This window comes from Centrocercus urophasianus, unplaced genomic scaffold (genome assembly GCF_019232065.1).
Source record: "Centrocercus urophasianus isolate 14NV4802_14NV808 unplaced genomic scaffold, USGS_Curo_1.0 seq_16, whole genome shotgun sequence".
NCBI lineage: Eukaryota > Metazoa > Chordata > Aves > Galliformes > Phasianidae > Centrocercus > Centrocercus urophasianus.
In genome coordinates, this window is record NW_024884711.1 from 25,068,086 (window position 1) to 25,212,264 (window position 144,179).

Here is a 144,179-nt window from a genome sequence, read left to right on the forward strand (position 1 = left end):
TCTTTTCTCTCCCAGACTTCTGGAAATAGTAGAGTAGGACCTCCTACTGCCTTCTCACCTGGAAAGCAAAACGTATCAATCAGTGTCTGGACCTTTGTATCACAGGGCAACATTCCTCTGCTGTTTGCTTTGTTTGGCAACTGAGAAGCAGGTACCCAGACTTTGTTCCATTTCCTGGGGATTGTCATCTTCCCAGTTTCTGCAGAAGATGGAAGAAAGTGCAGGATCTGTCTGATGTTGCTGTTAAGGAGAACAGGAGCTTGAATCCCTTTGTTCTTTCCTTTTCATGTTCTAAATCTGTGTTTACGAGATTGTAATTTTAATAGAAACTTTTCTTTGAGTATACAATACTTCTGGAGAAAATAGCGTTGAAATTATGAAACTCTGCGAGTATTAAGGATGTAACTGACCAACTGGCACATAAAGTTCTAACCAAAGACTTGTGTCAATCAGCAAAGATTCAGTAATCCAACTTTCAGTCATACCGGGAAATGCCATCAGCTAAAATTCTCATTCTTACAGCTGAGCTGACTTTCAGTAGCAGAATTTGTTTACTCTCCAGAGCTATGGGATTCATCACATCAGTGAAGTCAACAAGAGTTTTCTCATTGTTTTGGAGGTTGATAGGTCTTCTTACTCCTGCAGAAATACTGGCTGGTCCAAATCCTTTGCAGGAATAACCTAGAAGCTATTAAGCCAGAAAAAAGATTCCTGATGACTGCAGTGAGCTTCAGATCAGGCTTTAGCACTTGCAGCATAAAGCCAAGTAACTTTCACTTATTCCAGGAAACTGCTTGCTAAGTATAGAATTTAATTTAACAGTAGTTAAAATACTACTTGATCAAACACCCATGTTTTAGTGAACTTCTACTGTTGATGAGCTGAAAGGATATATTCTAATTCTACAGAAAATGCAGATTGCAGGCTGGCTATTTAGCTTAAAAGGCCATAATGACACATTAATTGCAAACTTGTAAGATCACTGAAAGAAGTAATTTGTCCTTGGTGTTGTTAGTGAAAAGTAGCAAATTTCCCCCCCAGACAATGTATGTTTGGAAAAATAGATTGATCCCCTGCAAAAACTTGCTTTTAGAAAGATTTAGCATGAAACCTAAATTCCTCTAATATTCGTGTTGCGTTCCAGAGAATGCTGCAGGGCTTCTTGTATGAGCAAATATTATTTCTGTGAGTAATGGCTGCAAAGCCTGAGCCATCTGGCAGTGCTTGACTTCCCTTTGCTTCTTACTGCTTTGGTTCCTTTATTGTGGTAGCTAAATGAGATGTTTATAATTAGGGACCCACCAAAACAGTATTCATTTCGAGAGGTCAAGTTTTGGATACACTTTTCAGACAAATCTCCCAGTACTGTCTGTGGGAATGTTATTTATGTCAGGATTAAGGCCTGTATTTGACCGTTAATTTCATGGCACTGTTTTGCACAGCCTGATAATAGGAAAGCTCATAAAATGAAGATGCACATAGATGCACATAGCTCTATGACTAAACTCTGAAATGCATGTGAAAATCGTTTTTCTTTTTATAATTACAGCTGGCATTTTGCTCGTCTTTGCCAGCCCTCATTTTTCTTCATCCACATACTCTTTATTTCTTCCTGATACTGGCATGAAAATTGATTTGATCACTTCCCAGAAGGTCGTAGAAAAGACCTCTCATAATTTATAGCTGGTCCTGACAGGACTGCTGAAATGAGATGACTGATGTATGTCCATATAACACTGTTGACTTTCATTCTGGTTCATGTTTGCAGAAGATACAGGTGTGGATCTGTGTTTTCTTTCTGTACAAACAGACAAGTATAGTCTTCTTTTAATATCGTCTGGAAAAAAAAAGCTATTACAGCTGTTTTTCCTACTGACTACATTTTGCAGCTGTAGGAATTATTCATTGCTCTTAAAAGCCCCCGATTTTACCGGGGCTTTGCTCATGACACACAACAAACCTATCCCTCCATTTCCCTTGTCTGCTGCAGTGAGAGACCTGCCAGTCTTGTAATGATGTCTTTATCTATTTTAGCAAGTGATTTACTACAATAAGAGCAAACCAGTAGATCAGAGTGGTTGGTGCTTATGCTTATCGCATCTTCATGTTTTGGGATTCTTCATATTTATGCATGTTTTGAGATTTTGCTCCTGCTTAGGACTACTCTAGTCTTTTGACTAAAATTTGTTAGCACACAGGTTTTTGTTTACCTTTCCTTCCTTGACTGCAGGCACATCTATGTGGCTTTGTACTCTATCTTTTCATCTGTCTTATACTGGCAGGTGAATGGCAATGGGAAATAATTGAGGCCTCACTGTTGCTCAGAGAGATGTTGCACATTGAACCACACCTTTATTCTGTTCCTGCCCATATCATTTCCAAATAACACTGTGATATCTCCTGTTGATTCCTTCCATACTGTGGTCAAAACTGAACTTGTTTCAAAACTGTTTTATAGCCCTAAGCTGATGTACTGCTGGCGGATATGGCCAGTAAGTCTTTAAAATGCCTTTTTTTTTTTTTTTAAATTTAAGTTCTCTTGCACAGCCTTCAGTGTATTATCCTTTTCCCAACTACTTTTATAGGCACCCACTCTCAGTGCACTAGCTATCCCCGCCTCTTGTCTTCCATTTTGTCTTTGTTCCTTTTTCTTATGTTTGTCTTCTAGAGCAACAAAGCCATTCTGGAAGTTTCATTATTTTCATCCTTCCTCAATGCTTATCTCTGTCACAGTAGTGTTCAGCTGTACTGTCCAGGTGCTCTTCATTGTTGAGCCATTTTCCACCCCACCATTCTGCCCTCAGACCATGCCTGAACTCCACTGTGATTTCCAGCTGCATCTCTAGTGCTCAGGCACTTTCTTTTTTTTTTTTTTCCTGTGGGTTCTCTCAGGGAACACTTCAAATATAAATAGCTCCTATCAAGTACCCACTTGATGTTAAAGTACATCCTGTAGCTTCTGCATTCAGTCATCTGCAATTATTTGGTCTCATCTACTGCAACCTTACCTGACATTATCGTTTCTTCACTGCCTACATTTTTTGCAGAAAAAGCAAATATGGAACACATCTCTTTATTGTCCTCTCTTTAGAGGTCATTGTGGAAAAGCTATTTAGTATTGCTGAACCTGCTGCTTTTCTCAATGGCAAGTTATATATACAGCATCACAGTTAAGAAATTGATAACCTTGTACACAATTCTGCTCATATGGCCAATGATAGGTGTTCTCACTCTGGAATTCAGTAAAGGGCACTTAAACTCTTTTTATGACCTAAATATTATGATGTCTGTCAGATTTTCATTTGGAAAAGGCTTGTCTTTTTATTCCCCAGATGCTGATTTTCAGGTGAAATAAATTGTACTACATCTGCTAATATTAGTGGGTTTTATTACCTTAAAGATTTGCCATAATTCAGAAGAACACATTTTTATGTTCTTTCAAACTACCCTTTAAGTATTTAAGTGTGAGAAATTGTGTTAGTGTTTTAAAATTCATGTTTGGTGGTATGGGAATATATCTCATTTTCTTCAGGAAAATGAGAAAATTAAGTCTTCTCTTTGGAGACTTCCTTAGCTATAATGTGGGCATGATGATACTCACCCTTTAATAATGCATATAATTTCTTCTAACATGACTGTGATGGCCAAAGTATCCCAAACTGACTATTCATAACACATCTACTTAATTAGCAATTCCAGTCCTTGTTGTGAAAGTGAACAATTCAGCTGAGTCTTGGAACAATGAGGTGATTCTAATTGAAACTTCATGACCCAAAGGAAACCAAAAGAAAACTAAATTATTTCAGTAAAGCTTACACAATTATATACTGAAACGTTAGCATTAATGCAATCAGGAGTCATAAAACCACAGAATTACAGCTTAGTTAAAGTTGGAGACCTCAGGAGACCTATGGTCCAATATCTTACTTCCAGGAAGGTATGGTACAGCTAGATCAGACCAGGCTGCTCAGGAGTTCATTCAATCACATCTTAAAAACCTGTGAGGATGGAAGCTGTACAGTCTGCTGCAATGTTTGACAGTCCTTGAAAAAGTTCTTTTTATATCCTGCCAGAAACTCGTTTCAGTTTATGTTCATTAACTTGTCCTTTCACCAAGTACCACTCCAAAGAGCCTGGCTCCATCTTCTCATTAAACAGGAAAGCTGCTATTTAGTTCCAACAAAACCTTCTCTGTAGGCTTTCAAGCCCCATGCCCTCAGTCTCTCCTCCCAGGCCAAGTGCTCTCATCCCTGTCCATAACAATGGCTCTCCACTGAGCTCACTCAGTTCATTAATGTTTTTTTTTAAAGTTGGGACTCTAAACCTGGATGCAGCATTGCAGATGTGTCTGAAAAATGCCAAGTAAGGAGTGATAATCACTTTCCTGGATTTGTGTAAAGCAGCCCACTGGCTGCCATCATTCCCAGAGCGCACTGGTGGCTCCTGTTTGGCTTGCTGTCTGCTAGGACCCCCAGGGGTGTTGAATTGCAAAATGTTCCTTACAGGCTGTTTCTCTGGACTGACCAGTTCCCTCTGAATGTCCTTGCATGTATCAGCTATGCCTCCAAGTTTGGTATCACCTGCAGATCTGGTAGATATGCACTGCCTCATCTATACTGGGTCACTGATACAGATACTGAACAGGACAGGTCCTGGGACAGAACCATATGGCAGTCTGCTTGTTACAGGTGTGCAAGTGGGGCAAGACCCAAGGACAGCTGACCAGACCACCCAAACAGTGTTTGATCCATCTAACTCTCTTGGCATTCAACCCATAACGTCCTAGTTTGGATGTTACAGTCTGGAAAACCTTGATAATGAAGTGATGCTCAAAATTATGGTTACTTTCAGTCAGAGAACAGAGAACTTCTCCATTGAGATCTGCAGCTGAGATGGTTTAATTATACATAGATGTCCATTCATAGACTCGTAGAATCATAGAATTACCAAAGTTGAAAAAGACCTACAAGATCATCCAGTCCGACAGTCCATCTATCACCAGTAGTTCTCACTAAACCATGTCCCTCAACACAATGTCTAAACATGTGGCTCCATAGAGTGTGTGCTTATAAACCACACCAAAGTTGAAGTCAGAGCAAGTTTTTCAGCTCTGATTGAGGACCCAATTGGCAGAAATCAGCTTACAGTTCACTTTCCCTAGCTGTTTCTGTGTTTTCTCCTGTCAGTGCATCTCTGTGGACTTGAGCATGGAAATGGCATGTGACAGATGTATCTTTAAGTTGTTCGTCCTTGTTGATGAAAGAAAAGGTGACAAGATGCTGTATATATGACAGTGCTTACTGGGAAATAAATTACTAGGAAAGAGTTCAGACCAAGTCCCACAGAACAGAATCCTCCATCAGACACCTCTCTGGAAACCATGAAATTTGAGAAATGTTCACCCATCTTTGAAGATGTATCTTTAGAAATTTTAATAGTTACTTACTTACTTAATAGTTACTTGCTATCTCTGCAGACAGATAATTATTTCCCATTTATTTTAGAGCTGTGTAAGATGTGATAGTTTAATTCCTGTCAGACCTTTTGAATCATTTTCTTGCTCACTGTTCCTCAGTGATGGAGGTGTTTCACCATGAGGTTGGGATTCAAACTCTTTCCACCCATAGGAACAAAAAAATCACTGAATATTGTGGCACACTTGTGTCACTGGGAATTTTTGAAGTTCTTACTCCAGATACTTTTTAAGATGCAGTCCTGTAAAGTAGAAGCAAACTTATGACATACATAAATACTCAATGAACAGTGGAGTTCGTTCATTGCATTCAAGTTTAATGATTTCAAGAGATGGAAACTTGTTGTTGTGGTAGATTTTTAATGCCACTTATAAGCTGCTACTGCTGCTAAGGAATGCTCTCACATTCTGTTGTATTCATCTGTCAATCATCAAGCAAATATAAATGATGGTACCATGGCTGTGCATTCAGCCATCACAAAGCTGCTCTGCTGCCACTGTCACCGCAATATGAGACAGAAAGCAGAATACAGCACCAACACATGTAGGCTGTACTCCTGCTGCTGATGGAGACTTGCACAGCTGTGCAGTCTTCCTGCACAGTGTGATACAGAGCTGATGATGATACTAATCAGGAAGGCCAGAGCTGTGTCAATCCTCTAGGCCAGGTATCCATACAGAGCTGTGCTTTCATGGGATTCTCAATCACATAGGGATACAAGCCCTCCCACTCTTTACCTTTTTGTTAGACTTTAAGAACTGGTATTTTTTGGGTTTGTTTCTACTCAGGGGTGAACTGTGTTATCTTATTGTAAGGATATCTCTCTGCACTGTCAGGCCTTTTTGTATAGAAGAGTGACTCATGAGAATGGGTCCTTGCGCTGATTGTTCCTTACCAGTGTATTTCCTCTTAAGCAGTTACAAGTTGCTTGTCTAGTAGCACAGTCCAGTATCATTTTGGATACTGAAGTTAGGCTGAATTGTATAACCTCCTAAATGTTGTCATGTTTCATCTTTGTATGAATAGGTCATCTTTCATCCCCCTTAGGGACATAGCCCTGCCACGTAAACCTTCAGGAATTCAGTCTGGTGAGGCTCTCTACTTCTTCATGTTTATGGCTTTTCTAGCCTGCACTGTGGTAATCATCTTATGGCAATTCTCAGGTGCCTCTCATACTTCTAAATAGTCCCAGTGTATTTGAATAGTGCACCAACTGGTAGGATGTTGGGCAAAATTCTTCATGCTGCCTGTACTTCTTTGGAGGAAATTAATACCTGCTTTACTGTTCTCTAACTCCTCTTCTCTTTTGATTTGTATTGAAATTGGCAGAGACCAGGATGCTGAGACCACTGGCTTTTATGCTAGAGATTGTCTTCCACATGCTTCATGGTCCCTCTCTACCATACTGTATCTCTTGTGACACACTTCAGTTGCTTGATTGCACGGACAGGTTTTCCTTTGTACATTTTAACACTGCTAAACACTTAGTCTACGACTAAGTCTCCTGGATATTACAATAATGCAACCAATGGTTTATATCAGAGGAGCTGAAGAATCAGTCTGCTAGGTGGAAACATACAGTTCTGGTAATTCCTTAGTATTGTTAGGTCTCATAGTTTCACAATAAAACAAAGAGCAAAAGATATAAATATATAATGTGAATGCAAAACAGAATTTTATTTACTGCATTGTGGACTCAAAGTATGCTGCTGACTGTAATGCATCTCTCATTTCTGAAAAAGGAACTCTTGAGTTCTTTCAAAATTCTCATAGATCCCAGTAATGCTTGGCTGATCTAGATAAATTCAGACTGTTCTTCTAGCATGCGACTTTAGCTCTGCAAGCAGTTAAATCAGCTATGATGCAACATTTCAATGATTTTATGTAATTTACATTAAAATTGGCTCTTGAAAATATTAAGGTATTTCACTAAATATACTAATCTATTAATGCTCCTGGGATTTTATTTTTTTTTTATGGCAGTTCTCACTGTTAAGAAACAAAAACTTTTTCATCCTGCACTGGATTTTACAAATGACATAAAAATACTGAGTTCCACCATTCTAAGTAAAATGTTTTTTCTCCCTTTTTAAAAAAGCACAAATCCATCTCCCCAGAAAGAGAAATAAGACATTTATCCAACTCAGCTGTATCTCCTCTAACAGTCAGCCAACTATGGAATGATGTTTCAATTAAGTTGTTTACAACTGTAGATTACTCTTAATTCATTTATTTTCTGTTAAAAGCACAGCAAATCTATGATGGCAATTTGAACAATTTCTGTTCCGCTGTGGAACAGTTTATTCTCTTTGCGTTTTCTGCTTGCTTTTTCTTCAGCATCCTCTCTGCTGCTTTTTAAACCTCATCTTCTATAAGAAAGTTACGCTTTTGAAATTCCTATTTATTTTTAATTCCCTAATAAGTTCTTCCAGAGATTAAAACGCCTATAGTAAAGATGGTTTGGTTTGGTTTAAGAAAATATTATTATTCCTGTGATCCTAAGAAACTGTCGGATGAAACGTCTTTGTAGGACTGTTTTAATCATTTTTGATGAAGCACTTTTCTGTTAAGAAAATCTTACTGCATCAAGATCAAAATACTTCATGGAAATGTGTTCTCTTGAAAGACTGAATTGGGAATTGCCACACATGCCCAATGTGTAAGTCACTCTCATTCTGTAAATTCGTGTGGATGGGTGAACAACAGCTTATTTGGATCAGCCAATCCACTACAAGTTTTCTAATTATCCTTTGTGAAATATAACCTCTCTCTGGATGGAGATTGTGAAGAATATTATTTGTGTAATTAAAAAGTACTCGGATGGAATTGTCCTTGAAACCTTGAATTTACTACCCATCTCACAGATTTACATTTCAAAAGCAAATATACTGGGAAAGTGTTTTGTTTGCTTGCTTTGTGTTTATCTGAGAAATAAGTTCTTTTTTTTTTTTCCTGTGAATAGAAACACAGATTAGAGATTTAAAATTGCTATGTGTAGAAGAACTACAGATAGCATGCAAACTTGTTTCAGAATGAAAGTGGCATTGCTGACAAGCAATTTGAATGCACTGTCATAGCAGTACTAAGATTTCTTTCAATTTCCCCAGGAAATTAAAGAGAAAAAGAATAGAATGTTTGTGATTCAGTAGTGGGGAGAATTTCTCAAAACTACTTAGGACAGTTGTTTGCTGGATTTAGGACAGTTCTTTAAGTTCTTTTTTCAGTCAATATGTGCTTTACATACGTTATTAACATTAGTCAGCAGCCTATGTTCGTTGTATAAACACTGAGTCACTCCAGATCAGAAATTACTTTTGAAAAGCCCTGGTCAGAGTTTTAATTCTTTGCATGGAAAGACTCGGGAATTTTCGCTGTTGCATCCCTGACGGTGCCTGTCAGGAGATGGTAGCACCCCATGGAAGGCACAAGGATGGATAAAATGAGTCACTGGTCTGTGTGACTCCAGAAACTGCTGAAAGGTGCAGTACCTTAGGATGAGTTTGCATCCCTGTTGTGCCATGCCTGGTCTCTTAGCTCCTCTGGCTCATGACAGGCTTCCTGGTGAAATGCTGCTGTAGTCTGTGTCTTTGGTTGTGATGTCTCTCCAGTAGAGGTGCTGAAATATGGAACTACAGAAAATTGCATGGTGTGTGCTGAAGGATGAGGCTTTTGCTAGAAGAGACAACTGGAAATGTGGGAAGAGTTTTCTTTTGTGTCAGGCTATGTATAGACCACTTCTTTCCATAGCAGGGATAGCCTACCTATTTACATGCCATTTGCCCTGTGACCTCCCCCCACAGCCCACTGTCAACACATCTCTTCCAGGCAGTGATGCTCTGCTTGTCACAAAACAGTTGTAAGGAAGGCTGAGTTGTATCTGCTTCTCCCTTCATGAGCCAATCTGTTCCATCTTTCTTCTGATACAGACGCCAACAGGGAGCAAACTGTTAGGGAAGGAGAGCTGCACCTGCAGGCCAGCCAGAAAGGGCACAGGGTAGGTCTTTCTCCAACCACTTTGTATTTATTCCCTTCTACAGAGGAGTAGATCTGGGACCCAGTTTGCAAGACAGTTCAACTAATGGTGGAGTAATGGGGCTTATTAGACACCTTTAAGCAAATGTTGAAGAAAAAGATATTTTTAAAACAAAAGATCAACATCCTTACATTTGCCTATTTTTTTTTTTCAGCTAAGACTATACAACATAGTGAACTTGGTTTTGCACACAGATTCACTGAACTAAAAATTGGATCATTAATTGGTGAATTAGTGATTTTTCTAATGAATTTTAGACAATTTCAATGAATTTATTTTCAGATGCAGTTGACTTTCTTTTCTCCACTTAAGGTCTTTGGTTAACAAAACTCAATATTCATCTTAGGAGAAGTCAATGACTGTGCTTTCTGCTCATTGTTCAAGAGGAAATTCCAAATCAGTGTTCAGCTTCAGAAAGACAAAAGGTTCATGATACTTTGTTTTGGCAGTTTTTGTGACCAGTCCCTTCAGCAGCATTCCTTTGTTTTCAAAACCATCCCACTGTGGAGCACCATTCTGGATTCAGGTTGCTAGGATAAAATGAAAAGTGTGATTTTTTTTTTTCCATGCTATGCTAGTGAAAACAGAGAGAATGTTCAGGAAGTGCTTTGGATTGCCTGGTGAGTAATGACAAGGTCCCAGCATCTGCAGCATTCTCTCAGAACAATACTAAAATGATTACTTTATTTTGGAGGCAGTAAAATGTATAAGAATAATCCATTAAAAAAAAAATAACAGAATGAGTAATAACAGAATGTGTAAAAAGTGAACATCTGGAGCAGGTTTGCTGTTCTGTTGGACTATCTGAGCAGTCACAAACTATCACTGCCAGAGCTGCCATGCAGGTGTCATGCATAGCGTGGCCATAATGCAAGATAGGGGGGTAGGTTGGCTGAAAAGAGGTGGGAATAGTTGGCACAGAAGTACTCATCTGTGCTTTTCCAAGAGCTCTACGTAATGAAACCGACTATTTTACTTAAGAATTTATTCACCATTCTTATGTGCAAGGTGACAGGAAGTAGATGATATCAAATTCATGTCCTTCATTTTCATCCCATCTCCCAAGTGGCCTCCTCCTCATGTAATGTAGGATCAATTCTTGCTTCGGGTGAAGCCAGTTTGATTTTTTTTATTGGATTCCACAGTCTCCTTGCAGCTAGAATGCTCCCAGCTGTGACAGAATTGTGCAAATCTGTGCAACTGCTTTGTTAGCAACTGTTCATTCACACTCCTGCAATGTTGTAGGTACTTCTAAATTTGTCTTTTTTTTACCTCCTTGTGGGCACTGAGTGCATCAAACTTTTAAGAAAACTGGTATCAGAGAAGCAAAAAAGACATCTTCCTCAGCTTTAGCACTAGTAAAAAGAAATGCTCAAAAGAGCATCCAAGCTAAAGTGACCTGAAATTGTGTATCACTTCCTTAATATTATTATTCCTTTGCATGTAAATGTATATCTGCAAATGCAAGTCTATCAGTTAGGCCTCTGTGCACAAGTTCACCATTTGTGAATAGAAATAAATTTTAAAAAGTAATGTGAAAACAAAAATTGAAACCTGCCTTATAGCATGTGGCATTAACCTTCTTTGGCAGGGGGGTTGGACTCGGTGATCTCTGGAGGTTCCTTCCAACCCCTACAATTCTGTGATTCTGTGATTCTGTGATTTATGGAAGACAGTTCTTAGCTCACTGTTCTTCTCAGTAACCAGCTCTCTATCAAGGGTGAAGTAGCGTGTGGAAGACCAGAAAGACTTTTTCTGAAAACTACTGGCCTTCTTTCTTGTAAGGAGGAGTATTAGCTGCTGCTGTTGAAATTAAATGCACTACAAAATAAATTCCAAATCTTACCTCTACATAATGTGAGAATACGAAGACTTCATGCTTGGAAGAGAAAAGTGAAATGCCCTTCAGATGCCACGGTGTATGTGTGAAAGCAAACAAGACCCTCACTTTGAGTACTTTTTTGATCTTAAATGAATGGTCATATGCTAAGTTTTGCACATAACTCTTTTTATCTGGGGTCATTTAGCTGTTTTCCACAAACGATTAGTGGAACACATTGTGAACTGTTCCTAATGACTAGAGAGAAGCATGTTGAGAACTGTGCTCCACCCATGCACATCTGCTTCACATCACCCAGCGCTTCACTGAGCATCTTCACAGGCTAACTGTTGCTTTGGTGCACAAAGCACATCTGTCTGACAAATAAGGATTCACAGTGACATGAAACCATGGGAGCAAAATGGTTGTCTGTATTCTTCTAAGGAAGTGATTGAGAATCAATATAAAAACAGTATTTTGAAAATGTGTTTGCTGCTGCTTCTCAGTATTAACTGATGTTGAGTTACAATTTAACCCAGAGAAGGCATTTGATACTATCTCCCATGACATCCTTATAACAAAGCTGAGGAAGTGTGGGATAGATGAGTGGACAGTGAGGTGGGTTGAGAACTGGCTGACTGGCAGAGCGCAGAGGGTCGTCACTGGCGGTGCAGAGTCTGGTTGGAAGCCTGTTCCTCAGGGGTCGGTGTTGGATCCAGTCTTGTTCAACATCTTCATCAATGACCTTGATGAGGGGATAGTGGCCACCCTCAGCAAGTTTGCTGATGATACGAAGTTGGGAGGACTGGCTGACACGCCTGAAGGCTGTGCTGCCATTCAGCAAAACCTGGACAGGCTGGAGAGCTGGGCAGTTAGAAATCAGATGAGGTTTAACATAAGCAAGTGTAAAGGCTTGCATCTGGGGAGGAATAATTGCATGTACAGGTACAGGATGGGGGATGACCTGCTGGAGGGCAGCTGTGCAGAGAGGGACCTGGGTGGACGACAGGTTGTCCATGAGCCAGCAGTGTGCCCTTGTGGCCAAGAGGGCCAGTGGCATCCTGGGATGCATTAAAAAGAGCGTGTCCAGCAGGTCAAAGGAGGTGATCCTCCCCCTCTACTCTGCCCTGGTGAGGCCTCATCTGGAGTACTGCGTCCAGTTCTGGGCTCCCCAGTACAAAAAAGACAGGGATCTCTTGGAAAGAGTCCAGCGGAGGGCCACAAAGATGGTGAAGGGCCTGGAGCATCTCTCCTATGAAGAAAGGCTGAGTGAACTGGGTCTGTTCAGCCTTGAGAAAAGAAGACTGAGAGGGGACCTGATCCAGGTCTATAAATATCTAAGGTGTGGGGGGCCAAGTGGCGAGGCCAGAATCTTTTCAGCAGTGTGTGGAGACAGGACAAGGGGAAATGGCCAGAAACTGCAGCATAGGAAGTTCTGCATGAATGTGTGCAAGAACTTCTTTACAGTGAGGGTGACGGAGCACTGGAACAGGCTGCCCAGGGAGGTGGTGGAGTCTCCTTCTCTGGAGATGTTCAAGACCTGCCTGGATGCCTATCTGTGTGACCTGCTGTAGGGAACCTGCTTTGGCAGGGGGGTTGGACTCGATGATCTCTGGAGGTCCCTTCCAACCCCTGCGATTCTGTGATTCTGTGAAATCCTGCCTTGAATTGCAGAGCTCTTCCAGAGATTCAGGTGTCTATGAGAGATTATGGAAAATTGATTCATGATTAGAATCATGAGTTGCCACTAGTTTAAAAGTTGGCATAAGTTAAATAAATAGGAATAAAATGTCTCACAATTAAGTGGGTGTATTTATTTAACTTGGAGACTTATCATGCATGCAGAAAGGAATGATAGTGAAGAGAGAGAGCTGAACAGAGCTTCAGTACTGCTGTGTGTGAATTTTAAATATTTCCTATTTCAAAATTAAGCCATCTGTCGTTTCCTCTACTTATCTATTAATTGGTGCTTACCAGCCCTCACACTGCATGTTCAAGGGAAGATCTCCAGGATAAATGTAATGAAATAAGAACATGAAGAACATGGTAAACAATGCTGAGTACAAAAACGTGGAGTAATAGCCCAATTCATGGCCAATGATCCTATTAAATTTGGCTCTCGTTGGTTTCAATTTAGAAAAGCACAAAAATGCAGACCTAAATCTGTATCTCTGAAATTATTTCTGGCTTTGTTAATTGCAATGAGGCTTTAGCACGTTTCTATTTAAATAGGCATTTATATCTTCTTGTGGATAAGATTCTCCTAAATGAGGCTATTAATCAGAATGTACAATAACTGGATTTGTGGTACCAGAATCCATATTCCTGATCCATATTTTAATGCAAGTTAAAAAGATGTAATCCTGGGGTGAGGGACATCTGCATGTGGGTCTTGTGTGCGGCCATTGAACTGTAAATCTTCAGGGCAGTGAGAAGAGCTGAACTCTTTTGTCTGTGAGAGCGGTTTGGCTGCTGGGACATGCAAATGACTAACAAGATCTGCTTGTACATTAAGTGTACTGATTACAGTGTTTGTCAACAAGGGGTTATGTCTGTACTCTGACTTCCCAGAGATGTCATTTCTGTCATTTCCATCTCTTTAAATGGTTTGCATTTCATAGCTCTTTAGTATGCTCTGTCAGCAACACATAACTGATTGAAAAAGAGATTCTGGAGGGAGATATGTCATATTATTCTTTGGATTTGTTTATAGTAAATACCTCTCTCATTCCTAGAATTATTGCTGTCATATTTAGTACTAAAATTGCATGCTAAATGGTAGAGCAATGTATTTTTTACAACATTCAAAAATAAATGAGTGCCAGACTTACAAGATATCAGTCTAAGTATTCTGTGCTGAAATATATCCCAGTGATTCTGCTCTTAAAATATGCACTAGGATTGAATTCAGGCTGTGATTCTCCCAGGGACAGAATGGAGATAATACCAGTGTATGGTGTAAGATAGTCATGCAACTGAGGGCTTGGTTGGACATATACAGATAAGGATGTGTGTTCTTGCTGTGCTACAGATTACAAATATGAACTGAAACAAATTGTTGTGAAATGCCATTGACTTCACTGGGCTAAGTTGTAAGGGCGAGTTCCGGAAAAAGGATTTAGGCATTTTAAGCATGAGCAGCCAGCTACATTGCTCCTGATTCACCTATTTATGTCCACGCAGAAGGCTCTCAGCCTTCTTTTTCCTTTGAAACCTCACCTTACACCTAACCTGCTGAGACACGTTCTCTTCCTTTTTGCAAGGTTGTTTAGGAGCAGGGAGAAAGGCCTTAAGAAGCAGGATGTTTTCAAAACAGGAACCTAAGTGCTGAATGATGAGACACAGATCAATAACTGTTGAAAACTCAGCTTACTGTCATATTTTGCTAATGTGATCCCTCTCCACAGGTTCTCACAAAGCTCGCAGAAGTGTCAGAAGGAGGATAGTGAACTAAACAAATATAATTTTAGTTCTTTCACCTCATTCTCTCATCTGCTTCAGTGCTCTTCTACGGAGTAAACTAAGTGATATTAGCCTGGAAGTTTTTGGAAACCAACCTCAGAGAACAGGATTGAAGGTCTGGCACAAGGAAATGTTTGTAACACTGTTGTTTCTTAAGAATTTATTCTCTGGAGTAGGTGATTCACATTTTAATTTAGTGGTAGTTCTGGAGCAAGACATGAGTTCTAATTTTTGAGCTAACCTGATTTCATGACTGGGAAAAGGTTCTGTCTGTTAGGGCAGCATGCACATGCTCAGGTACTGGTCTTCCTATCTCTGTAATTATGTTCACCCAGGCTTTGTGCCCCACAGAGCCTACCAGGGAGTGCTTACTCTGCCTCTTACCTTTCTGCCTTTCTCTGAGGTTTTGGAGGGAGGGATGTACTTTTCCTGCATTACATGTAACAGGTATATAATAGCTTCATTTTGGGAGTGCATCTCACTTTGAAATTGTTCATGAAGGCTATGGTTTCTTTTCAAAATAAGATCTGCCACACTTCCCTTTTATATTCGTATGTTGGTTACAAATTAGAGGAAGTTCAGTAAAATGCTGTTAGCAACTGCAGCGATTTTGTGTTTGAAGCAACTCAACATATATCGAGACAGCAAATAACTATGCATTTAACTCAGTGGATCTTCTGCATTCTTCAGGCCTGCTGAGGCAGCATAGTGAATACAAAGGCATTGTGGATAACACTTGGTTTCAAACAGTGATGAAATATGTATAATACTAAACAGTGGGAACAAACAGAACTGTATGCTAGTGCTAACAAAGTTGTGTAGTTACAAGCATCTAGTGGGATTTGAGCTGTGATTGTCCTGTATATGGCACTCTATAAAACAGGGTTCTACACCAGATTGTACCACAATTATCATGGGAAGGCTGTGGTCCTAATTTTGAAGCTCTGTATCATTGCAGTAGTGGAAATGAATAGCTCAGTAGCACTCATATTCTGATCGTATTCACATCACTTCCCTCCCTGAAGCAGAAGCAGTCATGAGCTAAATGTCTTTATCATTTGGACAGATAGCAAACTGGCAAATTAATAGAATGAGAAGCTACTTCCAGAAATAAAACAGTTCATTTAATTTATGCACTATGATTATTTTTCTAGTCTACGAGCATACTGGGCTAGTGAAATCAGAAAGTGGAGCTGGATGGTGAAGTCTGGTTTTGGGGATAAGCAGAGTCGTTGTTTCATTTTCTTTTATTTTCAAATATTCAGAGGTCCTCTAAGGATTATTGGTTCATATTGTGTATTCATCCAACTGTAAAATAAGAGCATTAGGGAAGCTAAGTAAGCTTTAGAGGCAAGCAAATATTTGAACCTCCTTTTCTGATCTGCTTTATCCACTGCCCAGCTCTTCCCTGGGGAGGAATTACACAGCAGCCCCGAGAATTTGGGGCTGATTGGGGTGGGCAGATGTATATAGACATAGACTTGACATTATGCACAAGCCCAGAAATTACAGAAGTCTGTGATTAATAGCCAGCAGTGCATGAAACATGCAAATGAGTGTGATTGTGAACAACAATATAACATCAGGTTCTCAGGAAATGCTTAGGCCTTTTCTTTCTTTTCCACTTTCCATGGAATTGCTAGTGCTTATCATCCTCACATGACTAGTCCAACAAAAGATTAATTATTCTGCACTGAAAGAAGACCAAAATACTACATTGGTATTCATAAGGATATTTTAGACATGAATTTGCAAAAGCTTGTACTTCTTTTGGACCGCTTATTTCTCATATTTTTCCATTTTTATATTTTGCTTCTGAATTTGACCATTAAAATTTACACCAACAAGCTACTAGCACATTAGCTTTGAGTTAGTGTATTTGATTGGCTTCATACAATGAAGATTAATTTACTAATTTTTTAATTCATTTTTGAGGGCTTCTAGCCAATTGAAAAGGGTCAGTAATTAAGTACTGATTAAATCATCACTGATTTAATCAGAGTACTGTATTAAAAAAGCCATGTTTAAATAGCAAAGCAGCATTAGTATTAAACCTACATATGATTATAAAAAATCCGAGTAGTACAGCAATTTGTGTTGTGTATCTGTTCTTATAGAAATATAATTTGGTTAAATAATAATTTGAATTGATTTGTGGATTCAAGTTACCATAGATTAGTGAGAAAGCACAGGAATTTACACCAGCAGAAAATGTTGCTGATTATGTAGAGAGGATGAAAACCTGGTGAAAAGAGAAATGAAAACATCTTTCTTCTTAATTAAGTTCACCAGTAGCAAAGATTCAAACTAACAATGCTACTAATCAGTGCTTAAAAGTGTTTGCATTTATTATACATAGTAAACTAAAAACAAAGACCACTGGCCACATCTTTTGGTTAAATTAAAGCCAAGCAGTTATTTCTCAAAATTATAAAAAGAAATTCTGAGTTGTGATAAACACCTACTGTGGGAGGACTATTCTGATTCTCTTGTGCAGTCATTTACATTGTTTCTTTCATGGAAATATGAATTAGTTTTGCTAAATTGATTCTTCTCTGGGAACTACATGAAGAATTGTTCAGATGAGTCAGAAAACACAGTTCAAGTGCTGTAATGTTAGGAAGAAGAAAATTAATTTCTGAATGGAGTTCAGGTTTAACCACTCAAAACAACTTTTAAAAGTACATGTAGGAACTGAGGTGTGCAGAATATTTTTCTTACTATGTAGAACACTGGACTTTTGAAAGTATTCCAATTCTTTTGTAACCAAGAGGAAGTCACCATTCTGAAAACGTTCTGTAACAGGGGAAATAATCTGTGTACTGTGTTAGCAAAATCATCAAAGAACGCCTCTGTGCTGCTTCTGGCTTGTTCTAAATTGATGTAGTCATACTCTGCAGCTTTCTCCTATTCTCTCTTAGCAGCTCCACACTCCTTCAGGTAAGAAAGGCAGGTTAAATTTACAGGCAAGGCAAAAAGAATAAAATTTCACAACCTTAAAAACCTCAAAACCCTAATTTTTGCAATCTTGACAAATGTCCATATGCACAGTAATAAACATAGAAAAGCATTTACAGATTTGAGGCCTTAAAATGCTCTTGGCTTAAATCTATTCAGGCTTTATGGATTCCTCTAATATTCTGCTGACATTTCCTTCAGAACTGTGTGAAGACATTAGAATTTGTCCCTTGTCATACAATCATTGTCGGAATACTAAGCAACAGGCAAGTAATCAGAATGCAAAAGCTAGGATAGGACTTGATTATGCCATTTGAACTGAGTGTATTCCCAAGAGCCGATAGGAAGTTCTACCTTCCATGCTTGCAGTTCTGGCACAGGTTAAGTCCATGGTTTCCAGGACTTTGATAGTGAAAATGAATGAAACTCATGTTGTCATCATTAACAAGAAACTCATTTCACAGTATTTCTGTAAGTATACTACTTGGGACTTCTTACTGTTTTATCAAACCATGAGTAAAACAAAATCTTGTGTCTGGTTTTCCATTTTTCCTGGTGGTAGAACCTGATGCCTGCTGCTCTTAGTCTCTGCTGATGTGTGCTGATGCAGCCTGATTGTGCAGGATCCCGAGAGACTGCAGGCTTCACACCGCTGCTCATCTCCTTGTAGAAAAGTACCACTTTTCTATTCCAGTCTATTTAACTAGCAAGTACTGCTATTAGTTGTCACAACATATGTTCTCTTGTTTACTTCAAATAAATATACCCAGAGCTTGACTGAACTGGTGGCTCCTAGGAGAACATTTGACTGCTTCCTGAAATGCAATGGCTGGCTCCCAAACGGATATTACTTTCTCTGGAGCAGAGCTGTCACTTAGTCGTGTTTGACTTTCATTCTTTGCAGCTTCTTTCTCTGAAAGGCAGAAGTTGGCCTCCAAGACAAAAAATAAAGACTAAGAAGGATGGAAGAAGGTTAGGAAGGGCATGCTAATTTTTTGTATGTTGGTTCAGCTTAACATGCTTATTAGCAAGCAGAAAAAGAATTGCTTTGTCTTATCTGGCTCCTGTAATTCTCCTGAGATGGAGCTAATTACAGATGGAACTGTATTGCTGCGTTTATATGCTATAGTATTCTAATCTAATGTTTCACCTAATTAAATTCTAGCAGGATAAAAGGAAAGCACTGCTCCCTGGAGATACAGGAGGGTGCGTGTCTCAAATATTCATGTATACAATACACCACTGACTTCAAGACAAAGCTTGAAGTAACTAGGTAGAAGTTCTGATAAAGCTGACTTCTACCTGGATATTCAAGCACCCTTTCCTTTGTCTGTGGTCAAATAATTGTCTCATCTCTCTTGACATAAATACTACCATGATCCTTCTTACAGCTAGCGCATGTGAGCCCTGGTGCCAGTGAAAGACAAACATAGGTTCTGAGTGAAGGAATTAGATAACTTTTTGAGTTAAGCCTGTACAGAGCAAATATTACAGACTGCAGAAGAAAGGCATTAACTGTAAGGTTTTGGACATTCTCTCAAGGCATCTCTTGAGATATTACAGTAGACTCTCCTAAGGGACTTAATGTACATTCATGCATGGCCCCCAGGCATCTATGGGAAGAACTGGGAACGCAGAACCAGATTTTGATGAAGGGTACTGAGTTAAGTGTCTTGGGGTGTTCGAGGTATAGAAACCCAGCTCAGTGGCACAATAGGATCTAACATTGTTGGCTGAATTGGAGTCAGTCCTGAATACTCCTCTGCTAGCACAGGCACACTTTAGTAATGTCTCACAGTGTTCTGCTCTTCAATGCCTTTCTCTGACTGCAGCATGTTCATACACAGATGCCTTCAGAAAACAGGGAGCTCTCCTCTGGGGATTATGAGTAATATTTGAATATAGACAGCATTCTCAAAACCCAAACTTCTGCCATTCTTTAGGCAAATTTGGCATATTTGCACAAGCATCAGTTAGAAACATATAAAGCCAGAATGTGAGGTTTCCCACACATTTTTTTTAGTATGTGGCATGCTGTTTATCTGTACACTTAGGTATCTGTAGAGTTCTACCTATGACTCATATTTTATAGGTACAAAAGTATAGAGCTAAGTAGTGTTCCACAAAGTAATACAAATACGTGGGAAACAGCACATAGATATGACAGCTTGTTTCCAGTGCTCTTTTACCACAAGTTAGCAGCACAGTCTTCCGCTCTCGATCTGATCTGACAAAGTGAAAAGAGCTGTTCACAGACCATTCAGATATTCACAGATGCCTCACAAGTGTACTTGAAAGGACGTGCTATACTCAACACCATGCACTTGCACCTGTCAGCCAGGAGATGAAAGCAAACGTGAAAGCTGCCAATATTTTTATGTACAACTATTTGCCCACTCACTGTGATGTGTTGTTCTGCTTTCTTATATCTTCTTCATCTACAGCAAATAGGCCTTGAAAACATTCTTTTCCTAAAAAAATCCAGAGCATCCAGAAAGGGCTGCCTACTCATGCAGGCTGGTTGCAGTCTGAATTTCTTGTCCACAGCTTTTTGTGGAGCATGGGGAGGGACCATGTGAATCTCAAGTAAAAATAGCAGTATTAATAGGTGATTTATGACTCAATCTTTTTCTTTGATGTTTTGTCTTCCAAATTTCATGAAATATAAACAGAGAGAAATGTCTTGCTCATTTTTTGTTTTACCGAGTGAAATCAGTTGAAAACCAGCTGGAGGCAAAACCAATTTATTTATTCAGATGTTCTCAAACAGTCTGAGTTCACTTTTACTGTTATCTTTTTCACTGGATCTGTTCTGAGGTGGGGTCACTTCTTCAAGAGGAGAAGGTCAAGATTTTTGAGAGCGTAAGTGTCATACTTTACTTTTCAGTCTTTGAAAATTTGGACACAAGCAAATTTCTAAAATTCAAGCACTGTGTTCCAAACACATTCACATCTGAAGCCCACGCTTCTATAAGTAGGCCTCTCTGTAATTAATTGTGCCTTTAGCAGTTGCTAGCAAGCCTTTACAAATTCTAGCTGCCCTGTGAGAAGGATTTGAGTGTGAGAACCAAACATCAGTGTTGGAGTAAGTCCTGCCACCAGCTCTGTCTTGAATATGAAACCAGTTTAGTAAATAATACTGCTGTTTTCTTGGACTTCAGATTTTACACCTGAAAAAATTGGTAAGTTTTGCAGCACCTTCTAAAATGTTTAATGAGAGTAATGAACTGAAGTGTGAGCCACACCTAGACAGGGAGGACTGAGCCTTGGCCACTGTAACAATTTCTACACGTACTTGAAAAGCTAGTGCTCCCTGATGGAGCAGCTTTAGCTACCATTTCAACCATAGGAGAGAGTAGAGACACACCAAATGGCCCCAGAAGAGCCTTGTAAATGGAAATCTGCAAGCTGTTTTCTATACCAGTGCAGTATCCAGCTGCACTTACCCAGAGGAATGAAAATATGCCTTTGAAGTTATCTTTGATCCTGTTGTTTTCACCTTTTTGCACATTTTGGTCTCCCTGAAAAATACAGTGCTATCATTGCCATCGTGCTCTGGTTTTCAGTGTTGCATATCCTGCTGTGACCATTGATGCATTGTAGCTGAAACTAGATACATCAATTAAACATGAGGGTGAACAGTGTCAGTATGTAATGAATAATTGCAGTGCTTTGAATTTATCACTATTTATCACTATTAAATAGCAAAGTATAAGACTGTTGCAAGTCATTCATTTCTTTGTATGTATTTGAATTATTTGTAGCATCTTAAAATAATACACCCTGAGAATTGATACTAAGAAATCTGGGCTGCTTATTAGAGTTTCTTTCCAGCAGCACTCACAAAAATATAATCATAATTAAAATTGTTTCCAATAGGAGCCTAATAAGCCAGGTGAAATGAATGACTAAAAGCTCTGTTCAGAACAGCTCATAAAGGTATTGGAAATCTTTGATGGAAATCTGGCTTCAATACAGCACCATCTTTTAGAGAAAATGGGCATTTTTACTGTAACCAGCAAACAAATTATTGCTGGACCCTTTGGCAATAGAGTTTGATGATGCAATGCAATCATTTCTTTCATGTGTGATCTACAGGAAGCTGATTTGAAGGATTTAATCTTATAAAAGTGCATTAGAGTAAATTGCTATAATTTATTTGTGGTCTTCTGAATAACTGTGAGAATGTAAATACATTTCTAGTCTGAGTCAGACTTAACAGATAATGGGCCATTCTGTTATTTCTAAAGTTGCTTGGAGATTTTTAACAAAACATATTTTCTGCCTTATTATTTTGGTGGGCAATGCCAATTTGTTGAAATAAAAACCTTTTAGAGCATAAATGTTCCGATAGTTTTTTTATACAGAAAAGTTTATCGGGTTCAGGATGGCTCGTTTACAAACAAACAGAAAAGTCTTTGCTGAGACTAGAATTTGTGACATTTTAGGGGTCAGACAGAGAGGACAGGATGTCAGAAATAAATTGTCTGTGTCTTACTTGCATATACTAAACATGTAGATCTTAGCTAGTGGTTTTTGCTGAAACTTTCACTGAGCCAAGTGAGAGAGATTGATTCTCATGATTGTAGGATGTAATGTTGTAGCAAAGCTCAATGGGAGACCTCTATAGAAGGAGTTAAATGGCATTGAAGCATCATGATACACTATCTTTGTTGCCCTAATAGGGGAATTGTGTGCAACCTCACGTGACTGCATTTCTAACCATAGAGCTGACACATTGTAGTTCAGACTAATGTCTTGGACAATGTCTTTGACTTGAGTAAACTCTAGTTCAATGTCTTCAGGTTAATTTGATTACATGTACTGATTTGGCATGTATTAAAGCACTCTGAAGTATCAAGCAAGGGCAGTGCTTGCACAGGTGTTCCCAGCGTCTCTGAGTAAATGTTCTCTTGCAACTTGTACAGATAGAAGATCTTGTTCATGTGACCAATGTAGAAATTCAGAGATGATGTAGAAATAGGCTTGTAAAGGTACTAATTTATACAACGTAAAATAACCATTTAAAATAGGATGTGAGTGAATGGTGCCCTGCAAGTGCCTGTTTGGCTCAACTTAGTGTGAATGGAAAGATGGATGCATAGCTTAGATACAGCCATCTCTGTGAGAAGTTAGAGTGTTTCTAAAATTCCCCTTTGAAAAAGAAAGAAAAAAAAACATCCCAAAGGACTTGATTTTACAAGCATCATTCAGAGAAGTGTATTTACTATTCCTGGCTCCATCCCTTGTCTTCAGACATTCTTTGGGTGTGTCTGCATAGAGAAGGGAAGGGGACAGAACGTGCTCTTACAGTATTCCTACAAGATCTGCTCAAACTTACTAGCATCATCATGAAAACACACACACTTTGCTCTCTTCTGTTTCAAATTGCGCAGTAATGTTACTTTCCAGAAAATAAGTGCTACAAGAAGAGAAATAGCAATTCTTTTTTTGTACAGTATTCTACTTTTCCTCAAGAGAAATGGATATTTTCCCAATTGCACTTTTTGGTTAAATATAAAGCAACACAGTTCAGCTTTACTTATTTTGTTACTGCAGTAATTTGCATCGGTAGTGATGTCAGGCCAGTTCTGGGAAGTTGTTTTGTTGAATAAGATTGTGCTTCTTCTAATATCTGATGGCTGTGGGTAGATCTGAAGTACCACAACAAGAGAAAGACTGGCCAGATCCCACTGCCTTTGCTTGTGCTGAATTGATCTTCATGTCTTTAGTGGTGATGCGGAAATCAATGTGTCTGCTTGGGAAGTAAAAGGCTCTTCAGCTTGAGTCACTGTGTCATAATTCAGAGTGTGGATCCGTTCTATTGTCTATTAATCATCTTCCACATTCAGCATCTTATAGAAAGAAGAGTTTTGCTTGTGTCTGTACCAGCAGTACAGCAGTGCTGAAGACGGAGGTGTTGTACTTAAGAGATAGCATTAAAAATGTAAGCAAAACAAACAAACAAACAAAAAATTAAAGGGAGGGACAGAATCTCATGTTTCTGCCACAATTAATTTCTGTTTGAAAGGTTTTCCTTCCACTCAGATAATGGTGCTTGCTGTGATAGCCAACTTCTAACACTACTTTGCATTTCATTGGTATGATACATTCATAGGCCATTCTGTTTGGCAAGATTTTGCTTGCTATGAAACCAGTGCACTGACTTCCTGTGTCAATTGTATCTGTCTCCTGTGCTACAGCATTAATAAGGGATGGACAATGTGAAGTTGGCATTATTTTACAATCAGGTTATTTCCTAGGGGTTTGGCATGAAAAGGATTTAGGATGAGTATGTACTGTGACTATGATGAAGTAACCAAGATGTTATTTTATTCTGGAAAAAAAAAAAAAAAAATTAAGCTATTTTATTCTCTTGGCTGGAAAAATCCTCCAGTGTATAAAGGCTGGATTATAACACGCTTAACATTTCAGGGAGGATGAAGAAATTAGGCTATGAAACAACAGTACCCATGTAGAGGTCCATTTCAGGCTTGTAATTAAACCCCAAGGAAGACTTTTGAGAACTACGCATCATGTTTTCACTAATATGGACATGATCTTAGATATAGCTAGGTTTTAATTAAGGGATCAAGCATTCTAGATTGTGTGCCTTAGTGTTGCTGTTTTTCTCTTCAGATTAAAACATGTATCTCTCCATGCAGTGCTAGTACTGCCATGCAGGTGCTTAACTCTCACTTGCCTAAGATAAAGGATGAGCATCTGTCCTGCTGTATTTCAGTCTGCTCATCTCCTTTGTCTCCAAGACAAAGGTTCTGTGTGGGACTGCAAGACTGCTGCTTCTTTAAAACTTGTAACATTGAGGGAGGTTTTTCAAAAGGCTTTGACATTGAACTGTGAGAGCTTCCGAACAATGCAATTCGGGTGGACAGATACACTGGCAGAAAATCGGTTAAAGCATACCTGTGTATTGCACAAATCACTAAAGCAAGGTTTCTGTTATTGTGGTTCATGTTGGTCTGGATGTAAAGAAAATATTTATCTGATTTATGACAGTATAGCTACATTTATAGACAAATTGATCTTGAGAGCTCAAAGAGATGAATTGGAAAGAAATGTTAGTGAGAAAGAGAACAAATTTGTTTAATAGTAAGGAATAAATATGTTGTGGGTCTTTCTTCAGTTCTCTCTAATCTTCTGCTGGAAGAAAATCCTTTCCTTGCTCTGGGACCTTGTGGGTGGGCCTCCCTGCCATGGGTTGTGTCTTTGCTTCTTTTACACAGCTGTCTCCTGAGACTGTATGATATGGGTTGAAGCTCAGCTGCCTCCATACAGGCTTGAAGCTATACCTACAGAGATGTGCAGTCTCCACGTATAGATCCTAGACTTCTCCACTACTTGATGCAGAAAAAAAACAGAGCAGGTGGCAAATTTTCTAGATGATAAAAGAGCTGGATTATCACTTTGTCTGTGAGGCCCTTCATGATACAAATCTCTTTCTTATCTGTCTATAGAGCAAAATTCTTGATCTGGACTGTTGTTTTCTGTGTACATCGGGAATGACTGCACATTAGACACTAAGTCATTCTCATATACTCCACCCATAGGAAGCAAAGCAATTTCTAGTCAAGATTCACAATTCAGAATCTACTGCAGTAGTTTCATGTTGCCTCTCATTCTGTGGCTTGTCTGTAGCTCTTCCAAGCAGTAGACATTTCAGTGCAAGCTGTGGTTGCTGTTCAGCAGGAAAACAGTTAAATGTGGATGAGGGATATTTAGGAAGTACTTGTACTGGTTTTGTTCATGTTGTATTCAAAAGATAGGAGTCTTGCTAACATCTGTGCTTTGCACCCCAACTTCTGCATGCAGTGCGTATTTTTTTCAAGCCATTGAAAAACTGACCCCCAAAAGTGAAAAGTAATAGTACAAAACAAAACTACAACAATAAATAGAGAAAACAATATTTGATTTCTTTTTGGGGAATCAAGGCTCCCTGGTGGCATTGCCTGGCTGTACACATATGGATCAGTCTGTCATCTGCTGATAACTTTTGTATCCACTTGTCCATTTTTCCCAAAAAGGTCATTTCTCAAGGTTCAATAGTTTTCTTACAAGTTTTATGAAGATACATGGGTGGATAGATCACACAAACTCAGTGTGGATGTTTTGTATGTGTCTTGATTGTGAAGAAAACTGCCATGTGCCTTCTCTAAAGAATATACTAAAATGTTTTTTCCAAGGATGGATTAAAATCAGATTTTAAAAGAATTTATTATATTACCTAAAACATAGCAATGCTATGGGAAACTTATTAATTTGAGGAAAAGCAGATTTTTTTAATGATAATCTCAATATTATTTGATCTTCGTTATAGATCTCTTGTTAAAACTCATAACTCTGCACTCTATTTTCCCCTATCTTTCTGAACAGATTTCTTTGTAAGTGTATAAAAATTGGACAAGAGAAGTACCACCTTTCCCATCATCCTTCCCACCTCAGTCAAAACCGGTAGCTAGCACCATGCCCCACTATCATCCCTGTCCTGAAGCAGCTTCTTGCTTTCCTTGGGCAGGGAGAATTGTGGAAATGTTAAGCCTATTGGAATATGAAGGTGACACGATTTGCATTCTCAGTCCCAATCCTGCAAATTGCTGTCTTCTTTCCATGTGGCTGTAAGTAATGGTATTGTTTTTGTATGAAAAATGAATTAACACCTCTCTATGTAGCACAAAAAGCTGCAGTTTTTGCAATATATTGGTGTGCACTGGGAGAAGGAAGGCTTTCAAAGTTTTATCTTCTTTCAGTTCTCTGTGCACTGAAAGAGAAATTAGGCTTATTTTATAGCATCAATAGAGAACATTAATTTTCACAGTACTACCTCATCACCATTGTAGATTTTCTTTTCAATCTCAAAGCTCTTCGAGGATTTTTTTTCCATTGTTTTTTACTAATTTATCATTAAGTCAGGCTTAAGTCATAAACTTAACCGAGTTCTTAATTTTGACCTTGGAAGGTAAAAAGAAACAGCTTACCTTCTCAGGGAGGATTAGAAATCATAACTCTTCTTCTTGATACAACACGGTCACAAATCACAGGCATTTCTGGCTCTTCTGAATATAAAAGATTATTTCTGTGTCTGATGTCAAGTTTTGGCAAGCTGCCAGTGTATGAATTTGGCTACTGAAAACCAGTTTCAAGAAAAAGACTAATACATGGATTCACGTAGACTTATCTGTTAGTATAAGAAAATTGTATCCCCAGCAATAGCTTGTGCTGTGATTTTAGCAAACTGGGGGAACTAAGCACTGTTTTGGCACTGGAACCTCTGTTGGTCTTCAATGGAACTTCAGCTTGGTCAGTGTACAGATTGAGTTTGGAGGGGGAAACAAACTTCTTGCAGACCAGTTTCCTGGTAGAAAGTCAGTACATACATTTTGTTAAATTTTGTAAGACCTCAGTAGAACTGACTATTTATCTTTCTCCCAAGTCCTCATTATCAGCTGCGGTTTAAGCAAGGCATGGCTGGTTGTGTGAACAGTGTTGTGTACCCCAGCTTGGAAATACTTCTTATTATCAGGGAGAAAGTTTTGGTAAGAAATCCATCGTGAGTAGAAGTGTTTGCCTTTTGTCTGCTTTGCTCACTGTGGGAGATTGGCCTTTTCTTTGTGGTGTTCCTTTTCTCTGTCTGCTTTAAACTGCTTTTCACTGAAATCAATGCCAAATGTTCACTTTGTTTGAATGGCACCACTGCTTCTAAAACAATGCAAAAATTAAATCAAAAAAACTACTGCTTACAACTTCAAAATTGATAGCGATTTAAAAGGCATTTCATTTCATTTAGATTTTATGGGCCAGGTGCTTATTGCTACTTAATCAGCAATATATAATTAATGACTTAGACCTGGAATTAAGTCCTGAAACAGCACTCAGAAGCAAATCTACTTCAGAATGATGTGACCATTGCAAACTGAGTGTTATACGTTCCTCTCAATGACGGGGACTCTGGCAGCGCAGGAAGCCAACCTGTACTGCATCCTTTTGGCCATCAGCCTGAGGAGCTGGTTCTGTATGTGTTACCAGAAGTTTTGGCAGTGTCTAGGACCTCATGTGAGAGCTCTAAGCATCTATCTTTCTTTCATCAGTTTCCATGATTTATGCATCTGGATTATCCAGTGGGAGTTTGGTGTATTGTTACTTGGTTTCAACCCAATCATTCTGATTATGTGAAAAATAGCTCTTTCTAAGGAATCTCATTTGTGTCTGAAAATCCTCTTCTTTCTTTCTCAGTTTGTCAGCCAAAATCAGTGTAGAATACAAATGTGGCAGAGGCATCTTCATAGAGGTGTAACTCAGTGTTTCCCTATCAGTTGTTTGTAGAGGGAAAAAAAGCCAATCTCTGTGGACCAGTGTTTCACAGTGCACATTGCTGTGAACTATCACACACTTAATTTAATGGTGGATCTATGTCTCAAGGACATAATTCAGAATTTTGCATCTAGATCCTTGTGCTGCCTCATTTAGAGATTTCTGGATAGAATGGCAGGTAGGAATAACTGTCAAAGTAGGCAGGAGAAAGGATAGTGCCTTCAGAGTCAGGTTCTCCTTTCTGGCTTTATAATCTGAAGATGAGGACAGAAGAAACATGGTATGAGACAAATAATGGTTTGTCTGTGCTGTGTGACTGCTGGAGGTGTGTGTCTACTCTGCCAGAAATTTGCTATCCAGTGAGTAGGTTGCAGACTGAAACTTATTCAGGACTGGAGGCTACCAGTTGCCAGGATAAATGGTTGTAGACCTATGAGGTATCGTAACAGCTGCGGTTAGAGACAAATGTTTGGGTGAATGATGAAAGAGACAAAAAGAGAGAAAAGAGAGAGAGAGAAAGGAAGAAATGAAAAAAGATGGAAAGAAAGAAAGAAGCCCTTTGCTTCAACTTATGTGTATTTTGATCTGTTCTGGTGCTACAGAGCCCATTCACGATGAAGTGACACATGCTATTTATTTCATTCAATTAAAACTCCAATTAAAACATATTCTCCAGCTTTCCAGAGAGCTCAAATTACACCTCTTATTTATACCAAAGGAATCATGAAAGAGTTTTGTTTCAATTAATAGAGCTTCTTGCATTTAAATAAGTTTCCAGATTAATATCGGAAAAGGGAATGGACCTGGTTCAGTGGCTTCTTCAGAAACATTGCCAGAAGACAGTTAAAAACTTGAGCCACTACAGTAGTTGTTTATATCATATTTATATGTACAACTCTATATTCCATTGATAATTTTATTTTTTAATGGCTGCATGTTCTGTACATATCCATTGATTAGAAATCCCAATAAAAACCTGCAGTTACTAATAAAAAACACTGAGCATTTGCTTCCTGCCTAAACCTCTTTTCATTCCTTTCCTCTTATTCCAGCTGCTGACCACTAGCTAGCTGACACTTTAACTGGGAGACAAAAGACATCACTGATTAACAAAACATATCCTAAAATCTTGATTGTGATTGACTACCCATCTACTGAACCCCTTGTTTGGCTCTCCAGTACCTGGCAGGATGGAATTTCATTCTGGATGAGGAATCAACTGAAGGTTTTCTTAGCTTACCATAGAAAAGTAGCTTTTGAGAACTCTAGTACACAATACTTCTGGGCTGGAGACCATATACTAGGCTGGTTCTAATAGATCATCATTTAACTGTTTTTATTAAGCAGTACATTTTATTCTATTTACACATTCACTCAGCAAAGTTATTCCTTAATAAATCATTCTTAATAAATTATAAATTTCACTGTACTTCCTGTAGGTATAAATTGGCTGGTCTGTTTGCCTGGGACTTGATAAAATTGAAGGAAACTGAAATATCATCTCTTCTGCAAAAAGTCCCACTGTTCCTTATCAAATGTTACATTATAGTCATTGCTGTCTGCCTGCAATCTTGTGGGCATTTGCCAATGAGATCACCAAAATTCCCATCTGGAAAGGATCTCATTCTGCAATGGATCCTTTTAAACATAGATTCCATTGGACACTCCTTTATGCTACTTACATGGTCAACAGCACAGCATCCAGCAGGCAAGCCCACTGCATCGCCCAGGTGACTTCAGCTGTGGAACACCAGTGCACCTCATGTCAGCACATTAGTTAAAGAGCATTTAAAACGGTACTTAAAGCTAAGCTTCTACGTGGCTGTTACACTAAACAGGAATTCACTGTAGCGCACTGTCAAAGAGACGAAAATGTTCATGATCTTTGTTGAAATGCATTGTAAGCACAGAGTAGAAATCTATAGCAAGAGCTCAGTGAGCCTAGATGAATTTTGTAGAAAAGCGCTAAGGATTTTGTAGACATGTAGAACTACCAGGTATATTTGCTGTTAAACTGAGACAAATTTCACATCGGTGTTCTACCAACTCACTTTGGCAAACAACTTGCACAATATGTACTCACAACTAAATCAATATAATGTTGAACAAGACTTTCTAGCCTTGTATATGCTCTGTGCTGTTAATACATAGAAATATTCATATTATTTGAGAAAAATACCCTTTACGTGCTTTTTGAGATAGTGCTGCCTGGAAAATATGCTCCATAGGAAGGTCAGGTGCTTCATCGGGATGAATACATGTCATTTAGAGAAAAGCTGCAGATCAACAAATAAAAGCCCAAACTGTGCACCACCAGCAGGCAAAATCAACACTGGAAGGAGGGCGAAAGTCCCCAGGACACAAGTTTTGCTGAGCTCATAAAAGCTAGGTTTTCTTAAATTCCTGCACTTTGAGATTTTGTCAGCCCTGTGAGAGCACACACACAGTGTGGATTCAGTGAGGCAGTCAGGGTGTCAAGCAAGGTCAGCCCTAGTGCTGCTGAATAGGCTGTGCTGACTTATTTCCAAAGCTATTAGAAGTCTTTTATGAATCTCGGTGCTTATCCAAGTAGTCTTCCTTTTGGTCCCCTGTCTGCTATATGAAGCACTGTCAATGTAATTTATGAGAGACTTATCTATTATTTTTCCACATGAAGCTCTTGATCATGGATGGATATTTGGATATTCGAAGTTATTAACAGCACTTAGAGGCTAAGGTTTCAGGTCTTTTCACTCACTGCCAGTGAAATAAATGCTAGCATTGGCAACGTATGGTTTAACAGGAAAAATCTTGCTGAGAATTACAGAGTATTTCCAGGTTTTCATTTTGAAAAGATTTACAAAAATGCTGCTATATTGGAGGCATTTCTATTCCTATTTGATTGTATCATTTGTAATCAAGATTGTCTCTGCAGCTGAATTTGATAGGAAGATGAGGGAAAACCCTAAGCTTGCTTAGGTTAGTTCAGAAGTATCCAAGTCTATAGGCTAAACTGAAGAATAGCCCCGTGGCACCTGCGTGGGTCCTGGCTGTGCCCAGAAATGCAAAACTGACTCCTTGTTTTCAGCTGACTCAAAATTTGTAGGCTCATCCTCATTAGTGACTTCAGCTGACAGTTTGGATTTGCTTCTGAATTTCTTGCCTAGTGGAGCCAGAAATTCAGCTTAACAGCTCCAGCAGAACAAATCCCTGCCCAACACAGGCTTTAGCCAAAGTGTATCAAGATTTTACCAAAAGTTGGCATAAGGAAGCATTCAGAGTTGGTTTTGGCAGCCTTAGAAAACATACTGTGTTGGATGTGATCATAAATTGGACTTGACTGATTTGCTTGAGAATTGCAATGGCCCCGCAGGCTTTCGGCCTTACTGGTAGAGCAGGTACATGCCAGATGTTGCTTTACCCATTGTGTATTAGTTGTGGCTAACAAGCTGGTTCAGATCCTCCTCTGTAACCCACCAAAGCCCTAAGACAAAAGAAAGCTGTGTGTTATTTGTGTGATTAGAATCTCACATACAGAACTGATGCATGAAAGGAGTATAAAGCCAGAAAATGAATGTGAAGTAATCAGAGTAATAGCAAGTGAAATGGTGACAATGCCAAGAGGCCAATGAAAATGAAAATCTGTATTACGTGTAGCAAGTTCTGAGGAGACATTTCTGCCAGTATTGGAGAATTAGTTTCAATCTCTGCCATTTTCCTTTTAAAAGTGTGTAGGTTAGCTTCCCAGGGCTGTCCCACAGCTTCACTTAACAATACTGTGGAAGAAGGAAAACCCTGGACTGGTAGGGTTGTGTCTGCCCTGCAGCTTCTGTTGAAGAATGAGAACCTTTGCACTTCACTGGAACCAGTGCTGAGATTGCCTCAGCACAGTGGGCAGCAAGAGCACAGTGTACACATTCCCTCATTTCTTTTCCTTGCTAATTAACAGAAGAGAAGAGGAACCATAAGGAAAACACTAATCTCTCTGCAAGTCCCTGAAAAGACCCCTTCGGCCCTTTATTCTCACCCATGCATATATGTCCCCTATGAAACTTGCCTGCATTGTCACCATGATTATCACTGAAAATAAGACTTTTCATATATGTTACTCTGGAATCCTTCTCAGAATTTTAATATAAATGGCTAATAGCTGCCTCTTGGCAAAGTAGCAATTGATAGTAATTTATCATATGTAAATTTCATTGTTAGACTTTAGTAACGCATGCATAATGCCATAGTGAATAGTGTGCAAATTTTGCCCTAATTGAAATGAGTGCTAATATTCAATCTAATCCTGTGCTGTAATTCCTGATAGGAGCAACAGAGTAATCAAACACTACACCAGTGGTATTTGATTATTCTGTAGTAACTAATTGAGATTGTATTTTTTTTTCGCTGACTTACACATTTCTTTATATCTGCATCATTCATTACAGCTTTGTATCTTTGACTGTCACATCAGTTGTAAAAACAGTGTAAAAGGCAACAACAGTGCCAGTTCACTTTCATTTATTGTAGTTTAGGTTTGTAGCAAAAAAAAATCAGTGCTCCATTAGGTGTAATATTTTAAGAGCATAGCTAAGGCAAGATTTACCACCAGAGGTAATCACTCTCAAGTAGACCAGCTGTTGTATCTGTGAAAGCTGGCTGAGAGCTCAGACACACACAGCTTTCTTTAGAGACTGTCACAGGACGGCTTGCATGCTCTAAAGCTTCTTTGTTTCTACTAGCTCATTTAGGAGCCCTGTTAGGTACAGCCCTGTGAGATCAATGTAACATCTTCTGACTTCAAATCTTAATTAGGATTTCTATTCGTTATAAGCAGAGCTGCTATAAAATGAGAGCCAGACCTGAGGGAAAAAAAAAAAAAAAGAAAAAAAATGCTCATATTTGTCAGAGTAGAAGTGAAACCTACATCCCACATCCAGCTCTAACAAAGGCTATTCTGCTGCCAAGTGGGAGCAAAATGGTCTAAATGTGTGTCATGTGCATTTGATTTATAGCAATCCACTTGCATGATTTTTCACACGTTATGTGATTTATATGAAAACTGTGACATAATAAAAAAAAGTATAATGTTTTTCCTTGTTACTTTGCCCACCCCATAAAATATTCACTTAACTCAAATAATCTATAGCAATGCATAGTTACAAAAAAAGGACCAGTGGGAGTTTGCCTGGGGAAGGACTGAATGGAAAACTGGGAAGGAATTGACCATGAGGAAATATCAAATAACTGTTTTTCTTTCCAATTTATGCTCCAGCTGAAGAAAAACTTTTAACAAAAATTTCAGTTTATGGAATCAAAAAAGTATTGATCCCAGAGGGAAGAATGTCATGTATGTGGTTGCATTCATCTAAATAAATAAAGATTCTGCCAATGTCATGCAGAAAGAAATTGGGAAATAGAAAAAGAAACACCCATAAGTTCATCACTTAGCATCCGGATTTTCTTGCTTCTCTTTAACTCCTTATATGTGCATCCCAAGTGCATCTAGGACTGCCTTGTCATTATGTTCTTATTTCACTGAACTTCCAGAAGTGCTTTAGATACTCCTATTAATACTTTTGAACTGGAATATGTTATGTTTTACAGCTTCCCAGAGTACATTTAAAATGACACCATCCAGTCCTTGTGAGTAATGCAGACCTTGGATACCAACTCCATTTAAGTATTTTACTAGTCCCTTCCTGAAATTTTATTTGTTTCCACTTTATTTTAAGCCTCCTAAAACCTTTTGGCCATCAACTAGAGATGAGGTGTGGCTTCCTAAGTACTAAAAACGTATTTTCTTGGCTACTGCTTTGTGATAAGAATCACCTTCTTTGCATTAACAATTAGAGGATGCAGAAGCATTGCATATGATTAACGTTCAAACCGTGTTTCCTGTGCTACATTTCTTTCAAAATATAGTTATCTGTCATTTAGTCAAAGAATAGCTATCTTCCACTTTCTCTTTAGTGTATAAGATCATCTTGATCACCAACATGTATATTGTGTTGGCTTTTCAAAACTTGTGATTATCCTAAAACAAAATTCAGCCAAGGCAGCAGTTTTTCCTCTTTTTTTTTTTTTTCTTCTGTTTTTGTTCAGTTTATTAGCAAGGTTTTTGTTATAGGCAAGCCTAGAGTTAAATAGCCCATTCTTGTTGACTGAGTTTCAGTAGGAAAATGAAGCTTCAAGTATTGCAGGTCCCATGTAATCCAAGTGAATCAATAAATTATATTTATTTGATCACTTGATTTGTAGAGGTCTGACATTGCCTATTTGCCATAGCTAATAGCTTCTGTTTGTTTACATAGTACCCACTCAGCTCTACAGATGCAGTTCACTCACTCTGCCAGGAAGGATAATAGAAATTAATAGTGATCTTCTTGAGTAACAGTTAGGTAATCATCTAGCAGATGGGCATGTGGTTCCCTGATAGTGAAATTATCTCCAAGACTACTAAAAGGAATGAGAGAAGATCCAACAAATCACGTAGATGCCTGCAGTTGCTGTGTTGCAATGGCTTTTGGTGCCCAACACCTAAAACTGAGAATTTGGAACCTGTATTTTTCATGTTTTCATATGAAAACTTTAGGATGATTACCCAAAAGTTCAGATGCGGCTCGGGGAGCTGTGTAAAGGTAACGAGTACATCTTCAGCCTTGCTTTATCATCCTAGAAGTTTGACTAGAGGCTGTAAGGAGGCACATTTTGCCACCTGGCACTGATGATCAACAGTTTTCTGGCATAGGAAACACTGAATAGAGCTCACCATTTCTCTCAGAAATATGTCTGTGAGAAGATGATGGTTCCAGTCAATCTACTGGCAGACCATTGTTGGCTACTAGTTAGAGCATGTGCATAGGAAATAAGAGGGACTGGCTCGGTTTCCTTCTCACAGCCAAAATCACAACCATGGCATTTCTCTTGCCTAAAGGGGCTGTTATTGCTGTGCTGCAGTGCTGCTCTGCATAGGACCTGGGATTATAATAATGTGACTGCAAAGCTGACTCTTAGCCCAAAGCAGTATCCTAAATTATGAAAGCAGAGGTAAAATGTCCAGATGGGAATGAGAAAATAATTTTAATACTTTCCCCCAGACGCATTTGGCAAAACAAATCCAAGCTGGAAACTATGTGAATGCACATGGAAAACAAAGAGGTGACTGGTGATAGCCAGCATTGCTTCACTGAGGGCAAATCATTGTCTGACAAATTTGGCAGTCTTCTATGATGGGGTTACATCACTGGTGGATAAGAGAAGAGCAACTGTTTACATTTACTTGGACTTGTGCAAAGCATTTGATATTATCACACTCAGCATCCTTCTTTTTAGATTGGAGAGGCATAGATCAGGTAGATAGACCACTTGATAAGTAAAGAATTGGCTGATCGGTTGCATTCAAAGAGTTACAGTCAACTGCTCAGTGTCCATGTGGAGACCGGTGATGATTGATATCCCCTAGGAGTCAGTATTATGTAACATCTTTTATCAGTAACAAGGACAGTGGCACATCAGCAAGTTCGCAGATGACACCAAGCTGTGTGGTGCATTCAACACTCTGGAGGGAAGGGATGCCTTCCAGAGGCACCTGGATAGGCTTGAGGGGCGGCTCATATGAACTTCATGAAGTTTAGTAAAGCCAAGTGCAGTGACCCACACCTGGGTTGTGTCAATCCCAAACTTGAATACAGGAATACAGGCTAGATTACGAGTAGATTGAGAGTAATCCTGAGGATGACATGGGAGTTCTGGTGGATGAAAAACTTAGTATGAGCCAATAATGTGCTCTTCTAGCCCAGAAAGGCAACTGTATCCTGGGTAGCATTGAAAGGAGTATGACCAGTAGGTCTAGAGAGGTGGATGTCCGTTTCTGCTTTCCGCTCTTGTGAGACCTTCCCTGCAGAACTGCATTCAGCTCTGGGTCCCATAACAGACAGACCTTTTGGAGCAGCTACAGAGTTGGCCACGAGGATGATCAGAGGGCTGGAGCACTTCTCCTATAAAGACAAGCTGAGGGGACTGATCTTATTCATCCTGGAGAAAGAAGGTTCTGGGGAGACCTTATGAGACATTCCAATATTTAAAGAGGGCCTACAAAAAAGCTGGAAAGGGACTTTTTACAAAGACACATAGTGATAGGACTAGGGGTAGTGATTTTAAACTAAAAGAAAGTAGATTTAGATGAGATCTAAGAATTAAGTTCTTTGTGAGGAGGCGGTAAGGTACTGAAGCAGGTAGCCCAGAGGTGATGTGTATGTTCCATTCCTAGGGGTTTTCAAGGAAAGGCTGGACAGGGCTTTGATCAACCTGATCTAGGGGAAGGAGTCCCTGGCCTTAGAAAAGAGTTGGAACTAAGTGATCTTTACAGGTTCCTTTTAAACCAAATCTTTCTGTGATTCTCTGAGACAGACCCGCAGCCTCCTCGGATTCCCTAAGCACTCAGCAACAGGGGTTGCTGGTTTGCATGTTTCTTACCCACATGCCTCTCCCTGTGTTTCCTGCTCCATCCTTGGCACAAGCAGTGCAGGTCAGTGTCCTCCTGTGCTGAGTAGTAAAGTGCTCCCTGAGAGGATCTACAAGTCCTAGTGTTAAGAAATCCTGGAGACATTGGGGTTGAAGGCGAGCGTACAGCTATTCACCCTGAGAAAAATGCACATGGGTGATAACAAATCTATTTAAAGAATGTGCTGGACAAATGAAGAGGCAGAGAGTGAATTTTCAAAGTTCGAAGGGGTAAGACAAGCACAGAGAAAGATGTATTTGTTGCATCACTCTCTTGTATTTGGTCACAAATCCTACTAGTCTTGTACTGTGTTGTTAAAATCTTCCTCCAAAGATATGTGAGCACTATTGTGAAATATGACATTGCAGAATAATCAGAGCGGAATAATTAAATGAGAAGTTTATCTCATTATTCCTCCCAAAAGCCTTTCTTTCTTATTGTTTTTTTGGTCTGCAGCAAGTCAATGCTGATCTACTGCCCTCTCTTGAATCTTCACTCTTACACCTTTTCCTGGCCCTCCTTGTTGGCCATGTTAGGCCACTTGTGCAAATGACTGAGTGGATAAGGTAGTCCCATCTTTGCATAACCCAATGGTAATTGCAATTATAGCCCTGTTCAATTTAGTATTAAAACTGTAATAGTCAGAATAGAGATGACAAAAGAGATGACACTACCGATGTTGTGCTGTTCCTCAGATGAGCTTCAGAACTAATCCCAAGGTACCCATGGTATTACTGTAATAGCTGAAATGAGTGGAATATCTTAGTACATAATGCTATGCTACATTAACAGAGAAATACAGAACAATATTCTAGTTTAAAAAACAGACTGGGATTTCGTACAGAACTATTATAAGCAACAGATGATGAAGAATTAGAACAACCATGGAAAAATACTGGGCTTTAACCATGTGCATATGATTAAATATGACTAAATATGAATGTTTTAAAACTTAAATGTATGAAGCACATCATGTTATCTTAACATCAAGCAAGGACATTGCTGAACTTTACAAAAAAAAAATGATAAACAGTAGAAGAACATGAATCAAGTCAGAACTAAAAATCTGCTTGAGAACTTCAGCAAATGAAACAAAATTTGCAATATTAAATCCTCATAATAATCATTCTTATATTAGCTCCAGTGATCCAAATAGCTATTGGTACATCGTCTATAATTGCTTGTGTTCATTGCTGTATGCATGATCTCAGGAAAACCTTGTACATACCTTGAAATATCTGCATTGAAGAATCATCTGAAGTGCCTATGCACCAATCATTTTGAAAGATTAAATGGCTGTGACAGTAGCACTAGTCAGGTGGCAATGAGCAGCTAGAATAAGGCAAAGGAAGGACTCCTTCTGCAGGTACTGTCACCAAAGCCTGTGTGTGATTGAGTCATGACATTAGTATATGCTACTGATCAAGTTCCTTTCTGTGCTAATCACAGAATCACAGAATCACAGAATTGTAGGGGTTGGAAGGGACCTCCAGAGATCGAGTCCAACCCCCCTGCCAAAGCAGGTTCCCTACAGCAAGTCGCACAGGTAGGCATCCAGGCAGGTCTTGAACATCTCCAGAGAAGGAGACTCCACCACCTCCCTGGGCAGCCTGTTCCAGTGCTCCGTCACCCTCACTGTAAAGAAGTTCTTGCACACATTCGTGCAGAACTTCCTATGCTGCAGTTTCTGGCCATTTCCCCTTGTCCTGCCTCCACACACTGCTGAAAAGAGTCTGGCCTCACCACTTGGCCCCCCACACCTTAGATATTTATAGACCTGGATCAGGTCCCCTCTCAGTCTTCTTTTCTTAAGGTAAACAGACCCAGTTCACTCAGCCTTTCCTCATAGGAGAGATGCTCCAGGCCCTTCACCATCTTTGTGGCCCTCCACTGGACTCTTTCCAAGAGATCCCTGTCTTCTTTGTACTGGGGAGCCCAGAACTGGATGCAGTACTCCAGATGAGGTCTTACCAGGGCAGAGTAGAGGGGGAGGATCACCTCCTTTGACCTGCTGGACACGCTCTTTTTAATGCACCCCAGGATGCCATTGGCCTTTTTGGCCACAAGGGCACACTGCTGACTCATGGCCAGCCTGTCATCCACCAGGACACCCAGGCCCCTTTCTGCAGAGCTCCCCTTCAGCAGGTCATCCCCCAACCTGTACTGGTGCATGGAATTATTCCTCCCCAGATGCAAGACTCTACACTTGCTTTTGCTAAACCTCATCCGGTTTTTTTCTGCCCAGCTCTCCAGCCTGTCCAGGTCTTGCTGAATGGCAACACAGCCTTCAGGCGTGTCAGCCAATCCTCCCAACTTCGTATCATCAGCAAACTTGCTGAGGGTGGCCACTATCCCCTCATCAAGGTCATTGATGAAGATGTTGAACAAGACTGGACTCAGCACAGACCCCTGAGGAACACCGCTGGTTACAGGCCTCCAATCGGACTCTGCACCACCAACAATGACCCTCTGTGCTCTGCCAGTCAGCCAGTTCTCAACCCACCTCACTGTCCACTCATCTATCCCACACTTCCTCAGCTTTGTTATAAGGATGTCGTGGGGGACAGTATCAAATGCCTTGCTGAAATCAAGGTAGACTACATCCACTGTTCTCCCCCTATCCACCCAGCCAGAGACAACATCATAGATAATGATAGCACACATCCAGATCCAGCTATGCAGTATTTCTGGCTGCTTGGGGCTTTCCAGCCTCCTTTTCAGCAAGAACATGGTTGACGGCAGAAGTGCAAGTAGTGTTTTTAGCACAGCAGTCCCAAACTTGAAAATACCACTTTGCACATCCCAGTTTACCTGTTGTATCACCCTGAATCAATTGGACAGAGCTGCGATGATGCAGGTCCAAACCTCTGTCCAGAGGCTGATGATCCATCCTTTGGGGCTCCCCTTCCTGAGAATCTTTCTATCTCCACATTATTCCTGATCTGTCCCTTGATTAACGCTTTTTACCTGCACGTCTTTACATTTCAAGATGCTCGTTGTCCTTGATCCGGTAACCCACGCATGTAGTGCTGCAGGTCATTCTTGAGGTTAGAGAAAAGCTGCTTCTTAGTCAGGGACTTTATAGCAGCATTGTTAAAGCCTGTTAAAATTGTTGGCCCTGGAGAAGACTCTGGTGAAAGAGGAAGAAAAAAGCAGGTACTGGACTTCAAGCACGTCAGCCATTCCTGTGGTTAGAGCTGGCTAGAAGAAGAAAGACTAGAAATATCAAAATTATGTAAGATTTAGTACACAGAATAATTCTTACTCATTTACTCGTATGTAGTATCATACGGCACAGGCATCACAGTTAACAGAGGGAAAAAATAATGTCTTCAATATTTTACGGATGGTTTTTTTAACTGGGAGACATGGAGCAAGAAGTATTTTAAATAGCTTCTCCAATACATAGTAGCAAACATTCACGAAATCTCACTTGACTAAAATTTGCATGCAGTTGCAGCTTTAATCCAACATAATGCTGTAAACACTTTTAACACTAAGTGCAGGAGATCACATGCATTGCGGGTTTGCTATTGATTTTGCCTGCTCTTTCTAGATCACAATTCATCGCTCTGCCATTTGTGGCAAGTAGTGTGTTGCAAGACTGTCAACAGCTTGTAGGACAAAGTTATTTTGCCTATTTTTTAGCACATCCCTGTAAATGCAGCAGAGGAGGCTAGTGAGGGAATGCCTAAGACAACTGGCTTTACATCACACTACAGAACACTTCACAGTACTGTGCATCATTGTATGGACACATTTATGTATATATATCTGCTCACTGGGCAGCTGATCAAGACCTATTATTTATATGCTCATATATTTTTTGGCAGTTTTGAACCAATATACACTGCGGGGAATAGTATACAGAAGATGGAAACAATTCCAGACATTTTCCTCAGATCTAGCTGACCAATTTTTGCTTCAATTCAGTTATCTATCATTGCTGATCAAATACAAATATGTGGCTGACAGCATAATTATATGTTATTTCTGTGTCATTTGCCTGTCCCATTACCTCTGGCACACCAGAATGCTTCTGGAAAGGCTCTGGCAGTAATAAGGCTACTTCTTAACAGAGGCATTTTTTCTGAGTCCTCTTTTTCATCATTCCATGTTTTATGTAACCTCAGTGGCACATGAAACACTCCCATTCATGGGATATTACATACAAGTGCATTAGATTGCAGTAGAAGTGCCACTCCTTTCTTACATTTTGAAATTATTTCTCCTTTAGATGAGGACAAATACAACTGTTTTATTTCCTCTCTGTAATGGGTGGCATTCCAAACCACTTCAAGTAGAGAAGAGCTGCTACAGTGCTGTGGCAGAAACAAGAGTTGCACAGAGGATTGTTTTGCTCACTACACATACTGTAAGCTAAGCCTCAAAGTCTTTGTGCCCTTTTCCCATTAAATTCTTAGGGTTTGGGTATGCCTGGTGCTCAGGTAGTGTGCTCACTCCATTTTTTAGATGCCTCAGAAATGAAGGTGTGGTCAAAGGCTGGATGGGTGATGACTTAAAAGAGACAAAGAAAAGCAGAAAGCTTCTGGTCCAGTTCCCTTCAAGCCCTTGGAGGTATGGCCATGCTGTGCTTCTCTAGCACTTTGTGCAGTGGCAGTTCTCAATGGTGGAGAGTCACTGCCACGTGTCTGTCTTCAATCACACAGACCAGGCAAGCTAGCTGCATTTTGCATTGTGAAATCCCACAGTCTTGCTCCTTTGCCAGGAGGTCTAACCTAAAGAGCTTCCAGTTTGCCTCTTTTCCTGCCACACTGAGTTCTGTGGTAACCTACCTAGTGGTTACTCATCCTCTGGCTTTCTCTCACTCAATAAATATGCTTTTTGAGTGGCCTATCATTGCACCAGATCATTCTTTTTTGGGGGTAATTTTAAAAAATATGCAGGTTCTTCATGGGTCTGCAGACATTTGGAGATTAGAAGCAGCAGAATCAGGACAACCAAAGTCAGCTCTGCAGGCAGAGAGGCAGTTTGATGTGGATACACTGCTGGTCATGTAGTAATATGGAGCAGTAATTCATGCCCGCTGACTTTAGCATCCATAGGGGAGGCTGAAATAAAAGCGTATCTGTCTCCAGTGAATTCAAACATCAGCACACAGAAGGATGAAGGCACACAAACATGCAGAATGCACTTGAAGTCTACAAAGATGCCTGTACACAAAGATAGGAATTTATTGTAACAAAATCTAATCCTGGTTTTGTTTTTGCTGTTTAATTCCCAGAAGAATCATCTACAACGTGTTTCTGCAGGAAGACTTCACAATGAAAAAAACTACCCACAGTTGCTTCTTACTGATTATCTTTCTTATTGTAAGTATAAGACAAATGAATGACACCTGCCAGATTCAAACTTGTGGTAATGTTCGGAAAAATAAGGAGTTATATTTGTTATACAGCACAGGTGAAGAAATGAGTTCCCTTACTGATAGAACTTTGAAATAAGGTTAATAAAGTTTCTGAATAAGATATCTTATGAAAGTTTGAACTTGAAACTACCGTTCCCCAGTGAGACAAAACTGCAAGTCTGAAGATGGTAATGCCTGTGTTTTTTTGACTGGATTTTGAAACTTACTAGTTGAAAACTTCCTAAACGTTGTGTGAGACTTTGATTTAAGTGATTGTGAATCTTCACTGTTTATGTTGGCTCTGGTCTTAGGAAAGCAACAGAAATGGCAAATATCACTATAAAGATTAATTGTCAAGTTCAAACACTACTTCCAACTGTTTGATCTCAATATTTCTGTTACTCCAATATATTCAACAGCAACATGGCTGGGTAACTATTTTTCTAACTATGTAGCAAATGAATTTCTACTTGACTAAATACCTCTCATGTAAGTTGAATGGTTTCTTTGAGGTTTACTTGTGGAACCTCAAATGATTAGATGATTAAAATCAAAGACATTGCAGATACTCAGAAATGTGGACACTATCCAAATCCCCAGTAACACAGCAGTCATATGTCTGAATGATGCTGCTGGGAATGAGCATCTCTTTGCCTCGGTGTCTGAGTAACTTGTATGCCTGATGCTACCTTATTCCTCAAAGATATATTTGTCTCTGTATTCCTGATGAAACCTTCGATTTTTATTACTCTTGATGGTATCTTGTTGGTTAGCTCTTCAGACCCCTCTGTTTCTCAGCTTTTCTTCCATTCATGTGGAATGAATATGGAATGTTGCTGTGTGTCTCCCCATCAGCTCACACCCTTTCTGGTTACAAATTGTAGAAATGGGGCTATAGGACACTCTGGGGAATGGCAGAGACCTCTCTCCCTGTTTTGTTTGTTTCAGCCTAGCATAACTTGCCCACTGTGCTGTTTTCCACTTAAATTAACATGGAGAAAAAATAGGGTAGGGAAGCCAAGAACAGTAAGAGAATGGTGGAATAAAACAATGAAATGAGATCATGAAGAATGCAGAAGAATAGCAAAGAATGCCTTACTTGGGTAAAATACTGAATTCATATTTCAGTATCAGGGACTTCAAACAAAGATGAGCTGGAGAGCAAGAGAATGAACAGAGGAGACAACATTTTTCTGCTAGCTTGGTTTCAAAAATAATTAATCCAGAATTAGTTAATGATTTGATGATTATCCCTGTGCTTGGCAAAAATCTGCCTTGATATGTATCAGAGTATACTGGTTTTTGTGGCATTATGTGTCTGTTATACATAGCCCTGTGAGTGGTGCACGTAGAGCTGTGCTGGCTGGAACATCATGCATGTTAAGAGATCTCTCAAAGCCAAAGGACCCATCTGAGACCAGATATTTTCTGTGCTTGAATAATCCCGACTGACCTGCATAACATAACAGGAGCCTTGGCAAAGAACAGCAAGTCTTCCTGTAAGAAATCAAAGCCAACTGGAAGAACAGTCCCAGATTATTTTTCTTCCACAATCAAATGACAGGACTGTAAATATTCTGTTAACTAAAATTGTCAACAGCCCTTACTGAGTGTTTGGAGTGTTCCGTCTTACAGCATATATTTGGAGGACAGTCTTGAAAGATTTGGCTGATCCTCTCTCTAAATTAGATCTCTCACCTATGGTATCACATGTGCAGCATTGGTTCTGTCCTCCTTACAGCAGTAGCCCAGGGCTAGGACATATTTAGGAAGCTCTGCAGTAAAATCTGCATCTCCTTCCTTTTACATATCTTTGCACTAGAGGTCTCTGTATGTGTAACTTAAGCACAAATTTACTTACATTTTCACTGCTCCAATCTCAGCATTCCATCCTTTTCCACTGTGGTGGCCATACTATTATCTTGTTAGACACCTCTTAATTTATCTTCTGGTAAGGGAGAAGCCACAGTCGTAGATGAGGACTGTGAACAAGCTCTATTTTCTTGATAGTACTTGCCAGAACACTGCTGTTAATTCAAATATGGAAAATATTTGGCAAGGGTCATCTTTCCAAAAATTTTTCCACCTGAAGTTGGTGGAAAAATACAAGTTTTACATTTTATTCGTGGTCTGTCATAAGGAAAGGGTGTCCTTCTTTCTCTTCCAGAAACGCCATTCCCATTCTGCAAGATTTTCTAATTGCTCCTGGGTTCCCAGTGCCAGTCCCATATCCCTCCTTGCATGCTTGGTCCTAGACCCCAATTACAAGTACTCCATAGGTCCTCCTCCCCACAGTTTCCAGCCTTCAGACCTGTCCCAAGTGGTTTTGGTACCTTCTGATAGAAAATGTATCATTTCTACATAGATCACCCAGCACTCTACTCCTTTGTGTATAGATCCATAGTAATGACTAAAATTACTAAAAAAATACTAAACACAAACTGTTTAAAGCACCTGACTCCAAGACTCAATTATTAGAAGCAAAGCTCATTTCTTATTGTCTCTCTGACTGCTCCCCTTGCTTTTGGATGCAGAATAATAGCCATTCTTCCACCATCAACAGATATTCCTTTGCAATTCGGAGGGCATTCCTTTAGAAATTCTAATTGTTCTTCTCAGGGAATGTTTCTTATTTCACCTTATTCCTGATACTCCTATTTTTCAGTAATTACTGAGAACCCCGGAGTGTAACTGAAATTTGTTTCAAGTTCCTCAGTCCCCATGTGCTGGCAGAATTAGACCGTCTCCTTCATGCACATTTCTCTCCACAAGAAGGGTGAGCATTGGAACAGTGTGTCCAGGGAGATCAGACTGCTGAAAATGAGAGGGAGGAGGAAACAAGCTTGGGTCTTTTTCCTGTGTGACTGATCAATTTTGCAGGACATTGAGATAAGAGAATTGTATTTTCTACCTCACTTTGTCAAGTAAAAATTCTCCTTTTGTGCCTGCAGATGGTAATTTGCTCTTGCCCTGTAAATGAGGACGGATGGAGTAGTTTTTGCTCATATATTGCAATTTTGTTGTCCTGAGCCAACCACAGAGTGCTCAGTAAGGACAAAACAAATGCTGCAGCTTCAGACCACACCATTATTCAATTAAATCCCTTTGACCAAGACTATATTTTAAAACAATTTCATTTTGAGTAAAAAAACCAAATTGTACAGTTTATTAAGTCCAGACCTGTCAAATTGTTACCAAATCTCAATCACTGAGCTATTCACAGTCTGATACACTGTGTCAGATCCTGAAAGGCTTGTGAATAATTGCAGTTCATAAAACATAGAAAATTAATCATGTGAAAACCTGAGTGTGATTTAGGTAAGTACAAAAACTGGCATATTTTGGAACACAACTATAGTAGGTTTGAGTCTCCAGAAGCCACTTAGAAATATATTTACTACTGTGAGGAGGGCATGGCTCATTGTGCAAGCATCTCACTCTTGCCACAGTGATACACAGCAGTGAGGTGCCACAGCCGGCTGTCTCCCACAGCTACAGGTGTGATACACTGCACAGGGGGGCCAGAGCCTGCTCCTGTTCTGCATAAGACTTTCCTGCAAAAAACAGTGGTTCCTCTAACATCTAGTGTAGAGAAGGTACTGGCCTTTGGGGGGCCAGGAGAGGTGCTGACAAAGCATAGGGAAAGGTGTATTTTCCTTTGCGTGAGTTGCTTCAAGCTGTAAGGACTTGCAAATTCCAGAGCTCTTCTCATGTAACGAATATTTGGGGAGGTACAATGCTGATGATAAAGACTTACTGTAGGTTATTTCGAGCATTTCAGGCACTATCTGCATGCAACTTTTCAGGAAGGGATTGCATTCACCAAAGGTTTCAGGGTGAGCCAGACATTTTTGTCTCCATTTTTGCTTTTTAACATAATAAGATTGTTGCCATGCAGCTGATTGCTCTAAAGAGGTCTCTTGCAAGGTGATTAATTAGAGCTGCATTCAAAATCCCTGAAGCATTCTGCAGCCTTGCTCTATGCTCACGGTCTGCATCAGTCTGTCCTGAGAGTAAAGCTTCCTCATGTGAGCAAGTACTGACTGCAGCAATGGAAAAGAACTGTAAGAGAGGGTTACAAGTTGCTTTCCATTCAAAGTGCCTTGTATTCATCTACTGTGGGTGATAATCTTTTGCTCGTCTACATAGCCTCCAAAATCTGCAATGTAAGTTATATGGGATATAATTATAAGATGTTTTCATCCTGCTTCAACAGCAATTGAATACGGGAAATTTTTAACATTCGATGGTTCAGTAAAACATGTCATGTTGAGGTATTTCCCCCAAGAAGTTGTTGTCTGCTGTTTCTAAGTACCTTCGTAATGAATAAGCAATCATCGTTATGTTTACTGAGTACCTTCTGTTATTGACCTTCCTAAGGCATCACAGTGGTTTTCTTCTCTGTTCTGACACTGGTGGCTGTGAAAAGTCTCTCAAACACAATCAAGGTACAACAGGAGCTCTGCAACGAGGCTGAGTCATGCTGAGCTCTTGCTTGAAGATGTGGTGTGTCAAAGAACAAGAGTTAAGTCACCCACTAAGAGGTGACTAAACTGAGCAGTTTTAAAAGAAATGCATCAAATATATTTTTGAGCTATCAAAATCAATAATAAGCAGTCGTAGCATCCAGATTCTGAAATACATTTTGACTGAGCTCAAAGAAGATCTGGGGGAAAATCAAAAGGAAAGAAAGCTGCAGATACTTTATTTTCAAAAGTCATGTTTAGTCTAGCTCCTTGATGGTGGAAGAAAAGTATTTGGGAATGCCTGTTCATTGCATCCAGTATTTTGTGGAAAAAAAGGTGAATTTTATGCTTGCTTTATTTGGATTTTGTGTTTCAGAAATAGGCATAGTCTAGCAGAGGTTAATAGCAGGTGTCTGTCTTACAGAAACTGGTGCACGATTTACTAATCTTAATATAGTTTAATAACAAATCCAAGTTGTTTCTCTAGATTACTTTGTCCATTCTAGGTTTAAAGTGAACTTCAGCATTCCCAGCAGCCTGTTCTTTTTCTTTGTTATGATAATTCATTTTCTTATGACAGTCATTCGTCACGTGGTGGCTTGGTGGTCGTATGTATGACGTCATTTACTTGGACTTTTAGGAGTGACATCATATGTACGGCTGCTAAACTGCTGCATGGGACATCACTTAAGCATTTTTCTTCTGAAGAAATCATAAACAATCATTTTCAGGCTGTCGACACATTCAGCTCATTAAGTTGTGAAATACTGATTTCTCTTTAATAAAGAATATTTGTAAATGGATGAACCATTCCTTTATTGTATCAATATCATTTATACTTCCATCTGAAGTAACTGATGGATAGATGGGAAGGGTTTTTAACTTGCAGTAATGGACTCCAAACATCCAACATTTATTCCATACCGTAGGCACTATTCAGGTGAAGCTTTCCCCGCATGTAGCCATGCCCAGGCCTCTTCTACCTTTGATAACAGCATAGCAACCCAGAGATTTCTTTCTGCTCATTTACCTTTTCCTCATCCTAAAGGTAAGGAGCACAGAAAGAATAAGTTAATAATGATATCCAACATCAAACTGTGGTAAGATCTTTGTATGATTGATCCCCAGTATGTGGCTGGATCACCATCCCACTGAACTGAGTGGGAGTTCTGCCCATGGCTTTGGGGTGAGCAGGCACTAGGCTCCATGTATCAGAATGTTGGTGGATGCACAATTCTTTTGTGCGTGGGAGTAAACAGAGGTTTAATTGCTCACCCTCTTTCAAGCCATCAGATTTATTTGTTGTTAGTCAGCAGAAATGATCATTTGTTTCAAGGCAGAATAAAATATTGTTCAAAATTCCATGGCTGGCTTTTCAAATCCAGGCAAAAAGAAATGAGTAATCAAATGGAAGAGTGTGTGTATTTTAGGCACATCACAGATGAACAATACCAGTAACACACCTACGCATAACTCTGTAATTTGATTTCACATTCAAGCTTTTACAATTACATCAAAGGTGCCTGGAAATGTGTGTGTGACTAACTCAAAATCTGATTCTTCAGATTTCATAAGTAAAAAATGAGATAAATGTATGAGACTGATGTAACCTAACATTAATATTCCAGTCTTTATCCGAAGTTGCTTTATTTTTACTGTTGGCCATTAAAATATTTCCCCCGATGAAGAAACTATTTTCATTGAGCTTTTCTGACATATTCTCATCTATCTTTTTAATCTCTCTAAGTGAATTCCTGGACCAAATGTGGGTAATAGGGATTTTTCTCACAATTTCAACTGTAGCATGATTGCCTTGCTCAAAGGTAGCAGAATGGTTACAAGTTTGAGCACTTTAAATAATTTAGTGCACAATCCAAAACGTTCATCCTATCTACCACCACAGGAACTCTGCTTCCAAGTATTATTCTCATTAATCTATACCTAATAAGAGCTGTCTACTTCAGGAAGTAGACTCATCCCTTACATGCAGCAAATTATGAAACTGACTTTGAAGAGAGAGGTTTTTTGCTCTCTTGTACCTCATCCCCAAAAATTTCAACCCTGGTTACAAACTGTTACATCTTCACCTGTTGAAAGACGGGAATGGAGCATTTCTTTTCTGATGGCATCTCTTTTAATTTCAGTTTATATGTTTTTGTACTGTACAATCTTGGGAAAAATCTGTCCTTTCAAGAATGGTGGATAATAATGAACCAAAACAACTTAAAAGAAGGGAAGGATGTTTCAATGCACTTAAAAAGTATTTACAGTTTCTATCTGTGTAGCTGGCATTTGCCAATTATCATACAGTTCTGTTGTGCTTTACTCTGTACAGATAAAGCAAGGGAAATTGCAATTTATGATCAGCAACTTCAGTCTTTCTGGTTGTACTGTTAGTGTGAATTGGTCTTGTTTGGTCAAACAAGCTGAAGAACAGACCATCTCCTTCCAAAACAAAACAAAAGTCAGATAAAACATTGTTTCAAGTGAAAGAAAAGTGGTGATGGTTTCCAAGCATTATCAGATGGTTATGCTTTCAAAACATGAGTGCTTTCCCAGATTGGCCCCCAGTGACAGAGGAATTGTTGAGAGCAGAGGTAGCGATATGGGAATCCCCAGCTTGTCTTTGACTCTGCTGTTCCTCTCTCAAATGCAAACAGCTTGGAACTGAGGTATTATTCAAAATAAGAATGGGGAAAAAATAAATCTGGAGTTTCTATGATTCACTTCAGGGAAGTACTGAAGCCTATGGTGATGCACAGACAGGAAGGGCAAAAACAGACCTGAAGACTGCTGGAAAACTTCATCTGTTTTTTTTTTTTTTTTCCCGTGATATCTGCAACATTGCTGGTTTGCTTTTTAAATGATCCCCTTGGACACCATCTACTCCTTTAATCTTTTCATAAAGGAGGGAACCCAAATATAGTGGGGTTTGCTTCTGTATTTTCTATTCTGGCCTTTTAGAAGCTTAATTTTTTCGTTTAAGTGGCCAGACGAAATCTTCCAAATGCCTTCACTGTCCATGCATATCTATTCATGCATGTATATATATATATTTACACACAAAATTCATATAGAGTTATATCTACCAAAAATATCTTTCATCTTTTTTCTGTCATTTTATTTCAAGTTAAAATTTCATGTTACGTGCAGTGAGATTAAGTGCCTTCAGTGTATTCCAGTCTTCAAATAGTAGCTATATGAAGTTCAAAAATAAAATCTCAGCAGGAAAAAGGATTAGATTAAATTGGGAAAAAGCAATTAAATTAGAACAAAATTGGTTAGGGAGAAGAAGATGATATAAAAAGATGAATCTGAGATGTTTCAGCACAGACATATCTACATAAAGTAATGACATATTTTCACATACTCTGTTTTGCTATGTATTTTAATGAGCTGCTTTGTCTGTGCAGATGGAAAAGAAAGCAAAGTGTTAATGAGATACAGCTGTTTGCAATGTGCAGTAAGAAAAAAGGGAAAGAGTAGTTTAAAAATTCACTTCATGTTTGAACTTTCAAACCTGTCATGGTTTTTGATTGTACAGCTCTAAATGCCTGCTTAACAATCTTTGAATAAGCATTTAGTGGTAATGTGAATCTCATAGGCTCGAATGTGCATGGGAGGTGATCAATATAATCTGAAGCATGCTCCTAAAAGTCCTAAACTTACTCTTTACTATGGAGAAAATACTGTTAAAAGTATTAATGTTAGTAACATTACCTGTATGGCTTGTCTAGAGAAATGCAGGCTTTGAATAAGAAAGATCCCCAAGAACTTCAAGGCTTATGGGAGTTCTCAGTTTTGAAGGAGACTTTAAATAACTCTGTATGTACTTGCAGTGGCTTAAGTATAGCTTTGCAGGTAAAAAAAAATAGCCATGCAAAGAAAGTGCCATAGTTGTATTGCTTTTACTTGGGGAATCAGAAGAAATAACCCTTTCCTATCACCTTCCCACAGAGAAGTGTCCTGATACAGAATTAAGGCAAAAGAGCTTTAACTGGAGCTCCATACACTCATTTCCTCCCTGACTCACAGAGGCTGTGCAACAGAGGGGTGGATGGAAAGAGAACAACTGACCTTTCTGCCTGAGCTCTTGGCCTTCCATAGGCAGTGGTCCTTCTGTGTGCCCTTCAAGCAGCTTAGAGTGGAATCCTTCAGAAAAGGCCACTTGATCAAAGAGGACTTTTCATTCAGACTCTCAGATTTGGGGGTACTTTGCTTAGGCACTTAATTAGGAACTAAGCTCAGGTTGTGAGGTTTAAACCCTTTACTCTGGCCCTAAAAGTTGAAGGAGCTCAAAGCAGAAAGCAGAAAACATGAAATAATAAGGTTTCCAGCCTGTGGTACTGACTGGGTAATCTATAGAGAAATCAGCACAAGTGGGAAGAAGTACATGGGTGCAACATTGTGCAGATATGTACAAATTTTTTTTGCAGATCACTAATCTAAATGGAAAGATTTTAAAGACTTTATCTAGTATTTAATGGTTCTTTCTTTTGCCAGGAAAAAGGGCTAGGTTAAAATCCTGAGTTTATAGTGAAGTAAACTTAGCTGAAATTCAGCACTTACTTTGAAAGTAATAAGGTCTATCATAATGCAAAATACGCAAGTAAAAGGCCTTTGAGGAATGCGTAATGAAGATTTCTGAACTTTTGTAATTTTTTTAAATCTTGCTGGTTTATTCAGTGTCACTAACAGTTTTTCCTTTCTGTACAGAGAGTGGTTCCAAGTCTTACTGCTACTGTAAATTATACTGATCCTACATTAGAGCCTGTAGTAACTGAAAATTCAGTCATACGACAGAAGATAATAGATTCGCAGTTCAAATGCTATGAGAGGATGAACAGAGCTCCTCCATATAGGAAAAAAGGTAAAGAAGATAAAAAAGTTCTGTTTGTATATTACCATGCTTGTGTATATCACTACAAAAGAAGCATTTTGTTCTCTATACTAACCTATATTTTTCCTTGGGATGCAGCTGCCTTCCGGTAAGCAGCAGTCAGATTCACACTAACTTACTGTCCTCTGAGATGCTAAGAAAGAAGAAAGGCTAGAGCGAGCCCAGGGAATGAGCAGCTATTCCTCCCTTTCCATGCAGATGGTACCTGTGTCATGTAGGTGAAGTGCATTGCTGGCTCAGGGCTTTGCTGCTTGAATTTCTGTTCTCTTCCTTAGACAGTTAAGTTTTCCAGAACTGTCGGTGCAGTATTTTTTGGTACTATTACACAAAGATGTGACTGTGAACAGTAATATCTTAAATATAAATGCCAGTCTTGCTCATTTGTTTTGCTTTTCTGTCTGTCCTGAATTGAGAACTGTCATGCTGTGTATCAGCACAAGTGTTCCTGGTCTTCTGTATTCAACAGTAACATTAGTAAAAAGAGGTTTGTAAAGCACTGAGGACAGGTCATTACTGAACAGGAGACACATGTTAAGATTAATAAAAAGGAAAAAGAAATGACAAATAATAGTGGTGCAACAACGGCATGCAGTGAATGAAGAAGCCTATCAGGCTGGGACTGAGGGTTCTCTTTTGGTCATTTCTTCAATAAAAAATAAGGAAGAAGCTATGAAGAAGCTAAAGAAAAAATATTTGAGGCATACTGGAAATTTGTGCAAGTAAAGAATCATAAAGTCATAGAATCGTTGAATCAATAAGGGTGGAAAAGACCTCTGAGATAGACTGTCAACCCATCACCACACTGCCCACTAGCCCATGTCCCTAAGAACACGGGGAATGGAGGCACTGTTTAAGAGAAGTTATATTAGAAAAAAAAAAAGCAAACAATGCAGTTAATGAAGTGGAGATAATATGTTGGTGAGGTTTTCTTCAGTATAAGCACAAAGGCATTTCTGTAACTCTTCATCAGATTTTATTGCTGTCTGTAAGAGTCAGTGACTAGATGTTAAGATATTCAGGCCTTGATGCAGAATTGTTTTGGAATGAATGTAGAAATGTACAATGTAGAACCCTTTGATTCAAATAAGTTTTCAATTAGGCCAATAATGGGAGAAACAAACAAACAAACAAAAAACCAACATGCAAGTATTTAAAAGGAGCAACAAAAACTGTCATGTTTCAGACATAAACAAGCCTTTAGCTGCTGTGCTATTCTCTGCACACATTACTCGTTTAGTCTCCAGCTCTATAAAATGTAATTTTTGCATTAATTGATAGTTCTCATCTATTCCCTTTCTTTCTTTTCTTTTTTTGATTTTTTACCCCTTTCACATGTAATTTGTTGCAAAGGGCTGAAGTGTTTGCCCAGCATGAAGTGATTCTTGTTTCATATGATGTCATCCTGGTGGTTTCTCCTGGGCAGGACTGTCCAGGAGGACAGCAGCAGCAGACCAGCAGCCATCTGACACAGCTCAGCAGTTTCTGCTCTCCTTCAGCTGACAGCTGGGTTTCAACGGAGCCACTGGGGAGTGTCGTGTTCTTAGCAACGTGCATTTAATGCATTTGTAACTCAGACTGAAGATAATAAGTGAACAGAGAAAAAGGCCAATGCTACTGAAGCTGTGTTTTTCACTGTGGATTTGTTTCTCTGAGTCGCAACTCAATTACAGGATCCTCATCAGTCCTCCAACATGTATATTTCATAAATACTAAATGTATGTCACAAACAGATGGAAGTGAGCAAATGCCTAGATCTCTTAGCTGATAATTTGAAAGGGAGGATCGTATGAGATGGTTAATTCCCTTAGTGCAAAGGACAACCGTTGGAGTGTTTCCAGAGAAGAAAAGCCCAAGATATGAGCTGAAGGCATCTACTGAGTATACCTGCCCATTTCAAGGTAGAATTGATGAGTTTAAACCACAGTGGAGTAATGAAATGTACAGTTCAAGCACAAGGGAGTGCCTGACAGTCCTGCACAGCGTTCCCACACTCCCCCAGAAATGTAATTGTTCTGGTCAGTGATTCAGCAACGTTGTTCACATCTGCCTCTTATGGTTTATTATTTAGACTGTCTGAGTTGTTTCGGGAGTTCAAAAACATATATATATGTGTGTATGTTGGTGTATGTGTATCTATACTTATGGGCATATGTATGTATATATCCTATCCCTGACCTTGAAAGGCACATTCCACATTGTATGGACCTTGCTTTATAAGGCAAGGCAAAGGATTTAAAATTAAAGCCTGAAATCCCTATCAGCTTCATTCTGCTGTGTCTTTCAGATACAAGTTGCAAACATTTTTTGCTCTTCTTTGGTATTACAAAACAATTTCTAAAAGTCTTTCGAATGTGTCTCAAAGACAGAGAATGCCTGAAAGATAGCAAACAGCTGATACTAGGCTTGCTAATAAAGTGAACAAGGGTATTAAATACCTTCTAAGTAAGTCTGTCAGAAACAACCTACATGGTGATAGCAGCTATTCTGAAAATTCTCTGGGACCAGAGCAAAAAATGGCAAAGTATGTCTTCTCACTGTATGTCCCTTTAACCTGTCACTCATGTTAGTTAATATGTTTTCCCCAGTGAAAACCGATTTTGCATGAAAAATAACCAAGAATTATCTTTTTTTGGTCCTGATGTGCTATTTGCATGAATCCACTGTGAGCAAGAAAGCTGTGTTTTCGCAAGCAGTCTCATAGTGCAATTTCTGCAGACCCCCTTGTATGACATCTCTCTAATGGGGAGCAAGAAAGTGCACTATTCTGCCTCCCTCTTTCATCCACTTTGTCTTTCTTGTGTCTGGGGATAATCCCTGCAAGGCACACAGTGCCAGGAGTGCTACCTCTGCAGAAGAGAACTTACAGGGTCCTGTCTGCTACAACTGTCAAGAACAAGAATGTGTAGGTTCAGACCCTACACTCAAAGCTCCATTCAGTGGGCTTTAAAACAGTAGTTTCTGGTAACATTAAAACCACTATCATCTGGTTGGCAAAACCAAGCACTTTCTACTAACTGAATGCCACTCCAAGTGTAGCAATAACAGGGGCTTACATTGCAAAACCACTTTATTGTCTGCAGATGGCAATATTCCTTGGGAGGTCAGAACAGAATGGGCTCAGGATTGACTGCTGAAATGACTACTGAATTCCTCTTCAACATCCAGGTCTGTTCTGCAACCGAACATGGGATGGCTGGTTGTGCTGGGATGACACTCCTGCTGGCAGAATCACTGCTCAGAACTGCCCAGATTATTTTCCAGACTTTGACCCAACTGGTACGGTACTTAATTTTATCACCTTCTCTTTGAAAGGAATATTCATGTCCTTGAATGGAAGTATGAAATCTCAGAGTTTGTTTGAAATGAAAATACGTAAAGTCTTCGAGTTGCCTAACTTACGTATTTTCATTTGTATAATATTTTATGTGCTATATTGACGTAAACATAGCTGCTGGATTTATGGGACCTTTTTATGAAAATATGGAAATATTAACAACTTAGTTATGATATCAACATATTTTAATACCTTATTCTAGATTTTTCTATCAAGGGAAAATTATAAAGTATTCTTATATGCATGAAGTATCTATCAGAATCTTCTGGTTTTATTGGAAAATATTTTTTGGAAGATGAACAGAAGTGATATTCTTTCAAAGTTCCAGTTGTTCATTGGATTCTTCATGGAAGTGCTAGCACCTCTGTGGGCAAAGAGAGGTAAATTAAGAATGCTGAAAGAGATAAATAAAAGGGAAAAAATCAAGAGCAGAGATTTTGATGAATAGTTATGAAGAAATATTAGATGCAAATAAACTCCACAAGGGGTATTGTTTGAGGGAAGACAGAGCTGTGTGCTCAGCTTTCAGGACTTACTGCTTATTGGCAGTGCTTGATGCCCCAGTATTCTCAGTCAGCTGTAACTACAAGTCCCAAAAGTGTTTGTGCTCAGGTGAGAGCTGAAGGTTCAGGATCCTGAGGTTGCATGTGCTTTTTTCTACATTCACTGCAGAAATGTCAAATCTTCTGTTTCTGCCTGCATTTTGTTCATGGTATCATCCCCAAATGCTACCAGTCCCTCTGGTGAATAGAGCAATTTACCACAAGTCCTCTGCTTTCCCCAGTTCTGTATTTTTCACAGGGGAAAAAAAAAAAGGCACCATCCTGATTTATGAATACTCCATATGTTCCTGTAAAAGCAGGTGGAAGACAGCACAACAGCCTCCCACTGTTCCCAGGTCCCCACCCCATCATGAGCAGGGCTGGTTATGGACCCAACCCTCCAGCTGCTGCACAAATCACCTTTTCCCAGATTTTTGCCTGCCTGTCTCCAGCAACTTGTTCTGCACTAATCACTCAATTCCAGCGACACTCTTCAAAGTAACACTTCAAGCCATCCTTGAAGCACCTCTCTCTGCTTATTAATGTCTATTAAAGTTGAGGACTGTGACTCGTTGGACTGATTGCAAAGGGCTCCTTAAGGTACCAATGTGTGCTGCAAAGCCTGGCCCATGCTGTGTGTGTACTCCAGTTTTTCCTTCCACTGTGCTTAAAAGCTTCCAGGTTTGAGATTTTTTTAGTCTTTCTGTTATCTGTAAAAAGCCACAGAATCCTCCTTCAGCAATTTCCTGCTGATCTATCTGCATTCCTGTGCAGGAGCAATACATACAGTCCCCCAGAGTCAGCGTTTTCCCTTGGCACATCCCTCTGCTCCCAGGTGGCACATCCACCTGCGTCTAGGCTGATGTCCCCACTGCCTGGCAGCATTTCTGTGCCTCTGAGGCATCTCTGCATCTCCTGGTGCAGCCAGAACTGCTTTCCTATAATGTGTGCCGGGTACCCCATGTGTACTACAGCTGCAGTAAAGCCAGCACAAAGCCTGCCTATACAGGTGCTTGACTGTCATGCAGGACCTAAACAAAGTACGAGGAAGACAAGAAGCTGCAGGAAGGAGAGGAAATCTTTCAGTTGCTAATGAAACTGGCTGCCACTCAGAGGTGGCCAAAACCACAGGTTCAGCTGTCCTGAGAAAAGCTTACCAAGTTCGTGTCACAAGTCATTACTGTGTTCGCTAACCTTATGTCTGTTGGGTATGGCTAAATTTTCTGCTGAGAAACAGAAAATTCATCCCAAAGAACAGTGATTTTATAAGATGAAAACCACAGTGCCTGTCAGATTTCCTTCTCATTAAGGCTCTGTGACATCAGACCACTTCAGCATATATTTGAGGCATGCAAGTAGTAAGCCCATGGGCTTCTGAAAGAAGTATTTCCTGTTGTGCCGCTTAGTGATGTCCTGATATCTGCAGAACAGCTGTCTATTAACTCCCCAGAAGTCTACATGGTTTCTGTATGGGGCCATGCACAGCCTTGAGTCCTGGAATAAAATGGTAGCATTCAGCTTTCTTTAAGCACTTTGGTGCATGTCATTTGTAACTGAAAAAGTCAATTATCTGGTAACCTAGGATCACATCTTCCTTTTGTCTGCACCTGAGTGCTGTGTAATAGCTTGTTGTACCTATACCCCAACAGCATTCAGTATTGGGGCCAAGAAGTTGTTAGAGAGTATAAATCAGGAGGAATAATAATCTGGAGAAAATGGCACAGAAGCAGAATGACAAGGAAAGAGAGCTTCAACATGCTCAGTGCTCAGTTCATTTTGTACAACTTCACCACTAATTCAACCAAATGTAATTCCACTTATTTCACTGAATATATTTCAGCTCATACTAGATAGAAATTTGTGTTTTGAGAAGACAAAGGACCATAGTGATAATCCAGCTTGCTCCACTAACTTGGGCTTCCAACATTTCTTTTCCCACCTGACAAAGCTCTGTCCTGTGAAAAGAAGGGTGTATCTGACAGCTAATTAATATAAATTCCTCTCTACAAGCTATTTATTTCTTCAGTAAACAAATTGCCTTTTACAGCAGTCTTTCTCACACTGACCAGCACATGCATAAAAAAAAAAATCGTTTCAACATACAGAGACCTACTGGTTTAACTTCTGTGCCAGCAAGACATTTATTGTCTCATCTGCTCCTGACTGAAGCCCTGGACAGTGCTGGATTTTGTACTCCTGAATCAGACATCATGCACATTTTCCCCTGAATAGTACTCTATACTCATATTTGACACAGGATAATATCTGGTATAATCCCTATTAAATGTCTTCAAGCCACACTGAAATTTATAAGAGCTGAAAGAATCAAATTTGATGGGAATATATAGTATGTAATTCATGAAGGTAGTACTCTTGCTAATAAAACAGAAAGGAAATATATTGTGGATGCAATGGCAGTCTATATCAGATGGACTGGCACCCTGTGTTGAGCACAGCCTGGTCTGAGGCAGAGCACTGTGTTTTACCCAGCTCCCTGCCTCCGCACTGTGCCTGCGATCAGGATGAATTTGGTGCAGCCATGTATGGCAGCACAGCTAGATGGATGAGTTACATTGTGAGAGCATTACCTTCTGGTTTTTTTTTTCACTCCCTTTTCTCCTCGGCAACATACAGTGGTTAGGAGAAGAAGCTGAGTCCACAATCTGAGGCTGCTTTTAGCAGAGCTCCTCTCAGTTCTGCACTTTGGATCCATTTTCTAGACCCATTACTTGTAACTCTTCGTGTGGCTCTGAGAGAAGGAATATGTAGAAGTGAGTTACCTTGCTCTCTTCTGGTGCCCTTCTAGTGCCCTTCACAAACTTCCAGCACAGTTTGTGAAAGATTTTGTTTTTCTTACAACATATTTTTGAAGAAATAAGGTAATCAGGACAAGTCCCCCATGCAGGGGAAGGGTGAGCAGATCAGTTTGTTCTTGCTGATCCTTTTGGATTTAGCTACTATGACACTTTTGACCACAGGGAATGGGGCTGATAGACACAGGCACACCCTTCTCACAGCTGGCAAAATGCTGAGAGCATCCAGTAGAGCTGGATGCCAAGATGAGAGGTTTAGTCATTGCATATGAGCAATCACTTCCACAAAACAGTGAGAGAGAGAGACCCTCTGGGTCTCAGCTGTGGCTCCATGCAGGCAGGGATGCCATTCCTCAGGCATCCTTAATCTAAGCAGCTTCCCAGTCCCAGCTTTCCCTTCTCATTGACCACTCCATCCTGGGCTCCTGGCAACTCAGCAGAGTGCCTTGTTGCGGCAACATACAGGAGCCCATGGCAGGTGTCCCCGGCTCTTCTGTGTATTTCTGTCATGCTTAGCATTTCAGCAGCTGTGTTGTAAACATTTATTATTCCCATAGTGCATAACTTGACTTTATTCTAAAAACTCCAGTTTTGCAGAAAAAGGCATTTTGATGATAGAGAGAACTCTCCACTTTCTAGGACACTGGAATTGGAATTTTCTGGGATTTCCATTGTATTTTTTCAGATTTTTCATTTTCAAAAAATTTTCTTCTAGAATATTTTACTGGGGAGGTAAGTAAGGAGTAACATGTTACAGAAGTATCAGCTATTCCATCATCTGCAAAACTAACTACTGTACAGGTCAGTCAAAATAGTGGTGAAGAATCCAGTGTCTGGTATGTGCTGAGCATGCATTGCAACAGAGGGAAACTTCTTTTTACTTCCAGCGTATAACTCCACAATAAAAAAAATAATCGGAATAGACTCTTTTAACATCTGCTAGCTATAGAGTTGAATTGTAAAAGGACTATTTGATAGAGTATTCATGTTTATTCCACTGTTACTGGTTAAGATATTTGTTACATTTAAATGTCTGAGTTGCTTTTTATGAGAATTTGATTCCTAAAAGCACAATTGCTAGCACAAGCAGTAACACATGCAAAACTATTATTATTGGTTAATCTTTTTAGACACCTCAATATTCCAGTGAAGCTGCCACTGTAGCAAGGATTCTCTCACCCAGTTTTCTCAGGCAGCTCTTGAAGTGTCTGTCCTTTTTAGCTGACTACAAAGAGCCTGCACAACTGCCTTTGAGAAGATGCCTAACTCTAAGGTAGCCGAAGTCAGATGAGATAATCCCGCACAGTGCCACCATTCTTCCATTCTGAATAGTGTACCCTATCCAAGCTGACAACATACGGATAGAGCCTAAAAATTTGTGTTTATGGAGTATTTCAATCATCTTAGAGCATACGTTTCCACTTTCCCTTGCTAATATTGTTTTACTGATCCTTATACACTTGAATACTTTTTCAGGGCTTACTACAGATTGTTCTGATTAGTATGAAATGCAACATGTTCCGAGGTTCCCAATCATGCACCTAATACTAGGCTCTCAAAGAAGAACTTGCAGTAGAGAGCAGTGGTTGGATTACATACTCAGAGCTTCATTTCTTCGTAAAATCAGAGTTTCAGAATATATGTTCTACCAGTTTAAGTTATTGGTATGGACAGTATGAAGGTAGTGTAATTGCCCCCATATCAAGTTTCAAATTTCAAATTAAGACAAACACTGTGAAAATTCTTCAACAGCCAGTCCCACTGACTAAACACATTGCATCTCACAGGCACCATACGTGAGGGACACCTAGGTGCCTAACCTGATCCTCTTTGTTTATGATCTACCAAAAGCAGTGAGCAGAAATGTGAAAAACTGTCCCCTGTATCATAAACTTTAGCCCACACATTTTTTATCAATCTAGCTAATATTTTTAATTAAATATTTTGAAAAGACACATATCATATTTAGTGAGTGTATCACAGTTGTGCTTTCCGATAACAGAACCCATGTCATGGAATTCTGATCTCCTAGTTCCATTTCCTGATAGCATTACAGCAGGAAATCAGTGGGCTGTGGCAACTTGCAAAGTAGAATCACTTGCGTTTATCTGGCTTCAAGGAAAACTATGAAGCAACAGATTTGTCTCTGACTTACAAAAGTCACATTAAACTTAGGCAGCGTGCCTACCTAGGCATTAAAGAGCAGAGATGATAGATGGTATTACCATCATGCTCCATAGTATATTAACAAAAGCCACTCATTTTGCACAGTATATGGGATAGCAGGTACAATGTTTGTACACTGTGTTCCATGGTAGAGTAACCATTAATCTTTTATCTATGACTGAACACTTTTTCCAGCTTTAGATAATATCTGGCAAAGAGTACAACGAGAACATTGCTATACAGGCAGACTGAGATTATCTGCAAGCTGCAGTGATGGAAGGCTGAGATAGCATGTACTGTTCCTCTTTGTATTGCTAATGCACGTATTGATTTTCAGAAAGTCCCTCAAATCAGTGATTTGAAGCTCACGGTAATTTCAAAAGTATGCTGTGTTCTGGAGGATCATCTTCTTTGTGCAGTAGTGCTATACAAAGTGCATGTCTAGTCAGAGGAAGATAACTCAGTTCACATAACACTTACCTTGCCAGTACAATCAACTGCTTTTCTCAGCATGTAAAGAGAGGGAATACGAATCTTCCAAGTTACTAGAGCCATTAATCATCAGATCTGACTAAGAAAAAGAAACACAAATGTTGAACGAAAGAAATGAAAATGTGTCTGTTCAAATGGTAATTGGCTCTTTAAAAGTAAATTGAAAATGTACTTGGATTGAAAATGCTGCTAACCTATGCAAAGGGTCAATAAAATCATAAAGCTACAATAGAAAAAGAGACGTCAAGACACACTTCTTAGTCTGCCAAAAGAAGTCAGACTTAAACTGCTGCAAATTTTATACATAAACAATTGTGTCCTTTCTAAGAAAACATCAAATAATTTAAGCTTCTGATTGTAGCCACTTTTGTTACATGGGCAAGTTTTCCACTGATTCCCCTATGGCTAACACTTGGGGGAAAGCCAAAGCAATTAGTCCAAGACTTCACAGGTGATTAGAAGAGACTGTCTGCACCCCTGCATCTAGGATTTCTGAGTCAGAAATGCAGGTGCAGCCAGGAGGATGCCTGCATGGCACACATTTCTGCTTCCAGACACTCCCCTGAGATATCCTAATGGTGCTGCTACTGCAAGAGAAAGACACGTGCAACAAAGCACGGATCTGGGTGAGCACTGCAGGGAGTGCTGGAGTCACCTGTGACAGAGTTGCATAGAGAAGCCAAACACACATCAGATTATTTAAGCATAGAGCCTGCTTATCTCTATGGTTGCAACATCAGGGGCAAATCAGCAGTGATCCTGGCCACCGCTGGCATAGACTCTTCCAGATGTCTGCACAGACACACCGCTGATGTTGGGACTATTGACACCAGTATCTGAGCTCCAGTTAATGTACTGCTTGCTGCCCTTTCATTACACATCACCTTTAACTAATATTTAAATTATTCCCTGTAAAACATGGAACCCTACCCCAAGACTTGATTTATTAGTGTCTGTGGAGGGATACTGGCACCTGACTGGGATTGCCAGTTTGAGCAAGTTTCAACAGCCTCTTTAACTGAATTATTAACTTGGAAATAATTGCATCTGAGTGAAGGTTGGGTATATATACTCTATTGCATTCATTCAAGACCAACAAGAGACAGATAAATAACAAGTGTGGGGTCAGATAAATCTCTAATTAAAAAACAAAGGAAACTGTATTTTATTCTCACAAGTTGAAAGTCCTTTGGATTTTGTTACACAGGAGTTCTATTTCCAAACAGTAATTCTCTTTAAAGTGTTTTTAATGTGTAATAAGCTAACATAATTATTATTGCACTTTACCATCAGAAAGAGCTTCAAAATACTGTGATGAAACTGGAAACTGGTTCCGCCATCCTGAGAGCAATCGGACTTGGTCCAACTACACTCTGTGCAACTCATTCACATCTGAAAAATTGAAGGTATGCTACAGTTAAAAAGACAGCAATTGTCTTGGAACAGTTTTTGGCTGGGCACATATGAAACTGGTCAGAATCATCTCCATCTTTTAGTTTTGTTTGTTGCACAGGAGTTGAATAGCATTGGCTTCCTAATTTTAACTTATTAAAATTACTTCATGAATTCTTAGATCTAAATTAGATCTAATACATGTTTGCTACAGGCTGGATGATTTAGTTGCAATTCAACAGTAGCTCACCAACTTCGCTGTATTTTTCAAATGCATTTTTTAATTCCTTTTTTTTTTTTTTTTTTCCTGACTGTCCAACAGTTATAAAAGGATCCTTTAGAACTTCAGTTTTGTTTTCCGTAGCCAGAATCTTCCAAGCTGTTGATAACTTCTTAGTAAGGCTGGAAATCCTAGAATAGGTTAAGATTATTTTCATAAGCAAAGAATATCATCTTTACTCACTCCCTTTGAATAGAAACTCTTATGAAGATACCATTATGCCACAAAGTTCCACAAACCTGAACACATTTATATTTGTTTTACTGAAGTCAGTGTGACTATTTACACTAATAAATTAAACATTTGAATCAATATTTCCAAAATTGAGTTGCTAAGCTGAAAAAGGAGATCCAAGTCAGAAAGCAACAAAAGAAAGGAAAAGGAAATCTGAGAAAAGTTTTTAAAAAAGAATTTAGGTATGCTCATGAAAATAAACATATTTCTCAACTGTGAATGGAGCTCCAGGAAAATCTGAATACAGATTTGTGACAGAATAATTTGTGACTCTTTGGAATTATGGCAGGGAAAGTCAGAAAGTGAATTGATTTGGGGTTTGTCTTGGAGGATCTTTTATAATACAGCCAAAAACTCGTAGGTGGTTATATTTAGTAATGACCCAGCAAAAAGAACCTTGGAAAAGTCTACTGGCCTAGGCAGGAGGTGAATTCTAAAAGTTTTTGCAGCATGAGGAATCATCATGTTAAAGTGCGGCTCACCTATGCAACAAAGATAGAGTAATAGTAAGAATCTCAACTCACAGAAGCATTAAATGCAAGCACCATAAAAATACCATTTTTCCAGATGTTGGCCCAAATAGAGAGGCAAAAAATGTAGTTCTGTTGCCTATTACCCGTGCCTTCCAGAAGAAGAATTTTGAATATCATTCAAGTGCAGTGCAGATAGAACACAATGGAAAATTATACATCCCTTGAGATTGTTCTGAAACAAAAAATAATGGAAAATGCAGAAAGAATCTATCTTTACAGAAATACCAAGTTGGATTATGACCTGTAGTCCAAGTCTTCAAAAACCAGGAGTGTGCTTTGTTTCTAGATTATTTTGATGTATCTATATAGAATCTAATTAACTGAGTAGAAGATAATTTTATTTGAGAATTCTTTCCTCAAGAGAAGAATTAAAGAGGGACATGGGAAGAAGAGCATTTAAGTGTTTCTATTTCAAGTGTTCTAAACGCACAAAAGTGCATAAAATAAAAATTTGGTGAGTCATTACAAGCCCTGTGTATTAGAAGGGCCATCAGAGACTGCCATTTCAAGGAGTGCAGAGGTTAATAAAATAGTTAATTGCTCGTTGAAGCTAATTGGAAATAATAACTTGTATTTTGGAGATGAATCACTTGAAAAACAAATCGCATCTGATTCTTAAAAGTGCAGTAATAGACCATAAGCTTTATTACCTGAGAGGTCAGTTCTCTCTGATCCATATTCAGTGTTATACGTGGAAAGCTTTTTTGAACAGTTACCATATTAAGTTTACATGGAATAATCACAAAAGCTATGCAGAGTCCCAGATATACCTTTGAACTGGTTTAGCAATTGTATGCTAAAAGGTAGAGAGCTTGTGTCATCAGAAGTCCTTAGGGATGCACACAGACTTGCATGCAGCTACCTGGAACCTTTTGCTACTTACAGCTGTTATTTGCTGGGGGTTGTATATGGCAGATGCAGATGAACAAAACAACTATGAAAATTCATCTCTAAATTAAATTCAGGCTTTAAAACTGTATCACTCTAGTATCATATAGCCACCACTTAGTATGCAGTGAAAGAAATAACACATGCACATAGGTAAAAACCCCTCCTGTTTCTCCATATTCAGAAATCTATCTTCCCTACACTCTGATCTGCCTTTTCTGGGGTTGCTGGAGCTCTCCGAAAGAAGAACAACCAAAAAACTTCTGAAAAATTTACAGTCACTAGAATATTGTGGTTGGTCATTGTGGAAGGAAAGCAGGAGATACAGAATTTTTCCAGTTTATGTGCATGCTGAGTGATACTTGTATCATGTCTACATGGCCAGAATGGTGTAAATGTGACTTTGTTGTAAATACAAAGGAGGCCACTACACCTCTTAGGTAAATGAAAGCAGGATCTGACTCTGAAGTCGTACAATCTCTGAAGAATAAACTAGATGGAAAGATGTATGTCTGTGCTAACAATAGCTTTGTTTTCTGAATTTTATTCCTACCTGTTTTCAACAGCAATTCTCTGTTGGCTTGGAAATGCCAAAAAAATGTGATTGGCAAAACTCAGGACTACAGAAATCAATTAGAAACATGCCAGATATTAGCTGAATGTGCCTGAAATGAAAAGAGTTGCATGAAACGTCTTCTCCCTTAATTTTTCTTTCTTTGCCTAAAGCACACAAAAGATGCTAAGAAGGAGTAACAAAGAAACCACACTCAAAATGCTGCACAGGTACTTACGAGCTTTTCATAGAGGAGAGTGGTCATAAAAAATTCATCTAATCATTGAAAAAGGAAAATTGCCCGTGCATAACAAAAGAAAAATGAAATAGAGGTGAAAATAAACCCAGCAGAAGAACCTCCTATCTAGTCATTTTTCAGGACAAGCTGATATTATATTAGTGCTTTCAGAAAAAATGGAACACTGGAGGTTGGCATGCCATTAGCCTCCCACAGTGTTCTGACAGCTAGATGATGCTTAAGAGCTTAGCTAAGACCCCTGTATGGCATTTAAATACTGCAGCATTCTGATGCCAAGGTGCTGTCCCGTGATTTTGCTTCACTGTTGGCACATGAAATATGGGTAGGCCTATTGTAGATTTTGACAATATTAGTAAAGTGAATTCCTGGTCATCTGTTCATACACAGTTTTTACAATGATAATAAGACTATCTAGCTGCTCAACAGGGAAGTTCACTTTAGTGTCACAATCAGAATTGCCGTGGGGTGTCTTATTGAAATGTGGTTGGAGCTTCTAAATAGTTTTCACCTCTACTGAATAGTTTTCACCTACTGCTTTCATGACTTCCTGGACCTTAGTCATAAGCCATCAATGACTTGTCCTCTCCAGTTGGAGAATCCTGGAATTTGCATCCATGTGTCATAGCACAGCCATTCTACCTCCTCAGTTATTTCAGTTGTCTTTTTTTCACCTTTTCCAGCTCTACTATGTCTTTCTTGAGGTGAGGAGGCCAGAAAGATGTCTGTTGTAAGTTTTAAACAGAGACAAAAGGATGTTCTATCTCCATGTCTGTTCCTGTTATCTCTGATGTTTTCTTGACTCTTCGGCTAACGCTACAGATTGAGCTAGAAATTCAGAGACCTGACCATGATTACTCCAAGATCTTGGTCCTGAATTTGATTGCCAGTTTGAAGTTTAGCATTTTGTAGGCAGGGCTTATATCACTTGTCCCTGCTTTTGTCTTTGTTGAAGTTCGCATGGTATCTTCTTGTCCTCTCTCTTAGTTATGTGAAAAGTCTGTTACTATTCTCTAGAAGTGCAAAGCATGATCTGGAAACAGTCCTCACGTCATTAATGAATACACTAAACAAAAAGCCAGCCCCGATACCTTTCCTGAGGTCACCTAACTGACTTGTCTCCATCCAGAAGTGTCCATAAAGCTTTTACTCCCTGCTGCTTAAACATGGTTTGGACTATAAAAACTTTCTTCCAATCCTGTTCAATATTTTTTTAGAGTAGAAACTTGCCATGGTCTTTTTGAAAATCCATATGCATTATGTCTGCTGTGCTCTCTTAAAGCTTGGAAAACTTACTTATGCATAGTTTAGGCAAAGATTTTACCAATGAGTTCAGTGCAGCAGAAAAAAGATCAACTTACGTAAGAAACACTTATCTTGTCTGTAGACCTTGTGTTATGCTATTTAATGTATTGCTGCTATGAAAAGAATATTGCAAAAGAAGCTGTGAAAAAAAAGAAATGCAATATAGATTGATTTTGTAGATTCTTCCTCAATGAGAAAAAATAATGGGTGCCTGCAAATTGTTCATATTTGCCTTTTCTTTTTGTTAAATTTCAGATGGCGTTCATACTTTATTATATGGCGATCGTTGGCCATGCTTTGTCTATAACATCCCTGTTGATTTCCTTGGCAATTTTCTTCTATTTCAAGTAAGTGTTTCTTACAAACACTCTTTCTTCTTTCCATGAGGGATCTCATGTTGTAATTAAAGAAAAGCTTGGAAGGGAACATGGCCAGCTCTTCCGAGTGCCTTTTTATATGATACTGATTGGACAAAAAGCATCTGCACGGGGTTCTCTCTCTACTGGGACGTCTTCCAATGGTGTGCAGCCAAAATTATGATGATAGATTATTCAAAGTGATGTAAAAGTGCCATCCATAGGGAAATAGTGTAACTGGAAATCTGGTTAAGGCCTTTCATTTACCAGTTGCCTGTTATTCCTTGGAGAGCATGTCCAGCCCGTAGAAGTAGCAGTGACTTCACGTGGCAGTGATTTGAAACCTCCCATCTCCCAAAGGACAGGAATACCCTCATCAGTTGCTGAGGGACTGATCTGTTGACATGACATATGTAGGTGCTTACAGAACTCATCACTAGGGATGCATCTAACAGTAGTGTGCAGTCATTTTCATTAAAAGGAAAAACAGTAATGTTTTATATCAGAACTTTCAAGGAGACTAAACTGATATTCACTGAAAGTGTTGCAGCTACGCTGTGGGAGTTCAGGTATGCATTTCAGCATACTGTACTTTTGTGAACTTGTTTGCACACTGTTTATTACAGCAGCGAGGGAGAAGTAGAAGCTCAGATTTGCCCTCAGACATTTAGTCAGGGTTTCAGACACTATCAGTAGTGAGGAACAAACTGTCTGGTTTCACTTCAGGGAACTGCTGATAAATGAAAGACACTAATGCCAGTACATTTCTAGCAGATTAAGGGCTCCATTTATTTCTTTATTTTTAAATCACACGAAACGCTGAGGTATCCAGACATATCTAAAACACACTCTAGCCAAAGAGGATTTCTCAGTAGCAGTGTAAACATGATACAGGGAGATTACTGTGGAGAAAATATTAGAGAATAACTGCTGGACAGGGCCATGAGCTACTGTGCATCCAGAGCTATGCTGACTTGCATAACATATATTCTTTTCCAAACTTTTAAGCAATCTTCTTAAGGTGTGTCAGTTTAAGGTTACTGTAAACTGCCAGCTTCTGGGACTTCAGAAACTGGGGTTATGATGTCCATTCAGATACTTTGGAAAAATGACCCGAATGGGATTGTATTATCTTACTGATTTCAGCAAAGGTGCATCCATTATTTGCAGTCAGAGGGTAAGACCATTACTTCATGACCAGAGATAGAGAAGTGCTCATCAGCTGCAGAATATATCTGAACATAGCTGTAAGGTAATCTAAAAGGACAAGAGAAGTTTTCTGAGTTGATTAGATACAAACTGTTTTTTTCACAATCTTCTATGCAGCAATGAAGAAAGAGTAGTTATGCAATAATGGTAAACCATAGCAATTGAATTCCATCACTGTTGTTATTATAAAGAGTATATTTTTCAGAGCCTGCAAAAAATTTTTTGAAGCTGAAGTTGTTGATTATGTCAGAACACAAATAGGCCTGTGTTAGACTAGCACCAAGTTTTTTTAAAGTCATTGATGAGCATTCAAAATACAATTTTTCACTTCTTTATCATCATTTTCAAAGAAAGTTATGTGATATTATTTTGTGTAGCCATCAATCTGTTTCAGAAGGTCAAAGGCATATATGTAATCCAAAAGCATAAAGTACTTTTAGACCTTCTTAATTACATTCCCAGTAGACTGACAAAAGAGCATGACTTTTATAGATAGGTCACAATTAATTATTTCTTTTTATTTGGTTGACATTTCTGTAAAACTGAAATCCAAAAAACCCCGAACCCATCTAATCTATCAAATTGGTAGTCAAGTATAACAAATACACCAAATACATTTTTTTTCAGATCCTAGTGACCAAGATAATAACTGTGAATTATGAACAGTTTCTAAATTTACACTTTCCCACTCATGCCAAATCATGAATTCATATGTGCTTTGTTTTCAAAAAAAAGCTGGATTCATTCTCCATGAACGCAGTTTTTCACATTGGAATTTCAAAGTCTGTAAGGGCTTTTTTTCCTATTCTTTAATCTTGTAGCAGTAACTTAAAACAAAGGGTATTTCTGTAATCATTGGAATTTTGTCACCAGTAAGTCCAAGTAATCAGAATGAAGTACACCCAGTGCGTATTCTGTCACAACCATTTAGTTATAAACATTTTGTATGACTCCTGTAGTACAGAGGTTTTGTATGTCTAGACTAAATGGCATTTCTTAAGTATCTTGGTAGCACTAAATGGCATTTCTTAAGTATCTTGGTAGATTTAATGTGTTGCATCATAACTGAGTAACTTCGGTACAACATGAAGTGCTTTATATGCTGGATTGTAAGATACCATCAACTTCATTAACTGAACTTCTAAGATGCATGTTTTGGCCGCAAATAGAAATACGAAGATTTATAGAACCCATCATTACATAGCAAACACAAAACTCCTGCTTAAATGTATATAGCAGTTGTAGAAAATTGGGTTAAAAAGATGATCTTGCTGAACCTCTGCCTTTAGAGAGCAAGGGGTAGTTTGACTTTGTCTTTAACAGTCTGCTGTGAAAGTTGCTCCATGAGACCCCAAATACTTGTTCCAGTGCTTAAAGCAATTATAGTCTCAAAGACCCTGCATTATTTAACTCAAATTTTACATGAGGGACCTCAGCCTATTTCTGGCCTCAACTTTGATTTATATTACCTTTGCAGTCTTTTCTGAAAATGCACTCCTTATGTCTTATGATAAATCCATGTACAAATCTGAGAAATATATCTGTTAACAGGTCAAATATTATGGGTTAATTATTCCAAATACATTCCACTCAACAAAATCAAGAGAATAGCTGAGCCTTTTGCATCTTTTTGGCAGAGGACAGAATTCCTCTTGGAGATGGTCAGGAAGTGGTAGCTCCACATGAAAATGCAGAGAAACAGAAAACAGTGTTTCTATGGCAGAATAGAAGAACGAAGTTATTTTTAATGAGAGTAAAATAAAGTAACCAATACTGAAGTAATGTAGTTTCAGAAGAGAGGTTGAGATAATCCATAACTCAGGTGAGAAGTCATGAGTCAGAGAACAAGGGGACCTGGATATTCTGATTGAATTCAGTCAGGCTCCAAATATTTTTTACCGGCTGGAGCACAGCAGAAACGTGATAGGACTGACTTTTATATTTTGTTTGGATTCATAGACCTATGGATATATTCAGACTGCATGTTTTCTAGTAAACACTGTCTCAGTAGTGTTATGTAAATCTTCTGCCCAGTTACTTCAGCTGCTGATCCCTGAACAAGTTCACCATGGATGAGATTAAGGTGTCTTGGAAAAGAGCATGCTTAGTAATATGTGAAACCTATGAAACAGGAAGTGCAACAGTTGGACTTTACATAAGCTGTAATAGGAACCTGTAAGATTATAGGCTCAAAGTGGGTGAATAAAAAATATGGGTTATTAATGCTGGTAATTTCCAGAGGATCAATTTGATGAGTGGCTGTGATATCATGTTAATGGGGTATAGAGGTAGCTAGAGATTGTCTAATGAACTGCTGAATTCCCATTTCTTCTAAGAAATAGAGCAAAACCACAGCTACAGTAGTGCATTGAGAAGTCTGGGATCTGAAATCTTCTAGCCAGGCTCCAGAGCTCTTTGTGGCTGTTTGGACAGGATTTGGTTAAAATGACTAACCCAATTGGTCCAAAAAGGTAATTCTATACCTCTGGGGCCTTGCAGTGAGGAAGGCAGGTTCAGGTTGACTCAGTGTTAGTTCTGAATCACTGACAGCTCAATCCTGACATTCCCAGGCCATGCTGAAAGATTCATCTGACAACAGCCTTCCTGACAGCAGTATGCCTCCCTCTTTCCTTCTCCTCTGCTTATCCTTTCCTTTCGATTAGTAATTTGTAACACAAATATTACAGGAAGAAGTATAAAAAGGGATCAAAACAAACTGCTACAAGATGAGAGGACAAAGAAGAAACCAAACTAAAATAATAAGGAAGTAAGAGTAAAGCTGTATGGGAGCAGTCTTCTTGTTACCTTCAGCTGTCTTCTCCCATCTGGATATGGCAGTGATAGATTATTTGACCTTCAACAGAAGGCAAGCTATCAATCAGACAGTCAGTCAAATGTAAGAGATGGTTTCGGAGCTGTACAGTAGCCTTTGATCGTAGACATGTCAGTTAATAGCTCACAGAGGTTTCTGTTTCAGAATGTGAAGAAAAATTCTTCCCGTATATAAGCAGTCTTTCCTGCCAGAGGTTATTCTCCTTTGAATTTGAAAAATCTAAATTCATAATTATCTGGCATCATAGATGCCAGATACAGTACTTTTGGAAAGAAATATTGAGTCAGTGTTGGTGAGCATTGATAAGCAATATTTATTTATGATAGGAAACAAATATTCATAAAGCAGTGTGCCCAACAATTACATGCATCTTAACACTACTTCCATTGTTATGGAAAATGATAAAAAGGAAAAAAGGGATACCTGACTCCAAATCACTTCCCGTTTAATTATTAAAACAAAGATATTTTTGTAAATATAACTGAAGAGTATAGTAAGTTTATGTCTGTGAGAACAATAGATGTTGTGTTGTGAATGTACCTGCCAGTACCATTGTTGGCAAAGCTTTTACAGAAAATAGAAGAAGGATAATGTATGGAAGGATCAGTTGTAGAAATTTGTTGAGAGTTTTCTCCAAGGAGGATGTGGTAGAAAGCATGAAAATAATTATTTGAAAACTAAAAAAATCTCCAGGAGATGGAAAATAACTGACTGGGTGTGAAAATCAGTGCTCTCAATGTCCGTGATTGAAGAACAGTGACAGATTCACAGAATAGAAAGAAAATAGTGCGAAAAATGCCCTGGGAATCAATATCATAAATGCAATAGAAAATTGGGGGTAGGAACTCAAAAATAAGGGTGCTTGTGTGTGAATAGGATGTCCTATCTCTGTTAAAGAAAGTGTAGGAAGCATAGAAAGAAAAGTAAAATGAGAGACAAATGTGCAAATCATAGGAGATACTGAAAGTCAGAGACACAACTGATAGAATCATAATGACATAAAGAGAGATGGAATTTTAGGTCTGGATGATTAGCTTAGTCGTGCCTTTTTGCATAGTGATTAATAAAGCTGAATAGGGAACGTACAGAAAGTTGAGTGGAGGACGGGCATCTTTCAAAGACACCTTTAAGGAATGATTAGGGAATCTGGAGAAGAGCCAGAAAGAGGGTCAGAGAAGGAGAGTACCAGTGGTGACTGTCAAAACCAGCAGGTAGAACGAATTTGGGTTTTGCTAGGAAGTGAATATCACAAACTGCTGTGCACAGGTTCATGTGCAGGGCAAGATGGGTAGATGGATAAGATTGGAATTGAAAAAGAGGGTTTCCAGGCAGAATTGCTGGCAAATTTTCAATGAGATAAGAGATAAATAGGAAAAGGAAGGTGGAGGTATAGAAGATAACAAGTTGGACCATGAGTGCAGCTGAAAATTAGTGAAGCCAAACTTTCCATTATAAGTGTAGATGCTGAGAAAGAGAGAAAGATGAGAAGATTGGGCAAAAGGAGTTTTCCTCTCAAGGCAGACCAAATCAGGAAGGTTCCATTGTCATTTTAATGGAAAATACGAAGGGTCAGGTAATTAAGTGAGAATAGAGAAATATGCACTTCATGATGCTGTTCGATCATTAACATGAAAGCTGTAATCAAGGAAGAAAAGTTTAAGAGACTGAAGGAAGGATGATGAAAAGCAGAGCAAAGTGCTTAGACAGCAGATAGAGCAAAATATTTGGAAGGGTAGTTCCAATTTTATAGAGAAGTAAGTCAGGGAAAAGCCAAGAAAAGCAGGAATGTGAGGAATGACAGGAATGAAAGTGGAACTCCACATGTATGGCAGAGACTATCACATAAAACTGACTATCTATACTTGTAGCCACATAGAGTGGCAGCTGGAGAGACAAGGATCTGCATCTCTGTGGCCATGACCAAAGAGACTGCTCTAAGTGATGGGCAAATCTTGATTTATTGAGGATGAGATGTATGTTATCAGAACTGTAAGAAGACAGAGGGTGAAGTGTACATGGTAGTGTCCCAAAATAAGTGATGCCAGTAGCACAGACAAAGTGTAATGATAGAGAATGGAGAGAAGGAAAGAATTAGGACCAGACAAACACTTCTAGTGCAGAGGAGCAGAAGAGGAACATTAGGCTCGATTTGTGATGGGGGCAAATACAAGTAAAATATGCACAATAGCACAGTGTAGAATAGGTCAGTCCAAAGAATAGTCTGTTTTCCCCAATATTCTATCCTACAGGAGGTCAAACTAAAGGTGCACCTAGCCCCATATCTGGTATTCAACAGCTGCCAATAGCTAATGCTAAAATAATATAAAATCCAGACTAGGGTAAAGAGATACTCTTCATTCTAGCCCCAGGGGCCTCCATCTCACGGACATTCTGAAACAAAGAAGATGTCTTGGTGGGTAAAGTAGATAACAAAAGTAGTGAGAATTTCAGGATGATGATGACCATAGCCAGCAAGGCAATCTAAGCTAAAGGAAGATTTCCATCCAGTAGCTCACAGAAAAGGTGTAAAAACAACTTAAAGATATGTGGCAGGTCACCAAGGAGGAAAATAAATAAATACATACATAAATAAATAAGGAAGCAAACAGATAAGCAGAAAGCAGTTCTCTGTTTTTAGAAAAAGTGCATTCTGCATTAACCTCCATGTACAGAGCAGCTAAAACTCACAGCCAGTGCACAGCTCCAGACTGTGAAAGACTTACATGCATCAGCAGGAAGAAATATTTGCTTGTCTTAGCTGTTCCTTTACCTGCAGTTTTCACCAGCTTTATTTCAGTGATCAGTGAGGGCAAACATCATTATCTGTCATCTTCAGGACCACTTTTCTGTAATCAGCTCTGGAGGTGTTCTCTGCTCAGGGGTAGCCAAGGGGGTGGCCTAAGATTTTTGGTAGGAATTGGAAAGGACAGATGGTTCAAGATAGAAACTGAAGTCATGATTTAGCTGTGCAAGAATTTTGTAACCTTGGGAAATTCTGAAACCCTCCATAGCAGATATTCACCACCCTCCCCATGCTGCTGCTCCCTCTGGGCAGGAAAACAACCTCTTCAGCTGGTGTCAGAGGCATGCAGGATACCAACCCTAATCCCCCTGAAATTTAAGGGGATTCCTACACAATGTTCTCACCAACAATTCCTAAAGCAGGAAATAATATTCATCAGAATATTTGAGAATTTGAGTCTCCAAGGAACAGTTTATTATCAAGCAGTGGTTCTAATTTTTGCTACTTGTGTATCTAACAATTCTCAGGGTTCTGCTTCAGCACTTAATATCTCGATTACCATGAAATAATGAAAAGCATCAAGGGATGAGAATGTAGCTGGATGGCTCTTTGCAACATGGCTAAAAAGCATGTGCTACTAAACAGGTGTAAAAACAAAGCAAAAAAATTTGTCAGAGGTTACGGCTGCAATGCAAGGCATGTGTTTTCCGATTACGCCTTGCCAAAAGGCATTCTTGAGAAATTATTGCCAGAAAGAGCTTGTTAAAGTGACTTCAGAAGAAAAATAATAATTTACAACGTGTGCTCCATATTTTTCAGGAGTCTCAGTTGTCAAAGGATAACACTGCATAAGAATTTGTTTTTTTCTTACGTGCTGAACTCCATGTTTACCATTGCCCACCTCATCATCGTTGTTCCTAACCCAGGCCTTGTGAAAAGGGATCCCGTAAGTATCCTTCTTTCTATCTTTACACTCAAATAAAATTATTATGGCTGCATCAAAACGAGGCGTGCCCATTCACCAGTTAATGATAGCCAGGCACGAAGCAATCAGATTCTCAGAATTGACCTTGCTCAGATCTTTCATCCAGCAGCAAAAAGCTTTGAATTTGGTACAAGAGGGAAGAGCCTCAGTCTTGCTCCAGACTGCCTTTCTGAACAAACTTGTGTCAGATCCCCACTTTTGTGTCAGATCTTGTCAGCAACTGCTTGGCATTTCCCAGCAAAGCCCCCCAAGGACAGATGTTTGGGCCGCCCAATTGCCATTTCTCACAAGCATGCATGATGGAGAAGGGTAAGGATGAAGAGGGATATAACTTTTTTCAACCCCTCCTCTCCCCCTGCAAAAATCTGTTTGCTGTGTTCTTTCTTAGGAAGTGGTAAATCAGAGCAATAGCAATAGTTCAGTCCTATCAGAGAGCGGCACAACCTGAGCCAGCCCTCAGCTGATAAATATGCATGGCAGATCTGTTACCCAGCTCTGATCATGCTAACAGAGTCATTGCCTTGCTCCTGCAGTCCTGGCTCATGCAAAATTAGCTCAAGCCTGGGAATCTCTCAGGTTTTGTCACAACACCAATCAGCTTGTCTTCTAGTAAGGGCTTTCAATTATGGCCCCAACTATTTATCTGCTTCTAATTTTGTGAAAGCAATTGTGCTAATAACAATTTTTTATTTTATCCAATCATGTGTCTCTCAGATGTTCTCCCAGTTGAGTAAGCTAATTAAAGCAGGAAATATATAGACTAGAGAAAAGATCACCGGTCACAGAGACCATCTGGAGGTTAAAAAAATAGAACAGCAAAAGAGTAATTAAAACATCATACTTTGTTCCTCCTTACTGCATAGTACATATCCTGTGCAAGAGAAGCAGTGAAAATGCACTTGATAATTGAAAATACAATGCTGGCACATAGTATAGCACCTAAATGGAAGTAAGATCTTTATCTTGGGGTTAAGAATGATACTTCCTGACAGCAGAGGTAAATTATCTGAAGTGGTTTAAATTAAAATTTGAGCCACAGCAAGAACTCTTGTCCTGTAAAATTTCATTAAAAATCTGTATCCAGTGCCTTGGGGCTAGATCCATCTTTGGAGTGAAATCTTGACCCCAGTGAAGTCAATGACAAGCTCTCAGAGGCTTCATTAGAGCCACATAGCCACAGGACAGACAGCGGGGTGCTGAGCATCAGCTCACCTAGGTTGCGATGGCAACGGGCTCTATAGAATTGCCATAAGCAGTCACCTGTGGCTCAGAGCTTCACAGCTGCAGGCAACTTCCAGGCCTCCTAGAGATGGCCTGGGCGGATGAATACACTCTGATCCCGAAGAAATCAGCATGTGGAAGTTGGCCAAGCCAGTGCCCTTCACTGTTAGGCACAGCTGAGTATAGCTGAGTTAGTTGGCCTGGCCTCACCTCTTCAGGTACATACTGACTTAATTGCTTTGATGAACAAAGGCCTTATTTTTCACTTTCTTCTTCCAAACACAATTTGCATGTGTTTGACTCAGCAGTGAACTGATGTCTAGAATTGAGATACAAATCTGGGGAGAAGAGGAGCTGGGATCTCGTCTTTTTGGTCTGTAGTCAAGTATGGATCGAGAGTACACTCAAAGGAGGTAGCAAGGTAATGTGTTCAGACCAAACCAACGTGTCTGCCAACATCATTAGAAAGTGTATTCTGTTTTTGGTGCTGATTAACAGCGAAAATGAAGACTTTATAGTTCGTATTTTTCTACACCTGCTCCATACTCTGCTTTATTGAGTCCATTTTGAGACGGCTACTTGTGACTTCCTGTAATGTGCTGCATTTATCCAGTTTCTTCCTGTGCATCTTCTGAGCTTGACAGTCTTGTGTGTGTGGCTCCTACCTCAAATATATATATATGGAAATACTGAAGAGTGTGCAAGGAATTTTGGAGTCACAGATACCTCATATTTATGGCCACACTCAGAGGTGAAGTTCATGGTATTTAATCTGCAAAATAATAAATGTGTTTCCACCTCAGTAGCTCCTGCTTTTTTTTTCTGCCTAAAGTTTCACAGCCAATCTTAAATATGCGATGTCAAGGGAAAAGTACTTACAGTGAATACATATTTATGAGGATATCAACAAATCCATATCATTTGCAAAGAAGAAAGAAGGTTCTGCTAAATAACCAAGAGAAAAGACAGGAGGAGCAAAAGAGAAATTTCATCCCCAACATCAAGACACCCACATTTTCCCTGAATCTGAATACAGTGTGTGAGAAAGTCCGAAGTGTCATTTCTAGGAGATATCATAATGCATCTTTACTCACATATATTTTTCTGCAAAGATTTGATTGTTCTACTCGTGTAAATCGGTAACTCAAACCCTTTCACATCTTAATTCAAATTTTTCCTTTTTTTTTTCTTTTTTCTGTTTTCTGGTTATTTAATTCTCTGTCTCTCTCTCTCTCTGTCTCTCTCTACAAGATTTATCTGGAACTGAAATCATGGAAGAGAAAAATGTGAGCCTAGATGGCCATATAAGAAGGAGCAAAAAAAAAAAAAAAAAAAAGAAGGTTTGGGGCACTTGAACAAAAAGAGCAGGAAAAAGAGCAGGAACACATGCACAAATATTTGTATATATGTATTGAAAACTGTTGTAAAGATGATTATTTGCATCTTGTATATGAATTAGCAACTGCATTAATTATACTGTCACTGAAACAGATTTTGTAGGAAGGCGTGTCTTCTTTTTTGAGAACGACCTGCAGAAGAAGAGTTGTCTGTGAACAACACATTATGTTCACTGTTAAAAAGCCTAGAAATAAAATAAAACTTTGCTGCCTAATCTTTTAACATAGCCTTGCATATCAGATCTGTAGTTCTCATTTTTTTCTTATTTCACAAGGCTAGTAATTTTAATACCAAATACTTGAGATAAAGAAGCTGAGATAAAGAAAAATACAGCTAATGACTAGAGGGATTACTCTACTAATGAGAAACTGATAATTGAAACTGAATAATTGATCTACTCTGTGGGCACCACAGTGTTTGCAAATGAGACCCAAGTCAGTAATGGCTCAGTAATTAGATAGAAATGCTTCTGGAAAAGCTTCAAGAGATCTTATTGTATTTTTATCACTTTGTTGTTCTAGTGGAGAGATTACCTGCTTTCTTCAGGCATTTTCTAGCCCCTTCATCTTTCATATAGCAGTTTTTCCCTTACTTCTGACATTGTGCGGTATGAAAGATTCAATTTCAACTGCAGTTTTGTGGAGCCCGTAGCAAGGAGCAGTCCTCCACTGGAAGCTCCTGGAAGCCTTGTGTGGACTTAGCTCTTGCTGAGGTAGACATGGGATATGGAATGCTGAAAACCTTCTTGCCTCCTTTTGTAGATAAACCTCAAAGATTTTGAACTAGTTTGCCACTCTTCCTGCTGGTGCAGCTTGTTCTTCCTCCATCTAACAGGGCCAGCAACATGTAGCCCCCTCCCATTCCCAAGCATTTCAAATTAGCATTACAATGAGTAAAGCAAGGTCATGGTAGTAGTAATATTTTTAAAAAAATTAGTACTGTCATAGAGACTAGAGCACTATAAAAATTCTCACCGTTGACTAGTTCAAGTGAAAATCTTGACTGCCCAGGCATATTAGGCATTCCTCCCTATTATAGTAGAATAGTGGAAATAAAAAGGAGTTGTGTAGAAAGATAAGTCTGTGAAGTAGTTATTGTGACTTGTGGGGTTACAGCACTGTTGGCTTGCCCTATTCTCAAAGGAATAAACAGGGTATGAGAGACAAGAACACAGAGGAGATTCACAGCATTTCAGCAACAGTGTTTGCACTATTGCACCAATTTTTGTCTCTTGCTATTTTCTGTTCTTTCTGATGTAGGCTGAGAGAGCCTTAGCCTTTTAAAATATAGATTTTCAAATGAGAGATCCATGACTTACACCAGGGAAGATAAGTGGAAAAATACTGGTCTTTGTGGACGACGATTGTCAGCAGTCCCATTGGGAAGCTGCAGGATGGAGCTCCACAAAGGATAAGTGTGTTTTGATCCTTAGCGTTGTTTCCTGTGTTATGCTCAGGGTTGAGCTTCAGGAGGCTCTGTTCTTGTCAAATTAAATTGATTCTTCATTAAACTATTTCCAGAACTTTCCTGTCCCTCTTAAAGAATCTCTGGAGGTTTTCATCTTAGTACATCTTTTTCTTCCTCCTGTTTCCAGGTAGAATACTTACAGGGATCTCTGCAACCAGTGCAAGCCCAAAGAGATGACTGAAAGATATTCTGAAGTATAATACGAATTCAAAACTCCTCAGAACAATCAAGTCTTCTCCCCACAATGAAATTCAGAGAGATTAATGCAGAACTCTGACAAATTTTCAGGCTGGAATAATATCTGCATTCATTTTAAGACAGAGCTGTCAGTGTCTAAATGGCATGAAACAGAGCAGTAATTCCCATCATTTTTTCCCAAGGTCTTTATATTCTTGTTTATATCCTCAAAACTCTCAGAGTAATGGAGAAAACAAAGCACTGTGTAATTCTGGTGGTGTCAGATTCACTAATGTGATGTGCCTTGCCATGCCCAGAAGATGAAGTATGGATGATTAAAGGATGTTCACAGCATTCAGAAATTACACTCCTGCGAACAACATTTGTGGTTTTTATGGAACAACTATATCTGGTCTGAAGTCAGCCAGCCACCGCCTCTGAGAAAGATCTGAGCTTCCACAACAAAGTTATTCCAGTTATTTTCTCAATTGTAAGACACCATCAAATTAACAGCTGGCCTCGGGGGGAAGGAAAAACAATTTAAGATACTAAATATTTATTTTGGGACAAATTTCCTCATTTTCCTTTCCTTAGGAATAATTCAGAAATTATAAATCGCAGTTGCTTTCTCTTCTTTTAAGGCAGTATCTCTTAGTAGGTTCGAGTATCTCAACACAGAGTCTCAAAGGGGAGGACAATAGCTTTCATGTAGCCCAGACTCAAGATATTTCCATGTCAAAACAACCCAGGCTCCATAGATTCTTCAGATATTATTTCTGCAGTGTTTTCCCAACATGTGGCCTCTTATTTGGGAGGGAGTGTTGTTTCCCTCAGAAAGGATCTTGTACTGCAAAATGCATCATGGTCCTGCCGCTGAAGGCCTCAGACCCTAGGGTTTGTTCTTAGGTTTGAGGCTTGCATCTTTTCTGCAAGAAAGGCCAGGAAGACCTACAGTCTCAGCATGGATGGAGACCAAACTGCAGATTCAGCTGTCCTTGTGAAAAGTCTGTCATGCTTCTACATTTTTACATACCTCCACTGTCTGTGGACCCTGCAGGTCCTGCCACTGTGGCAGTGAGAAGTGAGCACCCAGAACAGCTGATACCAAAATCAAAAAAACCTCTGCATCTCCAGTCCCATTTAACACCTTCTTCAGATTTCCTGATTTTGTTTCCTAGGACATCCTTCTTAATATACAGTGTGTTTAGCAGCTCCTTAAGCTCATGGCACCAGAGAGCATCCAGATGGGAAATCTTGCTGTTCTGTAATACATCTTGCTGATACCATCTAACCCAGAAGTCCTCCTACCTGGCCACAGTGACCACAAGAAGCCATTAGGGCTTTCACAGGAGATTGTCATAGCAAAGCACTTGCTGGCTGTGTGTGCAAGGTATGTGGATCCACTAGAGATTTGCCTCAGCTGATGAAACCAGTTAAGCACAGGGAAATTGTACCTTGCCCTGCCTTGCTCCCTGCTTACTGCAATGCTGGGTTCACCACATGGACCTCGTAGGACTCCAGCCCTATCCTGCTGGGTTCTAGGCTGCAGCCCCAGGACAGTGACTGCAGCTGGGAGGTTGGGGTGTATGGATGTGGCTGTGTAAATCACTGCCCATGATGCCTAATTCCAGGCTGGCTTCTTCTCACAGTGTAGGCATGGGTAGGGATGTTGTTAAAAATATCCCTCGATGCTTAATTTCATATTTTGCATTCTCGTAACACAAAACCTAGGAACCCTCTAAGCAACTGTGTACATTTTGTTCTGCAAATGGTTTAAAAGTATATTAAAACATTAATCTTAGCCTGAGTCCCTGCATGCCAGCTTTCTGACTGGAACACAGTTTAATGGGTGACTCACAGTAGATATATTGTATAATGGTATGACGTTCTGATAGTCCATGATTTACAGCTACAATGCTTAGCACTGTCCTGCTCTGGAAAGTCCTTTTATTGCTTATTTGTGTAACATATGGATACTGGGAATTTAAGAATATTTTCATAGAAAAGCATTCTAATAACCAGAAAAAAAACGCATAAGGCAGGTCAATAACCAAACTTCAAGTTACTCCTTAAACATGCTAAGAATGTCTGAGAATGCATTTTATTGCCTTCAAACTGAGTTGGAATAAATCCTGTCTGGTCTTTGTGGGGAGCAGCACAACCTCTTCTTGAGAAGAGCTGTGTGCACAGGGGGGTTCTGCAGACGTGAAGAGAGCCCACTCTGTCTGATCTTCAGTGAGGGCAAACACTCTTATTTCCCTTTAAACAGAGAAATGTACAGCTATAATAATGTCCCATGTAGGTGGCTTGGCCAAAAACTAATAACCTTGTTTGGCCTATTCTTAGCTATTTATTTCTTGCAAATGTCAGCCTGGGGCACTTCAGTGCATGGAGAACAATTGAGGAGAGGTTTCACTTTGCACACTGCCAGGCATCCTGCCCCAGTGGTGATGGGCCAGGCGCTGTGGAGCTGGCAGGGTAGGCTGTGAAAACCAGGGCTTCCAGTTCCAGCCTGTGGCCCTTCAGTCACGGAAGCATCATGGGAACACAGACACAGGGATCTGGGCGAGTTGCCCTCCCTCTGCTAAAACCTAGGCTTATTCTGACTGAATTAGTAGAAAGACCTGCTCAAAATCAATTAGGAGTGGATGTTATGTTTTGTTACTTTGATGAAGGCAGTATTCTGGTTTTTATTTAATTCTGCATTATTGCTGATGCTTTCTCCCTGCCAGACAATAAGGGAGAGTTTAGCAGGGAAGTGGCATGTAAGGACCTTGAGTACTGTGTACAGTTTTGGTGCCACAATAAAAGAAAGACAAAATAAAAGGGAAAAGAAGGGAAGATCAGGCTGGGGATTGGGAAAAGGTTCTGCACCAATGGGTGGTCAAGCACTGGAACAGGCTCTCCAGGGCAGTAGTCATGGCCCCAGGCTGCCACAGTTCAATAAGCATTTGGACAGTGCTCTCAGTCATATGCTCTGATTTTTGGGTGGTCCTGTGTGGAGCCAGGAGTTGGACTCAGTGATTCTAATGGATCCCTTCCAACTCGAGACACTGCATGAGTCTGCGACCTGTGAGGAGGGGCTGTGCCCTAGCCAAGGAGAGCAGCATGCCAGCAGCATGGCCATGCAATTGCACAATCCTGCATAGACAGGTGGAACTTTGGGACCCTCCTAATAGGCCTGGAATGTTAGCAGTATTTATAGTGCACCAATAAATCCTGAAAAAAATCACAAAGGCCTGCTCCTGAAAGGAGATTGATTGTTTTCTTTCTTCTCCACAAAGTGATTCCAGCATCCTTTTGAAACTTTTCATTTCATACAGCAGCTGAGGTGTTTACATGATTTACAAAACTCTTTGCAAGATTTGCTAGGTAGGAGCTGTTCTTGCCTGACCATGTTCTATTATTTGGCTCCTTTTTTCCCCTGCAGCTTAAGTGCACACCCACAGACCAAGAGCTGATGACATTTTACTCTCCATCATGAGTTCTAGTGCTCGTAGCAGCAGTATTAGTGCTGTGATAATCCTTTGAATCCTGGATTTGACCATACTGCATATTGTATGAGATACAATGACAGAAAGAGCTTGCATCAAAATGTATTTAACTTCAACTGAAGACAAAACATCTAACCTTTTTTTTTTTTAAATCTCCAAGTTATCAAGCATGGAAGTGCTCAAAGATTTGCTCCTGTATTATCTTGCAATTTCATTTTACTTGTTTCTATAAGAATAAGCTCTTCACAAAACTTCAGAGTCCTGCAGTTTTCCCAGCTAAGGCTAACGTAATCTGAGATGTGTGGCTACATTTGCCATGTTTTATTCACACCGCACATGACTCCAGTTCTCATCAGCAACAGGTTGCTCTGATCTAAGAAAAACACTCACTTTATTTCCATGGCAGCACTCAACCACAGCTGAAGCCTGCTGCAATTTTTTTAGCTCATCCAAAGTGAAGATTGATTTTCACTGTAGTTTGATTGATAGCAATTCAGCATAATTCTTTGCAGTGCATTGTTGTGCTTAAACTGTTCACGGTAACTTTTTCAGATTAGTTCTTAAATTAATGTGATGTGGATCCAAGTACTAATCACACGCATCCTTCATGTCTTGCCAATGGCAGTCTATAACTTACTGCATAGCAAGTGATTACATTACTCAAAAGAGTCATGAGCTGTCTGCATAGCCATTACTCTAAAACATAGGTGCTTAATTTCATTTTTAAAGCCACGAGTGACAGTTCATGTGGAGGGCACAGGAAAGAAGGAAATACTGAGGAAATGAAGCAAATTAAGTTTAGGTGTATTGTTCTTCAGGAAACAAAGATGGTTCGTCTTCAGGCAGTATGCTTTCTGTATTTCAAGTATTGAGCTACAGATAAAAGTTGCAGAAGGGCTGGCTTTGTTCATGTAGTTAGTTACTCCCTCACTCAAAAAGTTCACTGAAAACAGCAAATCCTTCTTCTTTTCTTTTTTCTTTTTTTTTTTTTTTATCCTTTCTCAGCATATTTTGTAGGAACTGTTCAGACAGTGTGGAAAAACTATGTGACTGCTTTGCTCTGTGTGGCAAGCAGAAGAAATGAAATGAAAAAACAAAAACAAAAACAACAGTCCTTCATATTCATCCTATCTGAATTCTTTTAGCTGCACTGTCAATGATCTTCTATTTTCAGAGCAACAAGCTGCATTGCAAACATTGAAACAGAGCTAAATGCCCATGTTCTGTGAATTGCTCTGTTCAACAGAATCACTACTGAACCTGCTTTTCTGTCCCAGAGGGGTACTGTGAGTCCTCCAGACTGACACGGGGCACACAGTCCTCTGCTGAATGGTTGACAAGTCAGTCCTAGCAAAAACACTGCCTCTAGTCCAGGTAATTTAGCTTGGAAACCATCTGGAGAAGTGAAGGGGAAGGAGTATTTTCTTGTGGATAAGGTGGCAACTGGCATTTTGCCATCATGGAGGGCACCTCAGATATCCATGCAGCCACTGGTGCTCCCTGAAGAGATCCCTGCATCACCCACCTGCTCCATAGGCCTCCTGGGTACTGGGACATGGTGGAAGCGGATGGACATCAGAGCCTCTCAAAGGAGGGGTGGTCTCCTCCCACACCACCTGGTGAATGGACACAATGTGTTTCTCTCCACCATCTGCTCACCACGCAGCTTGAAGTCTCAGTTTCCCATCCGAGCTGCAGGCAAGAACCACTGTCCAGCTTCACAGCCTCACTTATCTCCTTGTCTTTTCATCTCCACTGCCTGCAAGCACTTGCTCTCAAAGGAGGGAGTTAAGAACTGGGTGTTGCTTTTAGAGGAGTGACTGACTCACAGAAGAGCTGAGTAAGTCTTTGAAAATTCTGAGTAAAGTGAAAGAAATCACCAAACTAGAGCTCTAAGTTATGTCTTTCTCACAGCCTTCTTCTAGAACAGGCTGCTTGTTCTAAAAAACAAGTGCAGTTCTAAAAAGCATGGGACTAATGTTTTTGAAGGGAACTTTTTTGCAGAGTACTTTCTGGAGTGCTGTTATAATACAATTTTTTACTCTTTTATGAAGGCTTTTTGTTTTATTCATTTCATTTATAAAGTTTAAAATCCTTGTCACTGATACGTGCCAAACAAACCCAGCAAGATCTGGGCATCTGTTTCACTTTGCTTTCTCATAGCATAGAATTATAATTTACCTTTGCCTGCTTAGATGTAGAATGCTAGTCAGGTGTGTGACATTATCTCATTTGCCTGGCAGGTAAGCTGCAAAGTGCTGCAGTTCTTTCACCAGTACATGCTGGGCTGCAACTACTTCTGGATGCTGTGTGAAGGCATTTACCTGCACACGCTGATTGTGGTGGCTGTCTTTGCAGAGGAGCAGCGCTTGCACTGGTACTACCTCTTGGGCTGGGGTATGTATGGTGTGCTTTGTAGCACATGTAGTTGGTGGAAGTTGGTGTAGTTGGTTCAGATATTTGCATTGTATTCATGCTACTAAGTCATAGCCTAGGACTGAGTTCTTAGGTCCTAAATTTGAGTGCATTTGTTTGTGTGAGTCTAGAGAGTCACAAAAATGTCAACAGCTGTCATTATCTGTTACTTGCTGCACCTTGGGATTTGCTGAAAGAAATGTTTAAACTTTGTTAAGCAAAGCTTTGAGAGTGAAATAGACTGTTATCCAAGTGCATCTCTCATCTGAACAGAACATGTTTAGTTTTGTCACTTTGCGTGCAAAAATATCAGTCTTATATAAAAGCATATTTACTCTGGAATGAGGAGGAAAATCAATATCTGTGTCTACCAATTTGTAAAAATGCAGCACATACAAAGAAAAACCAGAGCTTTTCTGAAACTGAATCCAATATTGGGTATACTTTGGCAGATGTTACTTTAAGGGAGAAGATACCATTTTACAGAGGAGTAGGTAATGTCTCTGTTCTTATTTTGTCTAACAGCAGTGATCTCTAAGGCATTTCAGGTGTCAATTAGCAAATCTCAGTGATATACTATGGGAGAGGTTACAAATGCTATACAAAGTCTCTCTAGTAGCATGTGTATTGACCAAGAAGTCATGTCTAAGTTTCCTCCTTCAGAGCCAAATATGCAGATCACTTCTGTTTTCACTGAGGGAGTTGTTGCCATTTAATTATTAGCAACAACAGGTATTTATTCTTTGTGCTTCCTGGTTCAATGAAAGGCCACGTGAATACAACCAATATATTGGAGTGAAGTACCATTTCTTTCACATTTAAATCTCTACTGTAAATTCAGTCCGAATCAGCGTTGACAGAAAATCATTAGCAATAGCTTTTTTCCAGCTTGGGAGCTGTGAATTTCTGGCCTCATTCCAACTTCTGGTGAGCCAGGCCTTGTATTTCAAAACCCACTGGTGCAGCAAGTGGTAAATGACAGAACTTTGTTTATCATCTCCCTGCGTTATGGTTTTCTTACAATCCCCGACTGAAGCATAAGGAATGTACTTGCTATTTTTCATCCTTCTTGCAAATGTAATGCCTGATCAACATCATTTCATTTTTCATTATTTCATTTACAGTAGGAAAGTGAAAAACAGCCTCCTGTTTTAGCAGAGGAAAAAATGGGAATTGGTTACATGGGAGAAAAATGAACCTGAATGCTCTGAAGAACTTTAAAACCCTGAATCCAACTGCTAGTTGGACATCCGGTAGCAGATGCTAAAGGATTATAACAGCAAAGCAGAAAGTTGTTTTGTTGGTTGTTTTGTTGTTGTTTTGTTTTGGGGCAGTTATTTGCTTTCAAATAGCTGCTATCACAGTTTTCATAGTTCAGAATATATTTGAACATTTGAATGTACAAAGTTTGGTAGCCCTCTGCTTTTGAAAATGGAAGCCCTGTATGAAGAGTAATTTTATACCCTTCCTTCCAGTTCAAACGTTTGCTGTCTTCGTGTAGCGTAAGACTTCCTGAAGTACTGTCATTCTGTATCACATTATGCTGGAGAAAAGTGGGCATTAACATATTTTTCTAAGTGTTGTTCACTTTAGGTAATGCATCTTGTGCAACTGGGACAGCTGGCTTGGTGTGAAAGCTTATGAGCTAGCTGAGATATGGTTGAGGGCATTGAAATATGGTTGAAGGTATCTTGATGGGTAATTCAGTGAAGATAACTGAAAGGATGCTCATCAGTATCTGCAGCATTGTCCCAGAAATAAGGAACATCTGTGGGAATGGTGTGATGATATACTGAGAGAGAAAAGGTTAATAGAAAGCAACACAACTCTGACTGTGAAGTCTGCATCCTTAGTAATGAAACTACATGGATACTACCACACTAAGTAGTCATTTGCACCTTCTAACTGAAGTAGAAGTCATTAGATCCTATTGCTAATGATTAGGACAACCTGGCTACCCCTAAAGTTTGCATAAATCAGTATAATTCCACTGCTTCCAAAACCAGTACTCACACGGTCTGTCTTCAAGTGTCCAGCTGCGTTAATCAATGAAGAGAGAGATGTTTCCCCAAAGGACAGTGCAGAGCAACAGCAGTTCATGCTCTGAATTACAATTCAAAAAATCAAGGTAAATGTACAACACAAGATGAATATACTCATTATTCTTTACAAGGAGAGTGGTTAGGCCCTGGAATGGGCTGCCCAGAGAGGTTGTGGATGCCCCGTCCTTGGACGTGTTCAAGGCCAGGTTGGACGGGGTCCTGGGCAACCTGATCTGAATGTGTTATGTTTGGTGGCCCTGCTAGGCAGGGGGGTTGGAACTACATGATCCTTGAGGTCCCTTCCAACCCGGGTGATTCTGTGTGATTCTGTGATTATTCCTTGTTATAACTAATCCCTACTCAAAACAATCTGGATTATTTTATTTGGAAAAATCTTTATTGATGTTTGTAAAACAACTTAGTCTGAAAAAATAAAAATCTGAGCAAATACAAAAACACTTCCATGAAATGTTTGCAGATGACTGAATGGAATCTGACGCAGGTGGATGTATTTGAAGATGGATGCCCTCAGGTGACACCTTCTTTGGCACCTGCTGCTGAGAATGTCCTTTTTCATGTGCTATTGTTTCAGTGGGTCAGAAAATCACCTTTATGCAGGGCATGATAATAGCATCAGGTGGGTGCATCCAACTGCGTTCTGTTCCATCAGGCTGCTTCAGGCTGCTTCATCCACATAAAATTGAAAAGGGAATCACTTATGTGGGCAGTGCTGTAGCCAACTGGAAATGCAATTAAGCATGATTGCCAGATTTTTTTCAAAGAGGACCTGGCATGACCTTCAGGGGTATGGCATACCTTCTGTTGGGGTGGCTGGAGTTGCTCAGCTCTCGTAACACATATATGGGACCTCTGGAGTGAAACAGTGAGGTCATGAGGACACGATAGGCCTTCTTGGTGTTCCCCTTCTCACTGCTACTGGCCTTTTCCAAGGCAAGAGCAACATCTAGCTGCATGGACCAGACTGCGGCTGGAAATCTGAGCCGTAGATGGTCAAGAGTTTCTTACCTTATTAATGAAAACTTTCCGTTGTGTTCTTCAGATTTGCATGAGAATTTGTTGAGCCAAATATTTTAGGTTAATGCATTTCACAGAAGAAAAAGGTCCCAAGGCATCAATGTGGAGCAATCTACTTGCAATGCTTTTTACCGTTAAAGAGCCGTCCCTTAAAAATGCATTTTAATCTACATAGTCTGTCAACAAAACTGGATCAAACTTGCTCCGTTTCCAAAACAAAAGGACTTTCTAGAGCTGCTAGTCCCATAATGTCACCCTGAGAACGGTAGCTCTTTTCTTTCTGTTCAGATATTTTTATTTTTCTAAAAAACCATTCTGCAGCAAGAAGCAAAGAAATCATTTTCTAACGGTATGAAAGAGAAGACAGTCCATCATTTTATTCTCCCACAGCTGCATTGTTCTCTGAAGTTAAACTGCCATAAGAACTTATTTTAGCAGTAAAGCAAGTAGCTGTTGCTTAGAGATGCCTGGAGAGTGCAGAGTGTCCTATTTACACACTTTTTTTTTTTTTTTTTTTTTTTTTTTTTTTTACCGTAATCTCACTCCAGCATTGGCTGACCTGTGTTCTGTGGCAAGAACACTCAAGAATTAGTCTGAGTATTCTATGCCTCTTCTAAAAGTGTTTGTGTCCAAGATGTACACAGCTCTCTGCAAAGGACAGACAGTAGTAGATGATCCCCAGCTGTCTGTATGTGCAAGGCTGTACAAGGTGGGGTCAGTGTTGAAGCACAGGCTCACAGGTTTCTAGCCTGTTGGAAAGGGAGACTACATACACAGAAAATGGAGGAAGATAGACGGGGGGGGGGGGCGGGCCAGATTGCCACTTGAAATCAGGATATACTCAACTGAGATATGTTAAGAATGGCATGTTTCCCCTGGTTCAGTACACATTTGCTCAATTCTGCTACCTGTCAGAGCAGTGGCTTCCCTTAAGGTGCTGGGAGAAAGCTGGGACTTCACTTCTTTTTTTTTTTTTTTTTTTTTTTTATGATCAATGATGTTCAAGCCAAAAACACCAAGGCTGACCTATTCCTTTAATCATTTCAGGGTTTCCTTTAGTGCCAGCTTCAATTCATGCGGCTGCAAGAGCCAAATACTTCAATGACAAGTGAGTAGCATGTCTTTTTTTGAAGGAATTTAGCACTATTTGTGTTACACATTTTGAGTAAATAATAAATTATGTGGTATATTTCTCCTCCAGCTGCTGGATGAGTGTTGACACTCACTTGCTTTATATTGTTCATGGACCTGTAATGGCAGCTTTATTGGTAAGAATATTTGCTATCAACCATTCAATAATTATTTTAGAAATGCTGTTAATGTGTAGAGAATATAAATTTCTGTACTTCAAGTCTTCTGATGAAAATTTGAAAGCAATTTGTGATTTTCTCTTTTAAAGAAAGGCTCTCAATACTTTTCATAAATCATCCAAGGAACCACCTGAAATATAATCAGATTTTGAAGCCAACTGAACGATGTAACTGAGTTTTATTCAGCCCAAGTCCCAAACACATCTCAATGTGCCGTCCAAGATGTGCTTTTGTTCTGTTTGATACTGACTTCTGCATGGATATACCTGCAGAAATGGCCTAGCAGATCAAAGAGTATGATGGGGAATGCTGAGAATACCTCTGAATAAAGAAACAACCCTCTGTCTACTAACTTAAAAAAAAAAACAAAAAACAAACAAAAAAAAAACCCACCCAGGTCTTTCTGCCCCTTCTTGAGAAATAGCTTTGCCTATCAGGAATACAGAGAAGCCAGTTTGTCCCTGCCATGTTCAGCCTGCCATGCCTGCAGGATCACATCTGCTGCGGGTTTATTGGCTTGATCTTGACTGCTGCTGTCATAAAGCCAGCTTCTAGGAGAGGCCAGTCAGCCTTTATTTTAATCACTAAGCCCCAGGTCTGCACATTTTAGCTGCAAAGAAAAGAGGAGAGGCTGGTTTTATGGAAGCAGAGCAATTTGTAACTGTTTTTAAAATAAGGTGTTATATTTTCTGTCTCGTTCTTATGCTGTTTCCTGTTTTAGTTTTCTCTTGAAGTTGTCACTGTTTATACAGTGTCCTTCATGATTTGCTACAGAAATCTCATAGTGGTAGACTATGACTCAGGCAGACTTGGAGGAGCTGAGGGTTTTTACCTTTGCTGAGTCTTTTTTTCACCTTCCACAGTACCTTCAAAAAGTTCTAAAAGTGAAGGTTAAGTAGAGGGAGTGAAGTCAGAGGAGGATGGAGAATAAGATTTAGATTTAATGCTAAATGGGATCTCAGAAGTCATTTATTATTCCTTTTTTTTTTTTTTCTTTTTTTTCCAGTAGAGCATGAATGTAAAACAGCTGAAAGGTCTCTCAGTAGCTAAGAAGTTACAAAGTGCTTTGTGAAAGCTTACTGATTCTTGGTTTATTGTTTTAAAAGATCCAAGTGAGATTTCTCACATATGCATGGATTTGGGACTATTAAAATACCTATTCTAGTTATGTAATAAGAGGATACTTATTTTAAAAAATGGTTGCTATAGAAGTCTGTTGAAGTTCATAAGCACAGGTGCCTGCTGGTACTGTAAAGGAGTAGGAAAGGCAGCCTGGTTACATACTGGGGAGAAAGGAAATCTGTGATGCCTATGATGTCCTCAGGGCTCATTATCTGCCCATGTGCTTCCAGGCGTATCCTGCCAGGAGCTCTGAAGGCAGGGCAATGTGGCCCTGTGCTGAGAACCCATGGCTGGAGTCAGGTTTTTAGAAATGACTCTGGAACTCAGATACGTGGATTTTTGGAAGGGCTTTGGCCCTTCAACTCTTCGGCCTTTCTGCCCTGTTCCAGCTTGTTTTGTTACCTATGGGCAGCGTATATAGGACCACTACAGTCTCATGGAGGCAGAGTTGAGCCTAGGTTTTCTCAGGGCCCTTTGCTCACACAATCCTGAAGTGACAGCACACGTGAGCCAGAGCAGGTCCCTCAGAGAATGTGTGTACCCTGTAGGCTCTGTACGCCCAGGGACACCTGTGGGTTTCTCACCTGGCTGCAGCACAAAGCATGACACCTTGGTGACCTTCAGAGCAGCCATTTCCCTGGGAATAATTCATCCGCTGTGCTTAAACTATGAGATGTTTTGTTCCTTGGAGATCCTCAGTTTGACCACGTCAGTGTCAAAACACTCAGAACTGATCCCTGCCTATCTCAAACATCCATTCAGGTTCCTCAGGCAAGCACCTATAGCAGTCTTAATGTCTGCTTTCTGAAGGTGTTCAAGGTACTCTCCAAGGTCTGACTCCAAGGGGAGTCAGCTAGGAAAGCTAGGAAACTGCATTTTAAAGCCATTTATGTGTTCTGTGGTTTTGGTTTGAATGCCTGTTTAATTTGGTTGCTTTTACCTATAATGGCTTTGCTTTACAGGTCAATTTTTTCTTTTTGCTTAACATTGTCCGAGTTTTGGTGACAAAGCTAAGAGATACCCACCGTGCTGAGTCCAACATGTATATGAAAGCTGTCAGAGCCACGTTAATCCTGGTTCCCTTACTAGGAATTCAGTTTGTTATTATACCCTGGAGACCAGAAAACCGACTTGCTGGAGAAATATATGATTACATCATGCATATATTAATGCATTACCAGGTATGCTATATAGTAGCAACTTCAGCTTAAGTAACGTGCTTGCTGTTGAGCTTATTTAGCCAAAGATATTGTTGTCAGTTGTTTTGCACTGAAATTGAGCATGATTGTGGTTTTATATTTTTCAATTGCCTTTACATGTCTGAATTATCTACCTCAGCACAAGTAGCATTGATGTATCAAGAAAAAACATGAGATAAAAGAAACAGAAAAATGAGGGGAAAAGATCAAGTGGCACTACTTCTGAACTAAGCAGAGAACCAAGATCACAAAGGTCTTCTATGTTGAAAGTGCTATTTCTGCTAAGTGCTGAAATTTGCTGAAACTGCTGCTGTGAGGTTAATAATAAAATTAGCTGCATACAAAGTACTGTGCAGAGTGAATTCCAATACACAAAAGAAAAATCGTGACAATGAAGCTTGATTTAGGAGTCAAAATTCCATTATTAAATAGTTGAAATTAAAGTATAACACTTATAACACTGACATCTTTATTTCGAAAGTACTTTGAAAATGTCATTGTTCAATAGGATTTTATTTTATTTTTTAAACAAAAAAATATGTGACTTCAAATGGTTGTCTGGTTTATTCTCTTAATATACCCAGTCCCTTATTGCTGAGCAAAGGCAAATTGCTGATGCATTTGTGAGTAGAGGGCAACACGGGCAAACACACTGACCCACTTCTACTTTTATGTGAAGGTAAACACAGAAGGTATTTTAATGTTGTAGTAAGTAAATAACCCTTTACCAAAAAAAAAAAAAAAAAAAAAAAAGTTCCTTTAATGAGGTGATAAGTAATGCTACCAAAATCTGTGTATCCTGCTGTCTGAGATTTCCTGCTTATATCATCCTTACCAGTTCAAAATTGTGTGTGCATGATACCACATGCATAGAAAAACTGGAGTGGTAAGTCTGACTGGTTTTGTAGGAGATGCTCAGGAATAACAGAAATAAGCACATCTAGATATGCTGTATAGTTTTTAGGGAGCCATAAGCTAGAAGAAATACAATTGAAGTATCAGAAAGCCACATAAATTTGAAGCATCTGGATAGGGTTTTGTTTGTTTTTAACCTGAGCAAATTACATCCTGTAGGAGAGTGAAATGTAAGTCAAATACCTGTCAAGCATAAATGTCTTTGGACGAGTATTAAACACAGAAAAAATTACTGTGGGATCAGTCAAGTTCACAAAGGTCTGAGAGCTTCTGACTCTAGAGAGTCCCTTAGGCATGATTCATTAGAGAGCCATGTGCTTTTGGGTTTCACATGATTCCAGAAATAATGTATTTCGGAAGCAATCTATAAAGGCCTTAATGTCCAAATAAACATGGTTCCCATCTCTGCTATCAATCCCATAGTCACTGTTACCCTCTGTCAACTGGTAATGTATTATAGGTCAGTTTTACACACAGTGGAAGACAGAGAGAATTGATCTAGAGGGCTCATCCTCAGCAGGGATTGCACCCAAAAAAAGAAAAACAAAACAGCAGCAGTTAGAGAGAATATGAAAGGCTTATGTCAAAGAAATAGCAGAATTAACCCATGGGCCCTACATGATATGATAACATACATCCAGCCTCTCGCATGTTATAATAGTATGTGTATCCCTCATAAAATTATCAGCATCCCAAACCTTCCTAGCTCCATAGACACAAAGTTTATATTTGCTACTGGTTTCTCTGTAGCTTTACAGATGAAGAGATTCACAGTACACTGAACTATGAAAAAAATGACATAAAAATCAGAAGAAGCAGAAACAGAAGTAATAGAACTACAAGTAATTGTTCATGTAGTGGACCATGGTTGAAAATATGTTGGATGTTATAAAAAGGCCTGATAGAGATGAGCAGGCATGAAAATTCTGTTAGTGCCAGAGGTACGTGTTATAGCTCTGATATTTGTATTTCACAAAACCAGGTGAGATGGCAATTTTAGTGAGGATAAGTATTTTACTGCCATGAGACATGGCTTAAAATTCAATAAAGGCACAGAACCAGTTTAGTATTTGCTCTAATTAAAAGCAACAGGCAGTTTACTTGTGCATTTAATCTTCCAGATCTTTGCTGCATGTTTTCTCTTGATCTTATCCTAATATTTTTCACCAGTTGTGTATGAACATCATTTCTGTGTTTGCACAGAAGGATGACACATCTCATAGTTTGCTATCTGTAAGTGGGCAGATGTCTTACCAGTTATCTATTGTTCTCCTTCAGACTCGTTAGACTCCCATCTGTCAGGAGACCTCATCAAGCTTCAAGAAATGTTACCTTACTCCCCTGCATGGCGAACAGTCTGTTTCTATTCCTCTCAGTATTTATTTGGGTTGCGATTTTTACTGTGTGGGTAAATGGGAAACCTTTGAGCGTATGATGTGGGGACCCTAACAGAAAATTAACCTCCACCTTTATTCCAGATGGCATCTCACAGATGCTATTGCTAAACAGAGTGGTTTAATTTCAAATATAAATTGCCCAAATTCATGCAAATGTCAGTGAAAGCAATTATCTAGGGAAGCACAATAAATTTTATTCTGTCCGCTTGTCTTTTCAACATATGTCCTCAGATTTCTTCAGCACAGGGAAGAGCAAGAAGTGCTTATATAGCATTTAAAAAGATGAAAAATGAGCATTCATTCCTACTTGTAGATGAGCCCAAGGGCCCCTGGCTCAGTGTTAGACCCAGCTCCATGTGTGTGTTCATCCTGGTTTCCTTACAGCTGTAAGGGGGCTCATGAGACTTGCAACATGTCATTATGGAGATCTTCCATCTGCGTATTTCCACTTTTATCTTTTGAGCCTCTTAGTGAACACAGTTGGTTACTGGGTTCTTTGTAGTGTTTTCTGATGGTTTTTTTTACATAGTGGGTTAACTTCTAAAAGGAAAAAAGTGAATACATATATATAAATATATATGTATGTATAAATTTTGGAAAAACTGCAGTTGAAATGTGAGCTTCACTCCCAAACTGTGGGTGAACATTGTCCTATTCATCATCTGTAGAAAGAATTTTGTTCTGTTGAACTTTCTTTCCTTCTTCCTGTGATAGATTCAGAAGTACAAGGACAATTCAGATCCACTTAAGAAACTCAGAAAAGAGAGAAAGCCAGTGAAGCAGCAGAAATGTGATAGATAGGCAAGAAATGAGTAAGGTGATAGGTAAATGTCCCTAATTTGGATGAGTTCATAGGAGCCTTTACTCCCCAGTGCCAAAAGTCTGCTGGGGACCTCCACATTTGTGTGTGGTTGTTACAGAGGTTTCTGACTTATTTTCAAGAAGATTCAGGAGCAGCTTTGGACGGCAGAGCCCAGAGGGCTATTGCTGTTGAAAGAAGAACAATGAGACATAGATGGGGCAAAGGAAATAATTTCTTCAGTCAGCAGAGATGTACAACTTCCATGATTTCAAAAAGGTGAACAGTCACATCTGTTCTCAGCTTATTCCAGACAAGAAGAGCAGCTGGAGATATAATGCTTCCTCTTTAGCTTTTCTAACAGAAAGTCTAGAGAAGGCAATAGTGAAGGGAACATAAATAGATAATAGATACTAACTGTAGGATTTAACAAGAATTTGAATTGAATGAACAAGAATTTAAATATCCTGTACAGGATATTTATTTGGAAGCATTCAAGGTCAGGCTGGATGGGACTGTAAGCAATCTGGTCTAGTGGGAGGTGTCCCTGCCTATAGCAGGGGGCTGGAACTAGGTGATCTTAAAGGTCCCTTCCAATCCAACCATTCTATGAAATAAAATGGAAAATGACATCAATAGTTCAAGTTCAATTTCTGCCTTAAGGTGAACTGCAGTTCCCGATTTCCCCTAAAATGCTCCTAGAGAAGAACAGACTTCTTTCTCTCCTCCTGGAGTCTTATCTTCTGTGTCCCACTGAACTTCTCTAATCCCAGAGGAGATTTAAATCCATCTCAGTTCCCATTGTGGCTGACTACTGTTAATATAAGCACATTCCAGCAAAACAGCAAAACCCTTAATGTGACCATATACCACAGTACCACAGCAGATGTTTTTCAAGACAGCACAAATTGACATAGCATGCACAGTGCAGGGGAATAATCATTATAGGCCACAGGGAAGTGTAACGTTTGCATAAATTTCAGATTTAGGCATCTGTGATCTGCCAAAGGTCTGCTGTTAAGGCATTAGTTTTTGGTTGACTTCATGGTGTTTCCCAAACCAGAGCATGGGGGAGAACTATTATGCATTACATACTGTGTTCTGGAGTTGGAGTTTTCGGAGGGTACTGTTTTCCCAAAACATAAAAAGATTTATTTTGCTCACTCCAATTGCCTTCCGCCTCCTCTGTCTTCACATTTGAAGTTATTTGCAACTACATATTGCAACTAAAGAAATTTTATTGCAGCAAAATCATTGCTAAAATTCAGGTGATAGCACCTCTTCAAATCAGCTTGTGCGTGTCCCTGATACAGCATTCTGCTACAACATTTTACCTTATCTTTGTAGTCTAAAACATGCATTTGAGGGTCCAAGATGTTTTACAAAGCATCAGTTATAATTTAACTGGTAATCAGTAAAATGAGAGCTTATAAGGAAGATGCAGCTGTAAAGTACCTCTGAGCAGCCCCTGGGAACACAGAGTATTGCAGTGCAGTTTTTCCCTCAATTTCACAAACTGCCATAAATTTGGTTTCTAATAACAGCTTTAAGTAATCTAAAATGAGGGCATTTGGCTCCCGGCATTGTTATGTAATGATATTTTAATAAGAGTTAATGCTCTTTAGAACACAGAGCAGTGTAATTATGTGGTTTTGAACAGCAGGCTCTATGCACAAGAATTTTCTCTCTTACCTGTTTCACACTTCCTCACCTCATGGTCTTGGCTTGACCCTGTTTAATCCTGTAGAGGTAAGGAAATATCTGAACAAACGTGGCAATAATGAAATTAATTTCAAGAGGTTTAGGACCAAGCTATGATCTTCAGTCTCTTCCTTACCTTCTAATTCACCTGTGTTTTGTGTTGGTTTATTTTCCCTTTTTCTGACCTATAACATCTGTTTTCACACTTTCCCATCCATACTGATGCCGCACATACAGGTCCACTTATTCCATCATACACTTCAATTGAAAGCCTTTCTGGCACAGCCGGGCTTCCCTTGTGTGACAGTTCTTAACAGGGTAACTTCACTCTGACAAATGCACAGCAACACGTGGGGCAGTTCCTCTGCCTTCACTTCATAAAGCCAATATCACTTAGTTATCCTTCTCCTGCCCTCTCAAACAAAAATAACCTTATAGGCAGAACAGATAATCTAGAAATGATCTAGAAAATATATTGAAAAGACAAAAACTGGTGTAAAAATATAACTGAGAATTAGGGAGATGTTAGGTGAAATGTCTGTGATGGAAAGGAAGTGGATCAAAGTTTATCTTGCATGCCTCAAGCCTCATTTTCCAAACAATGCAAACAAATATCTATGTATATATTTTGATCCTCAAATGCTTTTCATTTTCTTCCTTTTAGGGCTTGCTTGTGGCAACTATATTCTGCTTCTTCAATGGTGAGGTATGTATCTACAACACAACAAGAGAAAAGAAACTTCAAAAACAGTTAGGCGTTGATTGGTACAAAAATGAAGCATCTCGAATTACAAAATTCAAAGGCAGAGAAAGATATTTTTCAAGATCTGTATACAAGCAGCTCTGTGCATTTCTGAAATTTCTATGTGAATACCCCATTAAGTCAGGAAAGTCAGCAGCACCAAGTGCAGCACAGACGTGTCTCTCCCCATTTCACCCACGATACCACACAAATTAGAGGTCAAAGTAAAGGATTAAAACACTAGTAAAAGACTCAAACAGTTGACAGAGCTACTACACATGGTAGCATTGTCAGAGCAGAGGAACCTGTAGGGCTGCAACTACTTTCCCTTCTTTGAAGGTTAGTGCTGGCCTTTTTAAGGTCAGTAATTATCAAGCTGTAATTAAGGCTTGAGTTAAGGAGTTAAGGATGTCTCCCCTTCTCTTATAGCTTGATCAAATGTTTATACTTACCAGTGTATCTAGGTCCACTTCACTAAGTTGTTTTTATAAAAATAGCTGTTTGTAACATGTCAAGAGCCATTTAAATTCCTCCAGTAAGCCATTTCCCAAAGATGGTAAACTGTTGTGATACACTGGAACCATTTAACTGTAGAGAAATAAACCACAGCATTATCTCAGAAAAGCTGGAAATCCCTTTAAAAAGTTTGCTTTGAATTCAGAGCAGATAGATTAGATACAGAACAAAATTTGCAATGCTAACACTCCGTACGTCATCCTACAGGGACATTCTTACTTTTGTTTATTCCTGTATGTTATTCTCAAGTAGTAATGATGTGATCATGCTGTATTTTTGATGGTGACTTGAAGCAAGTTTTCCAACTGATAAGGTGCTACTGGCCGGTTTTCTGGCTTTCAGAATGGCAGAGTGTATTAAATTCTACCATCTCTTGTTGACATCACTGTACACTTGCTTCTGGCTGAGTCACCCTGTAAAGGTACACTGAAATGCAACAGTAAAAGAGGCCTCCCACAGCTTATGGGAGACATAAGAAGGAAATGGCAGAACATAAGTAGGTAAGGACACCAGAAATTAAAATGAAATAACAGTCATAAAGATCATATTACAGAAAGTCACACTCTCATTTCAGAGTTTAGACCATTTAAGCAAAGTTGGCAGACATGCTATTCTTTTCTCGTGTCATGTCCACCCCCAGAACCTGCAGGCTACCACCGTATTTCTTCTCTACTGTTATCACCTTCTGGCACAGTTCAGTCCCCATGCTCTGCACATGCAGCAGGACTTCTGGTTCCTTCTGGTAGGGAGAACATGGCATGAAAAATGAAGAGACAAGCCAGGCAATTCTTGAAACAGCATATCCCTATAGGACTGATTGCACAGCTTTGTACAGGCAGTGTGCCAGTATGTCCTCACTTGCCTCCAGACAATGTATTACACACAAATCCTTGCCTTCAGGATTGCTTTCTTCGTCCTTCCTTCCCCCCAGGGTCACCTTCAAGTTTTTCTGATTAGATTTTGCAAAACATATTTGCTTTATATTTTATAGCTTTAGGGCAAAAGGCCAATTACTCTGTAGTTCTCCAAATCTAATGAGAACATTTGTGCCTAGATTAAAGGTTGTAGCAGTGCTAAAATGAAGAAAAGCAACAATAAATAGCACTGAAAGCATACAGACCGTCAGTCACATCCAGAAGCCTTTTCAGCACAGCTGGCAGCCCATTGCCACCGCTGAAATGCACCACCCACCACCTCACTGTGCTCACATCTACTGTTTGGTCTCCACAGACATTCAGTAAGCAGCAATAAGTGTCAGTGGATGCCATTTTTTCTGCATGGAGGAATACAGTTCCACACCTTTGCTTCATGCACACATCCATGTCAGGCACCATTTAGTAAGAATGCCCCTCTGCTGCCGTCTGTCACACAGCAACAAAACGTAATGGAATATGCAGAACATGCAGAGTAGCAGCAGAATCATAGAACCATAGAATGATGAAGGTTGGAAAAGACCACTAAGATCATTTAGTCCATCAGCCCATCACCACCATGCCCACTAAGTCCCTCAGTGCCGCACCTACACGCTTCTTGAAAACCTTCACCACCTGCCTGGGCAGCGCGTTCCAATACCTCACCACTCTTTCTGAGAAGAAATTTTTCCTAATTTCAAACATAAGCTTACTCTGTTGCTACTTAGGTCCTAAACCTAACCTAAATCAAACCTATTGCCCTAAATAGGCTAACACCAAGATGGCATTATGCACTGACAAAGGGAGAAGAGCTCTGAGTTCAGCTGCATAAGAGAACTAAGCTAAGATAATCCCCTCCAGTCTCACTGTGTGCAGTATGATACAGACCAAAGCCACAATTTGGTTTTCAGTCATGGCAGGAGATTGTTTCCAGGCCACTGTATACATCCGTAGAGTATAGATGCCGTAGAGTAGAATTCAAAGTGGTTTGTCATGAGAAAATTCAGCACAGGGCAGGCAGATTAATTTTAGTAAGAAAACTAGATACTCAGGAATTTATTTTTTTCTACTGGAATATTTAACTTCAAGGCTAAAATGCATGAAGCTTAGCCAGGACAAACAGTGCTAAACTCGGTACCACCTGACAGTATTTTATGTTGAATTTGTTTGCATGCTACCTCACAGCCTCTCTTTATTGCCATAAGCCTATCTATAGAAAGAAATGGAAAATTGCTAAAATGTCATCAGTGCCCTCGTTCATGTGGAAGAACACATAAACAATGGACTTTTCCAGGACTTTTTAAATGATTAATCTTCTCATGTATTTTCGTGCAAAATCTTAGTGTTCAGCAGCTCTGTAGTTTCTCTGTCCAGTAACAACAGTGTTGTGCAGATGATACGAAGACTCTTCAGTAGTCTGCTCACCAGACCACATTTCCAGGCCTGAGATTACCTCTGGACTGCAAGACTGGCCAACACAATGGAAAGTCTCTTTGGAAAAAAAACACCACCAAATAACAGCCACATACGTCATGTGCCAAAGAGGCATGAATGGATAATGGAGAACAGGAAAACCTTTAAAGTCTTCAAAAGCAGAGAAAGCCAATTCAGGCTCCTCATTTCTCTGGGTTTCTCTTTCCTCCATCTGCAGTCACAGAGGAAAACATGGCAGGAGCCTCTGTGGTTGTTAGCACAGTATGGCTGGGCGTGTGATTTTCAGTAAGGCTGCTTGCACATTGAAATCTGTGCCTGAACAGTTTTAGTTGGCACTGAGCAGCGATCACCTGAGATCCTTGGAATCAGGGCAGAAATCTAGGTCTACTCATTGCTTTACCCAAGTGCAGCACCTCATGTAGCCCACCAGCCAAGGGTGGCCAGACTCTTGTAGGTGCCAGCACTTGGAACGAAAGCAGCTGCTCCTACCTGGTGCTCTCACTGCTCCACGGGGCCTGTAAGCCTTCACCAGTGTCACTCCTATTGAAGGGATGTGTCTGCTCCCTCCCAGTCCATACATACCGCAGCACCGTTGCCTTCTGAGAACAAAACTGTAAGGGTCTCCTGGCAGACTTTGCTCTTCCTGCTTCACATAACCATGGTTAACTGTTGTGCTTCATGTAGCTTCTAGGGTAACCAGACTAGAGCATTCATCTGGAGCACTGTAATGTTAAAAAGGCAGTATTAAAGAGACTAAAACCTGTACAGGTTTCACTTTGTGCACTTCCTTATTATGTGATACAGCTGCAGTACTCTTCCATGCAGTTAGGTTTTTTTCACTTATAAACTTTGGTGGTGATATGATACCACACATCCATGCATGCAGCCATTTCACTTCAAATCTTGGTATGCTCTGCCCACAGCCCTGGTAATTGCAGTCCCATTGTGACCATATATCTTTTCTGTGCTTGATAGCTAATTAATCTACATTGACCGTTAGTTTTCTTTTATTTGTGTGTTAGAAGGTAAACAGAAATTTATTTCTCTAGAGGATAAGAACTCTTAACCACTTTGCCTTGAGCTATGTGATAGCAAAATAGAGGTAGTATTGGAAACTGAGCATGGAGATACATAGCTTTCAGTTATTTTTAATGGACCAGTCCAGCAAATGTTTGTTTACTCAAGCAAGGAGTCATACCCGGGTCAGTGCAACTACTTGCATGAGTAAGGATTTATAGCATCAGTCTTCATCCCGTGGCTCGCTCCTTGGCTTAAAAATAAAAATCCAAAGCAATTGAAAAATCCATTTTTGGCACATTGTGTAGTCCTGCTGCACAGCCAGTGAGCATCTCAGGTTCACAGCAATTCCTTATGAAGTCTTGTCCTTATGTGACAGGGAACAGCTTTCTTGCAATGGGTGGGGAGTCAATCGAATTTTACTATATACATATCAATGGAGTGATTAGGATTGTGGAGTCACAGGAAATACTAAAGACATTGAGACCCATTTACATCAGTGGAAGGTACTGCTCTGCACAGAGCCTGGAGAGTGGCCCCAGAGCAACTCACTGAGCAAGAATCACACACAGCTCTGCTGCAGCACCAGCATTTGAGCCCTGGGATCTGCACATCTCTCCCGCTGCTGGAGGACTGAGTCACAGCACACTGTGGTGGCACTCAGTTCCTGCCCTCACACTGGGGGAATAGGACAGCTGAACTGAATGGATGGAGCCCAGCTTTGCCCAATGCCTGCTTGCATCTCAGCACAGCCTTTGGGAAGGAACTGGAGGGCGCCAGCACTCCCAAACATGCAGCTGGAGATGGGCTTCTTATTCCCTGGCAGGCCTCAGCAGCTTCAGTCACATCCTGGCACAGGGTAGAACATCACCCTTAATATAAATGTAGAATATAATGTTTTGCTCCTAGAGGATGAATGTCCAAAAGCTGAAATTCTCTGCTACACAGAGGTCTGTGACCAATGCTAGCTTTTTTGCCAGTGCAGAACCTCCTCTTGAACTACCAGAAAAATATCTCTGTTTATCTGCATTAATGAACTGGCTCTGTCTATAAGATGAGCCTTGGCAAGCTCTTGAAGTATACTTTGCCAGTTTTATTCAAGACTAAGTTTCTTCAAAATCATAGTGCATTTGCCATTCCAGGTGCAAGGATTCAGGTGCAGCATGAGATGTCTTTTGATCTTCATCCCTACCTTCTCTTCCCTCTTCTCCCACTGCGCTGCACTGCTGTGTTCCCATGCAGCACTCTTCTTCACACTGACCTCCTATGGGAAAACCACCCCCTCCCTCTCTTCACAAGCAGTGACCACTGAAAAAACAATTGCTGCTGTAGGGTAGGCAGGAAGGAATCTCAGGACAGGGCATGAGCGAGTGCTTCTGCAGCTGGGAAGAGAGGGCAGAAGAGAGCTCCAGTCAAATTCCATGAGGCTCGGTCTGCCTATTTCCTTATTGTTGTCTTTCATTTTTTTTTTTTTCCTATTTTCTGCAGCAAGTTTTAAAAGTGCTAAAATTTCACTAGTTCTGATCATGCATTACCCTAACTTAACCTACCTTAACAGGTACAAGGGGCTTTGAAGAGGCAGTGGACACAGTACAAAACTCAGTGGGGCCAAAGGCGTCGAGAGCACTGCTCCACCAGATCAACCTCCTATACAGCAACGTCCATCACAGAGGTCCCTGTCTACCTGTACCATCATGACTCCAACAACGAGCAGCTCAATGGAAGATATGTAGACGACTCTGAACTTGTTGCATTGAAGTCTGGGGAGACATCAGCCTAGCTGGGCATCAGCCACTGCAGACACACCATTTCATGTCCTGCTTGTGAACAAAGAGAGTAAAAGAGTGGGGAATCCAAGTGGAAGAGAGCAAGACTGGGTGATTGGACACATGGCATTCAAACCACATCAGCCTCTGACAGCAGCAGTGCAGGGAATCTGGCACAGAGGTAGCAATAGCAGTTTATGCTTCTGAGCATGGATGTGCCTGCCAGGCCATGTCCTTCCTACACCTCCCACATCAAGTGATGATCCAGCAGCAGCAGCGCCAGGAGTGCACAGCAAATAGGAAAGAGGGAACTGGTACCTGGCAACTAGAAACATTCCACACCTTTTGCTGTCAGTACTTTTCTTTAACAGCAGATTTTGAACTATCAACTTTTGCATGATGTAACTGTCTTGCGGTCCTTTACTTTTCCCCATTTAAGGAACCTGGTGACTTCTGAAGAGATTTTGCACACTGCGAGACAAATCAAGCAGAGGAACAGAAAAACTCTTTCCAAAGTCCTCACATCTTCATGATCTCCAACAAATACCCCAACGTATCATCATCCCATTAGCAGGTGCATAAAACAAATGATGGTAAAACTGTAGTTGTATATTGAGATCTCAGACACCCTCAAAAAAACAGCCAGATCTCTCACAAGTCCTGAAGGAATCTGAAAATAATTTCTTTTCAGCAATACAGGTAGTTCAAAAGCGTCTATAGGAAAAATTGTCACCCAATTACTCAACCCAGAACTCATCATTAAGGCATGATTCTTTCATTCTGAATAAACTGGGAAATTTGTTTCAAAATTTTCTTTAGTAGCCACTCAGAGATGAATGCTAAATGAGTGGTTGCCTCTAACAAATTTATGATCATAGCAGTAAAGTATCCCTTGTAAGAAATAAGGAACTAATGTCATAGCGCACAGAACTGTTTTTACAATCTGTTTGCTGTTCTGACTCCTTTACCATTGAAAGTGACAATTTCATGTGTGAGTCTGTCACCAGGAAAACAAGGTGAATGTGCAGTTTGGGAAGTAATGAGCACCTTTTATCACACATTCAAAGCATTGTTAGAGTCTGTGTGATCACTGAGGCAGAAATCAGGTGAGGGAGTGTTGATTTGGAGTTAGAAGTTATTGTACTGTCTCCAAAAAATTTTGCAAATCACAAAAGGAAGACAGTAGGTGAATTTCCTTCAGAAAGCTTAACAAAAAGAATCTGCAAGCAGCAAGGACAGCGCCAAGGAAGTTTAGCAAGGCTGTGACTCCTCCAGCAATTTATCCATACAGTGTTTAATGAATACAATACCATTCCTTTTTGCATCTTTGGCAAACTCTCCTGAAGATCTCCCACTCCTTTGCCTTTTGTTTAGATGTGCATGAGATATTTATTCCAAAGGCAAACATGGTACTCATCACAATCTTTAGTTTGAAGGAAGTTGGGAAGTTATTGGTACTCCTTTGTTTTCTCTGCTAATCATTTATGTCTGATGCTTCCAGCCCAGCCCACTCTGGAAGATGTATGCAGTCATGCAGGAGGCACTTGTGCATTTCAAGTGTCTGAATGCCAACTCTGAGGTAGGTGCTGCAAAAGTGCTGCCCTATGTGGCAGGTGAACAGAACAAGACAGCGTGCCATCTCTTAAACTACAGTTGTATTCATGTAGGATTTCCTTCATTGATGTAAGATTTTTTTTCCTTCACATTCTTGCTGTGATTCAATCCATAATGTTCTTTCTGCTTAGCATTGCCTAGGGTACTTAAAATATCAAATATTAAAATAGGTTAGTATAGCCTTAATTCCATCTTGTCAGACATAGTAAAGGGAGAAAAGTTGCAATGAAGTGGCTGAGCTCAAAGTAAATTCATTTGTAGTTTTAAAGGCTCAGACTTTCCCTTACTGGCACATCTAGACCTTTCAGTATTCATCCGCAAATTTTAAGTGGAGACCTGCTGAATGTGTCCACCTACTTAAGCTGCACAGAGCCTATGAACTGGAACCATGTCCCCACACACAGGAGGGAAACCAGAGCTTTTGTGCTGCAGCCACAAAACAAGATCTTGGGAACAAGCAGTATGTGCAGTTCATCACATGGTTGATCTCATGGAACAGCTGTAAGAAAATAGAGCCCTGTGTATTCATTCAAGCTACGCTTATTCTTCAGACTTAAAGAACATAAAGGCAATTATTTTTTTAATCAGTATTCCACATACTGCTGTTTCTACCAGTGAACAGTAGAAAGAGAAAAATGTAATCACAAAGTGGCTCTGCTGTAGATGCTGTGTTTCTGAATGGTTTGAGGCACACCATGTTTCCCAGGAGAGCTCCAGAAGGCAACGTTAGCGTCTGAATGCACAGATGAGCTGATTGTGAAAGAAATGTACATAATGCAGAGAGTTTAATAATGATCATGTACACAAAAGTAAAAGCTGTGTATGTACAAAATTGAAATGCTTTCCTGTTATACTGGTTGGGTTGTTTTTGTTTTTGGTTTTTTTTTTTCCTCATTTACTAGTCATTTTTTCTTGCTCTATTCAGTAGAATGCTCTGAAATGCTAAATTTAGGATCTGAGGTTTTAAGATTTACTTTTTAGTCTCAGGGGGTGGACACACTGCATGGTTATGTGGGTCTTTGTAGCAGTGCTTGTTTCAGTGGAGTGACAGCTGCTTGCTGCCACTGAAGAGTCAGTGTTCCACACGCACTGAGTTTCTTGTTGGAATCACCCTGGGATTAATTTCAAATCCAAACTTTTTTCCCCACTGAAAATGCTATCTTTCTTCATCTCAGAAATAGCCTGAGATGTCATCATTGCACATGTAAGGCGAATTTCACTTCTTGTTTTACGAAAAGCACCATACACTAATGACAGTGATACTGGGAGCTCTGGTATGGCCTGAATAATTACAGTGTCTTGGCAGTATGGAGTCCTGTCACTAATACCTTCACCAGAACAGCAGAAATGAATAAGTATTAATGTGGCAGAAATTTGGAAGGGAGCAGTGCTTGGACCAGTGGATTTGAGGTATATTTTCAGAGGAAAACAGCTTTACACTGGGCAACACTGCTGTGTCTGTTTTCTTTCTGACACTGCACCCAACACGTGAAAACTCAGTTGAATGAACATTTGTTCTGGAAGAAAGGTTTGTGCAGTTTCTCTGTTTGAACAACTGAGTCTCTCAGAAAGATGATGCTTGTTATTTATTAGGTTCAGAATCAGCACGAAGGAAATGGGATGCCTAAAGTGTGCCCTGCTGTTTTTTTTTTTTTTTTTTTTTTTTTTTTTTTTTTTTTTTTCTAATTTGATTTGCTTAACAAATGTGTTTTAGCTGAAATAAAAGAGCAACAAAGGCAGGACAATTTTCTGTATACGAGTCTGAAAGCATTTCCACTGCTAAATGCTGATGTATTTATAACTTAGCAACATAACTCTGTCTTGGGTTGACACTACCCGTAACAAGCAGGTGAATTTCATCCTCTTTCCCAAATCCTCCTCCATCCTTTGCCAGCCTTAACATACCAAATTGGAGCCATTTTTCAAAGATGCAAATCGTAAATGCTAACAGCATGGAAGACTCTGCATTTCCAGTGCTTTGAATTTTAAAAGTCAAATGTGTCCTCTTGAAGCTACATATGCATAGTTATTCAATTACTGCTCAGAAATAGAAGCGTTTATAACCTCAAACTCATTTGCATTGAAGCAGTGTGATCCCAGGTCAGTGAGTCTGTGCAGCGTAAGCATCACAGCTCGTGGCCATGTTGCTTGGACATTTAGTCTTAGCTACACGGAGGACGTGGGAGACTTCAGCTAATGGTAACAGCAAGCAGAATTATGCTTTCCTAAGGCAGCTGGGCCTTTGCTGTTGTGCTTGCTGCAGGAACACCCTTTTCAGGGGGACTTGGCACAAGAAAAGCATGTGTCCTAAAAAGGAAATGTCATCAGGCAGCAATGAGAGAATGTCAGACCTCCAGTTAAAGGAATGCATCACCTCAGGAGAAAGCACACAATCAGCTCTACATGCAACTACCCAGTGAAATTCACACCCCAGGCAGCCCTAAGACTCAGGAAAGTGCCAGAGTTATGGCCCTCTGAACAACTCCTGGTTTTGGTGCCTGTGCTAATTACAGCACCTCCAAGGGTTTTATTCCAAAGTATCATTATCACAAGCTGCAAGTCCTTCTGTGCAGTGCAGTATTTTGCAGGTACTCCCAGGCAATTTACAAACTCGTGTTGAAGCACCCTGTGAGTGCTCAGTATGTCATTAAGAGTAAAAAAGTATTTCTCAGTTTCCAGAACAGATCACTGTATAATCAATGAATATTAAGATGCTATAATAATGAAATAAACAAGAGAGTTTTGCAAAGCAGATTATAACAACAAAAAGAGAATGGATAGAATGCTTACCCACATCCTGGGCTCACTACAAAACTCCAGAAGAGGGATCTCCTGAAGAGATCCTTCCCCACTGGCAGTCAGCCCTTAAATGGGTCTAGGAGAGGTGCAGCCAGGCTCCACCCCTTCCGGCAGCACAGGTGAATTGCCTTCACCTGCGCTCCCATGGCTGACTCAGTGCTTGCCTCAGGTGATCAGAGGTTCAGATGTGATTCAGTAGTTCCCATACACTCGCTATGTTCCTCTCAGGATGGTTGCTCTATCCAGTAAAATCAAATGGCACGAACATTATTATTGCTTAGCGTGACACAGTGCTTCAGAAAAGAGAGCACTGCGGTAAGATGAATAACTGGGGTGCTGTATTAGACTGTCTGAAACACAGATAGGTACAGATAGTGTGGAGATGGTGTAGGCAGAGGGACAGTGCAGGTGGCCTGGCAACCTCCTGTCCAGACTGATTTTGTGTGATTTCCTAACAGCAGAGGTAAGCACTGAGCTCTTACTGGGGCAGGAAGGTGCTCAGCTCTCATTATATGCCAAGATTTTCTTCATAATCTGATGTCTGGATCACACAAACCTATGGTTAAAAGAAAAAAAAAGAAAGAGAAAAAAAAAAAAAGAAGGAAAATCCCAAAAGATGTCTGCACTGCTTTTCAGAATCTGGTTCCTTTCCTTTCCCCTCATTGTGAGTAAATTTGGCTTTGAGCAGTAATGGATGGAGGTTGCTTCATGTGATGCCGACATGCAGCCCCTTCAGTTGCTTGAGATCCAGTGCAGGATATCTAAGTGTGGAGATTTTAGTTCGCATAAATGCATTCAAGGGAATACAGCTCTTTCCCTCATCTGTATTTCTCTCCACCAACACAAAAGTGTTAAAACTCCAATCTGTGCATCCCAAGGATGAGCATTTCTCCATGAAATTTTCACCTCACATTGACCTGCTGTTGATTCAGAATGTCAGAATGAAAGGGGTGTGTTTTAATCCAGACTTGCTCCTACAATTCAGGTGCTTGTCCCATGTTGGTTTTTTATTTAAAAAAACAAAACAGAAATTATGGAAATGGGGAGTGCAGATTTAAAACTAAATTAGGGATAAAATTCTGAGTGCACTAATCAATCTTTATGAGGATAATAAAATCACCTCTCTCTTTTTTAACTAAATGTAATCATGTTACCTGGGAAAGCAACAAAGCAGCGAACTTTTGTACTTATATATAATTATATATAGGAATATGTGATATATATGCATATATAGACTTAGAGTAGAGTACAACCCCATTGTCCTCCCAAAGCAGAAGAGATGGGGGGAGGGCTGTGGGGCAGAAATGAGGCACAGCTTTCCTGAAGCAGCTTGATGCTTTCTGGGATCCTACACCAAGCCTGGCCACCTGCACTCCAAGCCTCTGGCTGTGGGAGCACCATGCTGGTGGATGACCAGGAGGGCTGAGCCCAGAGATGCTGCCCATGCTGTGTTTCTTAGCTTGCTAAAACAATGCTAAACTACTGAAGGGCTGCTCAAAAAATGAGCAGGAATAATCTTTCCCAGCTATATCACCTACAGGTAATCTCACTAGTGGCACCAGCATGAGACTCACTGTTGTGGAGAACTGAGATCAGCATCGCTGGCACAGAAGATTTCCTATTTCACAGTGTGCTGCATAATGCAACAGAAGTTCTCACTGACTTCAGCAGTGTAGCTGAGGATAAGCTTTCTTTTTGATTTTAGAGGTTGTCTAAATATCTAGCAAACATTGACAACAGTCTCGCCATTGTATTTAACACAAGAGGTCCCAATTCATCAGTATTATGCTGTGTATACACTGACTGAGGTAAAAAGACACTGTATTTCTGTATTTTTGGTAGTGAAATATCTCTTTTTGCACCGTATTTATATGCTAAATGTATTCGACAGAGTGCACAAGTTACATGACATGACTATTAATGTATGTTTTTCAGCATTATAGTTACAGAGACAAACAATTGTTTTGCATCAAAATAACAAATAGCAGCTTCTGAAAGATCCAAATAAAAAGAACAAGAAAGAGGCACTCCCCAGTCCGTGCTGGCCATGTAGAAAACCTTGTGAGGTGAAGCCCCTTGTAGCCCACTCTCTTCCTTCGCCTCCTGGAGATGTCTTTGGTTCTTAGAACACAAGGGCAGCATACCTCAGTGCAGATGGAGGCACCAGGGTGCTGCACTGAGAGGTGCTCCTGGGACCTCAGCAAGTTGTGATGCACTGGAACAGGTTGCCCAAGGAGGCTGTGGATGCCCCATCCCTGGAGGCATTCAAGGCCAGGCTGGATGTGGCTCTGGGCAGCCTGGTCTGGTGGTTGGCAACCCTGCACATAGCAGGGGGTTGAAACTCGATGATCATTGTGGTCCTTTTCAACCCAGGCCATTCTATGATTCTATGACACAGCAGGTGTGGAAGGAGCTGTGTGGCTCTTCCCATATACACGGACATGAGTTTCCTCCTATGTGTGTATTTTTAATGAGGGAGCCTGAATAAGTAAAGTAGACCAAATTCTGCCCCGTTTAGGCTGTGTGGGCTGGCTGAGCAAGTTGAGGCCAATAAATGATATATTCAGGAAATAGCTGAAGAAAAGATTTTGCTCCTTGAATTCTATTTTACTAAAAGCATTTTTATTTTACGATCTCTTTTATTGCCTTTGGATGTATGGCAAATACTTATCTCCTAAGGACTTGACCGCTGTGCTCACGGAAGGCTCTGCAGCCACTGAGGGGAGGTGCCCCTGGCAGAGCCTGTGGCTTTCAACTGGCGGCAACCCCAAGCAGTCATGGGAGCCACAGTATGAGTATGTCCATACAAAACAATCCATGCTCCAGGTGCAATCTATTCTGCAGCCTTCGCTTTTCCAAAGGAGGGATTGCAAGGATTTTTCATTTTCTTCCCCTGTTGTACAGTTTCTCTGATGAAAGACTCCTTGGGAACTCGGAGTTAGGAAAGATGTGAAGGATGGCTGGTCCCTCCAGACTGCCATCACGCAGCCACAGAAAACTGTTTGTCGCGACTTTGTCAGGTTTGGGAAAATGCCAGAGAAAAATGACTGCATTTCCCCTTGCTAGACGCAGCAGTTTTGGTATCAATTCCTCTTTATACAAGGATATTGTGAACCAAGGTCGCTGTTCTTCATCCACAAAGCCCATTTACATCACAGAAGTACAAGAATCCTTTAGTGAAGAAGAATGCATCACTTGCTAACAATGCACTTCAGCAGAACAAATGAAGTTTTATTCTTAGCACTAAATCAGCCATAGGTTTTCAGGTATCAAAACAGATAAAACCTGGATATATCTTAAGGGATTCCCTGTGTATATGAAATTTTTCTGTTTTCTTCTGTTTTTTTTTTAGATTTGTATCTAGATTAGATATCACTGTGATGGAAAGTTTTGTGCTTTCAGCTTTTATTGGTTCATGCTCGAAATGCATGGTTCACAAAACTGAAAATTCACAAGTGGGAATTCCTGTCTTGGCAAAGCTGAGTCTAAAAGCCAGAAGCTCATTCTACATGACTGATATGAATGAAAAAATAGACCTGATTGAATTATGCCTTTGTTTTTTATACACCAGGAAATTCACACCTACTATCATTAATCCATAAGCTATTTGTGATTGTAAGCCAATTGTTCTGCTATGTTGTGTGCTGTACATAAGCTGACCCTGCCTGTAAATAATCCTTCATATGTAGAAAATCTTATGAAGAAATACTGCCTGAAGATGTGAGTGAAATCTCAGACTTACGGAAACCAACTGCAACAGCTGCCTGAGTTCTACGGAAACCCAGATTTCACCCTCTCCAGCCCTGTTTTATCATGGATAATGGCAATGGTTGGTTTGGAGAGTTGCTGGTGCCTGGTGGGGCTGTGCTGAGCTGAGTGTCATCTCTTCTCTTTTGGTTCACTTTGTGTTGTACCAGAGTGTTTGACTTGTCATTTCTTTGATGTTGAACTGAGCATTCGGGATATTTTGGCTTTGTGAGAGGCTTCTATTTTTTCAATAAAAGTCAGACTAATTTTAAAGCTGGTGTAATGTCTTTCCCTCTTAACACCCCAGCAAGTTCAGGGCAAGCAGGTATAAATAAATAAATACATTATCTAGTAGCACAATAGCATAAAAGTCATGTAAGAATCCATTAAAATTAAGCAAAAACCTGTGGTTACGACACTGATTTCTGTGCTCAGCAAACCTGTGATTGGCTCACATCCCTGCCACAACTTACTGTGTGGCCCTGAGAAAATTGTTGCGGCCACTAAAACTACATTTGAAAGATTTAGGTTTCCTACACGCAAAATTTATAGTTCTCTTCTAAGCATGTTTTCGTTGGTAAAAACTTCAATGTGTGAAATCATTTCATTGCAGACACCTATAAAATTGCCTCTAAGTCCCACTGGAAAAATACATTGTTCAAATATTCCTGGGTAGACAAACTGCCATGCATGTGACAGTCAGCTCAGGCCAAAGTTCCCACAAAAGCCGCTGAGGAAAATCTGTCCCTTCATTCTTCAAACCTCAGGTTGCAAAGTTGCTGCCTGGCCCCTGATCCGAATTTTGTGCCAAAGTCTCTTTATTTGTAATTGTGCTCATCAGCCAAGAGCTAATGAAATTCTTCCCTCTGACTATGAATATTACAAAATACTTAAAACATTCTGAGGCATGCAAAGGAAAAATATTCAGCAGTTGTTTATAACATATAGCCCTGTCTTGATGATCCCACTGGAGTGCTGTGATTTAGAGACTACACACAGATGTACCTTTATGGAGCACCACCCTACCAGAAAGGACTTCGGGGTACTGGTGGATGGTAGCTGGACATGAGCCAGCAGTGTGCCCTCACAGCCCAAAAAGCCAACCATATCCTGGGCTGCATCAAAAGAAGTGTGGCCAGCAGGTCAAGGAGGTGATCCTACCCCTCTGCTCTGTACTGTGAGACCTCACCTGAGTGCTGCTTCCACGTGTGGAGTCCCCAGTACAGGAGAGATGTGGACCTGTTGGAGTGTGTCAGAGGAGGGCCACAAAAATGATCCAAGGGGTGGAACGTCATGAGAAGAGAAGGCTCTGGGGAGACCTGAGAGAGGCCTTTCAGCATTTTTACGCACACACACACCCTCCTTTAGAGGGCAGCTGTAAGAAAGAAGGGGACAGATTCTTTAGCAGGGTCTGTGGTGATAGGACAAGGGAGAATGGTTTCAAACTAAAGGAAGGGAGATTTAGAATGAATATAAAGAAGTTTTTACAATAAGGCTGGTGAGGCAGTGGAACAGGTTACCCAGAGAAGTGGTAGATGACCCATCCCTGAAGACAGTCCAGGTCAGGCTGGATGGAGCTCTGAGCAACCTGATGTAGCTTTAGGTACATCCCCTGCTCATTGCAGGCGAGTTGGACCAGGTGACTTTTAAGGGTTGCTTCCAATTCAAATGACCCTATGATTAAATATGCATGACTTACACAGATTTTACACCTATGGTCCCAATCACCCAGTTGGTGTTCTAGTGGTGTTCAGTTTCAAGCTATACCGGGTAGGGGATTCAGCTCTTAGACTTTTTGTAGTTCTCCAGCTAACAGTTCACTGAGAGGCAGCTGTGAGGCCTGGCTGATTTACACATACCTTTTGAATGCCTCACGCAATTGAGAGGTCAAAATCTTTCATTTATTAGGTACATCTATATATAAATTTAAAAATACACCAATGAGAATATCAGATGCCTGCAATGCATATATCTGCATGCTTTGCTAATAGCCTTTTGATGATAATTTTCTCAATCTCTTCCACGAAGCTGCCACTTTCTGGACAATGAGGCAACACTGAAAATCACTGTGGGTACTGTCAGTGATGAACTCACCGAAAACATCAAAATCTCCTTAGTGTCCCACTGATTTGGTGAACACGTGTCTATTGTCACAAGGACAAAACAGAAATAGGCAATGCATATCTATACAATGTCTGAATGTTGGCAGCCCACAGAACGGCAAAGCCTGAAAGCCCTTTCCCAGATTGGTTCTCGAACATTCACAAACACCAGTTCCTCAGCAGAATTCTTTTTGGCAAAGGTGTTTGTCAGTTTGCCAAGAGAGATCTGCTTCTGAAGCAATCCAGCCAAGATGCACAACTCAGCCAGCATAGGAAGATATTGGAAGAGAAAAATATGTCCTGGCCCAGAACAATGTATATTATTAAGAAATGCTTCACATTAAATGAATTATCACCAGTGAGCAACGAACACAAATAATATTAGGCAATGACATGTGCATGTGATGCAATGTTAGTCAAATGCATGCTAAGAATATTTGCATCTAGCCAAGGGACAAAACCTTTCAGTGGCACCTCCTTATTATCAGGCTGCTCAGGGGAGGCTGCAACATTGTTATCCATCAGGTTCCCTGGGCTGACAAAGGTACCTCACAGACAAATGCTTTTTTGGCATCAAATATATCTTGCCCTTATTTCATAAGGTGTTCTGCATCTAAACAGTATCTGCAAAGAAAGAGGAGAAACACTTTTTTTTTCATATCCTCTGGAAAAATCAAAAGAAGAATAGGCATTGACGAAGAGTCACACATTAATACGTTGGAACTGGAAAGTCTTTTGTCATGGGAAACAGATGTCTGTCTTGTGAGGTGCTTTAAGGACAAGCTGGACAAGAGAAATCTGAGCTATTAGAGATGGACCTAATTGTTGTCTTTGGTAATATTATGATGACAAATAAATACTTGATATCAATATCCCATTTTCAATGGAAGAGTTCCTCTCCAAGCCTTAAGTATTAACTCATCTTCTGGAGTCTTGCTTTGAGTTTCTCCCAATAATATTGCCTATCCCTACCCATGTCTTTCATAATGTCACTAGTAGTTCTATCTAAAATATAGAATACTTTCAAATGTGGTTTCAATTTGCCAGCAACAGACTAAGAGGATAGCTCCATTTCCAAACTGAGATGCACTCTGATACACCAGAATTTTGTTTTGCTTTGTTTATAAGTTTTGTCATTTCTTTTTTTTTACTGTTTTCAGATGTCTTTCTGAGGTTTTTCTATCCTGCAAGACACTAGTGACTTTCACAAATAGCTTTTGAGTATGAATGAATTTTTCATCGCCATAGACCACTACAAATTTTTGCTCATGAATTTTAAGGTAACAAGTGAGGTGTGGTTAACTTTCAGATTGTTTGACATGTAAGATTTGCATGAAGTCTTTTACGTGATACAACAACCAAGAAAGATGAGCTCTTCCAAGTTATTTTGGAACTTTGAATTTCCAAACTTAATTGGAGGACTGACTGTAGCTAAGAAAATCATTAGAAAATCATCCCACCGGCCCTGTTAGGTCAAATGTCCTACTTGAACAGTATCTTATTTTCCCAAACAATTTGATAGACCATGAATAAAGTGCTTATGATGGACCATGAATGAAGCACTTATCAACATTATTATGGAGTAATTATCTCCAAACCAAGACTCTGAACTTTAACAAAGCAGAAACAAAACAGTGAACACTTTTGTCGTCTAATCTTAAAGTAACCCACCAAATAATACAGCATAGCTGGATGGGTTCATAAAGATCCATAACATCTTTGTGCCTACAGCTTTTTGTTTCTGACCCCAAATTACCCCTCAAATATATACTCTTCCCTGTCAGGAAAGTCCTCAACAATTCGCACTGCTTTCTGCTGGAGAGCATTCTTCTTTTTGCCTTTCTGAGGCTGTTTTAACCAGAGACATTCTGCTTGTCATTAAAAGTGCTGGTATATTTCACTGGCAAGTAGAAATCCTGAGCCAATCTCCATCATCTTTTTTTTTTTGTGGGGGTTGGAATCTATCTACACCACTGGTGTGTTAGCTGTTAGCTATCCAGAATAGACAAGGGCCTGCACATTTTTCCTACACATTTCTGTTTTTTCAAAACCAAGTTCCTTTGGATTAAACACCTTGTAAAATATATCTGAAATCAACAGAATTTTGCTATTTTTATTATACTTCAAAAATAACGGCTCATTGAACTCCTTGAGAAATATATCTGTCTTACTTAGTAATAAAGCCAATTTCCAGTGTGGTCAAATTAGAAGCAGCTGAAATATTAAACTCTGTTTTCCAATATGGAAACTACAATAAGAAAAATACTTCATGACAACTGGTACTATGAAGCAGCCAGTATTACAAAGGAATAGTGGTAAAATATGGTGGTCGAATACATATGGTCTTTTTGCATTTTACCAGGAATTCAAAATGCAAAAGTCATACTGGAATCAGGCGTTGGACATATTTTCTTACAAATTAATTTTTCATTCCTTCCTCTTTCTGAAAACTGCCATTGTTTTCCAAATTCACTGCTATACCTGGCTCCACCAAAATGCCTGGATTTCCTGAGACCCTGCGCAGGAGTTCATCTATCTCACTTCTTGGTCTCTTTACCAATGGCATGTTCTTATTAGTGTCATATTTTCTCTGACACTGAAAGCCATTGTCTCTTCTTGTTGATTTGGCTCTGGTATCAGGTTCTCACAGCCCTGGGAGATGTGTGGTTTTACTTTTGTTTCATGTTTGTTTATTTGTTGTTACTTTTTCCTTCTTAAGAAAGGCCAGACAGTTCCCTCACAGCTCAAATACAGATTAGAGTGACTACAATAACCTGAACCCAAACAGCTGGGGCCATATGTCAGATTCTTGGGAGCTATGAAGAGTTTTCTCTGACAATGTTTAGCGCTGCAGATCTCAGAGAATGATGTGAGCATAGGTTCTTCTCTCTGGAGAAGGTGCTGACTCCTTTAATCATAACACCACAAAACAAGAAATAAACTTTTTATTACAAAACACTCTTTAAATCCTGTTGTATTTATAACATATCCATGAGGCAGAATACTGTATGCTAGATTTTTATTTTTCAGGCTTGTCAGGGATTGAGAACTGGAGTGCCAGCACTGCTATGTGATGCACACCCTGTGCAGAGGATTACGTACCCACCTTCATCACAAGCAGTCTGCCAAAAGTTGAGACAACCTCACTGAGCTAGTCCAAAGGCTTTGGAAACTCATAAATTGATCTTCTGATATCTGAGTGCAACTGGGCAAGCAGGATTTAGCAACTTTGAATTCTCTCTCTATATAAGTGGTCTCAAATAGAGCCTTTTTCCCATTTAAAAAGCCAGGTTTGAGAACTTTCAAACCCACTAGCATCACTATCCAGAAGCAATTTGGCTACGTGAAGTTGATGTTGAGTTACCTGTTTTTATTTTGTTGGAGTTAGAAGTACCTCTGAAGAAAAGAGAGAGCACTTCAACACACCCAAATTCCTTCACCAGAATTCTTAATGTTGTCTTTCACTTCATCTGTATCTGGGCTTTCTTTTGATGGTCAGTGAGAACTGGATATTTTGAATTTTGTATTTTGTATTCCTGCCAAACATCACAGCATCCTTCAATGTTCATCATTATATTTCAGGATCTATCTGACATATAGGGTAGGGTAGGGCAGGGTAGAGTAGACTAGACTAGACTAGACTAGAATAGAATAGAACAGAAGAGCCTTCTCCCTGAAGAGCTCACACCCTGTTCACAGAGTCTCAATTTTCAGGCAAAGTGAACTGCAGATGACTTAATACCCTCTGAATGAGCAGAGTGGTTCACCAAAATTATATTTTGATGTAATTAGGCTCTTTTCCATTAAAAATAACTGTCTGGCCACCCTCCAGGGATGAGGTGATTCTTCGGCTGGTTTTGTTTTGGGCTGTTCTTAATTAGCTAGCACCTTGTCTGCACCAAGATTTCAGCCTCTACAGCTTTGCTCACAGCCACTCTCCACCCCACCCTGCAGAGTGGTGCTTTTCTGCCTGAAGTGGTTTGTTTTATGAAAGTGCCAGCAGAGGTTAACACTTCATTAACAAATTCCACTTCTTTAAGGAAACATTTTTCATTTGCTAAAATTTGTCGCTTCCTAATTAATTCCTCTGTCATCTCTTTTTTTCCACAGTGCCTCAGCCAGGCAAGTATAATTTTTAACAAATTAAAACACACTGTATTTTTGTGTTAAAGCTGCAAGTATATTGAATCTATCTTTCTGATGTATGTTATTCTGTGCCATCCTCCTCTTCGGACAGACTCATTATCTAAAAGGAATGGCAAGTACTTCTAATCAGACTAGTCTTAATTTATGAATTTATGAATACTTTAAATTTTCTCTCCCAGCTCAATAGCCTTTTCACACACTCAGGTTGAGCTGTAGCATCTTGATATTTTCTCTAAACATAAGTAGTTACAAATAGCTCCAAAAGTGTGTTGTTTTTTCCCTTCACTTGTCTCAGCTATTTGATAGGCAGGCTGGGCACAGCCCAGTGAAAATTTACATCAGTGCAGCGAGGAGGTGGTGAACTGCAACACAGGAAGGGAGAGGAAAAGGAAAGTTCCTGACGTTGGCTTTTCTTCCAGAAAAAATGCAATATACATTTGTTTCTTCACTTGAATTTCCTTCATCCTAAATATCCCTCTTCACTTGCTGGAAGAGAAAACACATTTCACACTTCTCTTGCTTGGCAGCAAGAGGAGGACTAATTATCACCCATGGAAGCGAGATGGACTGGCAGAAGATGAGAGTGAGAGAAAGTGATGGGTAAATTGAAACCTCTTCCATTGAGGTGCTCTGCTTAGCGCTTAATAATCTGATCCTCAGCCTCAGCTTTTGAAGACATTTTATAACGTAGGCATATGGGTCGTACTGTAAAAAGGGAGCTCACAGGCTCTCAGCACTGAAATACCATACAGCAAAGTGGTAGAGAATGCCCATTACGTGATCATCTGGAGGCTAAGGCTAGAAAGATAGCAGCAGGGACTTGGGTAGTTCTTTTTCTCCATAAAAATAAAATGAGAACTTCCTTCCATTTCTCAAAGCCTCTTGTCTTTTTTTTTTTTTTTTTTTTTGGTCCAGCTGAAGACTCCAACATTCCACTCTAGCACTCTCAAATCTGGGAACCTGTCTAGGTTTGTCCTAGCACAAGTCCTCGCAACACCAATCTGCTGTCATTTATTGCAAAACGCAATCTCCAAAATTTCACTGTGACATGAAAAATTCATCATCTCTTCTAATGACAAATCTTTTGTTTATGTCTTTAGACCAATGAATCAAAACAATCATGTCAACCTCTGCAAAGTAAGATTCATAAATGAAACCTATTCACACTGATGCACAGGAGGGAATTTTACATCACTAAAGCTGGTGATTGAAACTATCAGAAATATCAGAACCGAGAGACTGAGACTGTCTGATAGACTGACCCTCTTAATTATCCAGTTTATTGATCGGCCTCTGTTGTTTGTTACTGTCCTCATTTTCAGGAGCTTCAATATTAAATTCTAGGCAGGTTCAAAGATCACTCTGAGGTTAAGTGAAACACATCATCCTGTAACAGCCATGATCACTGAAGAGTCAAACGAACTGATAAGACCAAAATTAGTTCATCCCCTAAGCAATGAAACCAAGGATATTGTTGGAAGGCCTCTGACAATTTCTATTATTCCCATGTTGCAAATCCCTTCTTCTGTCAGATGTTACTGCCCCTTCAGCCACTACAGCAATATAGCCATTATTTTGGTCAGTATTAAATCAAACCACTATCAATTTCAGGTCACAGGCTAAGCTGCAAGCACCTCTTCTGTCTCTAATGGGAAGACAGTATCCGTTAGCCCCCAATATGATTCTCAGTAATACTGAGAATTAAAGAGCATTCCATGAATTTTCTGTCAAATCAGGTTCAAGGAAATTGAACCTATGTATACTAGTGCATTTTCTTGAGACACTGAAATATTTCACTATGTGTGCCAATAACTCTGAACAAATGAATTAATTTTGGAACCAAAAATCACCCTACTTTGCTATATGACTCCATTCAAAATTCATAACAGAAAACGATGTTATCTTGACACACTGTTAATCAGTTTACCAAACTCAAACTCTCTTCATCCAATGCAGCAAAGCTAGTAAAAATCTACTTTGAGATTTTGAGCATACACTCCAAATCTCTCTGAAGTTATTACAATGGAAAAAAATCTTACGATTTCATGAGAAATAAATACTAGCAAGTACTTTTATTCAGAGATCTTGTAATGTAAGCCAATAAATATTATCTGTTTCCAAAACATACAGTATCCACCATGAAAATGTGGATATGAAAATAAACAAGAAATTAAAATTCTTGTATGGTTGTCTCGTGTGAATATAGAAAATTTATTAGTGTAGGTCATATAAAGGAAAGAACAAGATTATTTATTTATTAATTTATTTATTTATTTTTGCTCTATTTTCCGAAGAAGTTGTTAGTAAATTTGGATAACCACAGTTAGGATACCCAGATTTGGATTTACATTAAAAGAATTACCATTTTCCTTGGTTAAATCCTCAAGAGAGTCTGGGTGTGGTATGTCTGCTCTGAATGCTGTCTCATGGACTCTGCCAAGGCTGCCTGTCTCTTTTTAATAATTTTGGCCAAACATTTTGCAAATGGAGTGGAAACAGTTCACCAGAATCCCAGGAAGAATTTTGCTTGGGAGAAGAATACCCAAAGAACAAGTGAGGGTAAGACAAACAAGAGAATGGCAGTGACCACCAGACACACAGCCTGGAAATAGTCCAGCACCAGGATCTTCATCAGAAGCCTGGAAGCTCCCAAACCAGCCATAACAGGGCAAGCCACATTCCCTAAGCCCTGCTTCCCAGGCAGCCCACATATCCAGCTGGCAATGGTGGTAGCAGATTTCAGCTCTCTACTTAAATCCTTGCTTTGCTGGAAACAGGACAAGGGTTTCCCTGGTGTTCCAAAGCAGGTAGGCAGAGAAAATGAATGGCACTTTGGTTTGGTTGCTGAACCCTAAATGGCTTTGCTGCCTTATGCAACACTTTTGATCACTCTCTGGGAGGAGCACCAATAATATAGCTGAGATTGTGGAGGGAGAATAAAAAAATCTGTATTGCAGCTTTTGTAAGGAAATAAAAACAAACAAAAATTGAAGTCTTTTATTTCATGGGCACAGCCTCAAAGCAGCAAGTCAGCAGGGCAGGAAGCAGACATTCTAAAACAATCTGGGATAAATTGCAAAGAAATCCACTTCAAATACATGAACAGGAGCCTTACTCCCAAGCTGTCATCTCTTTGCCGATACCCACCTGGGCCTTTGGAAATGGATAAACAAAATCTTGATAAGTAAATTCTGTATGTTGGACATGGTTATATTAGGGTTCTAGCTCTACATCTGCACTGTAATTTGCTGAGTATAATTAGGAGAAAAAGGGAGAGGAGAGGAGAGGAGAGGAGAGGAGAGGAGAGGAGAGGAGAGGAGAGGAGAGGAGAGGAGAGACTACAAAGTCCGTCCTGACAAGTCAGGGAGTTTCATTAGCTGAACTAAAGCTTGAAGGAGGAGATAATAAAAGCAATGAGATCTCTGGATTAACTAAACAATACTTTATGCATCAAATCTCATGCTGCTGTTGCGGCTTTGTTTAATGACAGAAACAGGTAACATCTGTCATCTGACACCTGATAGGAGACATCTGTGAGGTACAATGGCCTCACGGGATCCTGCTGGTTTTCCTTGGAATCTCCAGGGGTGACTCACGTCCATGTGGGACAAACACATCCTAGAAAGTTGGCAGCAGTCTCAGAGACAGTGAGTATGATATGAAAGTGTGAGTGGGAAAGCAGATGGATGGATGAGGTGATCAGATTGTCAGCATGGCTTTGTTTCATACATGACAAGAACACCCATAGGTGGATGCTGCTGCAGAGGATATATTGCACTGTCTTCAGCAGAACCTATTTACATCTGCTTCTATAACCTGACTTTTTTTTATCAGAGAAGCAGCACCTCTGCACCAGGAAAACTTTTTTTCTTTTTCTGAGGCTATTTAACATTATTTCAAGATATCAGTTATTCTTAGTAAACCCTTGATTATATTTCCCTTGGCTCTGAGACAAGTGAGAAAGTGATGGACATGATGAAAATAAACGATTAGGGAAAGAGAAACACACTCCGTTGGAGCCTTCATTTGGCCAGGCACTGAGAGGGTTTACAAATACTGCTTTTCCATATCCGTGTCCCTCTTTTCCTATAGCGGTGGCTCTAACAACAGCACCCAACAGCACAGGGCTCAGTGCCACCAAGACCCCACTTCTGCTGGTGTAGCTACAGCCCTTGCTCACAGCAGGACCTTCACACTGTTTTTCCAAAGGACCCTCAGGCAGCTCTGAGCTTAACAAAGAACATGGGGCACTTATGTGGAAACAGTAACTCAAACAGGACAGAGGAATTGTTAAAGGGAGACAGAACACCTCTCCCAGGTTATGCTTTAAACCAAAGTAGAACATACAGCAAATGGCATCACAACAGTGTTAGTTGCAGGCAGTGTCTCCCAGTTTCACTGTCTGTGTTCCAAGACAGAGAATTTTCCTTTTGCTTATTAATTTACATTTGTATTCATTCAGAAGAACCTAGCAACTGAGGATAAAATATCTTTTACTTTCAGTTCTGGGGCCCCAGAATGGCAGAGCTGCTGGAGCAGGTCCAGAGGAGGACCACAAAGATGATCACAGGGCTGGAGCACTTCCCCTGTGGGGGACAGGCAGAGAGAGCTGGGACTCTTGAGCATGGAGAAGTCTTCAAGGAGACCTTATAGCAGCCTTCCAGTACCTGAAGGGAGTCTACAGAAAAGCTGGTGAAGGACTTTTTGTCCCTCCCCATGTAGAGACAGGACAAAGGGAAATGGCTTTAAACTAGAAGAGGGTAGGTAGATTTAGACTAAATATTAGGAAGAAATTCTTTACTGTGAGGGTGGTGATGCACTAGAACAGCTTGCCCAGTGAGGCTGTGGCTGCCACCTCCCCGGAAGCGTTCAAGGTCAGTCTGGATGGGGCTGAGCAGCCTGGTCTAGAGGGAGGTGTCCCTGCTATAGCAGAGGGCTGAAACTAGATGGTTTTAAAGGTTCCTTTCAACCCAAATCATTCTATGATTTTATGATTCTATGATGCTATGATTCAGTTTCATATTCAATCACACATTTTGTTCATATTGTTTTATAGCTCTCAGTAAAGGGTAACTAATCTTGTGGTGCCTCTATTAGGAGCACACAACACCAGGAAGAAAGCTTTAATAACTATTCTGTAACCAACAGGATAAATAAAAACAGAAGAGTGTTTTAAGGACAAAATGAAATTTTCCTTAAAGCTCTGTGAATGTGTCACACTTCACAGAAGTTAGTGAGGCTAGGGAAAGTTTCCTGTCTTTGGATCATTTTTAGATAAACTCGATGACAAGGTGTAGGAAAAATGTTTTGGATTTCTGACTCTGCAGCCAGCCACGTGGCCAGACCTTTAGGACTGAAATAACTGCAAGTGCAGAACTGCATTGCTTTTGGATGTAATATGTCCTTAGGCAACAATCAGCTCTCCATTTTTCCACTGCCTTCAAAGAATTTATTGACATGCAGAATGTGGCAATTTTAATTAATGGAGCGAGTGGAAAAGTTGTTGATTTTGTCTCAGGGAAATTTTTCCAAATGGCAGTTACTTCATCAGCAAAGGATATTATTATAGGCTGTGGTACAAAGGCCTGGCACATTTGTCAGCTCTGACCAGGACTAACAGCTCTAGTAATCAACAGCTCCGATGGGACTTTCTTGCTAAAGGAGATCTGAGTCTGAGATGGGAAATAGTGTAAGGGAAGAAAAAAATCTTTTTGCTCATTCTTTTTATTATATCCACCAGAAAAAAAAGGTAAAAACAAAGAGAATTTCAACAACTTGAATTCTTCCCTTTAATACCCACCCCATTCAGTTCTTCACTCCGTGTCCCAGGTTTGAAAACCATTCTTGCCATAAAAAAAAAAAAAAGGAGCTCTTTTAAAAGGTATTAAAGTAGTTCTGTTTAGATAAGCAGTCTAGTGGCCATTAAGAACTCATCTAATTATTTTTGCCTGTTTAAAATTTAGGTAAGTACTTTCTCAACTATTTTACTGAAGTGAGGCCTTAATGACTATTTTTCAAAATGCATCTCTTATATTGAAGAATGTGCTGATTTTCCCTGCCTATAGTCACTAAGGGACATGGCATAGTGGTGGGACTTGGTTGGACTTGGTTGATGTTGGACTTGGTGATCTTGAAGATCTTTATCTAACTGAATAATTCTGTGAAATAAAAGAAACTGATCATATCCCAACATATTTTCTTAGTTCAAGGAGGGACTGACCTGTCATGAGCATGACATGAAATTTAGCTCATATACAGCAGTACTTCTAGGATTTGGCCTGTTGTATAAACGTGGCCTTTGGGCAAGCAAAATATTCCTCAAGTTAACAGAAGTACTTAAAAGCAGGCAGAACAGAGACCTCTGGAATTATCCTAAGACTCCTCTTGGAAATTGTGAGGGAGTCCCCCAAAAATATATCTTACTCAGAGCTTTTTGATAATGGTCATAATCCTGTGAAGTATTTTTTTTTCATCCACCTGTTGTCACAAGCTAATCAGTAAAATGAGAGACAACTTTATCTACCTGATGGTTGCAGAGCAGAAATTCTGTATATCAATAAGGAAAAATAAAATATGCAGGAATCCTCCAGAACTTACTCTAGAAATACTTTTTAGTAAAAGTAGGTGGAGAGGTTGAAATTTAATGTAAAATGCAGTATTTGTGAATTTCAGTTTCTCACCATGTTTTGAGTGCTTGGAAGGAATAAGGCATTTATAAACAGGGGAAAAACAATCTCAAGTGGATGTGATTCATTGTAAGAGATTTTTCATTGTTCCATGCGTCTCAGAGCCAACTGGTGTCTGTTTTTTTGTTAGTTCCATCTTTGTTTCTTAAGTTCCATCTTCAACTGGGAACATGACAAAGATGGGACTTGCTTCCTCCCAAGTGCAACTGTTTGACAGGACGCTCACTCTAGGCTGAACTGCTCTAACACAGCAAGCTCATTCCTGCGTTTGCACCTAAGACCTTACTTCCTACCTGTCAGGGCTGATATGGGATATCCTATCATCATGACTGCCTTGGCTACAAAATTAAAGCTTTTACCCTTATTCAAAGCAAGAAGAAATATGACTGTTGTTTTTTTTTAATCAATGTTTTAATGCGTAGTCAAATAGGAATTCTCATTTGGAAATTCCCTAGAGATGGCCTGTGCTTTCACCAATATGCAATCTGAGCAAGTCTTTCATGGCAGCAAAAGTGCTACTCAGGCTCATCACTCACTCCCCGGTCCCTATACCCCAGGGTTCCTAGGTGAGCACAATGCTTTTCTGTAGCTCTTACCACAGCTGCCAAAGCAGTGCAGGCAACACACAGACAGGAGCAAGTCTTTGCCTTATTTTGTCCTTGACGTGTTATGATGTATATAGTTTAATGGCCTCCAATTCTTTAAAATATGTTTTCCTGAGCATATTTTCAGAAATGTTGAAGACAGCCTACTGATTTGCTGTCATTGCTCATTTTTGTACTAATTCCTGCCTCTCAGAAACCGAAGAAAGTTTGTCAATGTAGAGCAGGCTTTTCAAGCTCATTACAGCCCACAGATCTTTATCTTCTCAAATGGTGTTATTCTAATAAAGAAAGCTTTGTGACTATGCACCTACCCTTCTTTCCGTGGACACAGCTCCTACCTCTATATCTTCTTCAGCCACGTATCACCCCAAAATGTTGCAGTCACCCTCTTGTCATCTGCTTTCAGGTTTCCAGGTCTTTGTACTGGTTTTTGATGTCTTCCCGAGTCTCTCATCCCTTCTCTGCTTCTGCTGTCATGTCTGTACGCATTCACACACAGAGCAAAGCAAGCCAAAATATGAATTACCTTTACAGTTAGCATCAGGTCCCTAAAGTTCAATCTGCTTTCTGAGCACTTCTTTAAATCTTCATGAAACTAAGCATTAGATAGTGGCTGTCCTTTTTCACAGCTATCATTGAACAAGAAGTATTTAATGGTTCCATCATTTGCTCTGGAAATCATTTGCTTTTTCAGCGCATTTAGTGAGGTGATTTAAAAGGTTATTCTACAGTAATATAGATTATTTTTTTTTAAGTTTCTAAGCTAAAGAGGGGAGAGAGAGATATGAGAAATGATACTGAGCATATGTTACATTTTATCTGAGCATATGGTACATATGGTACATCTATAGGCTGCTATATTTGGTATCACATGCATTTAGTTCGGCTAAAAATGACAACATCCTAAAACTACATCTTAATGTGGCTCATGAAAACAGCAGTTGTCAAAGATCACAATAATTTACAGATGGTGATGGATTAGAAACCTCACTGCCAAAACAATTTCACAAAAAGCAGTGTCTCCTCGCCAGTCTCAGTCAGACACCTCAGACACATTGGGCCTCTGGGTAAACACAGATTCCTCTGATGCATTATCTGGCTCATGGCTTTTCAGTCATACATCCCTTTTTAACCTCCTACATGCATTTTCTATCTTTTAATACAGCTTTACCTTGGCATTCTGTTGCACTGCTTGACACAAAGTACCTCCATTTTCCTATGCAGTATTACCCCCATGACAAAGGGTCCACAGGTCATAATTCTGGTTCTGGTGCAAAAGCAGGTTGCTAGCCTTATACCTTACATTATATGTAACCTTAAATGATAAGAAAACAGCCTTCTCAGATCAATCCTGTACCTAACCTTAACTTTATGGAAGGTAGGAAACTTCTTTTCATTTAGAATATTGAGACAGCACACTGAGGAGGCTGGTAAGATGACTTGCCTCTGAAAGCTTAAGGAACTGTGGGATTCAACTTTTAGCAACATCTGCTTTACAAAAATGCTTGCACAAAGTGCTCAGTTGTAAGCTCTGTGGGCAGAAGCGAAGCTGTAGCAAGAGGACTGCACACAAAGACTGAACTCAGTCAACAAAGCTCCCACTGATCCAGTTCCTTGGAATTCTCAGCCTGATGATTTGCCACGCTGACAGAGTACCTCTGGGTGTATTTCAGACTCAAAACCTGGGATGAGTGAGAATAATAGATGGGCTTCCTCTTCCTGCTCATTCACTGTGGTGAACCAAGGAAGGGGAGGTTTTAGTTCAGCTGCGCTGGTGATCATATAAGATACATGTAATGTATGCTATCAAAGCTGTCTGGATGAGTCCTTTCTTCCCCTTCATATGTCCATTTCTTCAGTTGTTCTTCCACTAGGGCACTGGGAACTCACTTCTGCTACCTATTGCTTCCAAAGCTACATGGGTGTTGAGATACTACATTTTCCATTTTATTCCATTTCCCTCCTTGCAGTCATGTGTGTGAGTAAGGCACTGGGTGACATAAGGGTTCAGTTACTTCAGGTATCTGCAGCTGGTTTTGTCTCAGTGACTCTCAATGAGCTTTGCAGATTTCCACAGACACTTTGTAAGGCAAATACATTGGAGTCTGAAAAGCATAGGGAAAAGGCAGAATATTTCTCCTTCATCTCAAGAAGAAGATACAAACTGTTGTAGAAGTGCATTTCAGAAGCACAGAGACCAAGGCTTCATTGACGTAATACTTTCACTGTTCCTGCCATATGATCCTACAAATGGCATATAGAACAACATGAACAACAATACTAAAAGCTATTTATATTCAAAAACCATGAAACAATAGCATCAGCAGGATGAGCTTATGCTTACAATAGCAGCAGGAGCCCTACTAATATCTTTACAGTTATCAACAGAGCAGTAGAGCAAAGTCATGTGAAAGTTTGGAAGCAGCTTTCTCCATTGGCTTTCTGCAGATGCAGACTTAGGCATTATAGGCAACCAGGGTCTTGTAGGTCTGAACTGGACTCTATTTCTCTCCCTAAAGCACATATTCCTCATGTGTGCACCATGAAGACTTCCTTCCATACACACTTGTCATTGGCACTGTGCTGCCCACCTGCTCGTGAGCTAAGCCATACAGCTGAGCTCTTCCATTTTTTCCCCTCCTTAATAGATGTTTTTGTTCTTTTATGACAAAATATTGTTTCTCTGTTAGGCTGCTGCATAGGTGTCACCAGAACTCAAGGCATTACTTTTGGAGCAACCTATGTACATTACAGAATACTGTGAAGCAACATGAAGCAACAAGAGATGCAGAAATAAGTTGTGTGCTCACTTCAGACCCTTCATGAATATATAATTGTTTGTATCAGAAATATTTTTCAGGAGAATTATATGGGTCTCTTTTCTACACATATCCCGAACTGACTCAGATATGCTAGCAGATCCACGTTGCAGCAAGAATAGAAGAAGCAGGCAGATTCCTGGAGAACTGTTTTGAAAGGAGAAACAGATTTTGTGAAAATGCTGACAAGTTTTGAAACACAGCATAGCACAGTTACCAACTGCACTGTCAGCCGAACTGAAGGTAACATGTTGGGATAAGCGTAGCCTCGTGTGTGTCTGCAAGCTTTAGTGTCCTCACAACATTGGTGTTCACTGCTCAGATGTTTCACAATGAGAGAAGTGCAGCAGAAACCTATAGAAGCAATATGTAAAAGCAGAATCCAACACTGTGGTGGATAAAGTGGGGAGCCACAAGCTAACGCAGCATCTGTGTGCCAGCAATCCTAACAGTTTTCATGTTGCAGTGACTTAGAAGTAGAGTAAAATACTTTTAGAATAGTATGTAGGTCACTCTGAAAGTAATGCCTCCTATTAATTTCCATGGAAACTACAGCAGATACAACGAGCACAATAACACTGCTTGTTAGAGCAGAATCTCAGGTACAGAACACTATTCTTCACATAGTCACCACCATCAGCTATACTTTTCACTAGCAATTTGCAAGAGCCTGCAGTGCTCATAAAAATCTGCACCAGAGGAAATGATCCACTGGTTCACAGTGTTTCATAGTGTTTCGCAGTGTTTCACACCCACTGCCTCACTGTGTTAACATCCTCTGTTTGTTGGATCATATCCCTGAGGTTTCAAAAGCATTCAAAGTTCTTGGACAAGACATAAATATCCTTTGAGCAATTCTTCTTGCAAGAGCAAAATACTTATCTAAGATTCAGGGTTTTTAACCTGGTACCTTAATGGCAGTTACACAAGAGTCATGTAGAATTGTTAGATCTAACAGTTAACAATAATATCTAGTAACTTCTGCTCTCATCAGTTTATACTGATAAAACACAAAAATGAATTTGAACTGGAAATGATTCCATTTTTAAGCTAGCAGTTATTCACTATCAACCCAAGCTGCCCCATGCCAGTCTTACATTTCAGTACATGGTCCTATATCTTGAGAGAACAGCTTTTTAATGTATCAGGATCTCAACTATTAGACTCTTCTCAGAAGTTATAATTCAGGCATCAAATTTTTGTTTGACTGAAATGGTCACAAAATAATAATAATAATAATAAAAATAAAAAAAATAAAAAAAAATCATCTCCACTTTCCTTGAACTAGTGCTTCTAATCTTCATTCATCTTCATTGAAAGCAAGAAAACATCTCCCTTGTTATGTGCCTTTGGTATTTATTGGAGAGGGAGAAATGGAAAGAAGAATCTGGTTGAACTTTTCTTGGAAGCCAGGATTTACTAGGTAGCTAAATGTTTCTTTAAGCAGTCACACAAACCATGTCAAAACTTGTTAGGAGAGTACCTAAGCACTACTAAATAAAAAGCTAGCAGCTGCTTTTTACAGGTGCAAGAAATGTGGTTCATGGACTGAATGTGTTTATTGTTCACATATGCAAACACAATGAGAAAACTCATTTTAGAGTCAAGGGCATAACCACTGGCTTTTTTTTATCTGTAATATTCAACACAACACAGACTACAAAATTACATTCATCTTTTTCTACACTGGGACAATAAATGCTGAGGCAAAGCTATGAAAGTTGTTGGATAGGTAACCAATCTTACTGTAGAGCCTTCCAGTGGGAAGAGCCACATCCTTTTACTGTCTGACTGCTCATATATTCAGAAGTCTTGAGCTTGTCTGTCAACAAGTAGGCATATAAATTCTACTAAATAGAGACATAAATTATAACAAGCAATATGTTAAAGGGAAATTGGAAGAGCCAAAATAGACTTTGTTGAGTAAACAGTGGGAAATATGAGCACTGAGGGAATGACGCATGTCTACTGGAGGCAGAACTGGGGAGAAATCTGTTTGCGTGAAGGTGAGGGGTTTCAGGTAATACTGCAAATTATTTTGTAGCAGATAAATATTCCCAGTGGGTCTTCTCCTCCTCTGTATATTTGTCAGAGGGAGCTGCCCACAATAGGAAGGGAAGGGAAGGGAAGGGAAGGGAAGGGAAGGGAAGGGAAGGGAAGGGAAGGGAAGGGAAGGGAAGGGAAGGGAAGGGAAGGGAAGGGAAGGGAAGGGAAGGGAAGGGAAGGGAAGGGAGAATTGTGTATTTGTTGTGATAATTGGTTACCAGAATTTTGGTAGTTAATGTTAATTCATTTTCAAAGAAATACTAAACCTATGGACATTATTTGATATTCGTCTAGAGACATTTGTCCCACAGAGCTGGCAGCATTCACATCTCCCAGAAGTAGAATATTTGAATTGTGCCACAGTAATCTGTACAAATACCCTTCATTCTACATCAAGAAAACAGTGCCTGCATTTCCATTTTACTTCAGGCAGTGTGCCATTTCTTACTGAGTTGAGGATTACTTTTCCTTTTAACAGCTTCCAGACATGGAAAACAACAGCAAAGATTCCCGTAAGTGTCCCAGAACACAGCAGGCACACCTTTGCTTATCTCATCAAGAAGCCTCTCTCTATTCCTCTGTTTTTCCAAGCTCCACAGTGTGAAATATCAGTGCCCATCAGTGCTCTCAAGGATCCTGAGACAGTGCTGTGACTGAAAATTTGGCTGTGTTGTCAAGATTCATCTTCCACTGCTCACTGGTTAACTTTTCACAAAAATGGCGCTAAATAGGATTCGAACAAATGCAAATCTGCAAATGCAAACTGTATTTCCTATCATCTTTCATTCCAAGAAAAGCCTTAGACATGGAAACTCAAGCTCTTGGACTTCTAATTTTCTTAATCACTTCATAACAATTTTGGGTCTGACCCAAAACCATCTATGTCCACAGAGAATGGCCTCATAATGACTGTAATACTGTTCAGACTTTTTCTGTGCTATTTTCTGTGTACTGCCAACATTTGCAAAGGCCTTTTGGAACAGAGCAGGCAAAATCTGTGGAGATACAAAAGTTGAATTTATAGCAAATGCAAAAATTAATTTTATATAGATTATGACTACTATCACTTATGCATTTTTTCATTCCATTTTGTCCTGAACATTTATAAGAACTATGAATACTATGACTCATGAAAATTACCAATTTTTATTACAAGGTGTTTAAAATGTAATAGTTATACACTTGTAGCAGTATTTCTATTTGCAAAAGTATCTAGAAAACTGTGAGCAACACTTGTTTTTCTTTAAATGGCAATACATTAGCATTGTTTCAGGCACAGTGAAGTATGAGCATAAGCAAAGTATATACCAGTATTATTAGTATAAGTAGTAAAGGCAAACATCGATTCTGAAATATGCTCAAGTTCTTTCATCTCCACTTTAAGCATCTAAATTCAAAGTACAGAACCTGATAACCTGAAGATATGCCATGACTAGGTGCTACATTTTTACAGCAAATGAGATTAAGAACGTAAATTTCTTATGTGCACAGTAATCCAGTAGCTAGAATTGGATTTTCTCATGCCTTTAGGTTATGAATCATATGGGACAGAACATCTAAAACTTGGAGGCACTGGTTGTGATCTTATATCTCCATATAGTCCATCCAGTTCTGACATTTTATTCCAGTTGAAATGACACATTCTTTGTGTCTAACTTTTAAATAGGACTTCTGTATTTCTGACATCAGGATGAGTTCTGATGCTGATTTTAGCAGGGAAAGAAGGAAACAAAGAAAAAGAAATCTGAGCCCATCAAGGCCAAAGGAAAAAGTCCTTTAGATTTATTCACGCTTTGGACCTAGTCCTCATTTGCTTTTAGTAATTACAAAATGTGAATTATTGGCTAAATATGTCTGTTTCAGACAAGTTGGCTTTACTTTTGTGCTGAGTCTGTAATTCATACTGCAGAAATAGATGGGTTTTGCTGTATTCAGATTGTTCAGTAATGCCATTTACCTTCAGTTTTATGTTACTTGTAGTCAATGTCTCTTTGTTAGGTCTGCAATCTGACAGCTGCTATTTGAGTAAAACTGATGACAAAATGTTTCACCTGGTGTTACGGACAACTACAAATCAGTGTTCCAGAATCATCTTGGAAAGATTTGGAATGAACAACACAGGAAGCCAAACTCCAGTTAGACAGACAGCAGCACACTGTTGAAATTACTTCTCCTGATTTTCCTTCTTTTTGATGCACTTTTACCACCCAGGTACAGAGCTGTCTTAGAAAGGCCATCAGATGCCTTTTTTGCTTTCCTCACTTCCTTTGCCAGTAGTCTGACACACGCATTCCTCACAAGATACATTTGCATTCAGATTCCCCATTGGGATGGTGTCATGCCCTCCTCAAATTAACAACAGCTGCAACTCTAGCAAAACCAACCTTCCTAAAATATCAAAATAAGAGGCATCTCAAAGTCTATTCCTTTTATTGTTCACCATATGGCAAGCAGGATTTTGAAAGAAACTAGTTACAAAGCTTCTATTGGAAGGAAAGGCTATGGATATTTGTTCAGTTTACAAATAAAGAGGGTCAGTGAAAGGGATCAAATGACTGCAAGAGCAAAGAGATTGAGAGAAAGTCTTCAGGGATTGAGAAAGTCTTCAGGCATTCAGAGCAAAGCAACCAACTTACCATTAATATAAGAAATTACGCAAAATAAAAAACCTGTCACAGAAATTGTAATTCATGTTGCCACAGAAAATCTTCATTTGCTGGGCTAATCTCACCTGTAGTTGCATCCTGAGATGCCTGGGCCCATTTCTCTTCTTGCCTGAAGCATAAATGAGGAAAGTTTTTTAAGATTTCTTCAGCTTCAGATGTGAAATGAAAAGCTTTTAGCTGCTTCCGTGATCAGCATGAATGATGACGAGCAACAGAAAGCAAAAGGCAAATTGGGCATGCAGTATGTGATGAGACACAGCTTTGTTTTGTAGAAATTAGCCCTCTGACTTCCAGCTAAATTGAAGAAGGTTACATTTCTGTATTTGGGAGGTGACCTTAGAAAATCATAATCAAAATGCAGTGTGTGACTCCATTTCCCACAGTAAGCACTTTAATGGAAGCTCCTATTAGAGGACAGTAGGAATACTGAGGTCTTGACTCTATTATCTGCTCTCATTTTGGCCTTATAGAATCTCCACCTGGTTTTTATCCAGAATGATTTCAGTCAGGTCTTTGTCTGTATACTACTTTTTCCTACATTAGGAACCCTCTTGCCATTTTTATTCATATGGCAAAGTAGTAACAGCCTAACTCTTTTAGTACTGGACTTGTGAATTTATAAAACTGCTCTAGCAGAGCCTATTTTTACAGAAATGTGGCTCTTTGCTTAGGTCCTAAGAGAACAGACCTACAAAATAAACCTGCCGCCAGTGAAGTTCTTCAACCCATTTCTTACACATTTCCTAAACCCACAAGCTCTTGATAGGATCTTATACAGAACATGGGCATTATCTTACTCTTGATGAATTTCAGCCTGCATGGGGGTCTCACATTGCCAAGTCTGTATTTCCACACCACTTGGCCTTTTCTTTCTCAGTAGAATGTCTGATGGCCTGAGTGCCAAACAACAGCAGCAGTACCTGCACATTTGTGCCCTTGGTTTGAAGCAGGCTGAGAGGGAATTTACTCTCACCTGACCAAGGAACTGCTGTTTGTTCTGCAGGGGTGATGTTATAAATAACTGTATGTTTCTGTGGATCATGCATATACATATCCAAATCCTACATATCCAAATCCTCTTATACAGGCATATACTCTTGCACTTGCTCTTCATGAATGGGAATACTGGGATTTAGTACAAAACTCCAGGAGAGGTCTACAACAGGAAAGTGCAGAAGGCAGTACAAGTTGGCCCCATGGTTTGCCATCTGAGTACCATCCTTTTATAGGACATTTCACTCCTGCATGTCCTAGCCCTCTTGGGGAATGAGGGCTCTCATAAGCACTGCGAAATGTTGTATAGATAAAACTCATAATACAAAACTAGGGAGGACACTGACCAGCAGTGCCTGAGATCACTGTCTGAGCTTCTGCTCAGTTTTGTCCCCTGACTCATGCTAATTCACAGTTTTGCCTGTGTTTTACAACAGAGTTCTATATTGCCAACGTTTTGCAGTGAGAGATTTTGAAGATCAATCATTAGATAATGTTTTCGCACTTAAACCTGATCAGCAAAGTACCTAAATAAACATCTGAGGGTAATTGCATGAACAGTTCCATTTCTTTCAGCACAGTCAAAAGATTTGAGGCACACACTTCAGCACTTTGTGGTTAAGTGCAAATGAGTTTCACAAGTGCATTTTTTCTGCTGGTGGACTTCGGTGCTTTTTGCACCAAAGATGTTTTATACTCATACAAAAGGGAAACAGAGGGAACATATACTCCTGTAGTAATATCTTACAATGAAGAAAGCAGCATGATTTTAAATATTCAAATATTATACAAAAGTATACGCTGGGAACATTTTTACACGAAGTGTCAAAGCATACTTTGGAAATAGTTCATACATTTGAATATTTGATTCTTTCTTTTTTTTTTTTTTTTTTTTTTTTAAGTGATAAATAAGGAGGTGGATGGTGCTGTGTTATATCTTAATATAAGGAGTGTTCCTGGGGGGTTTTATATGTTGTTATATATATATAAAACAATATATATTGTTGTGGGTTTGTTTTTTTTTTTCCGTGTCTTTGCCATACCTGGGTCTCAGGGTTGCTTTCTCTCTGGGGCTCCTGGGAGGCACCAATCTGAAACCTACCAAGAGTTATGTCAACAGCAGAAAATAAAACTTACTAAGGACCCAACTTCTGTACTCTTGGTGAGCATATGTGAAATAACAAAACACATCAGGGGAAGAGAATCAGAAGTATTCCTCTACATGCATAGAGTTAATCAACCTGCTTTACAGTGCAGAGAGGGAAATAAGAATCAGTTTCAAGATGAAATAAGAATCAGTTTCACAAGAAATTGAACTGGTCCTCTTGCTCTTGTGTAACTCATTCTCTTCCATTAGTAAAGCAGTGAGCTCTACTCCTACAGTGACACAGACTTTTTTAGTCATGGATTGTGGATAATTGTTGATTTGGATCTCTGTTGCCTCTATGCATTTTGGATCAAGTACTCAGCAAACAATTGCATCACAGGAGACAGGAAGCAAAACATATTATGTACTTATGGGATTGGGGCTGTTGTTTCTTCCTGGGGTTGTAACTATATGACTTTTAAGGCCCTTTTCAACCCAAACCATTCTATGATTCTATGAAATAGCTAGCATTCAGTTTATACACCTAAATACTCATTTTTTAAGCAGGGGTGATAGACTTATGCAACCTACTGTATATATTCAAATTCACCCTCCAATTTCAAACTGATTTAAAATTAAATTACAAGAAGGTGGTTACTGACAACCTGTTCCTGAAGGAGGGAAAAATGTTGTGTGAAATAGGCTATTATCCCCTAAGTACAGAAATCAGATTGTCACTCCTAGAAAATGGCTTCATATCAACCTACTCCAAACCTGAACAGCCTCTGCTGTTAGGAGTGAAATGGAGACCTAATGAACAGGCCATGATAATGTCCCAGTTTCCAGTGGCACTTCTGCAACAATAGAATTTCTCCAGCCCTGCATTCCCACACATGCTGCAAAATCAACAATTTTTCAAGACTACTCTCTTCACCCAGTCCTAATCAATTCTACATCCTAAGCAAGATCTTTATTTAAACTCAGTGTTAATGTCAAAAGAATGGCCTAAAATATGAAAGAGCTGCATTTTAATTCAGATGACTTTGGGAATAGTGAAAACATATTGAAGGCATCATCCGTCTCCATGTTGGTAAAAGGCAGCAAAACCACAACATTTTTTGGTACATTTAGAAGGTAAGAGGCAAAATCATAATACACCTGAAGGAGCATTGCAAGGCTGAGCATAACACCAGCTATGCCACGAATTGAAGTTCTTAATAACATTGTTAAATGCAGTATCAAGGATTTATTTTTTCCAGTACAAATTTAAATTCAGTGAGCACTATGACTATATACTATTGTAAGTAGACTAGTAACATGCATTAATATTATAGTCTAAAAACTCAACTGGTCCAAAACCAAGGATGGTTTCATGTGTAAACTCTCATAAAGATTCCGCATGTAAGGGCATTGTCTGGAATGCTCCCCTCCTGCCAGCTGATCTTCCTTCCGGATCAGTTCTATCATACCTTTATGAATAGCTGCACTGTAATTATATTGAACAAATTCTGTGTTGTCTTAGGCTCTCAAATGCCACTGTTTGCAGAGTGTGATTCATTGCATTGCGTAGCAAATGTCTCAGTAAAAGCCAGAGGTGTTTGTTGCCTGTCAAGGAGCAAATGGAGCTTTTGACACACTGTTATAAAAAGCAGACTTACGAGTTCGTCATTACATGAATAGGACTGGAATGCAATAGAAATTGGAAATTTCAGATATTTTCCTGGTGAAGAAAGAAATGGAGAGCAAAGAGAAAGAGGAGAAGAGCCAGAGCATGCAAGTATATTTCAGAAAAGCGCATAGAATAAAGCAAGACAGAAACAATAAATTCTAGAACACCTTGAAGAATTGCTCTGGGTAACACAATGTAGAGCAGACAGCTGTACAACAGACTTATGTTTGCATTGTATATTCTCCCGGAGTCTTTATGTATATGGCAAGCTTAAGCCTGTTAATAGTTACCAAGCAACTGAAAACTAAACAGTATGAAATAATAGTAATGAAAATGCAAAAGATCTACCTGAAAGTTGGAGTAATTATAAATAGGAAGTATGGAAAAAAGCACAGATATTTTTCTTCTTTTCAAAAACATAGTTGATTTCAAACTATTGACAGATTAATTTTACTCAGAACTCTTTTAACATCTTTTTAACATGCCACGGTCCCTGCAGTAAGTTTGGAGTTATATAGGCTGTAATTCCATGGAATATTACTGATAGAAATCCTTCCTCGCCCAGACTGAACAACACTATAGGATCTAAGAAAGATGTGTTTCTGAGAAGCAGCCTTTGCAAGCTCCTAAATCAAATGCCAGATCCATTTTGAACGTAGTCTGGAAAGAAAATAAATTAATTTGGGGAAAAGTTCCCACTAGTGGTTAGCTAGAAGTTTCCCTGATTTTTTCAGAATTGTGTGCAAGGATGCAGCTCCGTGTCAGGCATCTCTAACATCCCTGGGAAGGCAACTGAAGCTGAACACACCATTTGGATTGTTGCCAGTCATCCCATGCAGACGTGTATGTAGCAGGAGACTGTGAGTGCTATGCCCAGCACCTTCAAGAAGCACGGGACCTCCAACTCATGCTTCTCTTCACTTTCCAAGTAGAAACAAGAGTGGCAACTTGAGAGCTTGCTCACACAGTAACAAACCTCTGCTTACACCCACTTCATTCTGTCCTTTGGCAGCAGGGAAACCCCTGTGTGCTGCAGTCAAGCTCCCATCAGGTCTCCTTGTATCTCGTGGTCTGAACTGGAGCCCACAGCAGGGAAGTCAGACACCACAGGGAAGCCAGGTACCACAGTGAAGAGGGGGTTTGCAGTTTACCAAGGTGGGCAATGTTCTTGCTAGCTACATAGAAAACAGCATAGCTGATCATGGTGAATGTACCCAAGGGGCAAGTGATGAACACAAGCACTTGGGCAGTTCAAACCCAGATATCTTTTCAGAATGGGCTGGGAATGTGGAATGTACCTTTGAGTTGTTCCTATTTTTTTTCCTTGCTATTTTTGGAGTGATTCATTTCTAAGATTTAAGCAGTCCAGCTTTTAAAATAATTGATAACAAAAAGAATAGAAAGAGTTGATACCATATTCTTCTACTTTCACAAACAGCAAGGCAGAGAAACAAGAACAATGAACAAGATGTATTGAATATTAGAAATCCACAGATACTTGCAGGGGTCCTAGACATTGTTTTTAATGTTAAAAAAAAAATCACAAAATATTTTCTTTTCCAAGGTTCTGATCATTCTTTCTGTCTGTGAAACAAAATGAGTACCAGGAAAGCATACAAATAGAACCCATCTTTCAAATAATTTCCAAAAGGAAAGCAGAGAAAGCAGTCATAATTGGGGAAAAAAAAAAAAAAAAAACTGAACCCTGCTATTGGTACATGCAGGAAAGAATATGCAAGGCATATTTTTGAGGGAAAGTTTGGAAGTCAATATTTTGCTCTGTTTTTTTTTTTTTTTTTCTTTCTCCTTTCAAATCCATTCCTCCAAAGTCGCTTCTTTCTTTGCTGTTTCTGTGTTGGCTGAGGCTGGGTTTTGTCACCTTCCCGCTCTGCCTGTGGTCTGTCAGTGGTTTTGAAAAGCAGCTCCAGACCTTTACTATTTTAGCCTTCTTTATCTATCTCAGTCACGACTGCCTACTTTATATTTTGCGCTTTATCTCTTCATACCTGCAAAGCTAACTTTGAGAAACTGTGAAGATTTCAGTCACGTTCTTTTCTGGCCCAAATCAGCTCAGTGACAATGAAGTCATATCACAGGAGCGCTAAACTCATGTTTAAGGTTTTCATTGTATTACTCTACTCCCTGCTAACTGACATTATCTTCAAATTTCCTTCTCTGTTCACTCTGCAGAGATATTTTCAAATCCTCCACTGATTGTCAGTAACAGCAGTATTTGCAAAAACCCTTCCTCTCTTGGATTAAAAGTCTCAATGTTCAGAAAAGCATTTCCTTTCCAGACCTGTCAGACCTTGCCTAGAATTCTTCCTAGCCTCCTTTAGTTAAAGTCATGGGATAAGACCATGAGGGGACATCTCCCATGGCCTTATTGCTGCTGTTTGCAAGGGTAATGGCATCTGCCTGATCCTACCTCTCCTGTACAGAGAGAGACAATGGGGAGGTTGATAGGGAAAACACAGACACTGGTGCTGTAATGCACCCTGAGGCACAGAGCTGTGCCCATTTGCAGACTGCTGATTGCATGGGCGTACAGTCAAAATGCTGTGTTAGTTGATTTAGGGCTGGGGGAGGGAGAGGGTGGCTGAGTCAGAGAAGGAATTATCTGACACAGAGCATCAAAAAACAAATCTCTCCTTTGTTCAGGAGTTACTGGAAGAAACAAAATAAAAGCGATTTGTCAGAGCAGTCTCTTACTTTTTCAGGTTATCTTGCAGTGGAGGCAACAAAATCAAACGTCTTCCACCAGAGTAAATTCAGCCTTTTCCACTTTGTGGCACCTGATATGCTTTCTCTATGCTGTCTCTCCATTCTACCTAATTATCTTCATTACAGTCATTTTCACAAAAATAGGCATTACAAACAACAGATAATACACAGACTTAGTCTGCAATGATTTTCAACTGATCTCCAGATGGGTATATAAGCACATAATTCCAAATTATTTATCGGGTAAGAAAGAATAATTTGAGATGAGCAACCCCGAGAGGAGCTGATTTACCAGACCGAAAGCGAGGAGCCAGGAGGGCTTTTGTTGGTCAAGAGGCTGCTTTACTTCGCTGGTCCCTGGTTCTCCTTGTGTTGGAGCACCTCACAGAGGTCCCACAAACTATTTGCTTTTTCTCAGGTCTGTGCACTAGACCTCAGCCTCATTGCCACACACCGAGTCCAGATGAGAACTTTTCCACTTTACTGAGAGGTGAAACCACCAACACCCTCAATCAGCCTTTCCCCAGGTCTCTCCCCAAAATGCTTTTGCATTCACAACCCAAGCTCCCGGGCATGCGAAAAAGCAGCTCCCAGTTGCCTCCTCAGAGCATGTCATTTTTAGCTGAGTTTAGATCAATTTGCTCCTTTGGTTGTGCTTGCATCCCCTCATCTACCACTAACAAGGACAGACTGTGTATCAGAGCCTTGTTTGCACTCTAATAGAAAATCAGAGCAGCAGAGCTGGTGGTTTCCTTGGGAGTGCTGAGCCTCTGTGGCAGGTTGTGACTGAGCCAGCAGCATGGCGGCCAAAGGGCCCTCAGCTGCATCCCTCAGGACTCACTCTGGCCTCAAAGTGCAGGCAAGGAAGAAAACGACCTGAGAGATGCCTTTCTCCTGGCAGGTGGGTCTCTTCCGGAGTCCTAACAAGCTGCAAATTATTTTTGTTTGTTTTTAGAGAGGGTGGCACAGTTGCAATGCATGTGAGTTAGAAGCAATGTCAATGAAGAAAATTCCCTTCATGAGCTGGCACTGATAGTTAAGATGTTTGTTTTATTTACATTGTGCTATAGAATACAAAAAAAAAAAAAAAAAAAAAAAAAAAGCAAATGCAAAAAAAAAAATAACATGCCAGCTTCCTGTAAAAGCTGTTAATACTTCTAACTCTATCCTGCTTCTCCTATTCCCCACTGTAATGCAAGGTGAACACATCGATGAAATGTTTAGAGAAGCCCCCAGTCTTCTGCAATTTTTAAAATGTGAAATTTGCTTTTCCTAAGAAGCCAGTGTTTGTAAAAAAGCCAGTGTATGACACATCCTGAGTCTGCTCTCAGGAGACCACGCGGGGGTACCCTGTAAGGATTGACTCCGCCTGAAAATCCTTCACTGACCTCATGGCAGTGAGAGCAGTTAGATTCAACACAGAGTACTGGATAACCCTAGAGAAGACAGCATTTGTACTTCTCAGGTAGCGATCGTGGCTCATGCAGTCATCCAGAAAATTGTATTTCATCAACTTGAAGACTTTTCTCTCATTCCTGCAAAGAGTAGGCTTCATAACCTCCTGCATGCACACCACTCAGCCCAATTCCCACCCTTACCAACCAGTTGTTAGAGGCTAGGTTTTAATTATTCATACTATTTACTTTCAAATGCAGAAATCAGAAATTTAACACAAAAATTAGCCACAACCTGAAGACACAAAGTAAAAGCACACAGCAGCTAATCACCCAGCATTTCAAGTAGAGCCTATGAGTCTGCTGTCCTAACATCCACCCAGGCAGCTGGAGCTCATCAAAGAATTCAATGCCCAGAGAAAGAAATCACCCCTAGCTAGAGTCATCATTCTATGGTTTTCCATCAGTGCACCTTGATTTTTTTTCCAATAGACTTGGCACTGCTTCCAGTAAGATTAGATGAGATGTATCACTGGATTGAGTAGGACAATTCCTGCACTCTTGCCCAGGAAATGAACATCATTAGTTGTAGTAGATTTTCAAAAGAATGGGTAGGCGTTGGGCAGAAATCATCTCTGTTCTCTACCTGAATATTCTATTAGGTACTGCCTCAGAGGTAGGCTTTGCAACGACAACAGCGAGGTATTTGTAAAGAAAATGAGCATCCAGTAATTTTGTTTTCTAGTATTTCTTTGAGCAAACAAATGCTTCAGTCTCACCTATTTGTCCGTGTTCCTCCTTGTCTAATTCCTTTGTGCAGTGATTTTGGAGTTGGAGGTGAATCATGGCCTGAATCTCTGATTGATCACCTGAGGCAAGGACTGAGTCAGCCATGGGAGCACAGGTGAAGGCAATTCAGCTGTGTGATCAGAAGGGGTGGAGCCTGGCTGCACCTCTCCTAGACCCCATTTAAGGGCTGACTGCCACCAAGCAAGGATCTCTTTCTAGAGATTGCTGCTTATGGAGTTCCTTGTGAGCCCCCCAACACCAGTGAGCACTTTCCATTTAGCTTTGATTATCTTTTCCAATGTTGTAATCTTATTAAGCATAACTTCTCTTTATACTCATTGATCATCCAATAATTTACAACATCTGATACTTATTGATTTTACAGGCAATTATATCATAGCTCAGTGCCTAAAGAAAAATAGCTTGTTCTTTAAGGAAATCACAGTGGTCCCCAGAGTTTCCTGAATTCCTTCCATGCATTAAGATGCTCTGCAGACAGAGGGGCAAGGGCTTGGTTCATAAGAGCATGAACCCCAAGCAAAGAGTACTTTGATTTGCTCTCCCAAATTCTTTTTCTGCTATCTAGAAATCATGCTGATCATCACAGTAAAGATGAGATCTTGTTTGTTGGTGTCAGCCCATGCCTATGTCGTGTTTCTGGGGCATTTATCTCCTTAGTCTCATTGCTGACACAGTTCACGTGGAAGGCATGAACTTTCACTGATGTTATATAGAATGACAGCCACTGGGACGCAAGCATGTGTGTATTTTTAGTATCCTTTCATATTATTAATCTCACTTTTATTTTACCCCTAGTTGTGGCTATCTGATCTCCTGTGGCTTCCTGGCTATCACTCCTGGCAGTAGCAGGTGACTGTAAGGCATAGGAGTGTCTCAGGAGAGTCCTGTCTGTAGTTCCATTAACGTTTTCTGGTTCATAGCAGGGTCCCTCGATACTCAGAGGCCAAATCAGAAGAAGTAACATTCAGGAGATGGCTGGCTTTTGCCTAAAAGTGAAGGAAACTGCACCTAAAGGGCCTGAGGCAAAAAGAAGGCAGCGCTTTTGTGTTTTCTGCCCCACAAAGATTTATGGTTCAGCTTCCCTGAGATTAAGTCGCTGATTCCTGGTAGAAAGTACAGCTCATGCCCACAGAGCCACAGCCTTATAGCACTTCATAAAAAGCAGTAGATAGCATCATTCCTTTTATAGCTAGGTGAATAAAGCATGGGAAGACAAAATAAATTTCCCTATGTCTGGCGCCAGAGCAGAAAGTAAATCCCAGCCTGAATAAGTCCATGACTGAGACATTGTGGCACAGCATCTCGAGGCATCACTCTGTGTGCAGTCCATGAGGACCTCCTTCCCCTTCTCAGCAGAAGTTCCCTTTGTGCAAACTGGCAGAACTGCCCAGAGCCCTGCACCTTGTTGAGGATATTCCAAGTAAAACAATGCAGCAGTGAGTATCTCAGTGAAAGCAAATGGATCTCATTCATTCCTAGCACAAGGCTGTGGCAGGCTTCCCGAAACAAGAGCCCTGTTGAATTGCATAGACACACCAGTACATCATGTGTGCACAGGAGAATAGGGACTAACAGCATTGCAGCTATGAGGCATTGCTATTCACAGCAACAATTTAGTCTAGCTGAAAAGTAAAACAGCCCAAATGTTCAGCTGGTTGGATCATTTGGCTGCTTGAATATTCCAGCAGCTCTGGAAGAGATGGATGTTGGCAGCTCAGGGCCATGAAGCAGCTCCTGGTCAAACTCATTTACATCAATGACATCTTCCTGAGCTTCAAGAAATATATGCTCATGAAAAATGCACTGATGCTTAGCACTGCACTAATAACCATGTCAGGCAATGGCAGTTCTTGCATTCATTGAGGTTCCATGTTGCAGAATAGAGAGCTGCACAGGAACAAATGGTGCCCTCACCATGCTTTCATATGCTTTCTGGACTGATTCGGCCCATCCTGTGAGCACAAGATGCAGTATGCCCATGCATTCGGAGCAGTATGCCCCACAGCAGCAAGGACAACAAGCCCCCCTACCCACCATCTCTGCTTAAGGACAGGGCTGCCCAGGCATCACTGGCTGTTATGAATGTAAATAATGGAGAGAAACCACTAATTAGTTGGAATAGATGATCTCGGAGGTCTTTTCCAACTTTGGTGATTCTGTGATCTACTGAAGTCACACAGATAGGCATCCAGCCAGGTCTTGAATATCTCCATAGAAGGAGATATGCCTTCCACCACCTCTCTGTGCAGCTTGTTCCAGTGCTCCACCACTCTTAATATAAAGAACTTCTTTCAAATTCTTGTGCAGAACTTCCTATGTTCAAATTTTAGGTCACTGCTCCTTGTCCTATCACTATGCATCACTGAGAAGAGCATGGCCTCATGACCATTGCCACCCACCTTCCTTCAGATATTTATAAACATTAATCAGATCCCTGTACAAGGATTTGTTTCACTTATGGCTGAGCTGACATTTTTATTCTATTCTTTAATGAAACATAAGCAAAGTATTGAGTTTTATTTATGAGCCAGGAGATCATAAAATCATGTATCCATAGAATCACTAAGGTTGGAAAAGACCTCTAAGATAATCTAGTCCAACTGCCAACCCACCACCACCATGCCCACCAAGCTATACTGTGCAAGAGATGCACACAACTAAGAGCTTTTGATTTACTTACAAAAAAATCTTCAGAAATATCAAGTCCTTTTGCATTTCTGATCTTGTATTAATTTTGTGCACAGCTGAAGGAGGCACTTCACTGCGTCTTTTGTCCTGCATCTCCAGCTTGTTCACACATTTTACTTTTCGAAGATCAACTCACATTTAGATAGTAGTTTGCCAGCTTTAAATCCAGCAACATTGAAACCTATGCAAATTCATCTACAAATATAAGACGTGGATCAGTAATTCTTTGCTCTGAATGTTGTTTTTCCTTTCACATATGCAAAGATCAGACCAAAACTTCAGACCCATCAGGTCTGAAAAAAATACAGATTTGCCAGGTCTTCCGTTCGGTTGAAAGATACTGCTTCAACTCTCGCTGGGATCTCAAGGAGGAGATACTGAAAAATGGAGTCCCTGCCGTGATGCAAAGCAGCTCTGGCTCTACAAAACCAAGACATTCAGAAATGTCCTTAAATAGCCAGTAAGCATGGAAACTCTGCAGTTTGCAAACTATGTTATCTCCACACTTGTTCCATAATCATAGTGTCTAGCACAGTGTTTAGCTTTCACGCTATGCTGTTTCGAGCTGTGGTTATAAATAACATAGATACTATCACCCACACACAATAAATCGGCATTTTTTATCCATCTCTGTTTGCATCATTTATTACATAGCAGGTGCCTGCTGACATTCAGTTTTTTTGAGGATTTAGCTGGGGACAGCACTATTTATCAATTTAATCTTCTGGTTATTTCTGGGGGGGAGAGATCTTTTTTTTTTTTTTACTGGTTTTATTCTAATTTCTTGTTATCAAAGCACAGCTTGCAACATAGAAATTTCATGAACATTAACCATGAGCAGAGGGTCAAGGGAGAATGACCTCAACACAACACCTTTGCAGGATGAGGAGGGAATATTTATAGCTGTGTCCCGTAGCAGTAAGACAAGCACAGCGCATATCCACAGACATCCTGCAGTAAATAAACCCTATCTTTGCTATCATGAGATGTGCCTTTGTCATTCACATCTGTGTAAGCTGCAAGGCAAGGCCGAACTTTCACAGAAAGCTTTGAGACAGCCACTGATCCTGCTTCCCTTTTTCTCCAAAAAGGGAAATGTTAAAAAGCAGTCAGAAGCTGACTTACACCTCACATTTAGGCTTTATTAAGCAGATCTGAAGCAAGCCAGGCCTTTTATTTTACATATGGAAAGACTCCCTCTGTCATGGGAAGAAAGGACCCCAAAATAGTCAATTACCTGGAAATTTAGCTGCTTGTCTAAAAGGGAGGAGGCGAAAACAAGCCCTTAACTCACATTCACTGGAACTCACACA

At 39.8% G+C, this 144,179-nt stretch overlaps 1 protein-coding gene across 1 annotated transcript; it reads left to right on the forward strand.

The window, feature by feature from the left end:
- Positions 1 to 41,830: 41,830 nt before the first annotated feature.
- CALCR (calcitonin receptor) lies at positions 41,831 to 102,285 on the forward strand. The gene is made up of 12 exons (XM_042817424.1): positions 41,831 to 41,878; positions 51,096 to 51,249; positions 54,445 to 54,555; positions 61,920 to 62,032; positions 66,323 to 66,414; positions 74,028 to 74,154; positions 84,194 to 84,347; positions 88,490 to 88,550; positions 88,644 to 88,710; positions 90,837 to 91,055; positions 96,550 to 96,591; positions 102,064 to 102,285. Exons 1-12 carry the CDS (start codon positions 41,831 to 41,833, stop codon positions 102,283 to 102,285), a joined length of 1,410 nt encoding a protein of 469 aa, XP_042673358.1.
- Positions 102,286 to 144,179: the final 41,894 nt, after the last annotated feature.

Bases quoted from the DNA above. Each gene is read 5' to 3' on its own strand.
- CALCR (XM_042817424.1), top strand. From the start codon at position 41,831: ATGAAAAAAACTACCCACAGTTGCTTCTTACTGATTATCTTTCTTATT. The intron at 41,879-51,095 runs GTAAGTATAAGA...CTTTCTGTACAG, and splicing joins TACTGATTATCTTTCTTATT to AGAGTGGTTCCAAGTCTTAC. The intron at 51,250-54,444 runs GTAAAGAAGATA...TTCAACATCCAG, and splicing joins TCCTCCATATAGGAAAAAAG to GTCTGTTCTGCAACCGAACA.